The following is a 144179-nucleotide window of genomic DNA, read 5'->3' as shown; positions in this document are numbered from 1 at the left end:
TTATATTTGTATTATAAATTGTCACTATTTTAAAATTATTTGATGTATATGAGTGTTCTCCCCGCATGTGTGTGTGTGAGCTGCGTATGTGCCTGGCATCACAGAGGGCGTCGGATCTCTCAGATCTGATGCTTGTGAACCACCCTGTGGGTACTGGGAGCAGTTTTGGTTTTCTGGAACTCCCTTTGACCAGGCTGGCCTCGTACTCACAGAGACCCTCCTGCTTCTGCTCCCGAATGCTGGGACTACAGCACCACCGTGGCCTAGCTGCAGCAGCTGTTCTTAACTACCAAGCCATCTTTCTATTCTCCTCAGTATTTATTTATTAGAGGAAAAAAAAAAGTTAAATAAAGTAGAGTGGACCAGCTATTAGATATTGACTTATTGATTTATTTAGTGCTACTTAAAGCACTGCTGTACTGCCTAGTTACCGAGCACGCCTTCCCTTGTGACCTGGAACAGAATGGCCTGGAGAAACAGCCAGAACGATGGGGCGTTGCCGTTAGCAGCCCGCTGCCTGCCACACACACTTCTGTGAGATCTCTTTTGCTTGTTCACCCCACCCTGTGGTTTCAGAGCAGTGCTTCTCAGCCTTCCTAACGCTTTAATACACTTCCTCATGTTGAGGCAACCCCCCCCAACTGTAAAATTATGTTCCTTGCTCCTTCACAACTGTAATGTTGCTACTGTTGTGAATGGTAACGTATATATCTGATATGTAGGGTATCTGATGTGCAGCCCCTCTGAAACAGCTGTTGGCCCCAAAGGAGTCACAACACACAGGCTGAGAAACACTGTTTTACACAATAAAATGAGAACACAAACTGGACCGACGCTTAGGCCTTTCAGGAACTATCCTGACTTCAGCTCCCCCTCATCCCTTTCCCCCAGGACATCTCTTCTCTTCCGCTCTCATTTGTGTCAGAGTACTTACTCAGAAAAAGTCCTGAGACATAAGCATTATTTAAATAAAGATAGTGGGGCTGGAGAGATGGTCCAGTGGTTAAGAGCACTGGCTGCTCTTCCAGAGAACCTGGGTTCAATTCCCGGTACCTTACAACTATGTTACTCTAGCTCCGGAAATCCAGTGTCTCCATCTGCCTTCTGCAAGCATGGCACACATGGTGCACAGGCATACAGGTATGCGAAACACGCCTGTATGTGAAATAACAAAACTATTTTTTAAATTGACTGGTAAAGCCAGGTGTAGTGGTGCATGCCTTTAATCCCAGCACTTAAGAGGCAGACAGATCTCTGTGAATTCCAAGCCAGCTACATAGATGGACTCTGTCTAAAAAAGAAAGAAAGAAAATAAAGAAAGAGAGAAAGAAAGACAGAAAGAAAAAGAGAAAATTTAAGATGGTAGGCCAATGGTTGGTATGTTTTCTTTAGATTTTAAATATTTGACAATTAAATTTTAGGTTATTGATAAAACTCTAAGCCGGGCATGGTGGTGCACACTTTTAATCCCAGCACTCGGGAGGCAGAGGCAGGTGGATCGCTGTGAGTTCGAGTCCAGCCTGGTCTACAAAGTGAGTCCAGGACAGCCAAGGCTACACAGAGAGACCTTGTCTTGAAAAACCAAAACAACGAGCTGGGCGTGGTGGCGCACGCCTTTAATCCCAGCACTCGGAAGGCAGAGGCAGGCGGATTGCTGTGAGTTCGAGGCCAGCCTGGTCTACAAAGTGAGTCCAGGATGGCCAAGGCTACACAGAGAAACCCTGTCTCGAAAAACCAAAAAAAAAAAAAAAAAAAAAAAAAAAGAAAGAAAAACCAAAACAACAACAACAGCAACAACAACAACAACAACAACCCCCCCAAAACTCTCATTACCAGAGGAAGTATTGCTGTCTACTATGGTCTGGGCATTGAACCCACGGCCTCAAGCATGCTGCACAAGCATGCTGACATGGGGCCACATCCGCACAGTTAACAGAGGCACTTGGCATCTGTGATGGCTGAAAGACTTCAGTTTGAATTCATTGTATGCATTTGCATCCTAATCAGAGATCTGCGCCCAGCCTTTCGTGTTGCAGGATTTAAGCAGATAGTTTAATCCACAACCCAAAAAAGCACATTGTCAAAGACAATGGCTTTATTCATGTAAAAGCAAAAAACAACCAACCTCACCAACCTGTGTAAGAGAGAAATCTTGGACTGTCACTCCATACTGAGGGATGGGGAAGATGGGCACCCAACCAAGATAATGGGGGAAACAGGTGTTCTTTGAGCTTAATTGGTGCTCACTGTCACATCAGAAAGTTATCCTAGGGACAGAATCTAGCAATGACCCTGAGCCTCACAGAGTGCTCTCATGTGTCTGGCTTCTTAACCTCTCTTGGTTTGAGTGGTTTTCTCTATTAGTTGCCTAACTGAAATTATTTCCATCATTAACTATTTCAGATATACAGAAAATAATATTGTAATTACTTGCCTATTGTATAAATTTAAATGATGTTGGCATTTTGCCATCTTTGCCTCAGATATATATATATATTAATAAATATGGATATAAGCCGGGTTCGGTGATGCACGCCTCTAGTCCCAGCACTCAGGGAGGCAGAGGCACACAGATCTCTGTGAGTTTGAGGCCAGCCTGGTCTGCAAGTTGAGTCCAGGACAGCCAAGGCTACACAGGGAAACCCTGCCTCAAAAAACCAAAAACAACAACAAAAAAGAAATATGGATACATAGCGCTGTGACTGTGTGTAAAGCCAGTTTCCATCAAACAGCCATTCCAATCTGTGCATCACTGCATAGCTTTATATGACTATATATGTGTGTGAACATTATTTTGTGTATGTAAAATTATATGCACATTTTATCATGTTTAAGGTAGTCCATTGGGATTTACTTTAAGTTTGATTTAATATTTTTGAAATTTGTACTACGGGATACATGTACATATAAATGATTTACTCACTTGACTATGGAATTTGTTATATGAACAATCAATTTATATTTCCAACAGATGGAGAATTAGTGTTTTATTAAATTTTATATTATATTTTTATTTAATTATGTGGTGGGTATGTGGGTAAGTGCCATAGCATGCTTATGAAGACCAGAGGACAATTCTCAGGAGTTGGTTTTCTCCTTATGGGTGCCAGAGATTGAACACAGGCTCTCAGGCTTGGCAGCAAGCTCCTCTCCTGCTAAGCCACCTCTATAGTCCCACAGTGTTTTTCTATTATTCCTTTTTTTTTCCTTGCTTTTTCAAGACAGGGTTTCTCTGTGTAGCCTTGGCTCCCTTTGTAGACCAGGCTGGCCTCGAACTTTCAGAGACCTGTTGGGATTAAAGGCATGCACCACTATGCCCGGAGTATTATTCTTTCTTTTTTCATTGTTGTGCTGTTGAAAAAAAGTCCCTGTCTAAGCTTCCTTGTGTCTATGCGGGCAAGTTCTCTGCAGTGAAATCACTGAGTAAGCAGCTTTGTGAGGTGTGGGCCTCCCAACAGAGAGTTGCAATCCTCTCTTAGGTCAGTACTGAAGGACTTCCCAGGTGGAGTGATGGCAAGCATTGTGTCTTCATTGCTTCCATTTGTAATTTGCGTTTGTAATTACTAGCAGGCAGAACTTGCTTTTGTATGTTTTATTGTTGGGTTTGCTTTTGAAATGCACCTGTTTATGTTCTTGGCCCAGTTTTATAGGTGTTTTCTCTTTCATCTGTCTGACTTCTATTTATTATAGATTTTACCATCCCCCAGCCTCTGGGCCTTGTGAATACTTTCTCTCACATATGATTTGGTGATCTTACTGTGCGTTTGATAAGCAGATTTTGAATGCAAAGTAATGAAAGTAATGGCCCACCTCATTTAGTTTGTTTTCTTTTTTGAAGACCAAATAAGCCGCTGTGCTGAGGGAAAGCGCCTGTTTGGCCATGCTGCCCCATTCCCTGTTCTCTGTCCAAACAGATGGCGCCCACAGGAACAGAAAATACTACATGGAAACTAAAAAACTGAACCTAAGGCTGGGCATGGTGGCACACACCTTTAATCCCAGCACTTGGGAGGCAGAGGCAGGGGGATTGCTGTGAGTTCGAGGCCAGCCTGGTCTACAAAGGGAGTCCAGGACAGCCAAGGCTGTACAGAGAAACCCTGTCTTGAAAAACCAAAAAAAAAAAAAAAAAAAAAAAAAAAAAAAAAAAATTGAACCTAAGTGGAAAACTCAAGACTGTTCATAAGAAAGTACAGTTTTAGTTTTCCCTGAACAAATAGAAGACGTTCATTCCAAATCAAGGTTTCAGCATTTTCTTGTTTTGTTTGGAGAGTGAAGACACTGAACTACGTAGTGTTTCTTTCATGCTTAATAATTACTGCTGTTCACACCTGTTCTCAGGAATAGGGGGTGTGGTGTTCGCTTCGCAAGGGAGGGCTTGGTTTCCACCCCCAGCATCACCTTAAAAGAGAAGGGAGGAGAGAGGGAGGGAGGGAAGAGACATTTAAAATGTTTTGTATGGAAATAGGGAATGTTAAGCACCTCCAAAAGATAGTAAGTGGTGAATCAGTTGTTGGTAGAATTTGCCAGGGCATTTCTCACTGAAGTCTGCTGGCTGTGTGGCTGCCAGCTGGGACTTTGTAACACCTGGTGCCTCACACTCGGCCATATGTTAAGAAACTGCTTTCCTGGAAGGATTGTGGCCACTTTTTGTATGCAACACGAAGTAGCTCACACCCAGCTTCACCTTGCTGGACGCCTCAACAATAGGATTTGCAGAGAGCTGACGTCATTATTAACTGCTTTCCCGCCAAGAAGAAAAAATGGCATAGGTTATACTTTCAACACCTGTGGGAACAGGAAAAGATACTTTCTGCATAAGACTATAGAGCCGAAACAAACCGAGCTTGAAAGTCATCCACGAATTTAACACCGTCCTTATTATGCAAACTGTCTTAGAGCAAAATTAAGAAGCAGCCTATTAGCTGTGGGTAATATTAAACATGTGCCCTTCTTCACTGTCGCTCTTTGCCCATGTGTGCAGTTACTCATTTTAACGGAAGATGCAGTAATAAAGGCCATCTGTTTTACGCAGTTTTCTATGCCATTTTTGCTGTAACACTTTTCTATCTCATTACATACTCTCCTAAAACATCATTATATGAAAAACATATGGCGGACGGGGAAGGCCTTCGCTGCCAAGCCTGATGACCCATGTGACATGGTGGGAGGGAATCAACTACCACTAGTTGCCCTCTGATGTTCACATGCGTGCTGAGGCATGTGTGCGTCCCCCACCCCAACGAATAAATTAATACATGTAAACAATTAAAAAAACAAAGCAAACGCTTATGTATTATGTGCATGTAAAAGAATTTCCACTATTATTTTTATTCTTACAAATAAAGCATTAGATTTCCTGCTCTACTTGGCAGATGATACATGCCAGGCTTACTAATGTTTTCAATATCCAGTGGGATCCATTAGCGCCCACTGACTTGAGTGCGATTCAGCAGACAGCTCTACCATATGTTTGGTAGCCATTAATTTGAAAGCCATCTCTAGCACTGCATGCAATGAAATTAATTAAAAAACCCATGAATTCCCCTACCCAGATCTAGCCAATGGTCAGAACATTCTCCACAGTTGAGTGGAGAGTGGGATATGACTTTCTCACATACTCTGGTGCCTCACATTTGACCATGTCCCCTGGAGGGGGGGACCTGGTGGCACTCAGAGGAAGGACAGCAGGTTACCAAGAAGAGACTTGATACCCTATGAGCAGATACAGGGGGAGGTAATCCCCCTCAGGAACAGTCATAGAGGAGGGGAATAAGGGGAAAATGGGAGGGAGGGAAGAATGGGAGGATACAAGGGATGGGATAACCATTGAGATGTAACAAGAATAAATTAATAATAAAAATAAATAAATAAATAAATTAATTTAAAAAAAAACATGATTGCTTCAACATGAATTCGAGTGAATACTTTCTTTCACATATTTCCATGCCACAGAGGATGAGTACAAGATACACATATATAAAAATATGTACATACGTATATAAGAATACATATGCATCTATAGACATACACACATATATGTGTACATATAAATACATATACACATATATACTCAAACACACATATACAGTCTTTGACTGGAGTCATTGTTTTTACATCCAAATTATAAATATTTTGGAAATCGTTATTAGTGAAATATATATAGTTTGCAACTGTGAGTTGGCAAATATTTAGGTTAAACTCATGGCTAACTGCGTTCAGGCAGAATTAGTATTGTTTCATTGAACACTCTTCCATAGACTGGATTCATTACCCTACGTAATGTAATCACCTGACTGCAAATGAAACTGGTTGTTTTCCATTGCCTTTACACTCACCCCTGTAACCAATATTTGAATACCTATTCGGGTCAGGTAGTTAAAGGCGTTCCAGTGTTTCTCAACCTGTGGGTCACGACCCCTTTGGGAGTTGAATGTGCTTTTCACAGAGGTCACATACCAGAGATTTACATTATAATTCATAACACTAGCAAAAATACAGTAATGAAGTAGCAACAAAAATAATTTCATGGTTGGGGGGGGGGTCACCGCAACATGAAGTGCGTTAAGGGGTCGCAGCATCAGAAAGGTTGAGAACCAGTGCTTATGAGCCATCTTCTGTTGTCAGTTTTACAGTCTATACAGCAAGACCTAAGAATTGTGTGACATCTAAATTTCAAAAGAACATAGACACATTACCTCTTTGATATATGTATAGGTAAACTATGGTTGACAAGCCACCTGAGGGGCCCAAAAATGTGACTATCTGGGATTGAGGGTTCTCTCTGTTTGAGTAGAAAGCACTGCACTCAAACATAGGTTGAATGAGGTCTCCACATTCTGGGTAGCCAGATTCCTCAGCACCTCCCCCCGCCAAAGGAACTTGGCAGTTATGCTCAGATGGCTCAAGTGTTCCATTTGTCTCTTCACCCCTATATAGAATGCTCACATTCACCTTGTAGGAGGAATGGGGTCCCTCTACTAGATGGGGGTCACATCAGTGCACTCACTTGGTATGACTATGTTTCTTTTTCAAATGTATAAAGACCACCTGCCCACTGTAGAGTCCTTCTCATGGCTCTATGTCAGTAACCTTTGTCCCAGAGTTTCATGGGAAGCTTGGATTTGGCAGGTCCCACCACTTTATTCTAACATCTGGGCTTCCCTATAACTTGGTGGGACCATCCTATTTCAGGCAGGCTCATACAGGAAGGTTTTATTTGGTTCTGGGATTCCAAACTTTCCTGACAGGAGGCGCTGTGTTGGAGTTAATTTTATAAAACTGTGTTTGTTTCTCTTAGTTTATTTCTTAACTGGGCTATCAGAAATAATTGAGGCTCTATTACATTTGTTTAATAATGAGCTTCACCGCACAAGAACCGAGCAGTTATTACTCTACTCTTAACTCTCTAAGATAATTCAGTTTCCTCCCAGCGTACATCCCAGCAATACCTGCACTTTTTAGCTGTCCTGATCTAGCTCCTCTCTCCTGATATCTCTTAGATGTCTTCTCTGAATCCCCCTGGCTGAATCCCCTACTTCCTCTTCTAACTCCACCTCCCATACCTGGCAGGAAGTCCAGTCCTATTGTATCCCCTGCTCACTGATTGGCTGTAAGCTGCTTTATTGGCATACAAAGGAACAATTGAGGAGCAGAGTCTATACAACACCAAACCAGGAGATTCTCAGAGCAAGCCTTGCAACCAGATATGGGGGAATACAGGAACCAGCATTTGAATTACACAATAATCTTATGCCAACAGAGCTCTATTGTCAACAGTGGTTTCCCACACAGTGCATCTCAGAGCCATGCATAAGGGTGTACTAGGCTGGCCTGTGCACACACCTCCTTCCCCACCCTCTACACATCTGGGGCGTTATTTTTCCTCTGGCTTTGGGATGAAAAAAGGAAGTAGTTTCTATGTATACATTTGATTTCACAGTTCCTTTTATGGCTCCATGTCTGGACTTCCCCTCCAAACTCAGAAAGAGAATTTCAGTATATTTTTATGTGTATGTTTTTCTGTACAAATGTACATGCACCACATGTATGCCTCATGCCCACATTATGGATGACTATAGGTTACTCTGTGTGTGTGTGTATGTGTGTGTGTGCTGTAAACAGACCCTTGGTCCTCTGGAAGAGCAGCAAGTGCTCTTAACTACTGAGCTGTTTCTCCAGGCCCTGGTGTCTTTATTTTCACACTCAGAACTGGACATTGCTGACTCTCCCTAGATGGTAGCCCTCTTTGTTTTACAGCCCCAAAGGACACCAGGTCATGTGTCATGGTAGTGTGGGGGAATAAAAGAGGTGTCACAAAAAGACAACGTCACAAAAATATCTAATCACACCTTATCTGAGTATTATGTCTTCCATGAAGAAATGTGTCCTACTCAGTGAGAGGGACAGGAAACACGTTTTTATACCATGAACAAAGCCATACAAAATGAAAATGCCTACACAGAAAACAGGAAAAACTGTACAATGCTCTACTACTAATCTCATGTATGTTCAATCTGGTGGGGTTATGGGTGAGATTTTTATCTCTGGGCTTTCTAAAATGCTTGTAATCACCCTCATAAGTAGGAAAAAATGAATTTACTGGGACAGAGAAGTGTCTTTCATTGTATGCTAATACCTTTCCTTGAGTAGACTTGGAATAAAAAAAAAAAAATGGACTTGACATTTTGAAAGAGCCCATTCTGTGGTAAGCCACTTTAGTGGTTTAATAACCTTCTTGTCAGGAAGTGTTTTGTTATTATTGCTATATTTTAATGTCTTTAATCTCTGGCGGATATTCTACTTGGTTATTTTGCTAATGTTATAACTGTGGTTAGCCACAGGGGAAAGTATCCTTATGAACTGTAACTAACAACATGTTGGCTAAAGTGTCACATGCTCATTGAAAGAGTGACAGATTGTGTAAATTTCCATCACAGCACATTATAAAGTGTGAGGTGAACAAAGAGTCAACTGTTTGCCCTTGCTGTATTAGTAGCTATCACTTTTTTCTTCTTTTTGCTACCATATATCTTAAGCGTATAGGTCTTTTAATCACTCACTACACTTTATAATTTAAAATTTGCTTTACTGATCATTTTCTACCAATGTGAATGATTTAGAATGGCTGGAGTTATGAAAGTTCTCTGCATTAAAGTCTAGATCAGGGCTTGGTGTATTATTTTTGTTTATTTATCTAATTTTATGTGCATGTATGTGTACTTTGTACATTGACTAGTTAGAAAAGGGCATTGGATTCCCCAGAACTGGAGTTACAGATCATTGTGAGCAACTGGTAGGTGCTGGGAGTGGAACCGGGATTCCTTGCCAGGGCAACAAGTGCTCCTAACTACTGAGCTATCTCTCCAGCCCCACTTGTAGTATTTTTTATAATAAAACCCTCTCCCCCTCAATTAGATGATTTTTGTCTGGTAGACATCTAACCCCTCCATCATTGATAAAAGCATATTATTCTGTGGTTTTATAACTCACTGACTCACAAACAGCAAAAAGTCAGAACACATTATTCATATCCTTCACAGACTAGCCTAATTATATGAGCCCTGTGTCATCAAAGGCCAACAGAGTTGCACAGTCATGTGGTCCAGTTCAGATAGAAGAGCTGGGTGACAGTTCTTGCTCAAGATGACAGAGTGTCTGCTATTTTTATAAGTAGTGAGGATAATGGAAAAACTATCCCCGTCTAGGCTTTAAATAGTCTTTTCCACACTCCATATTGACTTTGCACATGGCCTGAAAGAAAATAGAACTCAGCTAGAGTAGAAACACTCCAGGGGCGGTTACTTGACAATCGGGTGCTTTGAAAGCTGCAGTTGTAAGATCATAGAATTTGTTAGGAGAAAAAGAAGAAAAAAAAAAAAAAAAGGAAAATGGGACCAGTCCTCTTCAGATACTGTCCAAAGTTCTGTGTAGTTTCAGGAATGCCCAAAGAGACTGGCTCATGGAGACCTCTGTGTGTGCACCCTGGGATGTCCCAGTTTGAGCAATCTGGTCTAGGACCAGGTAGTAAATTCCTACTTTGAGGTTTCCCAAATCCTCTCAAAGGGGTGTCGGATGTCCATAGAGGAACCTCATGACTAGAGACCCTGTCAGGTCACAGCTGAGCCTGTGGAGACTACAATGGCAGTGTTTCCCAAAGTGAAACACCCACAGTGATTCCCCAAACGTGTTTCAGAGATTGTGATTTCCCCACCCACTTTTCTGCGGACGTGAATACTACAGCATGTTCAGTGTGGTCCCCATATTAGTCAGGGATCTCTATAAGAACATAAGCAATATTAGGCATACTTTATAAGAGGGCATTTATTAGATTGGCTTACATGATTGGGAGTTGAAAAGTCCCCACAGTGGCCACCACCAGGGTGAAGGCCTAGAGAAATTCCAGTTCTGAAAGCCAGAAGCTTCAGAAAACAAAACGAAAGCTGACCTGAGATGCATTCCGAGGCAAGAGCTGAGGGTGTAAGCATCCCTGGAGGGCTGCAGGTTCGAGTTCCCACTGTCAGCATGCCCAAACTATATCTCCTCAAGAACCTCCTAGTGTGAGCGCACGTGCTGTTCCCTCTCCTCGTTTTCTGTTCCATTGGAGGACGGCACCACATTGAAGAGGGGTCTTCGCCTCAGTTCTCAGACCCACACAGCCATTGCTCTTCTCTGGAAGCCCTCTTACAAGAATGCCAAGAAAGTCGGGGGCGGTGGTGGCGCTCGCCTTTCATCTCACCCCTTTAATCCCAAGCCTTTAACCCCAGCACTTGGAAGGGAGAGGCAGTGGCATCTCTGTGACTTTGAGGCCACCATGGTCTACAGAGTGATTCCAAGGTAGCCAGGGCTACACACACACACACACACACACACACACACACACACACACACACACACACAAATCCCAAGAAATATGCTTTACCAAATTTTTAGGCATTTCCAGCCCACCACCACAGGCTCACTAGCCTCATAAAGTTACTGAGGACTTGGAATAATTATGCCCAGCTGAGATGTGCTGCAGCTGTAGACTGCGATGAAACGTGAAGGCTTGGGACCACACCCGGGGGAATGAAAATCGGAGCTGGAGAGACGGTCGTCGTGCTGCTTTGGCTGAGGACCCGGGTTTAGGTCCCAGAACCCACAAGCTGGCTGACAACTGCCTGTAACTCCAGTTCCAGGGGATCTAATGGCCTCTGAATGTCCAGGCATGCATGTGATGAGCATACATACATGTTATACACATAAAAATAAATGAGTAAACGTTAAAAATGTCTCTTTGTTTCTTTAAAAAGCAGCCACATTAAAAAGATAACTTTTTTGGTGGGGGGCCTGGGATTTTTACTGACTATGTTAGAGGGTAGAAAGGCTGCTTCTGGGCACGGGGCAGAAGAAGGATGGTAGAGATGAGAGATGCTTCTGGGGGCTGAGAGGAGAGACGGTGGCGGGGGATGGGGGGAATACTCTGGATGCTGGATGGAAGGTGAGGGCTCCTCCAGGACCTCCAAAATCCCCAGGGACTGGAAAGGTAGCACGTGGTCTGCTGGTCTCCCCCATCCAGTTCTGACTGAGCTGAGAGACCCAGGCAGCAGAAGTGTCCCTACAGGACGAGGTGGGCTAATAAGCTACCACAGTCCCTCACCTTCCATCTGGAAAGGCAGCCTGCCCCGCGCCTCCAGCTTTGAGTAGATGAACCTGGCACTGCCAGCACCTACCCAGGTGAGCGTGAACCTCTGGTGTTCCCACTGTCCAGTGGGGCCGCAGCTTGCTCCAGCCCCAGGACTCTATCCCAATAACCTTCTGTCTGTCAGTCCTGGTCCTGACTCCCGGGCATATCCCAAAGCCTGGGTCTGGGCAGCTCCACACAGCAGAAGGACACTGGGCCTTGTTGAGGGTCTTCCCAGTCTCTTGTAAGTCACATCCTGTGTCACCAGCAAGCACAATAAATGGCATCATGTTGTAATAATAATAATAATAATAATAATAATAATAATAATAATAACAACAACAACAACAACAACAACAAACACAATGATAATAATAATAAATAGAGCTGGAAAAATAGCTCAGTGGTTAAGAACATTGGTTACTTTTCCAGAGAGCAAGGGTTCAATTCCCAGCAACCCACGTGACAGGGGATCCAACATCCTCTTCTGGTCTCAGACGGTACCCAGATACTCGTGTGGTGCACAGATACACATTCAAGCAAAACACCCATACATATAAAAAATAGTTTAGTAATAATTGGGATAAATTAGGTTAAAAATAACATCTGGATAATATTACTTTTGCTTGTTTCCTTTTACGTTTTCATTGTGTCTGTAGCCCGCATTTGTGTCTCCTTTATTTTTTTCTATCAAAAAATTGTGTCTCTGAGCTGACTGTATCGGAAGGGTTCGCATTCGTCGCAATTCCATTGCCATGGCAGGCTGGAAGTTAGCCTGGGACTACTAGAAAAGGCTGTAAGCCAGATTAGCTGAGGAGGGTCTGCCTAGCTGACAGCCTTGAGGAGGGTGCTGTTGATAGGGAGGGAGTTGAGGGCTGAACTCATGGGAGGCTGAAGCTGAGACAGATACATTAGTGGAGGAGAATGGGAAACTTTTGCACTTGCAGCGTTTTTATTAAGTGGATCAATGTAAGTGAGGAAAGTGAATACATTAAAAAACATCCGGGCATAAGCCTAGCCCTCAGGGAGGTAGAGACAGGCAGATCTCTGTGAGTTTGAGCCCAGCCTGGTCTACAAATTGAGCCCAGGACGGCCAAGGCTACACAGAAGAAAAAAACCCTGTCTCAAAAAACTAAAAGCCAAAACCAAAACCAAACAAAACAAAGTAAGCAAGCAAACAAACAAAAAACCCAAAGCCAAAAACAAACCAAAACAAACAAAAGTAACAGTGAGCCAGATGGTCACCTTTAACCACAGCACTTGGGAGGCAGAGGCAGGCAGATCTCTGTGGGTTCAAGACCAGCCTGGTCTACAGAATGAGTTTTAGGACAACCGAACAAAGAAACAAACAAACAAGAAACATAATACTCAGGTAATGTGAATAAATTAGAGTGTGATTGACGTTTGTATTAACAATGTGACTGTTTACTCAAGATTCTTTGAATAAATCCATCATATATATTAATGTGTTGAGGCCTGCTCCTTTTGGGTAGCATAACTATAGCCATTTTTATTTTGAGCCTACCAGCCACATCATCTCAGCTTATTGACGATAGAAGGAAATCTCTCTGTGCAAAGTCAGATTGACCAACAATTATGTTTATGTTCAGCATACTCTACAGCCTTGTTACTCCTAGAAATCCTCCAGCCATGGGTGTAGCTGGCCCTGACTATCAACTCTACCTGGGACCAATCAAATTAAAGGTCAGCTTTGTCTAGTTAGCAAAATAACTTGAGTCAGAGGTGACTGCCCTGTTCCACTGTCATCTCCTCTTCCACCCCAGTGAGCTAAGTGTGGTTTTTGTCTTTATTGGCTAATCCTGAGAAACACACAACGCCATAGTTTGGCTCCTGAGTACACTCTGTGTCCCTAATCATGATTAATCTTGGGGTGTGTGTTCAATAAACCATCCATATCTAACTGAGAGTGGTGTCTGAGTGGTTTGTATGGTTTCCTCGGGACCCTAACAAATGTACTGGCTCTTGTCAGCTCCAAAGAAAACTCCAGTCCCACAACTCCAAAAGGCAGTTCATATATATATCCAGGCATGAGCTGAATCTGCCTTCTAGGAGGATTTCTGACGGTTAGAAAAAAACAGCGTTCTTCGGGAAGTCGTTAAACCAGTTTCCATCTGTCAAAAGGAGTCAGTTCCCTTACCTCTGGCAGAAGGGGCATTTAGTAACCCATGGCATCTATGCTCATATCAAATCCCATGCTGGTCTCCAGGCCCCCTCAGTGTCACAAGTACCTGTTACATATATGTAAGTCCATGCTAGCATCCCTGGCCTTCTCACCTCCTCGTCCACCCTGAACTCCCTCCAGCTCACACAGGCTTCCCGTCCTTCAGCTACTCTTCCTTCTTACAGCCTAGCTCTCCTCACTATTCCTGCTCCCATGCTATTCTGCCCACCCCCCGCCCCCACCTCTCTCGGAGAGCTCTAGCCATGTTTAGACTGCTGGCCACATCCAGTTTACTTCTTTCTCCTTCTGTTCTGGACTCTTCTGTATAGTTCTGGTCATTCTCTCTCAAACCTATAATAAAAACCTTAACCATGCTATGGAGCAGTCAGTCATGTTGCTGATTTCTTTACTGCATCCCTCACAGACATCCGGTGCCAACACCTTCACATACGGCTCTTACCCTGACTTCTTAACTTTCCTGTTTCCTTATAAATATTAAATATGGCAGAGGTTCTGGAAACATTTCTCAGTGGTTAAGAGCATTGTCAACTCTTGCAGAGAACCTGGATTCAATTCCCAGCACCCACATGACAACTCACAACTAGCCCCGGGGGATCTGACTCTCTCTGGCTTCCATGAGCTCTGCGTTCAGATGATGCACTCAAGTATATGTAAGCAAACACTCATACATATACAATAAAAGTAAATAAATAAGGACACATATATGGCAGGGAGAGAAATACAGCTTTCTTTCTTTCTCTTAGCACATTAGGCATCAGGAAATACACAGCCAAGGGTTATTCAAGGAATGGGAGATGCTAACTCCTCTGCCCACACTGTTCTTTCTCTGAAGTCACCCAGACACGAAGCTATCATGTTCTTGTGAATGACAATTCTTGGAAAGAATCTTTGTTTGCAAAGATTGATTAAAACTGAAAGTGAGGTGGAGAGGTTGGAAAGCTGGGTAAGCAGAGGCTAACTACCAAATTCCAGGCTAGCTTTAGCTCCTAATAGCCATTCCTTGCCCACCTCTGTGCCAGAACTAACATCCTATGACTAATAGATAAAGCCCTTTTAGAATATATCAACTTAGTAGACCACTAGCTTCCAGCAATCGAAAAGCTAAGAGCATCATCAGATAACATCTGAGGCCCAGGGGAGAGCTTCCTCTGTTTTGACTTAACCGAGCTCTGATATATGCACCAATGTATTTTTAAAAAATATTTATTTATTTATTATATATACAGCACTCTGGCTGCATGTACATGTGCAGGCCAGAAGAGGGCATCAGATCACATTATAGATGGTTGTGAGCCATCGTGTGGTTGCTGGGAATTGAAATCAGGACCTCTGGAGGAGCAGTCAGTGTCCTTAATCTCTGAGCCATTTCTCCAGGCCCCATCAGTGTATTTTGAACTTGCTAGATTTATGGCTTTGTTTGTTCAATAAAACTATGAAACTGCTTCCATGATGGAATGTGGAATATGGGGTAACGTAAATCTGTGTTCCTGGGCTATAGTCACTTGAAATGGCTCCAGAATAAATCGCCTCTTATTCCCGTGAAAGTGAGAGCTGTGTTTTTACATAAAAAATTATATATAATATATGTATATATATAAAAAATTATATAATGTGTGTCTTTTTTATATAGTTTATTAATTTATTCATATTACATCTAAATTGTTATCCCATCCCTTGTATCCTCCCATTCCTCCCTCCCTCCCATTTTCCCCTTACTCCCTTCCTCTATGACTGTGACTGAGGGGGACCTCTTCCCCCTGTATATGCTCATAGGGTATCAAGTCTCTTCTTGGTAGCCTGTTATCCTTCCTCTGAGTGCCACCAGGCCTCCTCATCACTATGGAATACTACTCAGCTATTAAAAACAAGGAATTCCCTAAATTTGTGGACAAATGGATTGAACTAGAAATAATCATAATGAGTGAGTTAACCCAGAAGCAGAAAGAGTCAAATGGTATATACTCACTTATATCTGGACACTAGCCCAAGGGGCATGTCCCATGAAAGTCTTCGCTTACCAGGAAAGTGGAACAGAGGGCAGGAAATCCTACTGGGACTCTAGGTGAGAGAATCAAGGGAGAATGGGGAAATAGAAGGACTCAGAGGGTCCTAGAAACCTACAAGTAGATCATTATGATGGGCCCAGGGGTCCTTCTCAAACTATGGCACCAGCCAAGGACAATACATGCAGTAAACTTCGAACCCCTACCCAGGTCTAGCCAATGGACAGGACATTCTCCACAGGTGAGTGGAGAGTGGGGTTTGACTTTCATGCGAACTCGGGTGGCCCATGTTTTTGCATTCTTACACCATCTTACTATTACGGTGCGGTCAAAGTGCCACGCCTTGGGATCTATAGCAAGTTAACACTCAAGCTGGCCTTTGGATGTTTTTGACAGCTTCAGAAGTCCCACGTTTCATTACTACAAAAAGATGTTCACGAAATTTCTGTTTTGATTGTCTTAAGTTTTTTTTCCCTTTGTTTAAAGTTAATGCAGTAGCTTATAAAGAACAGTGACCCAGTGTCACTAATGCACGATAAAGGGATTTTTAAAAAAGAGAATTGAGCTGATCAGCCAGTATTCCGTAATTTATTAATTTATTTATCTATTTGACAATTCAGTGAGCAGCCCCTAGCAAGATACAAGGTGAACCTACCCAGTGGGCGTTAATTTCACAAAAGTGTGCATGCTGAAGAAGAAATCTCAGAGAGGACAGTTTATAGTATTTGTCTCAAAAGCCCAAAATATAGACACCCACAATGACAAAAAAGAAGAAGAAATTAAAAAGAAAATAATGCTATTTTTGTTTTAACTTCTTGAACAAGACCCAGAGGTTGTTATCAGTACAAACCTATTTCCTAGTCGTCAGAGCAGTGTGCCTGGCTTGACAAATTTCCCAATGGGCTTTGTTCCCAATATGAGAAGCCAAGAAGGACGTTGAATGGGAAGCTTCACTTGCCTTGAGCGGGCTACCATGTTGAGTAGTGATAGGGAGTCACCTGACAGCAGAGAAAGGCCAGAAGTGGGCTTTTCCTGACACCCTCACAGCTTCTGTGTTGAAATTAGTCCCAGGGGAAAAGACTAATTAGAACAGGCAAAATGTTCTTCCAGTTCAACACAGGAAACACAAAAATATCTGTAATTTGGAATTTATTTGGCTGAGTACCTCTGGCTGGAGGCCACTAGAAAATACGATGTGTGCATGGCTCTGAGGGTTTATACATATAACGCGCCATGACACCAGAGTGTAAGATGTGTTGTCTTTCTGGGATTTTTGAAGCTAAACATCACCAGCTTTGAGCTTTCATCCAATAGTCTACTAAGAAGTTACATTTTGGCTACCCACTTCCTTGGCATCAAGCAATAATCACAGGATGACATAGTTCTAGATGTTGGGTCCAAAGTGGGTCCCCAAAGTGGCAGCCCTGTTTATAGTGTCCTGTCTGACAGTCTGGCATCAGCTCAGGCTAGACTCTAACAGAGGGACCAGAAGGACCACCAGCTGATAAACAGCCTGGAGTCAGCATCCCTCAGAAATCCTGTGAAGCAGGTGTTCTCAGTTAGGAAAAGCTGGTAATTCCTACACAGCCAGCTACCCCTGGCAACTGGGCATCTAGTTCCCTCTTAACTGAAACAGGTCAGAAACAGATCCAAGCCTCCCCCGTGTTATCTCTCAGGTTGCTCTGGCTCATGAGCCGTCCCCTCCCACTGCTTTAGCTCTGGGCTGGTCCAACTTATATGCCTCTTTCCACCGAAACATACTCCCTTAAAACTTTCAAGTTCCTGGGCCAGGTAATGATGGCGCATGCCTTTAATCCCAGTACTTGAGAGGCAGAGGCAGGTGGATAGCTGTGAGTTTGAGGCCAGCCCGGTCTACAAACTGAGTCCAGGACAGCCAAGGCTACACAGAGAAGCTCTGTCTCAATCCCCCTCAAAACAAACAAAAACAATAACAACAAAAACAAAAAAACTTGCAAGTTCCTGCCTTTTGCTGTTCTCTCTGCTCATCACCCTCCAACCCTTGCCCAGCCTTGGCAGTTTGGATTCCCCAAATAAACCTTTTTTTCTACCCACAGAATGGTCTACTTTGATGACCTCACTGCTCCCTCTCTTACACCAGGAACTTTGGGGATAGCCTATGCTTTGTGTATAAACTGACAAAATGATCACTTTAGATGAGAGAGAGAGAGAGAGAGAGAGAGAGAGAGAGAGAGAGAGAGAAGGAGAGGTTAGAGAACAGAGAAAACATACTGAGAGATGCCAGAACAGAGCAGAGAGAGCGAGTTTATATCGAGAACAGCAGGGTTATGAGGAGAACAAGTAGCTTTGGTGAGGCTAAGGCCATGATAGGGGAAGAGGTGAGAAGGCCTTGGATGCTAGTGCTGGCGTAATGTTCTTGTGGATTATGTACTGTTTGCCCTTGTTCATTCAAATGCTGATTTTTCTACCCCACTATCTGGTTTCAATCCAGACATTGCATTGTGACATTTATTCTAACTATCTCCTGTCTCAAGTTTGTGTAAATGTTACCATTTGTTCTCTGTATTGCTAATAAAAGCCAACTAGCCAATGCTGAGCAATAACAGAGAATAGGATGGGACATCCTGGTCCAGTGATGGGAGGAGAAAGAACAGAAAAGACAGGAGATGTGGAGAGGACCAGGAAGCACCAGGAGGAATGAACCAGACCTAGGATATGAGTAAAAAGCAAGTATAATGTGGGAAATCTGAATGGGAGGAAGTTACATTAGCTTGGAGGTTTACAATGGAGTAATTATTACACAGCATTGTGCTATAGGCTAAATATGTCCTAGTCTCTCTTTGTGATTATTTGGGTATATAGCTGGTTAAGGAGCAACCACTGATTATACTAAAATTATAAATCAACATTAAATATTAATAATCATTCAATAAGCTAGCGTGGATTTTGGAATGTGTACCAGAAACTTGTGATACGGTGATAGCCTGGAGGCCAGCTCATAGGCATCACAGGTAGCCACACAGCCCTTGCAAGAAGCAAGAGAAATGACTGCTTTTGGTAGAGGAGAACTGGCTTCTCAAGTTCCCAAGGAATGCTGGCTGTTTGCTAACCTGCAGAAATGCTCTCTCTGTCCAGGCTGAGCTCATCTCTGGACACTTGGGCTACCTTTTGAGGCTTGTGGAACTGGAGTTTCCGTTGGAGTTGACACTGTGCCCCGGATCACAGGGTGGTGGTCTTCTTGTTTCTCCACTGAAACCATCCTGTCCTGAAGCTTCTTTGGAGGATTTAAAATTATACATTACATCCCTTAATGGTTACAGCGGGTTTGGGACATATGTATTTCATATTGACTGAGCTGTAATTTGGGCTGAAGAAATCAGTTTCATCTCAATTGTCATTTTGATGAGTAGAGTTATTTGTATCGTTCCATTATTCCTCTGGTTTCCAGAAGATGTGTAGGAGTGGTCCACTTCTCCACCAATAAAAGAATTAAAAGGCAGGGAGGCCTTGTGGAGTCCCAGGGAAGCCATACTTGGGAAATAAAGATCTTCTCTTGGGATTCTTAGTCTCATTAGTAAAAGAATGTAAGAACAGGCACAGAAGGAAGCTGAGGACAACTTACCAGGACTGAAAAGGAGGCCACTGTGGGCAAGCTGTGACTCTCCAGATGCCTGAGAGGAGGGAAGAGAATGGAGAAGGAACAGAGCCTGGGTCATTGAGTCATGGAGGTCGCTCACCTTTCATTAGTCAGCCGTACCAGGAAAGGGGAGGTTTAGTTCATAGCAGCCTTATTCATAATAGCCAGAACATGGAAACAGCCTAAGTGTCCCTCAGTAGAAGAATGGATAAAGAAACTGTGGTACATTTACACTAGAATACTACTCAGCTATTAAAAACAAGGAATTCCCGAAATATGTGGACAAATGGATTGAACTAGAAATGGTCATAACGAGTGAGTTAACCCAGAAGCAGAAAGAGTCAAATGGTATATACTCACTTATATCTGGACACTAGCCCAAGGGGCATGTCCCATGAAAGTCTTCGCTTACCAGGAAAGTGGGACAGAGGGGAGGAAATCCTATTGGGACTCTAGGTGAGAGAAGCATGAGAGAATGGGGCAATAGAAGGATCCAGAACATTATGACTGGCAGATCTGGACCCAGGGGTCCTGCTCAAATTATGGCACCAGCCAAGGACAATACGTGCAGTAAACTTCAAACCCCTACCCAGATATAGCCAATGGACAGGACATTCTCCACAGTTGAGTGGAGAGTGGGGACTGACTTTCACATGAACTCTGGTGCCCCGTATTTGACCACGTACCCTGGATGGGGAGGTCCAGTGGCACTCAAAGGAAGGATAACAGGCTATCAACAAGAGACTTGATATCCTATGATCATATACAGGGGGAGGAGGTTCCCCTCAGCCACAGTCATAGGGGAGGGGAGTAGGGGGAAAGTGGGAGGGAGGGAGGAATGAGAGGATACAAGGGATGGGACAACAACTGAGATGTAATATGAATAAATTAATTAAAAAATGTTTTTTTTTTTTTTTTAAAGAAAAATAAAAGAGTAAGGGAGCTCCAAATACCAGTTATGCTCTGGCCACCGGCTGAAAGTAAAAGACAGAAGAAAAGGAAAGGAAATAGTTACATGTTTCTGACTTAGACCTTAGAAAGGGAGACAAGCCCAGCCAGCCCTCAGCTGTTGGGGGCTGCATTGGAGAGAGGGATTCTGGGAAGGAAGAGTGCAGTGTTTTAAGGTGAACTTGCCTTCCTAGGGATAGTCTCCTCCACAGCTCCCTGACCTGTCCCCCTGGATTAATCTTTATAGGAGGAGACCAGGGTACTTCTTCAGAATTCTTCCCTCCCCCCCAACATCCAAAGCTTTTTAAATAACAGTAAGATCCAGGATTAGTTTTTGTAGTCTCCTTGGGTGGCCCTTCGGGCTCCAGCATTGCTCGAACTTCCAAACTTCCGGCACTTGGAGCAGACACAAGGTTTGGTATGGCTCTGTGGGGTCCCGAGGGCCTTGCCAAAATGCCGGTATATTTCTCTGCTCTTCTGAGAAGCACGGTGAGCAACTCCTGGGCCTTTCAGCTTGGGCACTTCCAGGATCCTCGCCGTCATCTGTGACCGTCCCCACAACCACAGCGGTTTTGTTCTCTCAGTCAAGGAAGGTTCATCTTTTGGATCTCGCGAGATGAGCAGAGGTGGCCGGTTGGGGCGACTCATGAATACCCTTTTGAGCACAACCTGATTGAAGGGGGAGTTGGTTCATCTGGCCAGAATCTGTACATCTTTGACTCGCAGCCGCAGGTAGATGTCCTGGCTCTTGGGCTCCTTTCGATCCTTGTGACAAGTGTCAACACCCATGATGGTGCCTCCTGCTTGATCAGGTTCAGAAACTTCTCCACCATTTTTTACAGTCATGCAGGCTAGTTCAGTTCTGGTCTTAGTTTTCTTTTTACTGTGAGTCTTGCTAGATGCTTTTTATTTATTTTTATTTATTTATTTATTTTTTGCTAGCCAGACTTTCTTTCTTTCTTTCTTTCTTTTTTGAGACAGGGTTTCTCCCTGTAGCCTTGGCTACCCTGGACTCACTTTGTAGACCAGGCTGACCTCAGTGATACACCTGCCTCTGTCTCCCAAATGCTGGGAGTAAAGGCGTGTACCACCACCATCCAGCTGCTAACCAGTCTTTCAAACACACACACACACACACACACACACACACCCCAACTCTATTAATAAAGAAAAAGAGGCCACGAATTTGAAAGAGTAAGGAGGTACATGGGAAGTCTTGGAGGTTGAAAGGGGAAGCGGGAAATGATGTAATTATAATAATTATAATCTGATTAAAATAATTTTACAAAAGTGTTTCTTTCACTGATACTCTGCTCTTGTTTCTGTCCTTAGTCTCTGATTTTGTCTTATTTCCTGTTGTTAGCTTTGCATTTGTATTACTCTCCTTTTTTTTTTTTTTTTTTTTTTTTTTTTTTTTTTGTCTTTCTGGATTCTTACAAAAGAGCTTACATTGTCAGTTTGAGATGTGACTCTTTCCTAAAGCATGCACTTACTGTCTCCAATTGTCTTCCACAGAACAGAGCCGGGCAGTGGTGGCGCACCGCCTTTAATCCCAGCACTTGGGAGGCAGAGGCAGGTGGATTGGTGTGAGTTTGAGGTCAGCCTCGTCTACAAAGCAAGTTGAGGACAGCCAAGACTACAGAGAGAAACTGTGTCTCAAAAAAAAAAAAAAAAAAAAAAAAAAAAAAAAAAAAAAAAGAAAAAGAAAAAGAAAAAAACAAAACCAAAAAATGTTTCCATTGCCATTTATTTGTGTGAATGTTGTACTTTGCCTTTTACTTTTGTTTTTGTTTTTTGCTTTCGCTTTTGTTTTTCTTTGATCTTTGCCTTATTTACAGGTACATTATTTAGTTCCAAATATTGCTTGGAGGTATTTACATTACTGTATTGTATCTTTGGGTTTGAACTTTTTCTTTTTTTAGTGATCAGAAAAGACAGCGTGTATGATTCCGGCTATTGCAGCTTTGTGGTGGTTTGATTTTTGACCCAGTTGTTTGTCTTAGTACATTTTGTGGTGACCCAGTTATGGTCTGTCTTGATGCAATCTGTGGTGGTAACCCAGCTCGGGTATGTCTTGCTGTGTTCTGATTTCCCTGGGACCAGTTACAAGATGGGTGTGAGCCACCATGTGGGTGCAGGTCTTCTGGAAGAGGAAGAACAGGCAATGCGCTCAAGTGCTGAGCCATCTCTTTAGCCCCTTTGTAGCTTTTGAAGTGCTACCTCAGGCTTTACATTATATACCCAACTTCTGCTGGTGCCATTTTCTCCCCAGTCGAGGAAATACGGACATTTTTTGCTCCTTTTATTGTACCTTTACCCATGTATAACTGTCTTAAGTGTCTCCTGTGGATCCATTTCCAATGACTCCACTAACCTCCATCCCAGCCACCATTACAGCTTGGAGAGAACAGGAAGGATTGAAAGATCTGCTTGTACTTTGTTCCCTGTGTTTGCTCTTCTTTCCTAATAGTCCAGGATTCCTTCCTTGTTGCTGTTTAATGGTCATGGCCTCATAATGTTTGTTATTAGCGCTATAATTATTATTGTGCTATATCAAGCCCACCATCACAATAAAAAAAAAGTCACAGACACCCGATAGATTTTTAGAATAGCCTTATTTTACTTGGGGCATGGCAGATGTTACCTCCTAAGCAATCTTTATCTCCCAAGCCCCCATCCCACATCATCCGCTCTGATAATTTCTATCTGGGCTTTGTCTCACCCATAACTCCATAAATACCAGCTTATTCTCTCATCTGGGCCAATTTCCTCCATCCACACTGATCCGGGCATGTGCTGTTCTCCATGCTAACCCATCACGGCTCCCTCCTTCCTTCCTCCTCTGATGCCTGTCTGCTTCTCCTCCCGTGATCCTTCTGTCCCCAAAGCCCACAAATGCGTCCCCCCCCCCCCCCCAACCGCGCCCCCCGCCCCACCTACCTTCTTCTGGCCCTGCCCAGGCTTTTTAACGGTCAAACAGGAATAGTTTCTTACAAGGTTTACCCAACAATGACAGGTATGTGTGAGAACGGGCAGCAAGGAGATCTTGAAAGCCGGTAATTACCATTAGAATACACAGCACCAGACCAACCCCCCAACACTTATTCTTTTCTATTTTTAGATCTTCATTTTGATGTTGTTCTTTTAGGGTAGATCAGCTGATGGTAAATGCTTTTTGGTTTGTTTGTTTTTGTTTTTGTTTTTCCAGACAGGGTTTCTCTGTGCAGCTTTGGCTGTTCTGAAACTTGCTTTGTCACCAGGCTGGGCTCAAACTCAGAGAACCGCCTGCCTCTGCCTTCCGAGTGCTGGGGTTAAAGGTGTGCATTCTCACTGACCAGCAGTGATACATACTCTTAATTTTGTTTTATCCGAGAGTACCTTGCATTGCCCTTTTATTTTTGAAGGACATTTTGGCTAGTTGTAGAATTCTGGACTGGCTGATAGTTGCTTTCTTTCAGCTCTCAAGAAACCTCTCCCACCGCCCTCTGTCAGGTTTCCTGTGAAGAGAAGCTGCAGATGGAGTTGTTTCCTCCTCCATTTAGAGGACGTTCACCTGCACTGTGTCTCGGTGTGAATTTTTTTGTGTCTACTACCCAGCATGAGGTTTTTTGTTTTTTTTTTTTCTTTTTAAATATTTATTTATTTATTTATTATGTATAGTGTTCCTGCCTGCATGTACACCCACAGGCCAGAAGAGGGCACCACATCATGTTACGCTACGTTACAGATGGTTGGTGAACCACCATGTGGTTGTTGGTAATTGAACTCAGGACCTTTGGAAGAGCAGGTGGTGCTCTTAACCGCTGAGCCATCTCTCCAGCCCCAACATGAGGTTTTTTTCAACTTCCTACTCTGTAGCTTTACATCATTTGATAAATGTGAAAAGTTTCAGTCATTACTCATCTGTCTACTAAACAAGGAAGTAACAGATGACCTAGTAGGGGGATGGATGGAGCTTGCAAGGCCACCCAGTTGTAATGAGAGAGCACCTCACACCAAGTGTCATGGAGGCGGGAAACACTGTGGCAGTGTGTCTCCCAGGAGAGGCCACCCGGCTCCAAGCCGGAAGTGTGCGCTTTTCTGCCGGAAGGTCCGAGCACCCTAGGTCTGAGTGGAAAAGGATGAAGAACGGTGTTCCAAGTTCTGCTTCCCTCAGGAAGGAGAGCTCCAGGCCCGGAAAGGGTGAAGTACAGAATGAGATCCCTGCTACAGGATTTCCAAGCCATCCAGGGCTTCTGGAAAAGATTTGCTCTGCAGTGTTACAGGTCTTTTATTTAAACGGGCTGCTTTAGCAGTAGACTGTGTTGGTGAACAAAGTTCACCTGGACCTGATCAGATTAGAGATGGAACGAAAGTTCTGGAGCTGAGCCAAGTGGCCGCGAGGCACTCAGGGCTCCAAGACTTGAGTAGGGGGTGGGATGGGGTGGGGTGGCAGAGGCGGCCTGACCTGACTCAGGTGAGTAGAGCGGCTGCTTAGGGAACAGCCCACAGCTCGGTTCTGCAGATGCGCACTGCGGCCTGCCAAGCATCACTAAGGATGGCAGAGGCAATCGATGCTGACAAACAGCAGATGCCTGTAGCAAGTGGAAGAGCTTTGTACCGTGGCTGTGGCGGTCCTCAGAGACAGCCTGGCCAGTAGTCAAGGCCAGGCTCCAGCAATGAATTCTTTGGGGGAGAAGGGGAGCCCTTCATTCTCCCAGTGTTAAAGCTCAGAATAAACAGCCAGTCTCAGAGGATTTTTGTTGAAATGCGTGTGTGTGTGTGTGTGTGTGTGTGTGTGTGTGTGTGTGTGTGTGTTCTTGTAAAACAGGGGCTTATAAACCTTGGGCAGAAGGAGGAGTTTTGGGGATGACTGTGTGTAATTGGCTGGAACTAGGATTCTGGCAATGCTCTATTTACATGGAGAAAGATAACAGGTGGCAAGCTCACGTGACTGACCACCTAGAACCACGTTGGGGTTGTGTCACATGCTCCTAATGCAGGCACGGAAACAAGGAGAGAGGTTTGTTCGACACCTTCGGTTCTCAGGATGAGATTTTAAATCTCAAATTTGATAATTCTGGGGTTTGGACATGCTCCATCTGGCTAGTTCTATGCCAACTCCCCTGGCGGCATGGTCCTCCAGCCCCTCGAACTACTGGGTCTGGCTTGGGCTTTTGAAACCTCATATCCCACCCTCAGGAGGTCACATGTAAAGTACATACTTCCTCCAACAAGGCCACACCCACTCCAATAAGGCCACACCTCCTAATCCTTGCCAAGCAGTGCCACTCCCTGATGACTAAGCATTCAAACACATGAGACCCTGGGGGCCATTCTTATTCAAAGCAAAACAATAGTATAAAATGCTATAAACAGTGTATAAGCGGTTTTATGTTCCTATTTTTATTTAAAAATTATTTAAAATATTTTGTTTTTAATTATGTTATCTGTGGGTTGGTATGTACATGTGCGTGCAGTTCCTGAAGATGCCAGAAGAGGGTGTCACATTCCCTGGTCCTGGGCTTAAAGGTGCATGTGAGCCACCCTGGGGAATCTTTGCAACCATCACAGACAGCAGAGTAACGATCTCAGGGAAGCAAGTTGGGTTCAATAGGACTAAGTACCCAGTGTTGGTTCAAACTTCGGGCGTCTGACCCTGAGTAGTTTATTTTAGGCATATTTAAACACAACACAATTTGGTGAAAACTTTCCTTGTGATAATTAACACAATCCTATGTGTACAATAAAGCACAAGGTAGGATAAATATCAGGTGTGACTATATCAAAAGTGTTTGTAAAATACATGTGACATTTTTCGTAAAGATGGGCTCTAAAACTGACTGAGGAAGACAAGCTTCTGATAAGAGTCTGGGAGAGGATCCACTATGGTCTTGGCTATGCAGATGGTGTGAAAGTCACCAGGCTGTTAACCACATCAGCTTCCAGCTTTCTAGGTGTAAACAGGTTATGCACTCCTTCCTTTGAAGAAATAACCCATAACATCCTAGATTATCCTAGGCCTTATCTATGAGCACAAGGGCCTCTGTGCCCCGCACACCACCCAGTCTGGACAGTGAACTCGGGTCCTTTGCAAGAACAGTGAGTGCTTTTAACCTCTGAGCTGTCTCTCCAACCGCCTGTTTAAATGCATTATAATGGAAATGTTTTATTGAAAAGGGCTTGAGGTACTTAAGAGGCTAATGCAGAAGGATGGACGTGCAGGGCTAGCCTGTCTCAAAATGGGAATAAATAAAGATGACAACGCTTGAGATACACTGGTGTGGGTGACTACCTGGTGTAACGACATCATCATGAGTCTATGAATTTTCAGACTGCCCTGTAAGTTCTCTACTGTACATGGAAACATAGAATGAGCAGGGGTGTTGATCCTACAGTGAAGATCCAGCCCAGCAGCATGATGTGGGCTTTTTTTTTTCATTAAAGGTTTATTATTATTATTATTACTATTTGTTGTTGTTGTTGTTGTGTGTGTATGCATGTGTGTGCACGTGCACGTGTGTGTGCATGTGTGCGTGTGTGTGCGTGTGTCCCCACACATGCACCACACGTATTCTGGTACCTACAGAGATGAAGAAAGTAAAGGCTGTAAGGTTTAGACATGATGTCAATATGGACATCTGGAATGATTTGGGGGGACAGGGAAGACAGGGTCTCATATATCCCAGGCTGGCCTCAAATTCTCTATGTGGTCAAGGGTAATCTTAAACTTCTGGTCCCCCAGCCTCTACCTCCAAGTCTTTGAATTACAAACATGTGTTACCAAGTTTACGCAGTGCTGGGAATGGAAACTAAGGCTTTATTCATGTTAACAAGTACTCTTCTAACTGAGCTATATACCCACAGCCACTGCACATTTATTATTATTATTATTACTATCATCATTATTATTACCAATTAGCCTCTATCTACATATCTATGTACATATGTATATGTAAATATGTACATATGTATGTATTTATGTATCTATCTATCTATTAGGTTAACATTCTACCACTGAGCTCCATCTTCAGTCACTAAAAGAAATACATTTATTTATATGTAGTGTATATATGTGGTCACACATGTGCCATGGTGTGTGTGTGTGTGTGTGTGTGTGTGTGTAGGTCAGAGGGCAATTTGTAGAAGTCAGTTCTCTCCTTCTATTTGTAGATCCTGAGTATGGAACTCAGGTCATCTGTGAGCCTTGGAAGCAAGTGGCTTCGCTTGGTGAGCCAGCTCACCAGTCTCTGCAGTCCTTATTCCCTGAGACACAGCCCACCAGGCAGCCCAGGCTGACCTGACGCTCTGATTCTCCTGATTCTGTTTCCCAATTGTTGGGCTTCCAGGCCTGTACTGCCACACTCAGTCACCTGATGCTTTTGTAAACATACTTTGTGTATGGCACTTTTTGTTTCTCTTGAATTATTTATTTAGCAATTACTGTATTTATATAGACATGTGCATGGTATATGTATTGTGTTTAAGTGTGTCCATGTCACTCTATGCATGATTTTGGAAGACAATCTTGGCCTTCAGGCTTGGCTTTTTACCTTGAGACAGGCTCTCTATTAGCATGTACAACTGTGCACATCAGTTGCTTCTTGAGATTCTAGAGACTGTCCTGTCTCTGCCTCCCATTTTGTCACAGGAATCCTGGGATTGCCGATGCCTATGTAATTGTGTTCAGCTTATATGTAGGCCCTAACTCAGGCCACCAAACTTACACAAAGAATGCTTACATGCTGAGCCATTTACCCAGCCTCAACATTATATATGTATTTAAACACACACACACACACACACACACACACACACACACACACACACACACGCACCCACACACATACACAAATACATACACTTAAACCCCAGGCACATTCTGAGTTCAGGCTGATGGAGTAGAAGTTCTCTGGTGGTCTCTCATTTTATCAAAATCATGATGAGAACAGTGGGTCTCTCTTCCATGACTCATGAGGGACACACAGCGGCAACTTCTTCTTGAGCTGTTGATTGACAGCGGGATGAATGCTTTGTTTAGGAAACCATCCCGACTAGTGTCAAGCTATTTGGACTGGCGTGTCTTGCAGACAGGCACATCCTATTTCATTCTCCTCGGAATTAAAGGAGATCAGTAGAGCAATTTTTCCCCTCTTAATTTCAAGCTTTATGAGGGAGGCATCAGAAAGTCTATTATTTAAATTTTGTAACCACCAAAAGCCTCATTTCCTTTTAGTTGAGACTATGAGACACAAGGGTCATCCAGGGGCAGCGGCTCATGTGACAGGAAATTAGTTCTAAGCATCAAAGTATCAGGTAGTGATGTCCTTTAAAGGCAACGGGTGCTTATTGTTCCCAAGGTAGTGTATATGATAAAGTTCCAAGTACACACACACACACACACACACACACACACACACACACACACTGCAGCACCATAGCTATAACTTCTCTCGGCACACACATACAGTTTCATAGGATCCAAGCCTCCTCTTTCCAAGAACATCTAATTGCATGGCAGGAAAGAGAATCAGAGGCAGGAGGGAGTGGGGGGGGGGCTCACTCAGTGCCCTCACAGTGAGTGCTGCTCCTCAGAGGCAGGAGGGGTGGGGGGTGGGGCTCACTCAGTGCCCTCACAGTGAGTGCTGCTCCTCAGAGGCAGGAGGGAGGAGGGTGGGCTCACTCAGTGCCCTCACAGTGAGTGCTGCTCCTCAGAGGCAGGAGGGAGTGGGGGGGGGCTCACTCAGTGCCCTCACAGTGAGTGCTGCTCCTCAGAGGCAGGAGGGAGGGGGGTTCACTCATCGCCCCCACAGTAGTGAGTGCTGCACTTTGTGCTTAAGGCCCTGCCTGGAGCAGAGGATGTAGAGTCAGAGATCACTAGCTCATTCTGTGCCCTCCTCCTGCTCTCTGCCTAGCTATATGACTTGAGGCGAGTCCTTTAAACTGCTCTGAGTTTTCTCCCTGTCAACTGCAATCTTGTCAGATGACTTCTCAGGTCATTATCACAGGAGAAATAGCACCAGGAGGCTGATTCACCCTTCAGGTGTCAGCTCCACAGAGAAGGCCCCTTCCTCAGCACTCTCTTTTTCATGACCCCAGTTTATTTCAGTCAAGACGCCTCTCACATGTGACATGGTTTCTTTGCTTACCTGTTTGTTGTTTTTCTCCCTATGTTGAGTGAAGGCTCCATTGTGGAGGCCAGAGGTTGAGTGTCTTTCTTAATTGCTCTCTATCATATTCTTTGAGATAAAGTCTCTCGTTGGACCTGGAGCTGCCCTGTTGGGCTAGACTGGCTGGCCAGCAAATGCCCCATCAGTGCTCCTGCCTCCAGCTCTAAATTACAGGTGGAGAATAGATTTTTTTTCTCCCTAGATGATGAACCTGTGCTTGCATAGCAAGCATTTTACAAATTAATCTGCCTCTCCCTCCATCCTAGAAGCTTTTGAAGGGCAGAGCTCAGTCTTGTATTCCCAGGAACAATTCATAAACATTACAGTCCTATTCTCTCTCTTTCCCCTCCCTCCCTCCTTCCCTACCTCTATCTCCCTTCTGCCCCTCCCTCTCCTGTACCTCCTCCCTCCCCTGTACCCACTCTCCCCCCCCCCCCCCCCCCCCCGCCCCCATCCCGCCCCCTTCTCTTTGGTTCCCACATCCTGGCTGGTGGAACCACTATGTATGTAAAACAGACTGGCCTTAAATGCATAGAAATGGGTTTGCCTTTGCCCTGAAAGTGCTGGAATTAAAGGTGTAGGCCACCGTGTCCATCTAATAATATAGGATTGATGAGTCCAGGTAACAGAGCCTAAGAGCCAAGACTTACATAAAAAACAAACAACAAACAAACAAACAAACAAACAAACAAAAAACTACTTAGACTCGAAGATAGGGATCAAACCCAGGGCCTGGTGCACCTTAAGCAAACATACCACTGAGCGACAGCCCCAACCTTTCAAGGCCAGCTTCTCAATTAGCCAGCTAGGTGACAATGGGCAAGTTCTTTCCCCATGTCTAAGGACTTCACAGTATTTAAAGCGAATAATTTGGAGTTGTTTTCATTATTAGTATTGATACACTAATAATGTGCACGACTCTATGCTACAGTCTGTTGCTTCAGGCTTGCCAGTAAATCACCCCAGGGCACGCCATCATCCGGTTTGCCCTGCAGGGGCTAAGCGGAAGTGGAGGCCGGTTGCTAGTTCCGACCATCCGGGCTTTGAGCCACCTACAGGTGCCACGGCTACGGGGGACCTAGGAGCTTTTTCTGAACGGTTCTCTTAGGATGGGAAGTAGGGACTTAGAGAGACCTCGCGCCACGTCTGTGTGGATAAGAGACGCTTCCTGGAACTCCAGCCGCCGGACCGCGCTCTCTAACTCCAGCCTTTGGCTTTGAAACCGCAGAAGGACTGCCGGAATGAGCGGCTCTGGGCAGCAGAGGGCAGAGGCGGTGCGGGGAGGGGGCGGGGCCAGGGGAGGAGCTAGACGATGGGCGTGGCTGTAGGAATGGTCTGCGCGCCCCAGGCTCGGGACTCTGCAGTTCAGACGTCGCAGTGTCCCGGCCTGTCTCTGCGCGAGCTCCGTCTCGGTGAGCACCCAGGGACTCTGGGCGGGGAGGATCGGAAGGGGTGCGCGCACAGTGGCCTCCGCCTGCTGGAGATTGACCTTAGTGGGATTGGGAAGGGTTTCCAACCTTTCGCACCGAGGTGAGAGAGGGCTCTCTGCGTCAGGTGAGCAACCTGTCCCCCCCTTGGGCCAGGAAGAAGGGACGGATGCGCTCCTCTGATAGCCTTCCCTTCCCTGTGGCTGCAGCCTCTCTTTGGGCTCCAGATCTGAGACCTTTTGGACTCGGTTTCTCAGCCGAAACCACTCGCGATTGAATTTCCTTCCCAGTCTTTCTCCAGTCTTTCTCCTCTCTGTCCCGCGGGAAAGTTAGAATCCACGAAGATGGTCCGCGGTTGCCTGTGCCCGAGCAGGCGAACTTTGTTTGTTTATCCCTCCTGGAAAGTGGTATGTAGATCTTGATAAACAGGGGCTTGGAGAATCTATGTGGAAAAAACTATGTGAACCTTGTGCCTGGGACGGTACAATTTTTCCTTGATCTTAAACTTAACTTTTCCCTGTCATTGGTGAATGACAGATAACTCTCTGTGTATCAGGTCCCATGATGGGCCAGTCTTTGGAAACTGTAACATTTGATTAGAAGAGTTGACCTCAGTGTTAAATTGGAACGGGGTTGGCTGGTGGTTAGGTGGGTTTGAAGGCTATCCAGAGTAGTCGGATGTTTTAAGCCATGTGCCTTACATTTTTCCAGTGAGTACCAATTTTCCTCTTAGGAAACTCTGACGATCTATTCCCTTCCAGACAATCTCTTTTGCAGAGCTGGGGAGTGGTAGGAGGAAGTGTCAACTTAACAGCTCGGGTCTCCTAAGTAGGATTGGGGATTTAATAGATTAGTTAATGACACTGGTAGCTCTTTGGTCTGCAAGACTCAAGTGTATTATGGAACTGCTTGATTTCCCCTGGCATGGGTGGTGATGGTGGTGTGGGTGGGTGGTGGTGGTGTATGGCTAAAAGCATTCTTTGTGTCCAGTTATGCTTTCATTATTTAAGAAAGGCATACCCAAAAAAAAAAAAAAAAAAAAAAAAAGAAAGGCATACCCTTTCACCAGATCTCTGTTCCTATCCTTGCCAACTCAGAGTGCTTTCTGTAGTGTGTTTATGTTAATCCAGTGCCCTCATTCTTCCCACAAGGGTGTGTGCATTCTGGTTTGTGGAACTGTGTGGGATAAGTATTGTGAACACATGCAAACCAATGCTGTGCTCTAGTTGGCAATACTTTGCCCATATGTGAATCTTCGGCCTAGAAATGTTCTCTCTTCCTAAGTAGCTAAGAACGTAGAGCATGAAGGCATGTTTTAGCGTTGCCACACTGCTTTCTTACTTTATTCTGAGTTAAGGTGGTCTTGTTACAAAGCAGGGCTGGGGCTATGTTTTTTCTCAAACCTGTCATGCTCAGTGATGGTAACCTTTGGTCCTTAAAGGAGGATGGTCACACTGTGGACAATTATTGGCCATTTGTATTCTTGAAGAGGAATGACTGGCCTCCTTTCCTTGCTCTAAGCACCCAGGGCTCTCACCAGGCCTCTCCCTACAGGTTCTCCAGGCTGCCCTGGTTGGGTCCTCTCCTACTTGCCCTGCCCCTGTTCTTCTAGATTTTGGCATTTACTTCACCCCTCCCTGGGTCTCCACTCCCATCATTTGTTGTCTACAGATCATTAAGGGCATGGTGATGGCTCCCCTGTGGATGCTCAGTAAGTGTCTGCTGCTGACTCTGTCCCTGTTCAGAGTCCTTAAGATGCTCTCATCTTGTCCAGTGAACATCAAGAGGAAGAGGAGTCTTTGAGGTTGAATTCATAACAACAGTTTGGGGCAGCAGCTGTTTTGTTTGGACTAGGGTCCTAAGTGGGGTATCCAGGTCTGCAAGGAATGTAATTGAGTTGTGGCCATTGACAGTGGGGAAATTATCTCGCTCCATGTGATTATGCTATTAGAAAAGATTTGTTGGGAAAAACAACCCGAAGCAAATAGAGGAGAGGGTATAGAAGTTACCTGTACCTCATGCTGGCCTCCACTTGGGCCTACCTTTTGATCGCTGCCTGGGTTGGCCAGTGGGTTGGATTATAACTTAAATTTCCTCTGCAGGCTTGACTGCTCAGAGCTCAGATGACCAGAGCTACCATAAAACAGTGGTTGGAAATTACGTTTCATTTTTTAGAGGAAAAAAAATGTAAATAAATAACAAATAAATAACACAACAACCAAAATCCCACAAACAGGTTGCTACTGGGGAAACAGAAGGAACAAACAAATGCAAATGTAAATATAGGTGGGCACAGAATTTGGGCTCAGAAGTGACTAGATCAGTATAAGCCACAATATTAATAGTGGCTAGGTCAATACTCGCAGCTAAGCCAAGCACAATTTTTTGTGTTCCTTGGAATTAGCAAATGTTGGATGTGTGTGTGTGTGTGTGCGTGCGTTTCTCATTTATTCAATCTATAACCTTTGACTGGTTTTCTAAACCTTTGCTTAAAGGAATCAGGTCTGTTGTTCATTTCATTTTCCCCAGGAAGGTGAACCTGAACCTCCTGGCTTGCCATACTCTGGAGAAGTGCAGCTGTCACCCAGAGGCTGTCCTGTCATTAGCAACCTGGGAATTCCCATCATTTTTCTCCTGGTATCCACAGGTGGTGGACTCCTCAAAGCTTCCTGGAAAGGAATGCATGGGAGGTTAATCTTTCTAAGACTAAGAGTGAGTGACTGAACATATCTATTTTCCCCTCAAAATTTGTAGATTGGCCAAGTGTGGAACTCTAGGATGGAAATGTCAAAGATGTTGTTCCAGCATCTTCTAGATTATGAACTTCTGGCTTTGTCTTTGTTTTCATATTTTCAAGACAGGGTTTCTCTGTGTAGCCCTGGCTATCCCGGAACTTACTCTGTACACCGGGTTGGCCTAGAACTTACAGAGATCCTCCTGCCGCTGCCTCCCAAATGCTGAGATTAAAGGCGCGGGCCACCACTGCTCGCCTGAACCTCTGGCTTCTTAATCTTCGTTTGCAGTCTGCGTAGAGGCCACAGCCTTGCTGTGCTTTTTCTGTGAGGTTATGATATATTCTTTTGTTCTCCAGAGTCTCTCAGTTTCCTCATGTTGTGCCATGGTTTGTCTTCTTTTCATCCAGTGCTGGGCTTTCGAATCTGGGAATTTACATCTTTTAGTTTGGGAAATTTTCTTGAATGATTTCATTGGTCATTTTCTCCTATTTTTTTCTGTAATGTTTCTTTAAGGAATCAGTTGTTTAGATGTTAGGTATTTTGGATCAATCTTTTGATTTTGTACGTTTCACCATTTCTGTCTTGTTATTTCCCAAGTCTTTCAGGAGGATTTTCTCAGTACTAGTATTCAAGATTAACATTGGGTTTTCAGTGTCGTTAGCATGGTTATTATTTTTGTTTTCATTGAGACAGAGTCTTGCTATGTAGTTCATGCCTGCCTAGAATTCACTGTGTAGCTGGCTTACTGTCCTGTTTTAACCTCACAAGTGCTGGTGTTAGAGGTGTGTCACCATATTTGTATCTAATCATGCTTTTTAAAAAAGCATTTTAAAATTTAAAGCTACCCCCTTCTGTGTTTTGTTCTTCAGGTAGATATACATGTGTATTGGCATGTGTAAGTTTTGTGTCTATGTACTTCTCATTTTTATCTTTTGGTCAAGGGTCATATCTCTCTGGGGAACCTATTGACTGATGTTTTTTGCTAGAGCTGTGTGTCTTCACGCCCCCTCAGTTTGCAGAAGTGTAGTGAAAGTGGGCAGTTTGTTAGAGGTGTTCCTCCTTCTGCTCTGGTTGCCTACTCAAATTTGGGGTGTGTGGTAGGTGGGGAGTTAACAAGCGGAAGGTGTGGATGGCCTTGCTGGCTTTAGTTTCATCTTAGGCTGATCCAACTGGATCTTCCATTTTTTTTTTTTTTTTTTTTGCTTTTTTCAAATACATTTATTTTATTACACATGTATAAAACAAATTACATACAGCAGGGAGAACCATGTGACAACCATGAGTTCTATAATGTTACATTCATAGTGGTTTGGCTATTTGTATTTGTCAAGCTTGAAGTAAACATCTTCAGGTTGAAATTTCTGAGTGAAATTCAGTATTTATCCTATCTATCCTAATAGCTTAACTCCTTGATCTTGATCTAAAAAGATCTTATTCCCTAACCAACTAAACTTGATTGTAAAACTGAACTATCTGGCCCTCAACACCCCTCAGAGACTTGTGAGGGAATAAAACTTAGCTTCCTGAGTGAACCAGCAGTGCAGGGTAGCAGCTTGCTAAAGTTTACTGCCTGAACAGTCACCCAACACTCTATAACAATGGAGCCTCATCTTTAGCTTTCTGGCCCAATATATCTGACAGACATATTCACAAGGCAGGAACTATTGAGGACTTGCTTACCCTGTCTTGGCAGAGTGTGACCATCGACTCTGCCTGCATCGAAGCTGCCCATTTTTAGGCAGAATTCTGTTTGTGGCAGGAACGAGGACATTTTTGGGCCTCCCGTTTGAGGGTGATCTCTGGTATCATTGTTGGTCTAGTAAGAGTGATCAGAGAGGCTGTTCTGGTCTTCTAGAGGCTCATGCCTGGCTACTGGTGGAGATGAGGCTGACGTCACTGTCTCAGAACCCTTTCCTGCTGTTCGTCCAAACTTAACCCGAGCGTGGAAACTAAGGGGCAGCCACTTAACTTCTTCAGGTGGTTGAAGGGATGTCGGAAGGGCCAGCTGACTTTTTTCTTTTGTAGTCTTGGGGGTTGAGCCCAGAGCCTTGAACACGGAAGATGCTCTCTGTCTCATCCCACCCTGCATCCCGAGACCCAGGCTATTCCCCTTGCTCTGTAGCTCGTTCATCTAAGAAGTATGTTTTCTATCGTTGTCTTCTCCTCACCCCTAAGGGAAAACTGCTTTTCTCTGGCATTTCATTTTACTGGGATTTCAGCAGTCGAGGAAAGGATGCGTTTGTTCCTCCTGCTTTGGTGTAGGAGTGTCGGTCTCCTCAGCAGCCCCTACCTGGACTCCAGGGACTGGGTCTGGGTGGTGTGCTGTCAGTCTCCCTCACTGTACCACAGGCACATGTTTTCTAAGCAGCATGGCCTAGGGTCTCACTGGACGGGCCCCAGGTGCCAGGTCTCTCTAGTCCACTACTAGTTGGTCAAAGTTGTTGCAGGAAGCCAGGATTAGACCTGTGGTTAGTGCTGGTGTCTGGGTCATTCTCTTTTCTCTCCAGCCCAGGTTGTCCTCAGAGAATCTATCTGTCACTTGGGTCGCTACATGTCTTAACTGCGGGTAAGCTCAGCTTCTTTATATGTGTCTAACATCTCAATATGAAGGATAGCCCATGTGCTGATGGTGGTTCTGTGACCTCCGGGAGGCCGGCTGCCTTCCCAGAATCCTCTCTTCCTGTTCTCAAGTGTGTGCCCTTCTTGGAATGTGTACCAAGTTCCTGTTTCTGGCTGGCTGAACAGTGATACTGACCTAGCCTTCCCATAGCCACTCTCCTGGCTCCGGCTCAACAGCTGAGTCATCGCTTAGGCTCCCTTCTGGAATCGTGACCTCCAGCATTTTTTCCCCAAGAACCCCATGGCATCAGCGTTCTCAGTGGTGACACATAGAGGGATATCCCCAGGTGTCATCCTCCACAGAAGCAGGAAGAGCATTCTTCCCCAGTCATTTTACCTGCAGGCTGGGCAAAGCTCGGTACTCTCAAATGACAGGTGTGCCACAGGAAGAGGAGGAGTGCAAGTAGTGGGCATGGCTGCAGGACAGCCAGCACTGATGCAACTGCCTGTGGTGGCTGAGAGAAAAGGACAGACGCCAGAAAAGAGCCATGTTGCTGTTCTCCAGTGGTGCCACATGAATGAATGCTTGTCTGGGAGGAGCCTACGTATCCATTGGTCTATTCTTCTTCTTCTTCTTCTTCTTCTTCTTCTTCTTCTTCTTCTTCTTCTTCTTCTTATTATTATTATTATTATTATTATTATTAATTTTGTCTTCATGATTGGCTCTATGTAGCCTAGGTTTGCCTTGAACTTGTGACCCTCTTGTTTTAGCCTTAGGAGTATTGAAATTACAGGTGTGTACCACCATGTCTACCAGGCATTTTTTCCAAAGGGAATGTGTGTGTGTGTGTGTGTGTGTGTGTGTGTGTGTGTGTGTGTGTGTGTGTGTCTTTTTGTTCGTCTGTCCATTTGCCCATTCATATGTAGGCATATGTGTTATCTATCTCTCTGCCCACTTGTTCATTTGTCTATCTATCACCTATTTTTTGTTTTGTTTTGAGACAGGGTCTTTCTGTGTAGCCCTGGCTGGCCTTGAACTCACTGAGACTCTTTTAGCTCTGCTTCCCAAGTGCTGGGATTAAAGATTTTTGTCATCACACTGGGGTCTTTTTTTTTCTTCCAGAGAGAGACATGGCCTTTCTAAGCACATACGGGCCTGGAGCTCACCCAGTGTGTGACGTCAACTCACACATATCTGATTCTCATGCTTAGAAAGACTATTTGAAGCCGCCAACATGCCCCTTTGCACGTTGTTTGTTTTCTCCACATGAACTTGATTTGTTTTCCCAGCTGTATCACATATACTCGTCTAGGGACAGCTCAATATTTAAAAAACAAAAAACAAAAACCACTTGAATGACTTTTCCCAGGTAACTGTAGATACTTTGCAGTTAAAAAAAAAATTTGTCATAAGTAACCATGCTCTGTCCAGTTTGTCTAAATCCCTGACTTTGCTTTCAAAGTAGCAAAGTAGAGATGGAAACAGAATATTTGTGTTTTTCTGAGAGTACTGTTTCTCATATTAGGTAGAAATATTCTTCACAGAAACATGTGCTATTATTGTCCATATTTTCCGTCAGTGTTTTCCTTAGTGTAGTGTCAGACACTGTCTTGGCTTGGTGGGGAGGGAAATACATGTGGAAAGATGGTGTCTGGTGAAGAAGGGAGCCCTTTGGATTTCAGCACTGTGTATTTATTTTTCTCTTGTAACTAGAGCCTTCACTTCCAAGGCTAGACGCCTTTGGCATGCTTAGTTATGGGCTAGCAACGTCACAGGCCTTAAATCCCCAATTATGGTGTGAGATGCAAATCCTGCAGACGCCCGCCCTTTGGTCTCTCCTTCCCCAGTAACCTATCCAGTGGTCAGCAGCTTTACCTCTCCCCCTTTATCCCGCACAGAGTTCTAACCAGGAGTGTGATGCTGTTTCCTTAGAGACCCCTGCTTCCTCATGTGGTCACAGTCGCAACCTGTGACATGTCCACATGAGCTGGACCCAAAATGGCCTGGATTTTCCCCCCTTTTTAATTGTACACAGGAATGATTTCAGAGTCCTATGCTTTTTTCACTTTGGGGAACTATTTTTCAGAGTGCTACCCTGGGATGAAGGGCTTTTCATTTCTGTCAATTGCTGCCAGAGGAGCACGAACGTACTCAGCTGTGCAGGTGCAGTCCAACTTTCCGTGTCCCTAACTTCAGTCCTCTGGGGTTGACAGCATCACCTGTGTGTTGTAGGTTCAGCCAGATCGTTTGCGGCCATGTATGCAATTGTTGGGTTGTAGGTCAGGTATAACTGTCAGAGGAACCTGGCAGAGCTATGTCTGGTGGTGCACACCTTTAATCCCGGTACTTGGAAGGCTGAGGTAAGAGTATCTCCGTGAGTTCGTGAACAGCCTGGTCTAGATAGTGAGTTCCAGGATAGCCAAAGCTACCTAATGAGACCCTGACTCAAAGCGGGTGAGGGTGCAGTAGCTGGTGACAGTCCCACGTCTAGGGGCTTGTTTTTGTTGGGCATATAGTTTATTTAGACTTTTGGTTGTCTCCAAGGGTCAGGAACATGGTGGAGAGGTTTTGATGGTAACTCTGTAGCTCCCTTTGCTCTTTGTACGTTACCAATCTTACTGTGAAGGCATCTGAGGCACCTGGGAAACGACAATCTTCTCATTCATCCCCCTCTGTTGGTGAAGTCAGGCCTGCTCAGCGAGGCACGCAGGGTGGAGCGGGTCCTTGCGTAGAGCCTTGCCCCCTGACACCTGTCCTGCCATCTTGCTCCCATGCTTCAGGCCTCAGCCGCGTTTCTAAGTCAGCTATTAACTGGAACTGTGTTCCCATGGCTTAGCTCTTCCATCTGTTAGACAAAGCATAACGACACCTAGTTAACAACCCACTTCAAAAAGGTACACAGCCAAATGCTTATAAAAAAAACTTTGAGCTTTTTCTGAGGGTGTTTTATACACGTACATAAACAATGAGATGGCTTCTCTATTTGGCAGAGAACAGCTGTGTTTGTGCTCATTTTGTAGACAGGAAAAGTGAGCCTTAGAGGGGATGGTGTCTTGCTGAGGATCACAGGGTAAACAGAGACACAGGTAGCATAGTGGTCTATGGAATTTTTTTTCAGACTAGTTAGGACAAATGAATTATAAAATTATCTCTCCCAGGGTTGGAGAGACGGCTCAGCAGTTAAGAGTACTAACTGCCCTTCCAGAGGATCTGGGTTCAATTCCCAGCACCCACATGGCAGCTCACAACTGTCTGTAACTCTAAGATCTGACACCCACAGACATATGTGCAGGCAAAACACCATTGCACACAAAATAAAAATAAATAAATAGATAAATAAATAAATATGATTCTCCCTCCTGTCCCTGTGTGTAAATGCTTGAGTAGCACATTCATGCTGCTTTAACTAAATGCAGCATTTTGGGGACTGTGCTACTAGTTATTAGCTTCATTATCTTTTCCTTCATTAAAAAATCATGCTAGAGAGCTGGAGAGATGGCTCAGTGGTTAAGAGCGCCGCCTACTTTTCCAAACGTCCTGAGTTCAATTCCCAGCAACCAAATGGTGGTTCACAACCATCTGTAATGAGAACTGGTGCCTACAGGTGCACATGCAGGCAGAACACTGTCTACCTAATAATAAATAAGTAAATTAAAAAAAAAAAAAAGAAAAAAAAATCATGCTAGAAAAGTTTATTAATTTTCTTTTTTAAAAGGTTTTATTATTATTATCATTGTTGTTGTTATTATTATTATTATTATTATTATTATTATTAGACAGGGTTTTACTGTGTAGCCCTGGCTGTCCAAAAGCGCTATGTAGACCAGGCTGGCCTCGAACTCACAGAGATCCATCTGCCTCTGCCTCCCCGAGTGCTGGGATTATAGGCGTGCACCACCACGCCCGGTGTGTCTGTGTGAGCTTATGTGCACCATGTGCATGTATGTGCTCACAGAAGCCAGAAGTCACCAGATCCCCAGAACTAGAGTTAGAGACAGTCATGAGCCGCCTGATACACTGCTGGGAACTGAACCCAGGTCCTAACATCTGACCCATCACTTTAGCTCATTAGCTTTCTTAAAGAATCTTTAGAAAATTAAGGAATTCAGGGAGAAAAGTTTCACTTTCCAAGTGATTTAGGAATTATCCAGTACAAAGTTATTACATGGAGTCAGCAGGAGTTTGGGTGAAATATTAAAAAAAGGAAAGAAAAGAAGAAAAGAATACTCAAGAGAACGGAAGTAAGGAAGGGCGGGCATTTCTTAGGATATAGGTGTGATCAAGCTAGTCTGGTGATAATGTTAAGAATAGGCGATGTACAGGAGGTGAGTTTTGCCACATTACTGTGACAAAACACCCAGCAGAAACACCCAGAGGGAGGAGAATTTTATGTTTGCTCAAGGTTTCAGGGAGATTTCAGTCCACCACAGCAGAAGGAATAATCTTAGAATAGACAGAAAATACAGACACACGCAGGAGGAGTGGGAGAGAGAGAATTTTATATTGCATTTGTTCTTTTGAGTCCAATAATTCTATGGACACGAGTTAAATTTGCCCTCTGACCCTCAGTGGGGCACCATCTATCTCCTTCCTGTAAGGCCCACTTTCCCCATCTGTGACCTCTGTCCTGCCTGTTCCACCTGCAGTGATGGGGCGTGAGGCTGTGTGCTCACGTGGTGGTGGCAGGAAAGGCGAGCTAGCCTGGAAATAAGGACGAGTATAGCCTTCAAAAGTGCCCTCTCAGTGACTCGGCTTCTGCTAGCCACCAGCCTTCAATATAGTTCCACTATCTGGGGACCAACTGTTCAAAACATGAGCCTTTGGGGATAGTTTGGACTCCACTGTTATAGATGGTGAGCAAGCACCATAATAAACCATTTTACTCATTTTTTGGGTGACAGGTTTCAATATATCTTGAAAACATACTGGACTTAGAGAAACTGGATTCATCTGTGGAGTAGAAGACTGAGCGAAAACTCCCAACACACCCTTTGTTTTTTTTTTTTTTTTTTTTTAATTTTAGAAAGATCAGTGAGAAGACAGGTGCCCAGGGTGCCCGCTAACTCAGGGAGGCCATTTGTGCTGGCTAGTTTTATGTCAACTTGGCACAAGCTAGAGTAATCTGAGAGGAGGGAACCCCAACTGAGAAAATGCCTCTGTAAGATGGAGTTGTATGCATTTTCTTAAGTAGTGGTTGATGGAGGAGGGCCCAGTCCATTGTCGGTGGTACCATCCTTGGACAGGGGCTTCTGGGTTCTGTAAGAAAGCAGGCTGAGCAAGCCACGGGAAGAGAACCAGTAACAGCACCCCCGCCCCCCTCGGCTTCTGCATCGGGTCCTGCCTCCAGGTTCCTGCCTTGTTTGAGTTCCTGCCCTGACTTCCCTCAGTGATGGACTGTTACCTGGAAGTGTAAGCCAAATACACCCTTTCCTCCCCAGCTGCCTTTTTTGGTCATGGTGTTTCACCACAGCAATAGAAACCCCAAGGAAGACAACAGTGCACTCCATATTCCCCAACAGTAAGCATCTCAAGTGTTCGTTGGGTCTGTCTAGCGTGCCGAGTGTGGGCTGAGGGTGGAGCGTTCTCTCATGTGCTCTGCTGACCCCTACTCACGGAGTGTGCGCTTTTCTCTTGCTAGCATTGTCTTTTCTTACCTTGGAAGCATAGTTGAAAGCCAAGGGTCAAATACAGAGATCTGCTTCTAGCAAAATGAAAGCAGTCAGCTTCTTCAGGGGTTACCTCAGACCCTTAGCCCTGCGTAGGTCCTGAGAATGCTTCAGAGAAGAAAATGGGTACACTGTGAGCCACATTAGCATGGACATTTCTGCTAACAGGGGTGTGGCTGTGGCTCACCTGACACCTGCATGGCCTTGGGTTTGATCTCGAGCCCTACAGCCACAGAGGAAACTTCCAGTAACTGTGTTGAGAAAGGGAAAGGCAAGTGAAATTGCTTTTCAAAACATGCACTGTATAACCCAACATTTAAAATACTATAATTTTCCTATACAACCATATAGCAGTTTTTTTTTTAAATGAGAAGCAGTTAGGAACAAAGCAAAATAATAAACAGTGCGTCGTCTGTGGGAAGATACTTCATACTGCTTCAGGTTTAGGTTAAAATGTCTGCAGTGGGAAGGCTGCGTTCTTTCCAGTGCTGAGGTGTTTGTGTGTGTGTCTGTGTGTGTGTGTGTGTGTGTGTGTGTGTGTGTGTGATGAGTCCACATTGACAACAGCATTGGCAACAGCTGCACAGCAACAGTTCACCTGTTCCCAAGGCCAACTGGCTCAGATTTTATTCCACCCTGACATTCCCCCATCCAGTCTTACTTACATGCCTGTGTCTAAGGCTCTATGGGTTGTTGCAACATTATGGACTGTCCTTTTCATGAGAGACTTCGTGGGTCTGCTCACTTTCTGCAACAGATTTTAGAGAGATAAGAGGTAACAATTGCAAAGGAAGGTATTTTGCCTTCTGATTTATGCAGAGCCATTTTGGGGGAGAGGGTAAGTAGTTGTAATCTCTGTGTCTTCTGGGTGAGCACAACTGCACCACCACCACCACCACCACCACCATCATCATCTAATTTTTATAAGCTTAACAGGGCCCCATCCCCTTTGTCAGTGGCTGGGAATATGGAAGCAGTTTTAGTCGAATCGACCTCTCCTCCTGTAGAAAGTGTGTCCAGAGGCACATTAACCTTTCCACTGTTTTACTTTGAGAGCATTCCCAGGCGCCTGACGCATTTCTTGATTTGAATTGTCACCTGGCTTTAACTCCTAGGCCTCTGGCTTGTGTCCTGAGTTGTTCTAATGATCTTTGACCCTAGACTGACTGATGTGAATGCGGACATGGCTTTCTTTTACAGAGTCCCTGCTCACCCTTCATGTGGTACCGGTCTTCTCATGACACACATTGTCATCACAGTTGTTTCTTATAATAGTGACGGGCTGGCTCTTTGTGTCAGGCATTGTGCAGAGCTGTTTCTGTGAGTGATTTAATTTTTTCCTTGTAAACATCTCCAGGAGACAGGCACTATACCCCCTTTTTCTGATAAGGAAATTAAGGCATTGAGAAATTACGTATTTGACTTGCGGTCATACAGCTAATGAGGGCCAGAGGTGTTTTACAGCCCACCCCTGACTTAAAAGCTTGTGTGGCCATTAGTGGCCAGGCCTTCTGCTTGTGGCCCCTGTGTCCTTAGAAACAGGAACCACACCGTAATAGACTTACTGTTGGTTGGCCCAAACTTCTTTTCCTTGGGGGAACTGGAGTTCATGTGGTTTGGGTAGGATTGATAGAAGCCTGTGGTCATGTGACCCAGCTCTGGTCAGTCTAAAGATTCCTCCATCAGGCTGTGATTGGCCCAGAAGCTTGATCCCAGCTGGCTCCTGGGCTCCCTATAAGAAAAGGTTTTCTCTGACTCTTAGAGGATGAGTTGTCACTTAGGGAGAAGTGGCATTGAACTGTGGGGACAATGGAGACATCCACCTTTGAAGCTCAGGGTTCAGCAGTGTTCCATGTGTCTAGCACATTAGGCTTATGTGAGCCAGTGTGCTTGCGTTGTTGTTTGCTTAATTCTAAGTATTTACGTTTGACAGGGTCCGCGCAGACTCTGAGGATGCAGCTTTGGCTTCCCCATTACCATATTCTGTCTCGGGGTGAGTGTAGGCATTCTAGGGTCTTGCTATTTACTTGGGATCCAGATGTTATTGATCCCGGAAGACTTTGGGTCCCATCAAGCCATGTACTTCCCTTGTTGGTTGTTATTCCTTTAACCCAGTGAAAGGGGAATACCACACCCTACCCTTCCCTGGCACTCCTCACTTCCCAAAGGGTAGCCCACACACATGGCTCTGGGTGGGGTGGACACTGAGCCATGAGCAGAACATTAGAGAAATCTGTTCTGCCTAGACACTGGGGGATTAATCACCATTCTACTCTTTGAATGCTGATCAAAGACTACTGAGCATGGAACCCATCTGGGCCTGGACACTCTCTGGGCTCCCAGCCAGCTTGAGTCAAAGCCTTGTTCTCAGCCCCATTTGCCTTGACTCTCGGCCTTTCTGGTCTTCTGTTTGCCTGTGATCTTTCACTCCTGTTGTGATTCTCCATTCCATCCTTCTGCTGGCTTCCTTCCCGCATCTTCCCTGAGAGCGAGAGCGTTGTTCCATTGTGAATCAACTCTCCCACGCAGAGGCCAAGCCCTCCCTTCTCCGCAGCTCTCTGGGAGGGTTCCTGTTGCCACTCCCGGGGCATCACTTTCTGCCCTCCTTTAGACTTCAAGCCATTGTTGCACACACCCTTCTGGCTTCTCCTCCTACCAGCCTGTTAGTCATCCTCCTGATTTGATGGCTTCTGCTTGTCTCTCACAACTCTGCTCCCCCTGTCTTCATGTGTATGGCTCTCTTGATATTTGTAAAGGTGGATAGTTGCTTGTATGTGGAGGTCTGTAATAGAAGTGGTTAGTTGTGGTAAAAGGGGGATTGCATAAGACACAACCAGTCACCGAGACCTTGAGACATGAGTAGGATTGCTGTAGGTAGATCAGACATTTAAGAGCTGTGCAGCGGAAGCTAACAATTTGGGCAGGAGCCTAGAGATACAAAAAGTCTTGCTGGGATACTAGGGATACGAAAGGAAGAGAGAGCCCAGGCTGATGAGCTATGATCGTATTTATGTACAGTCAAGGGATGAGTGAGAAAGGAGAAAGGAGACTGTTGTAAAGAACAGGAGGATAGCTTTTTTGGAGGTTTTGTAAGTGAGGAGCAGTGAGGAAGGTAAGACTAGTGCTGTAAAGAAGGACAGTGGAAGAGGACACGGGTGAGTTTGTTGGACTCGCTTGGCCACTACAGTGGGGAAATGAGGCTGGAACCTTGCTGCTTAGGAGCGTAGAGAGAGTGAGGCCCTGCCTGGTGATGGGAGACAGCATCTGTATACCAGCCAGGGACCCGAGTTCTCAGCCCTTTAATTACCTTGTGTGTTAAAAGTAAGATAACTTGCGTCAGGATGGTAAAGATGATGCGTATGATGTTTCCCAAAGTCTGTTTTATAGAATGCTACGGCTCCGAGAGATGTTAATAAGGTTCAAGGGAAATAGAATGCGTTCTATGACCAAACAAAGTTGGGAAACACTGTATCTCATGTGATTCATAGAGTACACTCTCATATTACGTGCTCTCAGATGTGCGCACAAGAAACAGGCTTGATGCTGTTTAATTCAGGGTTTTCCTAATGTATTTATTTGTTTTTTCATTCCCTTATCCAACGAGCATTTAGAAGGCTTCATACTGCAATAACACGGATATAGCATGCTAGCTAGCCCCTGTGCCCTGGAGTGGAGAATGTTGGCAGCCCATGCCCATGTCCCTCCTCTTGTGAGATGTGATGTCATCTGACATGTCCTAGTGTGGCGAGGAGTGTGATGTGGGAAAGCCCGTGTGAAGGTTGCTTAAACGTTCCTGTTTGTACTCTGGAATGGAGCAACGTGGAGTGATCGTCCATCTGGCTGTCCCTCTGGCCTCACGTCTCTGTCTTGCATCAGTCTCTCTACGTCTTCACAGAGTATTTCCTGTCTCACCTGCTCTGCACAGGCAGAGCACACGACAAGGAAACTTTCAGGTCTGGGAAGTTGGTGACTCGCTCAGTTTACCCAGCTAGTTACAGAAGAGCCAGAACCTAACCCAACTGGTTCTAAGTTCTGTGCCCATTGCGTTGTTGATGAGAAGGGACAACTCGAAATGCTTAAAAATGGGGGAAAACAGCTCTTTAAGTAGAGCTAATAGGTTGAGTGAGACCCAGCTTAATCAATGTAATGTAAGGATCTCCATCACCACCCGTACTACTGAGTGATGATTTGTGCCAGGCCAAATACTCTCTTTGCATTTCTTTAATTTCACAGCCCCATGTGGTAGTAATTACAATCTTGTTTAATAAACGAGGGAGTTCAGTGAGTGCGGGGTGTACTTCTTACACAGCTTGCAAGGGCAGAGCCACACTTCTGTCCCAGGCTGTTTTGAACCCATTCTGTGCGACGTGAAGTGTTTTTTTTTTTCAGGTTCAAATGGGCAGAGTCAGTGTGTCTTCTCTCCTTTCCACTTTAGCTTGTCACGTTTGTGAATTTCAGCCAATTGGATGTGTACACCTATCGTCCCAGTGCTTGGGAGGCAGAGAGGAAGTCTGCAAGTTCAAGGCTAGTCAGGGCTGCATAGTGAGATGACTGATCTCAACAAAACGAAGAAGACCAACCGCACAAACGAAAAGTCAGAAAGACATCACACACACACACACACACACATACACACACACACACACATACACACAAAACTAAAACATACAAAAATACAACCTTCTCTCAAAAAGGAGCTGACCTGTTCACTGATCAAGGAAGCCAGGGAGCACTCACACAAGGCTCAGTGGGAGCACTCACACAACGCTCAATGGGACTTAACTGTGTGAAGGGGATCCAGGAGCTCAGGGCTCAGGTGGATGCACACACTTGGAAATTGTTCTTGTGAAACCCAACAATTAATGGCAAAACCATACAGTGAAAATGCACAGGATCAAGAAAAATGTTACGGTGATAACCATAATGCTAAGAATTGAAATCAAGCAGAATAAAATGGACTGGATATTTTTTTTCCAGTTGTGTTTTGTTTTCTTTTGTTTTTCATTTTACGTGTATGGGTATTTTGGCTGCATGTTTGTATTTACACCATATGAATGCCTGGTAGAAGATTGGATCTCCTGGAAGTGGAATTAAGGACAGTTGTGAACCACCATGTGGGTCCTAGGAATTGAACCCGGGTCCCCTGGAAGAGCAGCCTGTGTTCTTAATCACTGAGCCCTCTCTCTAATCCCCACTTATTATTATTATTATTATTTTAAAATATATTTTATTAATTTATTCATATTACATCTCGATTGTTATCCCATCCCTTGTATCCTCCCATTCCCCTCTCCCTCCCATTTTCCCCTTACTCCCCTCCCCTATGACTGTTCCTGAGGGGGACCTCCTACCCCTGTATATGCTCATAGGGTATCAAGTCTCTTCTTGGTAGCTTGCTACCCTTCCTCTGAGTGCCACCAGGCCTCCCCATCCAGGGGACGTGGTCAAATATGAGGCACCAGAGTACATGTGAAAGTCAGACCCCACTCTCCACTCAACTGTGGAGAATGTCCTGTCCATTGGCTAGATCTGGGTAGGTGTTCTAAGTTTCCTGCACATATTGTCCTTGACTGGTGCCATAGTTTGAGCAGGACCCCTGGGCCCAGATCTGCCCATCATAATGTTCTTCTTGTAGGTTTCTAGGACCCTCTAGATCCTTCTATTTCCCCATTCTCCCATGCTTTTCTCATTATTATTATTATTATTATTGTTGTTGTTGTTGTTGTTATTGTTATTGTTATTATTACTACTACTATAGATACAGTCTTCCTGCATAGCCTTGGCTGGACTTGAACTTGCAACTCTCTTGCTTCAGCTTTCCCAGTGCTGGGACTACAGGCTTGTATCAGCTAGTTTGCTAGTTTAGCTCTGGTGATGCATGAGTTACCTTTCTTGTTGCCATGACAAAAGCATCGTAAGGAAGAGTTTATATCAGCTCACAGTTGGGAGGTCCAGCTCATCATGGCAGGGCGTGTCTGGTGGTGGGAGCTGGAGGCAGCTGGTCACATCGCAAACACAGTCAGGAAGCAGAGAGCAGATGATGCCTGCCAGTGCTCAGCTCATTAGCATTCATTTTATTCATCCCAGAGCTCCAGCCAGGGTGATGGGTGTAACCCACAAAACAGGTCTTCCCACCTCAGTTTAATCTAAGCTAGATCATTCCTCACAGGCACGGCCAAAGTCTTGTCTCCAGGGTTAGTGCAGTTCTGCGAATTGTTGGTCAATATTAACTATTGCAGGGAGTCCAAGCAATGCCTTTTTGTGAAAGCGACATGTAAAGTAAAATTGAAATTAGAAGTAGGTAGAGTCGGGAAGGAAGGAGAAGAAAGAGATATAGAGATAGATAGATAGATGATAGGTAGGTAAGTAGATAGATAGATAGATAGATAGATAGCAACAGTTCTTAGATAGAAGGGCCATCTTGTACAAAGATCCTGCCCATGGATTTCTCTGTTGGAAGAACAGGAAGAATGATAAAATTGTGACGGGTAAATTTGGGAGGTGGCACTAAATAGAGTTGGAGGTAGGCTAGGTTAAAGTGGCTTTTAGTGTAAGCATATAAGAAGGGACCAACACGCACATGATTTATGCTTTTAAAAGACTGGTGAATGGAGAAACTATTATAAGGCGATAAGGACATAGTGAGACCCATTGGGGGGGAGGACACATTGCAGTAGTTTGGATAAGATCATGGTGGTGGTTATAGTTTTATCAGTTGCCAGCACAGCAATGATGTATAACACACATCTTCATAAGCTCAGCAGCATTCAGTAATAATGATTCACTGTTGCTCAGGAGTTTATGGAATGATTGTGTCGTTTTCTGATCTGAGCCAGGCTCTGTTGGGTTTGACCGTCGGCCTGTGGGCCTGTAATAGCTGTGGGTCAGGTAAGTAGCTTTGCCATGCTGCCTGGGTTCTTAACTGTGTTGGGTTTGGGAGAAGTGGATGCTGACTGGTTTAGGATGCCTTTGCTGGGATGGCTCTGCTCTTTGCTTTAAGTCCAGCACACTTCTTCAGGAGCCTAGCTCAGCTTTCTTCTTGGTCACATTTTTAACCAAGAATGGAAATACAAACAAGCAAATGCATCTTCAAATTGTACCCATGGTTAAGTTTGCTTCTATTCTGCCTGTCAAAGCAGGTTGTTTGAGGATTTCCATAGTAAGCGTGGGAGGGTCTGGCAACAGGCAGGCACTCAGCTATGAAATCGCGGTCCTGCCAGTAAATACTAATGGGGGGGGGGATGAAAGAGAGAGTTAACTAGGCTCAGAAAATATTTTGTATCTATAGTTCAAAGAACATGCTGAGAAATTAGATTTAAAACACGAGAGGTTGTGTATGTGGGAGAGAATCAAAGCAGCTCCCAGGTATGAGCCAAGAGGCTACGGGAGAGAGTGAGATGTTTACTCAGATGGCAAAGACTGGGTCAGGAGCAGGTTTGACGGGTACCTACAATTCTCAGATACCTGATAGGTATTGAGATAAAGATGTCAGGATTGTGGTTGGTGGAGAGTATGAGGAGGAATTCAGGGCCGAGCAAGCAGGTTACAGAGTCGTCGCTAGAGACTGTCTTTGTAGCCATGGCATGGCATGCGGCTAACCGTGAAGGGGTTGTCTACGTGTGGAAATGAAGCAGGCCCAAGAAGGAGCCCAACACACCTGCCTTAGAAATAAAACAGAAAATCGGAGTCCAGCAAAGAGGCTGCCTTAGTCCGTGTTCTGTTGCTGTGAAGACACACCACGAGCAAGGCAACTCTTCTACTCTAAAGCAGAGCGTTTAATTGGGACTGTTAATCCATTGTCATCATCGTGGGGAGTATGACGTCATACAGGTAGGCCTGGTGCTGGGGAAGTGACTGAGAGCTTTTCCTCTTTATCTATAGACAGCCTGCAGGAGACAGAGGGAGAGAGGAGAGAGACACACACACAGAGACAGAGGCAGAGAGAGAGAGACAGAGACAGACAATAAGCCTGATACACTTCCTCCAACACAACCACACTTAATTCCAACAGGACCACATCTCGTAATCCTTCTAATAGTTTTTAGATAGTTCACCAAGCATGGAGGACCAGGCATGCAAATATATGAGCCTACGGGGGCCAATCTCCTTCAAATCAGCACAGAGGCCCAAGAGGTACAACCTCTAAAACCAAAGAAATACAGGGCATGCCTGAGGCATAGGAACCAGGAGAGGTCCATGCACCCACATGTGTTGAATGCAGCTAGTAGGATGCGAACTAAGAAGCGGGTACCCGATCAGGTCACGTGGGCATCCTTAGTGACTGATAGGTACAGTCTTGGTAGAGTGGCAGACAGAAGCCTCATGAGAGGAGTTTGAGGAAAGCATGGGAGGGAAGACACATTTAGGCAGAAAAGATAACCCCATTTTCCAAGAACGGTTCAGAAATCACTTGTTACTTGGAAGTGCTGGTGGGCCAAGTGAGTGACTTCTTTTGGGGATTGTAAATGATGCGCCATGCCAGGGTGGGATTGGCAGAGATGCTGGGCTGGCCTGAAGGCAGGGTACTACTCCAGATGTCAGAAGGGATGGGCTGAAAACTCAGAATACACTTTATCAATGTTTGACCTTCAGGTGTATTTCCACCCTATATCTTATGGTTCATCTGGCTTCCTTTTTGTGCTTTTAAAAGCCAGGACAACTGGACTTTTGAAATGTCAAGTAGGAACTGGAGAGGTGGCTCAGTGGGTAGCAGTGCTTGCAGCAAAAGTGTGGGGGTCTGATTTGAATCCTTCGAACCCACATAAATCTGAAAATGGTAACGCACATCTGTAAGGACGTGTGGGATGGAGGGGAGACAGGAGAATCCCCAGAAATGCATGGACCAGCTAGCCTGCAGAGCAGCAGAGCAGCAGGAGAGCTTGTCCTCTGATCCCCACATGTGTGCTGTGGCATGTTGTGAGTGCACCCGTCCACACATCCTACACACCCATCACACATATACTCAAAGAATTCAAAAAGTGTCCAGCCAATGTTTCCCAGATTGGAAATGTGAAATGTGTTTTGGTTGAGGACAAAGCAGCATCTGTTTTTACCAGCTCTCTGGGCGCGTGTACACAGTGTGTGCCAGGTGAGTGAGTGTGGTCCTGCAGGGAGACGAGGAACCTTGTTGGGAATTTAGTAATGATCTTGGAGGAGGCTTGTCCTGTGGCCTCAAATCCACTTTGTTGTTTCACTAATTTAAAATACTAGTGACTTCTTAACGTTGTGAATGGAAAAACCAAACCTTTTCAAGTGTGCCTCAGAACTACTAGTTTTTTTTTGTAATTGTAAAGATTTTTATTTTATTTTATTTTATTTTATTTTATCTGTAGGGGTGTTCTGTGTGCATGTATGTACATGTACCAGGTGAGTGCCTAATGCCTTCAAAGGTCAGAAGAAAGCACTGGTTCCTGTGAAACTGGAGTTATGGGTGGCTGTGAGCCACTACGTGGAAGCTGGGAATCTAACCTGGGTCCTCTGCAAACACAAGGAGTGGTCCTAACCCCTGAGGCATCTTTCCAGCTTCCTCAGAGCTTTCTGATTTGCCAGAAATAATACTGAAAAGCCCACCTGCCAGGGTCTTAATGGTTTTTACCCCTGTAATCAGAGCTGTCCTAGCTCAGTGTTCTTTAGGGGGAAGATAAATGACATCAAGAAACAGAGCCTACATCAGAAGACATTGTCACCAGGCTGGGTGCTTCAGGCTCCTGCTCTACTTGTGAGCCTGAGGCGGCGGAAGCTGAAGAGTAAGAACTGCCAGGGCCACAGTTTATTGAGAGTCAGCCTGGACAAAGTTTATCCTGTCTCAGGATAAAAAAACGCTAAGAAAGACTTGAGCATGTGCCTTTCAGTGTTAGAGTGCTTGCCTAAGTGTGAGGCTCAAGGAATCAATCAGTCATTCAAACAACCAATTAGATGGAGTTGGGATGTTCGAGTGCTTCCACTGTGCAGCCATGGGTCTCTGAGACTGGGCATTTTCTGTTACACTGCGCCATTCAGCTATGCATATTATCACAGGCCTAGACTCCAGAAAAGCACCTATTTGCCTTTTTTCAACTGATGGATATGTTGTTTAGGTGACAGCATGCTATGTCATTATCAATGTATTATCTACTTTCCTGTTGTAGGGAGAAAGCCTTGAACTCCCTCTCATGAAACTTTTATCAAGAGTAAAATTGGGTTAATAATTAATATATCTAGACCAAAGATCATCTTCCTGGTTACCAATTTTATTTTTTAATGTTTCGTCGCTACTCCTGAGTTAACCAGAAAGCAATCTATCTTGCTCAGCCAGCATGGAAATGCCTTTACCAAGACTTCACTAAGTAAGCCATTATCAACTGTTGTATGTGAAGTAGTGTGCTGGGGTGTGCTTTTGTTATTTCTAGCCAAACCCTATTGAAAATACCAGCAACAGCTTTTATTTCTGTCATGTGTCCACCAGCAACATTTCCCCTTGGAATTCAGTAATGGGAAGTTTTTCTTTTGATAAATTGGTATCATTAAAAAGAGATAACAATTTTATGAGGCACATGGTTGTCTTTCCCCCTACCCTGGATTTGGGGAAGTTCCAGTTTCAACAATCGCACAGTTCTGAGTTCTGGTTATCAGGGTGGAGCAGAATTGTTGCCTGTGTGAATGGGGGCAAAGGGAATTCAACTCTGTGGGTCAGCCAAGGAGAGAGCGAGGGAGGGAGGCAGAGAGGAAGAGAGAGAGAGAGAGAGAGAGAGAGAGAGAGAGAGAGAGAGAGAGAGAGAGAGAGATTGAGAGACAGAGAGACAGAGAGACAGAGACAGAGACAGAGAGACAGAGACACACAGAGAGACAGAGAGACAGAGACACAGAGACACAGAGAGAGACAGAGAGAGACAGAGAGACAGAGAGAGACAGAGACACAGAGAGACAGAGACAGAGAGACAGAGAGAGAGACACAGAGAGACAGAGACAGAGAGACAGAGAGACAGAAGGACAGAGAGAGAGAGAGAGAGAGAGAGGGGCAGGTGATGCTTTCATTCCTCATTCCTGTGGGTGAGTGAATGCCCTAGGGTGCATGTACCCTCTCCCCTCCCTACCCCTCCCTTCCCCTCCCCCAGCCTGCCACTCTCAGTCTTAGTTGGCAAGGCTTCTCATCAGTGTCTGCTGATGCCAGGTGTGACTGCAGTTAAAGGCAAATGCCTTTTCACACAGACTGCCTCCAGAGCCCAATGCAGTAACTACTGTGAAGCGAAACCAAGAAAGCAGCCCTGTGCTTTTCTCCGGGCTACCTTATTTGAAGGAATAAAAAGACGTCTCCCATTTCTCCAATCTCTCTTCTGCCCCTGGGTTGTCACTTTTCTTCTCGACTCTGGGCGTGGCTATTTGACTGGCTTTGGCCAGTGACACTAGAGTGCATGGAAAGCCTCAGAGGCATGGATGTATGCACCTTGGGTCTTGGGGCTCGAGGACTCCTATGAACAAGCCCACAGGTCCCAGTGAAGAGGCCACACATGTTCAAGCTCACGACCTTCAGGTGCCAGGCCAGGACTGCTTCTCCTATAGAATCAAGAGAAATAATATGTTTGTTTTGCTTGATGTTAATGCTAATTTTATTTTTATTTACTTGTCAAATTTGTTAGTTGATGGTGTATATGTGTGTTGGTTATGTGCAGACCATGGTGCAGTTGTGGAGGTCAGAAGGTCAGAGGACAACGTGAGGCAACTGGTTCTATCTTGCCAGCTCCATGTTTTCAACATTTTATTTTTGACAATTACGTACATGTGCAGAATGTATTGTGAAGATGTTAATCACCATCACCCTTTCTTATTCCACTCTTGCTGGCTTCCCCTTCTTCCTAAATTGTTCTACTTCTATTCTCTCTCTCTCTTTCTGTGTGTGTGTGTGTGTGTGTGTGTGTGTGTGTGTGTGTGTGTGTGTGTGTGTTATCCAGGTAGTTATAGATGCTGTGTTATCTTTTCCTGGATTCTGAGTCTCTCTAGATATTCTTCTTTTTTGCTATTTTCTGTTTTTACATATACATTACACACGCGCGCATGCACACACACACACACACACACACACACACACACACACACACACTAAACTACATACAGCAAGAAAAACCAAGAAATAATCAGGAATTATATAAATGTTACATTCATAGTGTTTTGGCTCTCTGTATTTGGCAACCTTGAAGAAAACATCTTTCCTATTTTGATGAGTCTAAAATTCTGAATGTAAATCAATGTTTATCATATAGATGCTGGGTTTTTATTATTATAACGGCCATGTCATATCCAGAAGTCAACATTTCGTGTCTCCATTTTCCAGCCCTTACAGTCTTTCCGCCCCCTTCTCTGTGGTGTTTTTTGGTCCTTGGAAGCAGCACAGGCTAGTAGCATGGCTCTCTGTCCCAGGCTGAGGGCAGCACAGGCTAGCAGCATGGCTCTCTGTCCCAGGCTAAGGGCAACACAGGCCATGGACATGGCTCTCTGTCCCAGGCTGAGGGCAGCACAGGCCATGGACATGGCTCTCTGTCCCAGGCTGAGGGCAGCACAAGCCATGGACATGGCTCTCTGTTCCAGGCTGAGGGCAGCACAAGCCATGGACATGGCTCTTTGTCCCAGGCTGAGGGCAGCACAGGCTATGGGCATGGTTCTCTGACCCAGGGTAAGGGCAGCACAGGCCATGGCCATGGCTTTTGTTTTCCCTCTGACCAAAGCTGGTAGAATTTACAGTACCTTCTGAACACTTTTGCCCATGCTGTGTGCTTAATCTAGGGGTGGAACATCTATCTCCACTGTAGCCTCTGCCCCCCCGGGGAGTCAGCCAAAGCCCATTTTACTGCATTCTGTTTTATCATGTGTGTAGAGAAGTAAGCTATGTGTTCCACCCGATTTTCTCATTTGATTTCTATCTCTTACTTTTCATTCTTATCAGCATGTTGTTTATATGTTACACTTTTTTTTTCCTTATAATACTTTCCTGTTGAATAAATTCAGTTATACGCAATATACCATTTACATCATTGGAAAGGGTGCAGGCCAGTGGCCTCGAGTCTCTCCATAATGTGCCAAGTCATGAAGACCTTCCCAGACCTGCACCCTCCCCTCAAGTCTCTCTTCTTCCCTTCTAAGCAGCAACTTGCTTTGTGCTCGTGTGGATTCATGTTTTATGGTCATTTCGAAGACACAGAATCAGCAGTTTGTGGTCTTTTGTGTCTTGCTTCTATAGCAAATGCTTTCAAGGTGCAAGCTGTACCACATGCCGGGGTTTAATTCCTTCTCATGGTGCCATGCTGTTCCATCATGAAGCTGCATGCTGTTTTGCTTGTTTCTTCATCAGTTGACAGCCCTTTGGGCTGCTCCCACTTGTGGCTATTATCGGCCTCACTACTCTGAGCATTCATGTGCAGTTTTTGTGTATGTTTTCAATTCTCTTAAGTAGATGGCCGAGTCACATGGTAACTCTGTGCTCCAACATTTGAGGAACTGCCACAAGGTCTTTCACAGTGTCTGGACCACTTTACACTTTCAGCAGCTAATTGTGGGGGTCTGCCTTCTCTGTGTTTACGTATAAATTCTCATTCTGCTTCTATTTTCCTTTCTGCTTTATTTTCACTGTGCGAAGTGGGATTTTGTGGCTTTGGTTTGGCTGAACATCATTTCATTGCTCACTGGTCATCTGTGTGTAATCTTCAGAGACATGTCTGCACAAGAACCTAGCCCATTGTAATGTATGTGTTTGTTGTCTTTGAGGCAGGGTCTCTCTGCTTTGCCCAGGACAGCCTTGAGATCTCGGGCCCCAGTACTTTCCTGTCTTTGCCTCTCAGGTGCTGGGAGGTTTGGTGTGTGCCACTGAACTTGACACCACTGATTTTTAAATTTATTTTTTTCTACTGATTGTTTTTTAAAAATGTTTTATTTAATTTTAATTTATGTGTGCTGGTGTGAGGGTGTCAGATCTTGGAGTTACAGACAGTTGTGCAATGCCATGTGGGTGCATGGGAATTGAACCCGGGTCCTTTGGAAGATCAGGCAGTGCTCTTAACCACTGAGCCATCTCTCCAGCCCCTCTACTGATTGTTTTTAAGTTGGTTTATTTGCCCTATTCTTTTCCTTTCCTTTCCCCTCCCCTCCTTCTCTCTCTTTCTTCTGTTCCCCTTTTTTCTTTTCTTTTTGTGCCCAGCCATGAACCCCAGGCCTTGTACATGCTAGGCTGTACCTCTGTGCTGTGCTCTCAGCCTTTTAAAATATTCATTTAACTACCATGCCTTTTATGTATTTTTGGTGATGGCATCCCTCACCACCACCCATAGCATCCAGTTAGTGCTGCCTGCTGGAATAATGACTGGCCTTGTTGGCTTGATCTTGCGCAGGTCACCACAGCCTCAGTGATGCGTGAACACAGTTGCCACATCCTGAAGACAGCACCTCACAGTAGTCCCTCCTTATCATAACTGTTGTAGGAATTTGATCCCATTGTGATCCCTGAGATTGTGAATTGTAAATCTCTGTGTTTTTTTTGTTTTTCTTTTTGTTTTTGTGGTTGAGCCCTAGCACACACCTTAATTCAAGAGCTTTCTGTATACAAGATTTAATAAAGTTAACCCTGAGTCAAGAGGTGAAGCAAGAAACCTGCTGACAGAGATTAGAGTAGGAGGGACTTTGAATTGAGGGGTATGTAAGACAGCTGTAGAGTAGAAGGACCTTTTAGTTTTTAGGTCTTTAGTTCTTGAGCTCCTGAGCTCCTTGGCCTACGGCTTTTTTGGCTTTGAGCTAACAGGCCTTGGGTTTTTTGGCCTTTTCCTCTTGAGATGAGCTAGTGAGCCTTTTGGGCCTTTTTCCTTCTGGGACATCAGCTAATTTGGAAGGTCAGCTGGATGTTTCTCTGCCTCTCTGAGCTAGCAGGTTTTCACCCCAGCATCCGGCTCCTGAGTCTTTATTGGTAAAATAGAATGATTGGGATTTCCTTTAAAGCAACACTTAACTCTTAATATTCTTCCTTCCTTCCTTCCTTTTTTTGTTCCCCTGAGCCTTGGCGTGGGGATGGGGTGGGGAGGGGGTTGATACAGGTGTCTCACTTAAGACTGAGCAAGCAACAGTTACTTATTCTCAGCAGTGTGTGTGTGTGTGTGTGTGTGTGTGTGTGTGTGTGTGTGTGTGAGAAAATTTTACCTTTTTTAAATGATTATTTTGTGGAAATATCCATAATATTAACCTTTGGTTGTCAAAAAATATGAATAGTCTAATATCTCCTTTTTACATGCAAACTAGGCTAAAAAAAAAAGATGTAAAAGTAGAAAGTAGACTGGGAGGAGGAGTGTAACAGTGGAAGAGGGGTAAGAATGGCCGTGAGTGGGGAAAACCACCATATATACCCATGGAAATGTTGCAATGTAGCCCATTATTCTGTGCAATTTATACACAACAAAATGTGTGCAAAGGCGATTAAGATGTTAGTATTGATGAAGAGAGGGACAGAGGTGAGATTTGTCGAGTTGGATCTGGTGTTCAGGTGCCACGCCTCACTGTCCCATGTGGTAGCAACACGGAAGCAAGCTGCACGGGAGCCCATGAAGGAGTCACATCAAAGCCACAGGGGTGTAAGGGAAGAGGAGGCCTTCCCGTGGTATGCATTTGTGTCTGTCACAGAGCCTGATGCAGAATGCGCTTGCAACAAAGTGTTTATTGAAACACTGAGGAACAAATAAGCCCAATGTTATAAGGGACTCGTTTGGATTTTTTTTTTAAAAAACAGTGGAAATAGCTTTGTCTTCCTTAGGACTATTAGTACTCGAGTAACAATAGAGGAAATGAAGGAGTATTAAAATGGGATGTATTTAAACTAATACAAGCTCTTCTTACTGCTTATGTTTCTTCAAACTATTGTGCATTTCTCCATCCACTTTGGCCTGACAGTGCCCCTGTTCCACCGTTTTCCATGGGTGACAACTTACTGTTTTTTGTTTTTTAATTTTTTTTAGCCCAGCCCAGGTACCACTTTTTTGTGTTTTTGAGAGAGACTTGCCATATAACCCAGACTGGCCTGTAACTCAAAGTGTAGAACAGGTTGGTCTTGAACTCTTGGCAGTCCTCTTGTCTTCATCCTGGCTCCCTGGCATCCCCTTTATTACAGCTCGTCTGCCTCAGCAGAAGCCATCTGTGGTCTAACACATGGTAAACAAATCACTAGCTTTCTCGGGTCTGCTCCTTTTGCTAGGCTATGAGCGGCTCAGTATACTGGCTCTGTCTAATGTTTTATTTTGTCCTCCAGATCCTGAAAAATGTATCTAGCCAGCACTGAGCAGATGTTCAGCTAGCAGTTGTTGAGTGTGTAAATGTGAACTTAGCAACAGTTGCCCTGACCATTTGCTTATTGCCTTGTTTGTCCTTATTGCCAGTCCTTTGAGGTTGGTACACCCATCCCCAGCCTCATGGATGGCACGGTAGCACCAGGACTTAGGTAACTACATGACGTTCTGTGACTCTTAAAGGCTGAGTCACGTTCATCAGCTCAGCCGTTCCAGCTCCTTCCACTAACCCTTGCTGCTCAGATAAATTCACTGTAATTAACTGGTAATAGAGGGGGAAAAAGTCTTCAAGATAATGTTCAGAGAACCATTGCGTCATCAGGAGATGCACTGAAAGTTGGTTCTTTTAGAAACCAGGTCATGGTGGTACATGTCTACAGTTCCAGCCACTTCGGTGGCTGAGGTAGGAGGATTGCTACGTCCTACGAGTTCATGATCAGCTTGAGTAACAGAGAGAGACCCTTACATGAAAAAAACCTGTTTGGTCTTTTAGTACATGAAGAGACACATTCTTGCCTCCTAGGCAGTGACTTCCCGGTTAAGTCCGTAGCTTTCTCGGGAGCCAGTAGGTTTCAAGCATACTGACTTAGAATATTTGAATTATAGGCTTAATGGCAGTGTTAGAGACTGACCGCTTCATCTTGCAAGCCTTACAATGTCATGGAACCCTCAGGATTTGTGGACTTTGTCCTTGGTTTTCTTGCTTACCCAGGACAGAGGGGTCTTCTCTCGCCACGAGCCCACCACGCATATGTTTAAAAGGCCTCTCAGAACAGTGTTGGACACAGAATGCTCCCATTTAAAGAGATAAGAGTGCCAGGAGACTGGTGAGAGCCATGCCACTCATGAGAAAGGCCAGCTGTGGGCCTCTCTGGTGAATAAGCTCTGAATCTCCAGGCCTGTCAGGGAAGGATCCAAGCAGGGTAGAACTGGATCCCAGGAGCATCTCAGAGAAGAGGCAGGACCTGCTAGCCGGCTGGCGTTATGACTCCTGAACACTGACTGAAAGTGCAGGTGGTTATTTGCAATACAAAGATCGCCAGGTTATGGTGAAGATCTTGTGATATTTAACTTTATAAAAGAGGTGTCTTCTTTTCCGTCTACCCAGTGACAGCAAGAGACACTGGAAAAGTAAAGACCACAAAACAGTTTTGTTACCTCTGAGATTATGATTCTAAAGTAACACAGCGAAGGCCTTACATTTAGTAATTACTTTCTAGAGCCTATTTTATTCCAGCAAGGTCCTGACTGCCAGGTCATGGTAACTGTATATTCTTTTGCTTGATTTGTGTAAGACCAAGTAATCTGACTTGAAAATACAGTTTTGAGAAATTGGTGTAGGACCGAATAAAAACTTACATATATATGACACACATGTGCAGGAGCCATGCTAATCTCTGTGTCATCACACTTTTGGTATAAGTGCTGCCAAAGTGACTACAGTAGGACATACATGCACCCATTCTTTTTTTAATTGCTATTTTTTTCCACATAATATATCCTGATCAGTTTCCCTTCCCAATTTCTCCCAGATTCTCCCCAGCTTCCCCTCCCCCAACAGGCAAATAAAAACCCAAACAAACCAGAATTAAAAACAACAAAATCTAAAGAAAAACAAAAACAAAAACATAATAGACACATACACCACAAAAACCTAAAAATAAGAAACAATGTTTCAGAAGCAAAAGACCTAGTAATTCTCACAAAAATCAAAACAAAACAAAACAACAACAAAACCCAAAACGTGCAAACAAAGCAATCAATATGAGAAAAAAACACCTACAAAAGTACCACTGAGTTCATTTTGTGTTGGTCATCTACTGTTGGGCATTGGTCCTGCCTTTAAATGTGGTTTATATACACAGTGAGACTCTAAGAGAAAGCTAAGTATTCCTTAGCAAGCAGATGTCAGCTTCTGGGTTAGGGATTGGGCGTTCTTGTCCACTTTCCTCTCTTAGTTCCGGGACCTCATCTGGCTTGAGCCTGTTGCGTGCTGTCATTCTCTGTGTGAATTCTTGTCAGTCCTGTTGTGTCTGGAAGACCCTATTCCACTGGAGTCATCCATCACCTGTGGCTCTTACTGTCATTCTGCCTCCTCTTTAGCAACCTCCTGAGCCCTGCCAGGAGGGATTAGATGAGGACACCCCATTTAGGGTTCTCTGGACACTGTCCAGTTTTGGCTGTGTTAGTTCCCCTCTACTGCAAGGGGACATAGTTTGCTTCTAAGAATGTCGTAGTGTAATAGAAAAAAATAAGCATTGATTTATTTTATGGAATATGTGCTGAATTCTCAAATCATGGAATTTCAGACTATATTGGCAGAATGTAATAGAGATTTAATATATATTAATTTATATATTTTATTATAAATTATATACATATAATAAATAAAAGGGGAAAATGCCCAGCTTAAGGATTTTTTTTTTTTTTTTTATCTTAACAGGTGTTGTGAGAGACAGAACTTTGGTTTGGGGATGGCAGTATTAGTACTGGGGTGATGGTAAATGGAAAGTTGTAGAAAACGTGATCATTGTTCAAACCTTTGCACTAACTATCCTGGAGGCTTGTTGGACCCTCCTTAGTTCTTTCAAATAGCCTGGGTTTCCCGTTGCTTTCTCAGCATTTGTCCCATGTGTGTTGCATATTTTTTCTCCATGGGAATGTATTGGGATCCTAGAATTAAATCCAAGTGGAAAAACTCTTTTGTCAATTCATTTTAATTTCTGCCACATGCCTGGACTGCCTCTAGTTTAGAAAGTGAAGAATACATGTAATTAATTTCCTGTGTTTTCTTGGGTACAGTTAACCTCCTTGGGTTAGAGTTTTCCTTCTAGTATTTTCTGAAGGGCTAGATTTGTGCAGATATTGTTCAAATTTGGCTTTGTCATGGAATATCTTGTTTTTTCCATCTATGGTGATTGAGAGTTTTGATGGGTATAGTAGTCTGGGTTGGCATCTGTGGTCCCTTGGAGACTACAGGATATCTGCACAGGCCCTTCTGGCTTTTAAAGTCTCTGTTAAAATGTCATGTGTGGTTCTGGTAGCTTTGCATTTATATGTTATTTGGCCTTTTCCCCTTGTAGCTTTAAATATTCTTTGTTCTGTACATTTAGTGTTTTTATTATTATGTGGTAGGAAATTTTTCTTTTCTTGTTCAATCCATTTGGTGTTCTGTAAACCTCTTGTATGTTTATAGGCATCTATTTCTTTAGGTCGGGGAATTTTTTTCCCTATGATTTTGTTGAAAATATTTTCTGCGCCTTTGAGCTGGGAATCGTTTTCGTCTTCTATTCCTATTATTCTTGGACTTTTCATAGTGTCCCAGATGCTTTGTGTTAGATTTAACATTTTTTTTGACTGATGTATCAGTTTCCTCTATAACATCTTCTACACCTGAGATTCTGTCTTCCATTTCTTGTATTCTGTTGGCGATGCTTTTTGTCCATAGTTGCTATTCTCTTCCCTAGATTTTTCATCTTTAGGATTCCCTCAGTTTGTTTTTTCTTTATTGTTTCTATTTCCATTTTTAGGTCTTGAACAGTTTTATTCATTTCCCTGCCCTTTGATTGATTTTTCTGTATTTCTTTAAGGGATTTATTCATTTCTTCTTTAAAGGCCTAATGATCCTCACCCCATCCATACTGGGATATTGATGGACCCAGTCAGTCCTTGAACATCTTCTGCAGGTCGTGTGCAGATGCCCATGGATACTGAGTTCATAGCCGTGCCGTGTCCTGGTGACAGAGCTTTATAGCACTCCTACCTATTCCCTGGCTCTTACATTTTCCTGCTCCCTCTTCCTCGGTGCTCCTGAGTCTTGCGGGGAGGGTTATAGATGCCCGTTTTAAGGCTGAGACTTAATAGTCACTTGTTCTCAGCATTTTGAATAGATAAAGTCTGCAGTAATCATTGCCCACTGCATCCTTGACCCATGGAGAAAGCAGCACTAATTGACATGTAATTTCTAAAGTGAGACAGGTGTGGTCTGTCTCCCTCCTCAACTTCCCACCCTCCCCACCCTCATCTTTGCCTCCCTTCTGGGTTAGCTGTTGCTCCTTTGTTGGTGAGTGTTATGAAAGATTATATTGACTGGATGGGCTGCCCTAGTGGCCACTTAATTTTTAAAACTTTCCTCCTCCCCCACCCCATCTCCCCGCACAATCCATGGGGTTCTAAGGTCTGTCGGCTGCAATTGCTGGATCATGAAAGCAAAGCATTAGTCTTGCCCTCAGATTATTCAACACTGGACAGAGAATATAACTTTGGTGGCTTGAGTTTGTCACTGGTGAGATGGTGACATTATTTTTTCATTGTCTGCTTCAGGATATAAGTGTTCAAAGCCTGACAATATCTGTTTTAAGTTTTTAATAGCAGCCACGGTAAAGGGCCCAGTTATCTTTAGCTCCAGTGAGACCTAGACAAAGGGGATTTCATTTGGCAGTTAAGTTTTATGCAAAGGAGCGACTTGCAGCCAGGTGTGGTGGCACATGCCCACAAACCCAGCCTTTAGGCAGCAGAAGCAGAACTACAAATTCCAGGCCAGCGTGGGGGATGTAATGAGACCCTGTCCTGTAAAGAAACTAATGAAAGATATTTGTAACGCAGGTTAGATAAGGTTTGGGAGATGACTCTGCAGTATTTATGGACACTCTTACCTCCAGTGAAAACCTTCCCTAGTCCAAACTACGACATTCTTATCTTTCAAAGGCTGTGGAACCTAGGGATGGAAGCTGAAGACAGATTTCCCTAGAAATAATCGCCCATTTCCCGGCACCTGTGAAATCCACGGGTGGAGGGTGGGGCCAGATCACAGGAGAACAGCCTTTCACATAGAAAATCAATGCAATTGTTTCCGTGTTCAGAGCAGATAGCTCCCATTAGTTTTGGGGATGAAAAAGCTCCTTCTCAGCCATAACCACCTCTGTGATCATCTGAAGATGAGTTCTATTACTTTCAATAGTCTTGCTAAATGAAGCTGCTCAGAGTGGTGACTTTCCTTCTCCCCTGCCTTCTCTCCTGGAGTGTGCAGGGCGTAGGATTGGTGCTGGGGCTACACCAGAGGCTGAAGCCTGGCTCTTGCTCTCAGTCTGTGACGAGTGTGTAGGCACATGCTTTGGAAAAACCACTGATGGGACACATCTGAGTGCTTAGTAGTTTGGACAGCGTCAACATAGAGCAAACCTGTAAAACAAACAAACAAACAAAACCCCCAAAACAGAAAAGCAAAACAAAACAAAAAACCATGCCAGGTGTGGTGCCATAGTGCCAGTCACACAGGCGGCTGAGTTGGGAGGCTCTCTTGAAGCCTGATGGTTCAAGACAGTCCTTGGCACTGTAGGAGGACCTTATATTACAAAGCAGGTAAAAGTCAATCATGATGTTTATAATTTGGAGGCCATTCTTCTGTGGTCGGCTTGCCCTTCTGGATCTCACAGGTGTCATCAAAAGGTGGGTGTGGTGTGATGGGAGTGGGGTGACCCTTCAGGACACAGATACTATTTCTAGGGAAATCTGTCTTTAGCTTCCTTCCTTGGGTTGATCTAGATTCCATAGCATTTTATAGATGGCAATGTCACAGTTCGCATTTTGGTGTTTTTGTAGGTTTTTTTTTGTTTTGTTTTGTTTTTGATTTTTACTGATTCACTGGCAGTGAGATGATCTGCCTTTGGCTTTAATGGTTTAGTGAAGGAAAAGAGAGAAAATACTTCTGTTACTCCACTATCTTCTAGTGTATTCTGACTGCCACAACTTGATCATTTTTATTTTGTTACTTTTTAAGACTGACTTTTTTTAAAAAACAAAAACCATGGGAAGCAGTGGGTTTTGGCTGGGCTTCTGTTGTAGGCTCCAACAGACCAGACTAAGAATATCAAAATGGAGCCACTTGTGCTATGGTGCCACATAATCAACCCAGAGACTGTAAGCCAGCATGCAGACTTTTAAGCAGGCTAGTTTTCCTTGAAAACAGGAGATTCCTGTCAGAGAAAGTGTCCTCTTTGCTTTAAATCTTGTTTTAAAAAAATTAACCAGAAGGAATGAGATTTCAGTAAGCAGTTTAACCTCTCTTGATTGGCTCCTGTGTCCCGCTGCCTTAAGCCCATGATTGTGTCATTTTCTGAGGGAGGTCTCATCTTATTTTACAGAATAGACTTTGCCCATTCAACAGTTTCTCAGAAAAGCCAAATTGATCTATGTCATCGTGGTGTAATTTTATCTACTGATAATCTCTAAGCAGCACGTTTGTGTTACTTGATAGTTCAAGTTTAGGCTCTTGCTGCCCAAGAGACTGTGGCTCTCTTGCACAACCCACTCTCCCACCCACACGGAAACACACTTCCTGCCCTCCAAAAACATTTATAATAGTAGCAAGATTATTACTTATTATTTATATTATTGTGGAGCTATGGATCCTATTTATAGAGCTAGGCTCAGGTTGTACTGTGGTTTTTTTGTGTATGCCTTTTTCTGTATGATTTTTCCTTTTTTTCTGGACCTAGTTTTCTTTCTTACTTTGATAATGCTCAGCTCATAACTTTTTATGAGCTTCCCTATGCATTCAGTTTTATCTTCTACAAAAATTCTTGCAGGAACCTTCTAGCTTGATATTTTGGACAGGATGGTCTTTTTGCTTGCTTCTGTGTGTCATTCATTGGGATTTCCCTTCATCCTGATGGGATACTGGGAGGTCTTGTCTTTTTCTTTCTCCTTCTTTCCTTCCTTCTTTATTTCATTCAAACTTTGTATTGGTTCTTTGTGAATTTCACATCATGCACCCTAATCCCACTCATATTTCCCTCCCTTCGCACCTGCCCCCCCACCCTTGCAACCTCCCCCCTGAAACAGAGGGGGGGGGGAAGGAAATCTCATTGTAAGCTGTAGTGTCTCACAGTGTGTCCCACAATCTGCCCTTTGTTCACACTTCTTTGCTTTGCAAATGTCGGTTGTAATGACTTGTTGGTCTGGCGGGAGGCTTCTGGCCTCTGCTGCTCTATCAATACTGGGGCCTCAGTGAGACTCCTCTCGGATATCCTGTTGTTGCCCTGTGTCATGGAGATCTTGTAGTTTTGGATCTGTAAGACTGGCCCTTTCATGCACTCCTGCAGTAGTTCATCAATGGGGTAGATGTTGAGGTGGGCCAATTTAAATCCTTGGATCTGGTCCTGAGAGGTATCTCAGCTGGTCAGCATACCAGCTCTCCTGCTCTCACCCACCTGGGGCTGGCTCACCTGCAACCCTCATAACCAGGGCCAGCTCTACCCTGCTGCCCAGGTGACGTGCAGGGCCTGTGAGGGACATGGCCAGTTCCCTCACTATCATGACCCTAGGGCCAGCTCTCCCACCTGACATAGATGGTGAAGGAGGAGGGCACCTTTCCCTTGTCCATTTCACCAGCCAGCAGACAAGAGGCAGGGCCTGATCTCCTGTGCTCACACCCTCTGGGCCAGCTCACATACAACCCCGACATCCAGGGCCCACTCTCCTGAGTGCTGCAGCAGGTGAGGCCAGGGCCAGCTCTCCTGATCTTAACACCACAGGGCCAGGTCTCCTGCCGGCTGCCAGTGATTAGGGCAAAGGGGAGGGGAGGGTGTAGAAGAGGAGAGGCTGTTCTGGCAAGAGATCACATCCAATGACAGCCCTGGGCTGATGGTCATCTCAGGCTAGCTTTTTTCCAGAGAATGTTAGGCTACCAATTATATGTTAATAGGTCAGAACACTGAACGTAGACATTGCCTCTCTCTTCTCTGCCCCGTACTGAAGCACCTTTTAACTTGATACAGCAGCCACACCTGCAGTGCCTCTAGAGGCAAATTCTCGCCTTTTTCTTGTGTTAGAATCCTTGACTCCACAACTCCGTGCATATTTATTGCCTTATTTTTGTAGAAGACATTGTCAGGTAATTTCCCAGAAGAGTAAAGAGAAGGCAAACAATACAAAACCTTGCATATATGAAAGCTATATTTATGACCTTATACCTGTACTGACATTCCGCTGAGTAGCAAATTTAAGTTAGCAATCTACCTCCTTCTATTTTCTCAGTTCTTAGTTTCTCCTGGGCAGAAACCCTCTGTTTCTGAGCTGCCAGTATTTAGCCTGTGGCCACTGCCATTCTGAAGTATGATCTTTTTCATATTATTTACTTTTCAGCTTTTTGAATATTCTGTTTATTCTCATAATTTTGAAATTTCCCAAGACGTGGCTTGACTTGGTTAAATTTTAATCTGGATATAACCTTTATTTTGGCAAAACATTGCTAATTTTTTGTTTTTTCTTCTCATTGTTTTGTTTGGTTTTGCTATACAACTCTGGGCTTCTGGGTGGGCCCTCTAATGCTGTTGTATTTTCTTCCCAATTCATTGTCTGCTTGACTTTCTGTTTTAGTTTTTGAGAAACTTCCTCAACTTGCATTTTAACTCTTCTGAGTTTTTAATTCCTACCCCACTCTTGATTTACAGCGCCTATCTCCTACCCCTTTTGGGTACTTTATTGTTTATTTTGGCTATGTCCCAACCTTGTGTCATATGTGTTTGATATTAAGATCTTTCTGGAATTCTTTGGTGATCCTAAGAGTTCTTTTGTGTTTGGGGTTGGGCCTTGCTGGGGTTGGGCCTTGCTGGCATTTGGCCTAAGTATAAGGTGAGCTGTCTTGGTGTTTCTGGAACACTCCTCTGCCTGGTTTCAGTAGTGCTAGCTGGGTCTGAATTGTATCCAGTGATCTGGACCACATGGGATGAGGGAGCTGAATGGTGAGATTCCCTTGTCTGTGCTTAGACCCTTCCACAGTGGTTTCCTTTGCAGGATGGTACTCCTTCCTCAGATGCCCAGGGTAGGTTTTGTCTTAAGTTTCAGGAGGGAAAAAAAAACAAAAACAAAAACAAAACCCCAAAAACCCAAACTCAACAATAACAATAACAAAAACTAACCAAATAAACAAAAACATTAGTTTTTCCTAGAATTGAGAATGGTATCCATGACACAGAAGAGGAGGTATGTTTTCTTAAATAGACCTGCCAAAAATTCCCTTGTGGCTAGGCATGGTGGTGCATGCCTGGCATGTTTGAGGCCTGCATGATTTACATGAGAGTTTCAGGCCAACCAGAGCCGCACAGTGAGACTCCGTTATAGCTGACCTTTTACTACTTTATCAGTTCTTCGTTCTTCTACCATTCTCCACCCTTTCAACCCCTAACATTAGATAGGAGAGAAAAAAGAATAGAAAGGAAATGGGGCAACATTATCGTTAGATACTTCCTGCTGAAGCAGGGGCATTGAATTCCTTGGGGCATGTTTGATCTTTTCCGTCAGGATGTCTATTTTCTTCTTCTTCTTCTTCTTCTTCTTCTTCTTCTTCTTCTTCTTCTTCTTCTTCTTCTTCTTCTCCTTCTTCTTCTTTTCTTCTTCGTTCACAGCTACTTAATAAACCAAGACCAACAGCAAATAACCAGCAACCCACTCTCAGGGCCGTAGCATTTATATCTCCGCTGAAAAGTCCCCAGAATTCTAAACATCACACAATTGCAGAACTGGCAAAAATCATGTCCCTGCATGAGACTAATCAAAGTCAACATCTGTGGACAAGCTGAAGCAGCCCCATATTCCACACCTGAAAGCATATTCTTTTAATATTTGTGTTTCTATTTTATTATTTATTTACATATGTATGTATGTATGTATGTATGTATGTATATAATTTTTTGAGACAGGGTTTCTCTGTGTAGCCCTGGCTATCCTGGACTCACTTTGAAGACCAGGATGGTCTCGGCATCACAGAGTTCAGCCAGCCTCTGCCTCCTTGAGTGCTGGGATTAAAGGCGTGTGCCACCATGCCCAGCTGATGGCTTAATTCTTATACTGTCTAGAAGTTGTATGGTATAAAATGGTTGCTTTCCTCCCTCTGTTAGACCTAGCATGTATTTGTCTTCTCGTTTCCAGACTTTTGTTTTTATATATATATTTTTTCTGCTTTCTTTTAAGTGCTAATTTTTTATTTAAATTTTTATTTATTTCTAAACATTATTATAAGTTGTATGTATGGGGAGATGTGCTCATGTGAGTGCAGGTGCCTATGGAGATCTGAAGAGGGCGTTGGGTTCCCTGGAAACACAACATGGGCACTGGGGACCAAACCTGGGTTATTTTCCAGAAAAGTACATGCTCTTAACTGCTGAGCCATTTCTTCAGTCCCTCAGAGTGTTAATTTCTTAATAACAGCAAGTAAAGTAGCGACCTATGATGGACTCTCAGAAAGGAAGTAGGTGTTCAGCTTCCACCATTAGCCCAGCTGTCCTCTCTCCTGGTAGCCTTTCCTAAGTAGCCACTTTATTTTTTCTTCCTGGAAATGTCTTATAAAAAGATTTCTAAAGAGGTGGAAATTTAATCTCCAACAGTTTCTCAGGAAAACAAAAGAGAGTACATGTTTTGTTTTACAGACACGGAGAAATATGGTTAACTTTGTGATGAATGAGAGAGACTGTGGGTATCACAGTCAGTTTCATTAACCAGAGACACGAGAAAGACTTGTGTGCTGGGGAGGGGAGTTGATGGAGTTTTCATGAGTGGGTTGAGAGGAGCTGGGGAGAATGAGCGCTGTGGGAGGTGGCCTTGCACTGCCGGGGACTGTTTTGAGCAGTATTAGCAGTGACTGGGGAAGAATTGGACTGAGCATGGAGTGTCAGATCACAACTGGATTGTGAACATCTCCAGGGTAAAACTAAGTTTTGGCTTTATCCTCCAGGTGTTGGGTGACACTGAGCACGTCAGAAGAATGAAATGACCCAATGGAACTTTGAAGACTGATTCAACGGAGGACGGGGTACGTAGTAGTTAAGGTTAAGTGAGGCAAGAGTGTTGGTTAGGGAAGACCAGTTGGGAAGGTGCTACCGTTGTCCAGCTGTGAGGTCTGGATGTTGTGAGCTGGGAAATGCCAGTGGAGCTCACTATAAGCATCATATTTGTATAGCATGACACAGTTTACTATCTGCATCTCACTGAAACCTCACACTAACCATGTATTCCCTGGCGCACCTTCTAAAGCAAGGGGTGGGTTTAGAGTTTATGCTACTGAAGAGACCCTCATAACAATCGGAGGACCCGAGTGGGTGATGGCCACTGAGGAGGAGTAGAACATTAAAGTCACCAAATTGGAAGGGAGCATGGTGGAATTCCCTAGCAGCTCAGTGTCCGGTCACTGGTTACACTATCAAGTAGCGCTGAATATGTCCCAGGAGAAGCCTTTGATTTCCATGGTTTGACAAATAATTACTTCCTGAAGGGCATGGAGCAGGCAAGGGAAGGAAAGCTAACCTTTAATTCAGCCTGCCTCAGGGAAGAATCTACGGGCCTTCTCTTGAGTACTTTTGGATTTTCAAATGGTTCAGAATTAAATTTGGTCAAATTTTACTTTCCTCATTCTCTCTCTCCCTCCTCCCTCCTCTCTCTCTCTCTCTCTCTCTCTCTCTCTCTCTCTCTCTCTCTCTCTTTCTCTCTCCTTTCCTTCTTCCCCTCGTCCCTTTCTTTCTTTTTGCATACCATGGTGGTAGGAAGACACATTACAAGCATTGTTTCTCCTCTTTGCACCGTGGGGGTTTCTGGGGAGTGAACTTAGGTCATCGGGTTTGGTGGCAAGCACTTTTACCCATTAAGCCCTCTTGCCGGCTCTTGTTTAAGTTTTAAAAGGCTCCAGGTACAGGACCGAGGGTCTTTGCATCCAGTTGGGTTGCCCTGAGGAGGGTTAATACTGACTGGGTGGGCTTCTTTTCTCCTGTGGTCTGCCTAGCACACATGGGTCATGGTAATGTTGATAACAGAGGCCTTCCCTGTAGCAACAGCTTCCCGTTGGCACTGCTATGATGCCAGATCAAGATGGCACCTTGACTGCATCACAGGTGAGTGAATTGTATCCACTACCGTGCTCATTCATCGTTCAAATCAATAATGCTGTGCGGGCATCTGTTTTGCGTACCAAGATCTTGAGGCCTAAACCAACAATACAGGCAGTGAATGGAGTGCACTTTGCCATCTGAAATATTTGTTCTCTGAAGTCAAATAGCAGAATGTGCTAGAGAGCTGAGGGATACTGGGAGTGACAAAGGCATCATCATCATCATCATCATTATTGTGGGAAATCTTTTTTGTTTGTTTTTGGTCGTGTTTGTTTGTTTTGAGACCGTTTTTCTATGTAGCCTTGGCTGTCCTGGACTCGCTTTGTAGATCAGGCTGCCCTTGAACTCAGAGCAATCCACCTGCCTCTGCCTCCCAGAGTCCTGGGATTAAAGGTGTGTGCCACCATGCCCGGCTTAATCATGAGAAATCTTGATTAGATTTTCCTAGGAGATGGCTGGGCAGCATGGGGGCTGAGGTAGGAAGGGAAGAACTCTTTGCCTTGGACATCCCAGTCTGGACACTTAGGATTACCCCAGCTGCAGTGAGAGGAGGGTGTGTATTTACAACTGCGACAGCATTAGGGAATTGGCCCCATATGCTCACTCCTCACCCTCTCACTTTAGGATCCCCGTGTCTTCAATGGCAGGAGAAAGAGCGACCAGAAGAGCGAGATGAATTTTAACACTATCCTAGAAGAGATCCTTATTAAAAGGTCCCAGCAGAAGAAGAAGACATCACCCTTAAACTACAAGGAGAGACTTTTTGTACTTACAAAATCCGTGTTAACCTACTATGAGGGTCGAGCGGAGGTAGGAGACAATTATGGTCTACACTGCCGTTTGTTTTCTCTGTTGATACCATTGAGTGGGTGGAGCTCTCCATTGTGTTAATGAACAATTTGTTGTCATTTGGACTTGAGATGTAAAATTCAGCATTTGATAGCACTCGGCCCAAGTCTGTCATTAGGGGTTAAGATATGTGGCTATCCATTTGGTGTCAGCCTCTTGAACTAATTAATCTGCCAGAAAAAAAAAAAATCCATTCCTGTATGTTATAGGTCCTTACAAAATTTATTAGGTATATTGAGCACATAGCTTTCCCCCACACAAACTGCCATATTATGTATTAAAGCCTAAGCTGCTTTGTGTGAACATTTCTTCATCACCTGAAGCTGATCAGCTATTCAGTGAGCTACTTATTGAGGCTGATCTACAGAGGGATTCTTCAACTATAGATGCTAAGCATCTACTGCAGTGTTTTTTAATGGGGTGAGGAGGGAGATTAAAGAGCCCTAAGTCCAGTGAGCTCCCGCTGTGGGGTCTTGACATATGGTGGGGAAGGGAGGGGTTTTGGTTAGATGTGGTATTTTCTATTGCCGCAGTCTTTTCTGCTGGAAATAATTTTAGGCTGCAGAAAATGGCTAGGAACAGGATTTCTCTTGACAATGTGCTTAGCAAATGTGGTCACGGTGAATGCCTGGTGGTCCTGGTATTTGGGCTTAATTGTGTCTGTTCCTAGGCATTTTGATCGCTGTTGATTTACTTGTTTTGCTGTTGTCGTTTTCCCCTTCTGTGTTTTGGTTGCCTTGATTTATACGTAATGGCACTGCTTCTCCTGAACGACCCTCAGCCCTGTTATGTCTATTATGAGCATCACTGTGACTAGTGCTTTGCCCGGGTTCTCACACCGTACGGCCATATTCCCTCAACTGTAACTCCCGAGTGCTGAGAACCAAGGCTTCAAAGCTCTTAACTGTGAAGCTCCAGCTGAGGCAAGACCACGTTCACTCTTTACTCACTTTGATTACATATGTATGTGTACCCTAAGCTGCTAATGTGACTAGTGACATCGGCTCCCTGTTGAGAACAGGCCTGACCCTGTTAGAACAACCCTAACCCTACCATGATGTGTACGCTACGTTTTCCTTGTTATCTGAGAAGTTCAGAAATCCAAAAGGGTTTCAGATAACTGTTCCCAGAAATAAGGATTATTTAAAAATTGCAAATACACAAAATTGCAATACAGCAATGATAGTGGTAAAAGGTGATACTTTACCAACCCCCAAACCTACAGAAACTTACATTGTCAACTTAGAAATATGAACTGACACTATTAAAATACAACACAGTGAGGGCAGAGAGACGGCACTGTAGTTAGAAGCACTGACTGTTCTCTCAGAGAACCTGTGTTTGATTGTCTGCAATCCCCTGGATGCTCACAGCCTGATGTAACTCTAGTTTCAGGGAGTCTCATGGCCTGTTCTGGCTTCTGCAGGAGCCTGGCGTGTATGAGGTGCACAGATATAAATACAAGCAAAACACCATGCACATAAAGAGAAAATACAACCCGATGGTCAACTCACTCTGACGACCCTTAGTATACAGTTGGCCTTTAATATATGTGAGAGGGCTGGTTCCTTTCATCACCACCTCATGTACTAAAATCTGTTATATATAATAGTAGAGCATTTGCATGTAACCTGTGCACTTTCTCTTGTGTATTTTAAGTTACTTATATATTGCTTATAATACCAGATACAATATTGATGCTATAAAAATGAGTGCACATTCTCTATTGCTTAGCATGAGAAAAAGTCTGTGTATGTTCAAACAGATGCAATTTTCCCTCCAAGTGTTTTCCAGGGTTGGTTGATTCTGTAGACTCGGTGCCTACAGGTGTGGAAGGCTAACTGTGCAAAGTTACAAGTGTCCTGGCTGTTTAAGCTGAGAAATACCAGGGGAGCCTTTCTTATTTCAGATCCCAGTCCACTGTCTGAATATGAAATGGTTCAGTCATTGTGAGAACCCAGAAGGGGCAGAATGGGGTGGTTGTCCAACACGTAGAAATCTCTCTCCCGACGTCCATGTCTTTTCTGGCTGTTGCTCACTACTCCAGCCACGAGCTGGCTTCCTTTCCTGACCCTGGACCGCTCTAACATGTGGAGTGGTGTTTTGATGTCTTGTGCTTTCTGCTGTCCTGGATGGCTTGGCATTCATTGGTGACTTGCTTCTTGAGCTGATCAGATTTGCTGCCTCTCACAATAAGAGGTAAATAGTTGCCATGGGGTACAGATGTAGCCAGGTGGTAGAGTGTCTGCTTAGCATGCACTTAGCACCGACCAAGCCACTGATTAGATCCCCACACCCAAACGAACACATACCCGCTTTATTGAATGATTAGGAATTTAAAGATAAGAGTCAGAATTCTTGAAACAACAGTACTTCTTTCTATCAGTACTGAGCAGGTTTCCAAGCGAAATCGCTCAGCCTATTTTCTAGAAAATTCCAGAAAAACTTCACACTGGTGTTACTTCCTTGTTTGGGGACTTGTATTTAGTTCCTGTTAGTAGTGGATGACTCTTCTGCTTTTTGTCTCTCTGTTCTTAGAATCATGATTCAAAAAGCCTAGTGAGGTGGGCTGTTGGAGTGAGGAAATCCAGGTTCTAGAAAGTCAGGTTCTAGAATGGGGCTCTGAAGATCATTGGAATCTTTGGGAGATTTAAATTGTCTGTACTTGTTCTGCTTTCCGTAGAAAACCAACGAGGAGGCTGTGTATTGCTTTAGTGGTCCCCAGTCTTGCTTCTCTCGTGGCCATTGGATGCTCTGTTAGAACTTGGGGTTAATCATGACCGCCACTCTTTCTTTAGGCTCCGCACCCAGCTTTTGCAACATGGTAGCCAAAGCCTTTCCAGAAACTGCTCCTGCTGATCCACTTTTGTTGTGCTTTTCAAAGTGTACTGAGAAACTATGTTTCAGTTTCAGGGGTCCAGTTAAACTAGCTCCTGAAAGTCTCATCTTGAGAAACTAGTGTTTCAGTGTGTGCACTGGCCGGTTGATTTTCTTCCGTTTGCCTTTCCTCCCTTTCCGTAGCTAATTTGTTCATGTTTGTGCATGTGCCAGTGAACTGGGGTAACACAGATCCTGACTGTCTATGTTGCACAACCTTACAATAACACAGACCATGGGGATCTGTACGTGGTGCTGCTTTCTACGTAGGCAGCTAGATGACAGACAGATAGGCCACTTATCATTCTTGGGGAGGCTGCAGGTGATATGGGGATGGGAGTCAGGGAAGCACAAAACTGGAGTTTGTTCAAGAAAAATACCTACTGGATACTGGTAAAGAAAAAAAAAAAAAACCCCACAAAACATTGAAATGTTGAATAAAAGAAACAATGTAGTATGTGAATTTCTCAATAATTATTAAGTAAGAAAGCAGAGAACTTTAGATTGGATACTAGTGCTTTTTGGCTGGTTTGCTGGCTGTAGTACTATGTACTACATGGACGCTGCAAATAGTCCTTAAAGTCAAAGAGGTTGAACAGTGTGATAGGTCGGTCCCTGCCCACGCACCCCCACCCCCACTCCACTTCCATGCCTCGAGTCACCAATGAGAACTTTCTAACTGTGCTGCAGAGTGTCTGTCAACTTGACACCTAAAGTTGTTTGAGAGCAGGGAAGCTCAATTAAGAAAATACTGTCCTAAGGTCAGCTGTAGGCAAGCCTGCCGGACAGTTTCTTAATTAGTGACTGATGTGGGAGGTACCCTCCCTGGGTTGGTGGTCCTGTGTTCAATGAGAAAGCAGGCCTGGGGAGGGGTACAACTGGAGAGATGGCTCAGCAGTTAAGAGTAGTGGCTGCTCTTCCAGAGGACCCAGATTCAATTCCTAGCACCCACGTGGCAGCTCACAACTATCTGTAACTTCCGATCCCAGGGCATCTGACGCCCTCCCAGAGATATGCAAGCAGTTAAAACACCAATGTACATAAAATAAAAATGAATCAAAAAATCTTTAAAAAGGCGGATTGAGAAAGCCACGAGGAAGCAAGCCAGCAAGCATCACCCCTCCATGGCCTCTGCATCAGCTCCTGCCTCCAGGTTCCTGCCCTATGTGAGGCTATCTTGACTTCCTTAAATGATGGACTACAATGTGGAAGTGTAAGCCAACTTTCCTTACCGACTTGCTTTTAGTCATCACAGTAATAGTCACCCTAAGACTCTACGAGAACCCTTCCTCACAGTCAGCTACAAGTCATCACAGTGGAAGAAAGGAAACAAAGTCAGAAATTTAACAGGCACCAGGGGCCAGCACAAGTGATGAAGGGTGTACATGCCCCTCTCACACTTGTGGTAAGTATGACGTGTCTGTGAGGGAAGGCTGTTATAGATTCGGTACCCATGGTGTTTGCTGGGGACGGGCTTAGATCATACCAGTTATAAGTGCTAGTAGGAAAGCAGGTGTTTAGCGTAAATCATGCTCACGGTTGATTGAGGCACAGTGAGCCACTCTGACCAGCTTTAGAAAAGTCCAAGTTGCTAGACAGTAGCCAGTGGCCAATTTTGTAAGCAGGCCTTTCTTAGCATAGTAGCATTTTCAGGCACACTGGTTATAAAAATGGTGAGACTTTTGGAACACTGTGTGTTGGCCACAGGGCTAAAGTACTTTACACACATAGGCGTATTTGGTTTCATTTCAGAATGAGGAACCAAGGCAAAGAAAGATAAAAGCCTTGCATAATGTGTGTCATACTACAAGTTGCGTATTCTTTCAAGAAATTGCAAGGCTGTTTCTTCAAAGCCTATCTTTGAAACCACCTTGCTCCTCCAGGAAAAAATAGGGGTAAAAAAGAAAGAAAGAAAGAAAGAAAAGAGAACTGTTACAGCTCTCTGTAATATAGATAAAATCTTATTTGAGAATATTTTATTATTCCATTACAACGTTTTGAATTTTTCTTGTATTGAAAAAAAAATATCCACACTGAACAGATTTTTATTTTTTTGGTTCTGTCTGTCTCTAATTGGATGTTTTAAAATAACATTTTCCATTTGGGTATGGAGTTCAAAATTATTTTATGTAGATTGTATCTTTTTATATGCTTAACTTGATTCTCATCTCCGTTTTGACAGCAGCGCATGTCTGATATGAAGGGCTGTCTTCCAGAGTGGGAGATAAGATCAGGCTTCTGTGCCTGGAGGATGCGTGGAGACAGGAGCTCCTGGGATTGGCGCCTCTCCAGCTCTTGCCCTCTCTATCTATCACTTTATTTGGTTGTTCATTTGTTGTAAGTCAGGAGTAACAGGGTTGCCTAGTAAATTCTAGAAAATGCTCAAGCTCGAAGCAGCAGCTGTGGTTTGGAATTAAGGCAAACAGAAGTTCCTAGTGACCAGGACGCCCACTTCATAAGCTTTACCTGAGGTATGCAGGGCTAAGCCATTTACCTGCGTGTATTAGCTTGAGCAGTTTCTCAGTGTTGCAGCTCTGAAGGGAAAGGCTCCTGGCAATCAGGAGCCAAGGAATGCCACAAAGTCACACCACACAACAAACCTCACACAACAGAGTTATTGGGAGGGGAAAACCCAGGAGGGTGGCTGCCCCTGCTCTGGTGAGAAGCAGCAGGGAACTGAGCAGAAAGCAGGGGTTCTGTAGGATTTCTTGGAGTGGGTGGAGTGGGTGAGGATTGGTGGGATTTCAGTTCCTAAGCTTGGACCAGATCAGGGACTGGTGGGTTTCTATTTCTTGGCCCTGATATTGGCCTTGGGTTTTTCCAGAGGTTTTTCTTTTGCCTTTTTATCTGCACAGTTAGTTTCAGAACTTAGTTAAATTGTAAGATACCCAATTGGTGTCTATAGAGTGAGGCTAACCAAAATTCAAATCCTCATTCTTTCATGTTTCTAATGTGATATGTGGTGCTAGAGGTATTGGGCTAATGCAAAAGAAAGGCTTTTTGTCTCTTTGTCATCTTCCTGAGGTCTGTGGGCAGGGATCATGGCTTACCCATCTTCCTACTGCTGAGGGTTTCGCCCAGGTGGATACTCAGTAGGTGAGGCGGAGTTAAATGGATTGCAGCTGAGATAGGGAGACCTTTACTCCAGACTTAAGGGTGGGTTTATTCATGGCCACCAGATGTTTGATTCAGTCTTTCACTGAGATTCTCTGACAAGACCGTGAGAGCAGTCAGCTATAGTTATGACGTCACAGACTGTTGAACACCTTGGAAAGCTCTTATGTTCTAGAGGGTGTCCTGGGCCATATGAGTATAGTGGGACTTTCTTGTACCCGCCAGCGGTTAAATAAAGATATGGGTGGCACACGCTTTTAATCCCAGCAGTCGGGAGGCAGAAGCAGGTAGATCTACAAAGCAAGTCTAGGACAGCCAGGGCTGTTATACAGAGAAACCCTGTTTCAAAAAAAAAAAAGTTTAGGTATTTAGGTGGGCAGACTCTCAGCTTGCCCATCTAACTGCAGCCTCGGTTATTCTATCCAATCCCCAGCCATGGAGCTGCTTCTTTACCTCTCTCACTACCTGCCCCTTCCTGTACCACTCTGATGAGTCCTCCATGTCGGCTTTTTCTCCCAGAGATCCTCTCTCTGACGGGAAGTTACACCCTCCACTTCCTGCTTAGCTATTGGCTGTCAGTTATTAAGCCAATCAGCAAGTGAGGAAGGTGAACGGTTACAAAGTATGAGGCTAAGGCCGGGGCGGTGGTGGTGCATGCCATTAATCCCAGCACTCAGGAGGCAGAGGCAGGTGTATTGCTGTGAGTTCGAGGCCAGCCTGGACTACACAGTGAGGCCAGAACAGCCAAGGCTACACAGAGAAACTCTGTCTCAAAAACAAAAAACAAAACAAACAAACAAACAAACAAAAAAAGCCACACACAAAAAAATGAGGCTAGTGACGGGCCATAAGAATGAGAATACCAAAGGCGGCCAGGCCTCAGCTCTCTGCCAGTACAGTTGAATATACAGAGACACACACCTTTACACAGTGCACCCCAACTCAGGAGAGTTGTTTTCTTAACTAGGCTTAGAAACCTAGAAGCTCTCACTACACCGCAGGGGTAAGAGCCACCAAGATGAATGCGTCTGTCATTCTAGGTTAGTTCACTGCAAGTGGACACCTCAGGCAACAGGCCTTCTAGTCCCCTTCTGAAGCTTTGTATCTTGCAGGACCCCATTGCATGCTGGGAAGCTGTTTTGGCATGGGCAAATAATCCCTTTTACTGCAGAGCCACTGGAGGCGTTTGATTCGTGCCGTTATTGCTCCAGCTAAATGTCATAACACCCTCTCATCCCCGGGGCTGCAGCAAACACTGAAAGAATCTACTGGAAATCATGAATACAACCGTCCCTTGGTTTCCCCTATACATATATATCTGGGATAAATCTTAAAGTAATTTTTATATATACAAAGAGATTACTAGCTGGGCACAGTGGCACGCACTTGTAATCCCAGCACTCCGGGAGGCAGAGGCAGGCAGATCTCTGTGAGTTCAAGGCCAGCCTGGTCTACAAAGTGAGTCCAGGACAGCCAAGGCCATACAGAGAAACCCTACCTCAAAAACAAAACAAAACAAAACAAAACAAAAAAACAGAAAGGAGATTACTAGTATTTGATAACAAACAGAAGAATCAACTATATCATTACATGAAAATTCATTTTCTTATCTGCACGTGAGCCTCTTTCTCTGAGATAAAGTGGTATTACACCAAGTTCTCCTTTCTATTTTTCTTCCCCCTTCTTCTGTCTCTTTTGTCATTTTTCACTTTTATTTCTTGTCTTCTCCTTGATACCTGATCTTCTGCCTCATTAATCACTTAAAAAAATGACAACGTATCAGATCAGAACTCGAAAGACATGACACTACCTTAATTTGCTAAATTAATTATCCGCATTGGATAACATTCACTTTTTTTTCTCTTAGGAAGCTGATGCCTTTTTAAAAAGATTTATTTTATTTTATTTATACGACTGTCTTAAGTGCTGTATGTCTGTGTACCGCGTGTGTGTGTGTGTGTGTGTGTGTGTGTGTGTGTGTATGTGTGTGCGCGAAGCCTGAGGAGGCCAGACGACGGTGTCAGAGCCCCTGGAACTGGAGTTAAGGGTGCCTGGGAACCACTATATGGGTGCTGGGGGTTCATTCAACCTGTGTCCTCTGCAAAAGCAACAAGTACTCCTAAGCACTGAGCCGTCTCTCCAGCCCCAACATGGACACTCGTGTTACAGCCACAGGACAACAGTACAGATACCAATATCCAGATATTGGAGCAGAATCCATCGGCACATGTCATTCAGGCTCCCCTGGGTCTTCAGAGTTCTTTCTCTACCTTCTTCCTTCCACACCCTAAAGTCCAGGACAGACCTCATTACCACAAATTGAGTTAGTTAGCCCAGAAATAGTTTTTTTTTAATGCTCCTGGCGGAGGAAGAGAAACATCTGTAAAATATGAATATATCAAAAGCGCTCCGTGATACATGTAACACGCCACGGCAAGAAGTCCCCTCAGCTCGGCTTGTTCTTTAAAGATTTATTCATCTGCTTTTCAGTTGTGTGTATGTGTGTGTGCCTGTGTGAGTTTGTGTCCAGTGCACAGCTGCCCATGGAGGACAGAGGGCACTGGGTTCCCTGGAACTGGGCTTAGAAGTGGCTGTGAGACCCCTGATGTGGGTGCTAAGAACTGAACCCAGGTCCAGTACCGGAGCAGCAGGGGAGTCATCCCCGCAGCAGGGGAGTCATCCCTGCACCCCGCGATTTTCTTACCCTTATGCTCATGTTGCCTCCAGTGGCTGTTCTTCCTCCTCACACGTTTCCTAGTTTTACCTTTTTATTATTATTTTGTGTCAAAGCAGACCTGGGGCGTGTAAAGTTTTGAACGAAGAAACATCAGTTGCAATGACTAACCAAGTAAAAAGGGGATGCAATCAGAATGTAATCCTCTTGGGATTTTGAGGAGGAACAACAATAACAAAAATATCCGAGATCCTGAAAAATCCCTCTGAGATCTGGCTGTGATTACTGTGTTCTACTCATTGGTTCTTTGGATTATGAGAAAAATAAGGGCTATAAAAAAAATCAGCATTTCTGCTCAGAAATGGTATTGTCTGCTTTAGTTAATTTATAAAACTTAGCTCTCAGCAGTGCTTAGAGATATCAACAAGACAATTTCCATCAAAGTTTTCTTCATTGAAGTTTCAGAAGCCTTAGCTCGCAGCAATTTTTAGTGATAACTAACAGTCAAGTTTGCATCAAAGTTTTATTTAGCTCCTTTCCCCCACTGAATATATTCAAGAGACTGTGCTGAAGGGAATTATGAAAACTCGGCTTCCAGAAAGGTCGGGAAGTAAGATAGTTGAACCCAGCTGTCCGCCCCTCTCACTTCCCGTTTATCTGCTTTGAGGTGACTGGCTTGCCTTTGAGGTGACTGGCTTGTCTTTGAGGTGACTGGCTTGTCTTTAGCACAACTATAGGCAATGTCTTGTAGAAGGTTCTTTGAAAACGCTCTGATGTCTCAGTTTATGTATCAAGCGTTCTGTTTCTATTGGACCAGGAACTTCTGGGCTTAGAGATCTTTAGAGCTTTGGAATTGCTTCCTTGGGGTTCCCAGTATGACGCTGGGAGGTGAGGACAGACAGCAGAGATGTGCCTGCACTCACGTACCACACACACACACACACACACACACACACACACACACACACACACACGCACGGGCACACACACACCCCTACGTACAGTTGTGCACACATGCACACATGTGCATAATGCACACACATGTTCCTACATACACACATGCACAATCCATACCCCTACACACACACACACACACACAATCTAGCCCCTAAACACATACATACACACACATACTACTCCCCCAGCACCCACACCCACATTATCCCCTAACATATATACATGTGCATAAACATACACATACTGTTCCCCTGGCGCATGCACACACAAACACACACACACAAACAAAAAACAAAACAAAAACAAAAAACAAACAAACAAAAAAATAGGAATGGTTGGACTTATCGTGGGAGACTGTTTAAAAAGAGATCACGTACATTTCCGTTTGGGGAATGGAATATACTTCAGCTGCAGACATAGAAACTATGTGCAGAGGTCGGGAGAGGTTATAAAGGTTTTCAGATGAGAAAGGTAAGCAGAGGAAAGTTGCTATGTACAGTGGGGACAGCCTGGGCAAAGGCTCTGAGAGTAAATTGGCCTCGGTGAGTCTGGGACTTTTATGGTCCTAAACCTGTGGAGATGTAATGAATAGGCCCTCATGCCAGGGGCAATTGGCTTTTCATAATGAATACTTACATGCTTTTAGAACTTGAAGAGACTTTGAAGAACAACCTCCAGGAAACTGAGGATAAAGAGATGATTTGGAGAAAAAAAAAAAAAAAGAGATGATTTGCCTCAGGTCCCCCAGTAACTTACTGCCAGCCTGGACCAAAAACTCATTTTCTCATTACACCACTTCAGTTCTGCACAGGATGTGTTTGTTGTGCAAACAAGCGAGAATGCTCTAGCATATGAGAGAACTCGGTGGTGTGAGGGGATGGCAGATCCAGCAGGCTTGTGTAGCCGGTGGAAGAGGGAGTGATCTCAGCCCCAGGGGAGGGGGCGTGGCAAGGCAAGACTCTGGTGACTGCTCAGAGGCTATTGGTAAGACATTACCGCCCTCCTAGCTTTAATGTCTTGTTCCTGTTAAGCATCTCTGTCCCCTCTGGTTATCCTGGTCCTGGCTCCAGTCATCGTCACAGCATCTTTTGGGCATTCCCTTGGCAAACGCCTCACTCCTTCTGCACATTCGTTCATGTGTTACTAGGGCTCCTGCTTTCCCTGACTAACCATCACTACACAGTAATTTCCTTGAGGCCCCAGGTTGTTTGATTATTTAAGCATGTTCTACCGTAAATACTTCATACCTATCCACCCAAGAACGGTTGCAGTGCTGTGATCACCAAGTACATAGGGAAAGCAGAACTATCTTTAGACAAGGCATGGCAACTGCCATTTTTCCTTAGTTCCTTTTTTATTGTTCTGAGGACATCCATTATTTAAATTTAGACCTTTTTAAAAAAATATTTACTGATGCCAATCTCCCTCAGAGTCAAAAGTGGACATTATTTTACACCAGAAGGCATCACATGACAATTTGAAGAAATGAAACTACACTTTGAATTGTTTCACACAAGTAGCAAAGTATAAGCAGAAAAGTCAATAGAATGAATTGTTTTAACTGTGCCAGGAAGATCCTGACATGTTAGCCTTGGGCTTTGTGGGTAGACGGCACCTCCAGGCTAATGATCACCAGTGAAAACTACCTGTTTCTTAGCCCAGCTTTACAGTTGCCTTTTTAATTTGTTTTTCTTTTAGTATACCTCAGGGATGTCTCAAACTCACTATGTAGGTAACACTGGCCTTAAACTGTCCCTACTTGCTGGGTTACAGGCACAAAATACTATTCTTGTCTTAACTTTTTTTTTTTCATTTTAGAAAACAATCTCTAAGATTTTGCAAATATATTTGTATATTTCCCAACAGAAGAATTGTTCAAAATGTGACAGCAAAATTGTTTATTGAGTTACCAACTGAGTAAAAAGCTTTTACAAGCTCTCTAGCGCATTGTAGTCAATTGTGGGGAAGGCATTTCCCCCTTTACTTTACAGTGTGATAAAAACAAAAACAAAACTTCCTCTTCTGTCTACATTCCAAGACCCTCTACGTGCAGGGCACCCCCACTCGCCATTGCAGAAGGCACATGAACAGGCCCCATTCCTTGCTGACTACGGGACTACAGGAAGGGCATTGTGATCCGCATGGAGGGTTGGGTGTGACCTGGTTGCAGAGTCACATGCTTTCCTTTGTAATATGGACTTCAGCTTACTTGCCCTAGCACAGTGGGGGGACCAATCAGTTGGTTCGGAATGGGGGAAGCAGAGTCATAAAATAATTCTGGCCCACCTCTGCTCACAGTCCCATTGGGCCCCACTTCTACCTCTCTGGGCTCCTGCTAGTTTCTCATACCACCTGGACATTGCAGGGGGAAGGCAGCCTGGCCTCCCCTCCTGCAGTTCTTGTTTCCCGTCCTTGTGGGCAGGGTTGTTTGTGGATGCTGTGGCTTTCTGACTAGGCTGGACTCTCTCTGCTCTCCAGATGTGCTATAGGGTCACTGTGCCTGCAGGAGGGTTCCCTTCTCTGTGTGTGTAAGTCTGATATGGAGCTTGGTAGAGATGCAAAGGTTCTGTTTGTACCCACTTGGCTCCATCTTATCAGCATTCCCATAAATTATGCTGTACATGGCCCACAGCCTTGCCATGCTGTTTCACGAGTGAAGAGCCCAGGGACAGCCAAGTCAGGTGCACTTGCATGTGACGGTGTGCTTCAAGGTGTCTTATCTCTCCGGCCAGCCCACTGACTGTTAAACCATACCGTGCTACTTTCCACCCAGGGGGACTTCCTGCCACATCTTCACTGGCCATCTTAGCGCAGGTACTTCCTTCCTCCTCGTTTCCTTTGGCTTTGTGTATCAGACCTCGGAAAGGGCGCCTCTTTGCCAGCCCACTTACCCTTATTTCTCCCTTAATGCACTGTGGAAAGTAGTGGATACCTTATAACTTAAGAAAATTAGAGGCCAAGGTCTGTTTGCATTTACTCTTGGTTGAATTGTCTTTTGAGCATCATTTTTTCTCTTAGATTGTCTGTCTTTCTTTTACTTTTTATAAGATATAGAATATGTAATATTCTATATGTATATGTAATATGTGAGCCATCATCTTATATACACAGTTATGCATGCTTTATACTTGTGTTTGTGGCTTGCGGCTTGTCTAGGTCTCTTCTTCTAAAGTTAAATTGCAGTCTTGTATGTATTTATTTGATGCATGTGCGTGCGCGCGCGCGCGTGTGTGTGTGTGTGTGTGTGTGTGTGTGTGTGTATACACATGCACATATTTCTTCTTACCCCAGTAAAATAGGCATAGCTTGAATTTGTTATTGTAACCATTTAAGGGATGAGTCGGTGACTTCACTGTTGTATGAAATCCACAAAGATGTAGTTTCAGAACAGAAATTGTTCATATTAAAAAACAAAACAGAACAGCTGGGCATGGTGTCCCACACCTCTAATCCCAGCACTCAGGAGGCAGAGGCAGGCAAATCTTTGTGAGTTCAAGGCTAGCCTGGTCTACAAAGCAAGTCCAGTACAGCCAGGGCTACAGAGAGAAACCTTGACTCAAAAACAAAACAAAACAAACAAAATTTAAAAACCACATTTAATTTCCCAGTTCTCTCAGCTCCTAGCAACCATCAGTTTGCTTCCTGTCAACGGAGGGGATTGCGTTTGATTGGTTACACAGATAGGATTACACAATAGGTCATCTTTTGTTCCTGGCTTCTTTCACTAAGCCTGATGGTATCAAGGTTCGTTCTTGTTGTAGTATGTGTTTATATTTTATTCCTTCTGGCTGCATAGTACTCTGTTGTATGGACGTACCACATTCTGTTGGTTCATATGGATAGACATTAAGATTACATCAACCAACATTTTGGCTGTTGTAAACAGCTGCTAAGAGTATCCATGTTTTTGTGTGGGTGTATGCTTTCATTTCTCTTACGTACAGAAGTTGCTTTGCTCCGCCTTTGAGAAGCTGTGTTTCCTCCTTGGTTTTGGTACTAGGCTGGCTTTGAACTGGCGATCTTCCTTCCTCGGCATCTTGAGTGCTGGCATTCCTGGTGTGTACCTCACAGCTGTGTTTAGCAAATCTTCCACCACTCTTGTTCCTCTTGTGTACTTCCGGCCTTCCCAGTGGCCCTGAAGTGGTGTCTCATTATGGTTTTGCCTTAAGCAGACACTGTTGAGGGTCTTTTTACATGCCTTAACTAAAAAAAAAAAAAAAAAAAAAAAGAAAGAAAAGAATGTGGGTTATAGCCCTTCCAGCTCCTGGGGGACCTGGTTATTAGCTTTGTCAAGTTCTGTGGTATAAGTATTTCCACTGTGGCTGGTATCTGATGTCCAATGCGATATTGAGCTAGGTAAGAATGCTCCGTCACAATGATGGAGGGAGGGCAGGTGAAGGGAGCTCCATTGAGGCTGCCTGGTTCTGCAGGCACAAAGCATGCCATTTGCATGTTGGTCTGTAGAGAAAAGGATTTAATGTTTGTTATCTACCTCTAGTCTTTAAACACTGTCTTTTAAGGCATGCTGTACTTTCTTAAGCATAGTCTAAAGCGGAGGGGAGGTAATTAACCAACTCGCTGGCTCCCAGCTAATTAATGTCAGAGTGAGGAGTTAAATAACCCATGTCTAACAGCAGAGCTCTCTTCTGTTTGTCAAGTTTTATGGGTTGGAGTTTTCAGAGCCTCTAGCCTGAGGCTTGGTGATTTGCAGATTCACAAGACTTAGCACATTGCTGTGCTAAGGACTGTCATTTGTTAAGTGAAAAGATGCAGAGCCACATGAAAAGGGGGGAAAGGCTCACACAGTGAAGCCTGCAGGAAACCATGTGTAAGCTTCCTAAAACCCTCTTCCAGGGGAGTCGCCTCAGACATGCTTAATCAAACCCAGCAGTGACTGTGAAACTCACTGTAGAATCCTTGCTTCTGCCTTGTGTGCCCCCCCACTCCAGACTTCCAGGGCGAAAGCAGGCGCTCAGCAAAACTGTTTTGTCTTTATAAACTGTGCCAGCCAACTGAGTCACTGGGGACAGTGACGTCCTCAAGCCTTCTGATGAATAGCTGTCTGTCTCAGCATGCAGTTTTCTGTGCGCGGACCAGATGCAGATGGGGAGAAATGGCAAGAGGAGGGAGCCTGTCTGTGTTGTAGCAAACTGGATGTTGTACAGCTTTCTAAACCCACCTGCTCAGTTGAACAGAGGTGCACGCATGCGCAGCACCTCTGCCCAGGATGTGGCTTGGAAGTTTCTGTGGCGGTCCTTCCAAGTGTGATGGATTCTGAAGGCCTAACGCAGATGGCTTCAAGTGACTTCACAAGCCTGATTCTGGATTCTTGGTGACCCCCCTCCCCTCCCCCCACCCACAAAAGGCCTTCACCAGAACAGCTGAGCTCTACAGTAATGTGCTCCGGAAACACAGACACCCTGTCTCCTCAGATTCACTTTTTGTACTGCTGAAGTTATCCTAGAAGCGTTTGCCTCTGCCTGGTTTTCTCTGAGTCTGGGTCACGTGCAGAAGCGACTGAGCTGTTTGTGGGTGTCTGGTTGTCTCCGCACATTCCAGGGACTCTGTTCGGTGGAGGAGCCAGCAACTGTGCCTAGGGGCCGCACTTTCTTCTGAGTTACTGTCACAGACAGAAGTAATCGGCACACAGGCAGCTCACCTGCCTCTCACTTAAGGGACAACTTCTCTGCTTTGTCTTTTCTTGTTTTCCCACTCCTTTGGTGTGAAGGCTGGAAGGAGTCTTTGGGAGAGTTGGGTAGAGCTGATTTTTTTTTTTTTTTTGGGCTGACTTACAAAGCTCTTGACAGCCAATGGTCGGTGTTCACACTAGTTCACAGGACACTGAGCAAGTCGATGCATCAGTGTCCGCATTCGTGAAATGGTGATGAAGACAGTTACAGCCTCATAGGTGTCTTTGTGCCAGTCAGATAACGATGCCTCTTGCATTATAAATAATAATAATAATAATAATAATAATAATAATTATTATTATTATTATTATTATTAGTAGTAGTAGTAATAGTAGTAGTAAACGTAGAGCCTGGCTTGAGTGGGCCTCAAGGGAAAGGCAGTGACACTGCTGTTGCCAACTCTTGGGGCACCTGAGCCCAGTTTAGTGCACTTGTTTTGATTTGATAAAACAAAATGCCTTACTCTCTACCTCCCATTCTTTTAAAACTTTAACGAAGCCCAGCTGAAACTGTTTGTATAGTATTTTAATCAGTAGTGGGGATTTTAATGTTATTGTTTGAAAGACATTACAAGGGGTGTGTGTGTGTGTGTGTGTGTGTGTGTGTGTGTGTGTGTGTGTGTGTGTGTGTGTGTGTTCACGCTGTGGAGGTGGGGAGGGCCAGTCTGTCCACCTTTAACAAACCAGTGAGCTCTGGGCCTCCATGCATCCGTACCTCACAGTGCCTCAATGACCTCAACACTTGGTTCCAGGGGTCACGTGCACATAGATGATTTTCCTCTGCTTCCCCTGGCATGAGGACCATCGGCAGTCTGTAGCCAGCTTGTCTTTGCAGGTAAGAGCCTGAAATCATGAAAGCAGAGTGTGAATGCATTCCTGAGTTCCTTAAAAAGATTTCTGGGTCAGCACTGTGGGCCTGCTTCTTATTTGTACTCTCTCAGCTTGGGTTTATGTTGTAGAAATAGAAACTTTAGCCAGAGGCTTCAATTCTTTTACCTTCTTGATACTTATAAAAATGCACGTCAGGCACACGTGGTGGCACACACCTTTATCTCAGCACTCTGGGAGGCAGAGGCTTTGAAGACCAGCCTGGTCTACAAAGTGAGCCCAGGACAGCCAACGATACACAGAGAAAACCTGTCTTGAAAAACAAAACAAAGAAAAAGGAAAGAAAGAAAAAGAAAAAGCATTAGGTCTTTCTGTCATGTGGGTTTTCCAAACCCACAGTTTTTCTTATTGCTTGAAACAAATTTTACTCTTGCCAGCGTAAGCTGGCCTCGAACTTGTGATTCTCTTGCCTCGGCTTCCAGGAATGCAAGTGCGTGCCACCATGCCTGATTCAAAACCATTGCTGTTAAGAACTTTGTCCTTGTGTACTATCTGCTAACTCTTTACTTAGTAACTTTAAAACTGCCAAACATATATATATACACCCCCCCAAAACCCTCACTAGAATTACAAAGCATTGAGCTTCCTTGGCCCCACACCCTACTTTAGGGGGATGGGTGGGCAGGGTCTTCCTTTGTAGCCCTGGCTGGCCTGGAAGCCTGTACGTCAGCCAGGCTTACCTCAAACTCTCAGAGCTCCACCTGCTGCTTCTTCCCAGGTGCTGGGATTAAAACCACCACAGAAGGCCCCATCCCTTTAGTCACCTTCTCCAGCTGTGAGGCTCTTCTGGGTCCTGCTTCCATCTTTTTCTGCACAGCTGGAAGAGATATTCCTGGACCTCCTAGATAGCCCTGGCTCTTTGTACAGTAAAAGATTGGCAGTGTCTGCCTAGGTTAAGTTCCATGACTTTTGTTCTGGTGGCTTCTTGCCTCCTTTAAAGACTGTCCTTTCCCCTCCTGCCTCTCAAATGTGCCCATTGCCCACTCTCCCTTCCCAACTGCCATTTGGCGTGGGACATGCTGTCTCTTTCATGGCTTCTGGTGTCTTGTTCTGATGATTTCACTTTTTCTCTATTTCTCAGTCTCTAGTCCATGTATTCTGAGGTCTAGACTAATCCGGTTCTGTTCCTGCCTTCTGTATATAGCTCAGCCCCGCTATTTGCCCCTCACCCTCACCCCTACCATAATCCCAGCCCCCACCACTTCTTAGGTGAGTGCAGTGACCTCCATCTGTATCAGGACTCAGTTACCCATTCCCATGAAACCCCTGAACAACACTGGTTGCAAATATAGAAATTCTTTTCCCCGCTCAGTGTGGATGTGGAGAGTAAAGCCTGGAGGCGGCTCTGTAGACTCATCTGCTGGACCCAAACTAGAGATCTGGATCCCAGCCTCCTTGCCTTCATTCCAGCCTATGTCTTTACTGTGGCCCAAGATGGCAACTGGTGCTTTAGTTGTCTGAGTGAAAGTTGCAGGAAGCAAGAAAGGCAGGTGGGCAGGAGGGGAGGTGGGGGACCAGCTCCCTTTAACAACCTTCTCTCACTGGGCGTGGTGGCATACACCTTTAGTCCCAGCATTCAAGGAGGCAGAGGCAGGCCGATCTCTGCCAGTTGGAGCCCTGGGTCTATAAAGTGAGTCCAGGACAGCCAAGGCTACACAGAGAAACCCAGTCTCAAAAAACTAAACAGCTGGGCGCGGTGGTACACGCCTGTAATCCCAGCGTTTAGGAAGCAGAGGCAGGTGGATCTCTGTGAGTTCGAGGCCAGTCTGGTCTACAAAGTGGGTTTGAAGCCAGCCTCGTCTACAAAGTGAGTCCAGGACAGTCAAGGCTACACAGAGAAAGCCTGCCTCAAAAACAAAACAAAACAAAACAAAACAAAACCCTAAACAAACAAACAACCTTCTCTTATGTTTCATACAAAGACTTTTCATCAATCTCATTGGTCACAACTTAGCCATGTGATCAGATCCAGGTACAAACTCTTTATCCTGGGCAACAGCAGACCGACCCCAAAGTGGGCATCATTAATAAGGAGATGGTATTGTGGTAGACAAATAGCCATCAGAGCCCACCCACTCTCCTCCAGCCTGTTGTGCACAGTGGCCTCAGTGATAATAAGATAAATAAAACCACATGCTTCCCTAAGAGTTGCTTAGGAACGTCACATTATTCCCACCTACGTCCCAGAAGGGTAGCTACTACCTACCTGGCCCTCAGGGATCTGCACCCCTCCTCCTCCTCCTCACCCTCCTGTGCTCTCCTGAGCAGTCTCATATCACATCCCAGCATGGCATCTAGGCGTCGGCTGGCTCCTCTTTCTAGAGCGCATCTCCCTTCCTTGACTGACTCAGTTCTTTTCATTTCAAGTCCCTGTTCAATGTTCACATCTCCCCTAATCCCACTCCACTCTTCCTGACTAGATTAGCTTTCCCTGCGTGGAACTGGGACTCAGATCATTACAGCGGATGTGGCCAGCATGCTGCAGGCCCTAGTTCAATCCCTGGGCACCACCGGAAACAACTCAACACCCAACACGTGTACTTCCCTGTGTAGTGGCATTTTCCATTTTTACTTTGTATTACTTGTCTCTGTTTTTAACACAGGGATAGGTTTTAGTTTCTTATCAGCATGATTGTATTACCCCCCCTCCCTTCTCTGGTGAATGTAGAGTCTAGAATTGGGGCGGGGGGTGGGGTGAGGCGGGTGGATGTACTGGATTTCTTTTGCATCACGTCTCAGGAAAGGGGAGTAAGGGAGAGATGTCTTGCTGGACTCAGCGTTGTATCTGGAGCCATCACACTGAGATCACATGGTGCTGCCTACCCTAAAGGGAGGTGGTTCTCCAAGGGTGTGAGCTGCAGGCTTTGTTGTTGCTGTGACAGTGGGCACTGGAGCCAGCTCGAATCTCAGTCTCCTTAACATGTCAATGGAGCAAATACCCTCTCTGCAAGGCTACATGTATGTACACACCTGGTGGAACATTCCAGATTTCTCCATCTCCCTGGCTTAAAAGACAGGGAGACAGTGGAAGCAGAGATGGCAGTGAACACCATTCCCTTCATCACTCCCTTGCTATGCCTGCTGCAGACTTTGCACCGTGAAAAATCAAGATTGGCTTTTGGCTAAGGAACAGAAGGGCTTTGAAGTCTCTTTTAGTTTAATTTAGCTTTTTTTTTTTTTTTTTTAAACAAATACTTACACAGCATGTAGGGAAGGAGGAAAACCTCTTTTCTTCTCTGCTTATTTTAGTTTTTCTGGCTGAGGCCCTAAAAATTAGACTACCAAAAGATAAGCAGGATTTGTTCCCAGGGCGTGGGCAGCTCCATAAGGAAAAGAAAGATGTAAAGATGTGAGCTAGAACTGAAAGTTCATGTTCTCGGCTGACAAACTGTAAAACTGTGACAAATGGAGGGGCTTTGGCTAGCACAGAAAGCAAAGATGGATGAAGATGACCTCACTGGGGCGTGCACAGTGCATTAATAGTCACTTTTGTGCTGTGCCAGTGTACCTGATGGCGGAGCTTAGGAGAGGAGGGTTGACTTTGGCCCATAGCTTCAGGCCGCTGTGTCAGGGAAAACTGCTCCATGGCAGTGAGGGTGAATGGTAGACAGACCTCTTAACGGCAGCCAGACCAGGAAAGCTGAGAGCCGTAGCAGGGCTAGGCTGTGACCCCAAGACCTGGCTCCTGTCATGCACAGCCACCACCAGGGCCCAACTGTTGATCTATAGCAGTGGTTTGCAAGCTATGGGGTCATGACCCCCCACTGGGGTTGTGTACCAGAGAGCCTGCATATCTGATATTTACGTTGCAGTTCATAGCAGTGGCAAAATGACAGTTATGAGGTAGCAACCAAATAATTTTATGGTTGAGGGATGGGGGGGTCACCACATCGTGAACAACTGTATTAAAGGGTCACAGGAAGGTTGAGAACCACTGCTCTACAGCTTTTCAACACAGCACTGCCTGATATTTAAACTTATACCTTAGGGGACATTTCCCACTCTGTCAGCCCATTGCCTGAGGTGACGGAAATGTGTTTCTCACTGCTGTTGTGGTGAACTGTCACCCCAGCCCTCAAGGGACTTCAGGAAGAAAATGCAGGCCACTGCACCTTTCCTGTACCTACTATTTTCACAGTGCTTTCAACGGAAAATAGTCATATCCTTCAGTGTCTAACTGGGGAGGTTCCCCTTTCTGTAGTGCTCAATGGCTGTACGCTTTATAAGCACAGACTTGAGTTCTCTTGGTTGTGTGAGGTAAACACATGTAACTCTCTTTTTACAGAAGAGGAACGTGAAGGAGAGAGAGGTCAAAGGCTTTGCCCCGTGTCTCAGACTGTGTGGCAGAATCAGGAGCTAAACACAGGCCTGGTGAACCCTGAGCTCAGAGCCACCAAGCCAGTGGCTCTCAACCTGTGGGTCTTGACCCCTTTGGGGGTTGCATATCAGCTGTCCTGCCTATCAGAGATTTACATTACGACACACGACAGTAGCAAAATGACAGTTATAAAGTGGCAACAAGATTAATTTTGTGGTTGGGGAGGTCAGCACAACATGAGGAACTGTATTGAAGGGCTGCAGCATTGGGAAGGTTGAGAGCCTCTGCTGTGTGTTCTGCTTGCTGTCTCTGATTGCTTTCGCCTGGCCAGATTGTACAGTTACATAGGAATCCAACCTGCATTGCTGTTGATAATTCTCCAGCATCCAAGGCTGTCGTTAAGGCCTGCTGGACTTGCTGACACATGCCTTTCACTCTTCCTGCTTGACTGAGGGAGAGAAGCTTTAGCCAAGGTGTCCCCTGCTACTGTGCACTGAAGTGCTCACAGCCTCTGGGTGAGTCATTCCTGCTTCTGGTTTCATGCTGCAAGTGAGACAGGGCTTAAATAGCCTCAAGTGGTAAAAATAGCCCAGTCACATGACATGCTAGTCATCTTTTTAGAAAAGATTTGCAAAACCCAAGGAAGTCAAGGTAAGCTATTTGGTCAAAAACAACAGATGTTATGAACATAGTTGAGCAAGTGTCCTTGTTGGATGGTGAGGCATATTTTGGGTGTATGCCCAGGAGTGGTATAGCTGGGTCTTGAGGCAGCACTATTCCCAGTTTTCTGAGAAGGCGCCAGATTGATTTCCAAAGTGGTTGTACAAGTTTACACTCCCACCGACGATGGAGGAGTGCTCCCCTTTCTCCACAGCCTCGACAACATGTGCTGTCTCTCTCTTGTTTTTTTATCTTAGCCGTTCTGACAGGTGTAAGATGGAATCTCAGAGTCGTTTTGATTTGCATTTCCCAGACAACTAGGGATGTTGAGCATTTTTTCAGTGCTTCTTGGGCATTCAATATTCTTCTGTTTAGAAATTTCTGTTTAGCTCTGTATTCCATTTTTTATGGGTTATTTGCTTTGTTGGTGTTTAATTTCTTGAGGGTTTAAAAAATATATATATATTGGATATTATCCCTTTGTTGGATATAGGATTGGGATCAAAACAGATGCTGAAACTCACAGTCAAACATTGGGCTAAGTGTTGGGAGTCTTGTGGGAAAATGGGGGGAATGATAGATGGACCCAGAGGGAACAGGAGCGCCACAAGGAGACCCACGGAACCAACTAACCAGGGTCCAGAGGCACTTTCAGAGACTGAGGTTCAACCTAGGACCATGCGTGGACTGCACCAAGGCCTCCTACACAGATGTAGCTGATGGGCAGCTCAGGCTTCATATGGGTCCCCTAGTAAGGGGAGCAGGGACTGTCTCTGACATGGACTCTGTTGCCTCCTTTTTGATTACTTCACCCTAGTGGGGCTGCCCTGCCAGGCCACAGGGGAAAGGGATGCACTCAGTCCAGATGTGATTTATGTGCTGGGGTGGGTTGGAAGGGGGGCGCCCCTTTTCTGAGGAGTAGGGTAGGGGGGATAGGGAAAAGAGAGAGAGAGAGAGAGAGAGAGAGAGAGAGGGTAGGACTTGGGGTGAGAGGCGGGAAGGAGATACAATTGGGATGTAAAGTGAATAGATAAATTAGTTGAAAAAAAAAAAAAACAACTGGCATGGTGGCACATCCCTTTAATCCCAGCACCGGGAAGGCAGAGGCAGGCAGATCTCTGTGAGTTTGAGGTCAGCTTGGTCTACAAAGTGAGTCTAGGACCATCAGGGCTGTTACACTGAGAAACCCTGTCTCAAAAAACCAAAGCCAAAAACAAAAACAAAAAACCCAACAACAACAACAGCAGATGCAGAAGCCAGACATGGTGGCCCAGGCGGGCCATCTCAGAACGTGGGAAACAGATGCAGGAGGAGTTCAGTCTTGTCCACGTAGTTTCAGGGCAGTCAGGACCTTCATTGCAAGACCCTGCATCACAAAAACAAAAAAGAAGGAAAGAACAGATGTTGGTGGACGGTGGCATTTCTGTCGTCCCCTTGCATTTCTGTCGTCCCCTTAAAATCTTAGAGAGCTTACTTTACTGCTCATGTCCCAAACCAGACTCTCATCCTATTTTATTTCGCTAGACAGCCAAGGTTTGACCGCAGTCCTCCCATGAGCCTTACCGGAGTCTGGAAGGTGCGAGAATCTTCCCTGAAGTCGGGCCTTGTGCTTCCACTGTTCCCAGGCCACCTGTGCTTTTGAGAGTATCAGTAGCTAAGTTAATGGCGCTCTTACCATTTATCAGCTTTTCCCTAAGCTGGAACTGACCGTTTAAATTCACACTAAAAACCATTGTTCATCTTGATGATAGGGGAAGAGAGGCACCGAGAGGTCGAACCAGTTGCCCAAAGAGACTCCAGGGTCACTTCTCCACCCTCAGCTCCCCAGCTACGAGCACTGATTTCTTCACTTCTGTTTGTGTGTGTGTATGTGGAGGGAAGGTTCTGGAGATCAAACTCAGGTCTTGCTGCTTACAAGGTGAACACATCACCGACTGATCAGCCATGTCCCCAGCACATCACCGACTGATTGTCCATGTCCCCAGCCTCACTTTGATGCCTCTTCAGGTATCAGTCACACAGATGTTTGCAGTTACTAACTAACCCTGGCAAGCCTTGTCCAGCGCTCCACTGCTTTCAGCGAAGGATATTGCACCCCAGTTTAGACCCACTCACCCCTGGCTGGCTGGCTAACAGTTCCCTGAATACAGCTGTGTCGTACTAGTAGAAGCTGCATAAATGTTGGGTAATGAGGCTGGAAGGAAGAAGGTGAAGGAGAGAAGACAGTGTAGGAGTTTTTAACTGTTAACTGCTACCTATTAGCCTTCCTAAGAAGTATGTAGATTTGATCCTGAAATAAACTCAGTGTGACCCTTCCTGGCCTTTCATGACAAGACATTTTACAAATCATGATGTTTATGATCATAATATGCATGAGCCATGTGACCATCTTGGAGATCAAAACTGCATATAATGTAAAAGGAGTGTCCTCATTCTAGGTTAATTGTGTCAACCTGGCTAAGTTAAATCTAATCAAATTCTAACATAGAACAGAAGGTTGGAACCACCACGGTGCACAGTGACAGGTACACAGGCTGCGTGTGGTATATGAGCAGGTTCAAACTGTACTGATAGGATCAGTTGAAATAACCAACATTGAATCACTTTTGTCCTATAAACATGGCAGTTTGTAGTAACTTGGCCTACTGGTCCCTTAGTGAATTAGCAACAGAAGCCTATTTGTGAGAGCACTTACACACTGGCGTTTGGTCGTGTGCAGGTTTCGGATGTGTTCACTGGTTTCATGAGACTAGCCTGTATAATTTCTTGAAGCCAGTTGCTGGGTGGACGTGTCAGGTGATGTCTGTGTGTCTTTCACCAGTGTGGAGGTGAGAAGAGCAGACAGATGAGTGCTGATGCTACGTGTTGCTGGTCCTCAGAGCACCTTGGCTGTGGGTGGCGCTGAGAGACTTGTTTGCGAGTGGGCAGATATTCTGCCGTGCTCTGAGAGTTAACTACACCATCAAGCAAGCTAAGTGAGGATGAAGCGCTCGCGTGTGCCTCAGCCGTGAGAGCCAAGGACGTGTGTGGCCTTGTGGCCTGGAGTTCTCCTAGGACCCTCTCGATGGTTTTCTTCCATCCATAGAATCCCTGGCTTCATTTGCCTGTGGCTGATTTCTTTTAACCTCTGTGCTGTTTGTCCAACTGTGAAAATCAGATGCCAAGCACCCTATCACTTCAGTAGGGCCAGTAGCTCCTTAATTAACAATAGAGAACTTTGAACGTGGTAGACACACATAATAGCTGTGTGCACTTGGCCTTTTAGAGCAATTGTGTAAATATCAGGATTGTTTGGTTTCTAAGGCTCATTTCCTGTTTTGAGGCCACAGTGCCTATCACCCTAAGAACAGCCGGAGCTTTGGTAGTGGCAGCTAAGAAACATGCCCTTGCCTCGGTTCTGCCAGCTGGTTATATACTTATATACTTCCTGTATTCTCACAGAAAAAAAATTTAAAACTAGGTTTCCGACAACTTTGATCATTTGACATTTTTGGGAAACATTTCTCAAAATACTTTCAAATTTAAATTATTATTTTTTTGTAAAGACTGCTTTATTGGTGGCAGTTAGTACACGATAATAAATATTGATCCCCAAAGAAGAGCTCAGTTATTCTTTAGATGGCTGGTCCATCATGCGCTGAATGAAACTGAACCATGTGAAGGCTGCGGTGATGACGTCAGTTCTGCTTCTTAGGAAATGCAGCCACAGCTAACTGATAGATGGCACAGGCTGTTCAGCCAACTGTCAGAGCCATTATGAGGCTGTAGAGGAGGGCATCAGAGGCCCGCCCTTCAGGTGTACTGGGACCCCATTATCCTCCTGAAACAGCGTTTGTTTCTCTGGACCCTTGTTTTCAAAATGCCTTTGTGAAACAGTGCTGATGGTCCTCTGGGCAATCTGATGAAAGGCAAGCATATTCTGCAACATCCTGGCTTCGTTGTTCCCACCAACCGTGACTAGGGAACGCCAAATAGCCAACACACCAGGCCGGAAACGGAACTACCTCCCCTAAACTAAAATTTATTATAATAACCATTCTTAACCTTTATTAGGGTACAGTTCAAGCTTGAGAGTAGAAAGAACAGTATAGCAAACTCCTTTACCCACTGAGGCGCGCATAACATGCGCTCCTGCCTTGTCCAGCCCCAAGCCTGCATGCCATTGCCTTTTGGCATCTGTATCACCTCCTCTGTAGAGGCTTTAGAATACAAGGTCCACAAGACATAGACTCTCCACTTTAAGCGAAGGCGTATTACTAGCTCTACATTCCGAAATATACCAACGGAACTTCCTCAAGCCTTCGGGCCAAGGAAGAAATTTCTTTAAAAAATAAGTTTATCTAGAGAATGTGTCCAAGTGATAGGATGTGATACAGAAAAAATGCTGTAAGTTGCATTTTTTTTTTAAAAAAGCACCAAACGAAAGAATATTATTATAGATATTAAGAGTATAGGGACTTACAGCTTCAGGGGGCTGGAGTCTGTGATTACCATGGTGGGGAGCATGGCAGGCAGGGAGGTATGGTGCCAGAGCAGTAGCTGAGAGCTCACATGTGATCCAGAAGCAGGAGGCATTGGTGGGGTTGGGGGGAGAATTACCTGGAAATAGTGTGAACTTTTGTCACCCTCAGTGACACAGCTCCTCTAACAAAGCCACACCTCCCATTCCTTCAGTGACAGGTCTACCCAGGGGGGACCAAGCATAGTGGGAATGAGAGGAGGCCATGGGAGGCATGGCCGTTCAAACCACCACACCCAGGCTTGCCATCGGTTCCGAGGGACCTGAGCTCCTAACGTCTGCAGAGTAAGCTCTTTACGCACTGAGCCATGTCCCCAGACCCAGTAGTTTAGTATTTTAAAGCTAGAGAACCCAGCCGACACTGTGTGTGGTGCACGCCTGTAATCCCAGCACTTGGGGAGGCAGAGGCAGGCGGGTCTCTGTGAGTTCGAGGCCAGCCTGGTCTATAAAGGGAGTCCAGGACAGCCAAGGCTACACAGAGAAACGCTGTCTCGAAAACTCCCCCAAAATAACAAATAAAATAAAATAAAGCTAGAGAACCCTGCAGATAGCGAGAGAATGGCATAAGTCCATGGATGATTCATTCGAAGGGCAGGTTAAGGTTCTGTTTTGGCAATGCTCTCACAGGCTTGATTCAGTTTTAAATAATTTCTGTATGCTGTGTACATCTGTCTGCATGTCCTCAAGCTGGTGTCCTCTGCTAACAGAGAAAGGAGTTCCCTTCACAGAGCAACTTCCCAGGCATGGGCATCATAGAGACAAGGTTCCCAGCAACCTGTGCGCTTCCCACCTTGGATCTTTTCAGAAGCCTAGCCCTGGGGTGATCCCAGAGTAGCACTGTATGAAATACTTCAGGCTTGTTGTTTATCATCAGATTGGCCAGTGCCTGTGCTGGGGACGCTGAAGGTCAGGGCAGTGATTGAGTCCCATGGGACTGTGTATTGGGCTTTATTCCTTCCTGTACAAAAGCTCCAGGGCCAGACTTGCGTATTTGAGTCTCTTGTAACCTTGTTACTCACTTACACATCAAGCAGCAGACACGCTTAGTCTGATGGGAGAGTCCAGTTGTGATTCCAGTTATTTCTACTTTCTTCTTCTTCTTCTTCTTCTTCTTCTTCTTCTTCTTCTTCTTCTTCTTCTTCTTCTTCTTCTTCTTCTTCTTCTTCTTCTTCTTCTTCTTGAGACAGGGTTTCTCTGTGTAGTCTTGACTGTCCTGGACTCACTTTGTAGACCAGGCTGGCCTCGAACTCACAGCGATCCGCCTGCCTCTGCCTCCCAAGTGCTGGGATTAAAGGCGTGCACCACCACGCCCGGCAGTTATTTCTACTTTCATGAAGATATAAAATGTTAGGAAAAAAATACCGAGCACGTGAAAATAGACAGACAGACAGAGACAGACAGACAGACAGACAGCCCTATCACAGAAGCAGTATGCTACCTGTTGGTGTGAATTATGGAGACCTAATCCATCCTCTCTTTGCTGCTGAAAACAGTGACGTGACCTGTACTGGTCTGTCCAGTGACCACCACAGCGGAGGCAGAGGAGTGTCCAGACAGCAGTTATTGGCTCCGGGAGGAATTTAAGGGGACTGTTAGGTACAGTGGCCTGTATCTCTAGGAACTGTAATTGCCTGCGCCAGCACAGTGGTTTTAGAAATGGAAATGAAAGTTTTGCCATGAGTTTTTCAGCATCCTGTTTTTATTCTGGATATGACTTAGTTCTTGATCTCAGCCGACAGCCCGAGCAGCGGCATGAACATCACTTCAAAAATAAATAAATAACCGTGATCTTCACAATTAAGCCACTCTGTCCTGTAACCACTAACTTGTTAATATAAAGGTTTTTTTTTTTTTTTTTTTTTTTTTTTTTTTTTTCCTTACAAGAAGAGCAACACTTTATCAAATGTGAAGCACCCATGTTAGAATGCTAGGGTTTGGTGGCCTTGCTCTACACTAGAATCTTGTCCTTATTAAAAAAAAAAAAAGACATTGACCATCAAATAAGAAAAACCTTTCTGTTTTATTTATTCTACTATCCTGGTCCTGGAAGGGTCTGTGTCAAATTATTTCCAGGGGACATAAGAAAGTATGACAGCCGCCCCTCCGTGTCCTGAATTTCTCTGATTAATGGCACCTGCCATGCTCAGGACTTGTTCTTTGAATCCTGCACTGGTGGAGGAGAAAAAATTACCTTTATGAATAGGCCTTTGGGGGCTTATTTGAGGCTTTTAGGAAACAGTGCCCCTCTTGTCTGTGGACTAGCAGGTGGGATCTCTGTGCCCTTCCCATATGAACTTTCGTGGCAAACACCCTCTCTCCTTAGCCCAGTCAAATATCTCCCTGTAAAGTTTCAAAGGCCAACACATTGCTTATGTCTTGACCTCTGTCTTGTTGCTTCGGTGTCCGTGACTTTCCGGTTGGATATAGGATCCGTAGCCTGAATGTGGAAGGATCAAGGCACAGACTGCCATGCAGAAGTGCAGTGGATGCTGCTGCAACCTTTGCTGCTTTGTATGTGCACGTTCTAACAGTTGTAAATTTTAGCCAGGTGTGGTGGCGGGCACCTTTATTCCCAGTACTCCGGAGGCAGAGGCAGGTGGATCTCTGTGAATTTGAGGCCAGACTGGTCTACAAAGTGAGTTCAGGACAACCAGGGCTACATAGAGAAACCCTGTCTCAACCTCCATCCCCCAAAGAAAAAGAGTTGTAAATTTTGTCTTTTTAATGGGATATTCATATTTTATTCTCTTACCATAATACCAATTACATATCTTCAGTTTACTTTTTGGTCTGAATTCTCTGGATGTCTCTGTTGAGGACATGTTGTGTCAGAGCCTGTCTTTTTTTTTTTTTTTTTTTTTTGGTCTGTTTTAGCTTGTAGGCAAGGAACTGAGCCTAACAGGATATGAAACTATGTAATGGTACTAAAGGCGTGCTGGTAGGATAGTGGTGAGTGTACCAACAGGTTCCTCATAGCTGGAACTGAGAGGAAAGGGCGGGAGAGGATACGTGGCACACAGTGAAGCAGGCATGTGAGCATCTAAAGAATTGCTCACAGAGAGCATTGGCTCCAACAGACAGCCATTTCATCAAACCCAAATACATTGTCAGCTTTACCTCCCTCTCTTCATATTTTGTTTATGTTTAGCCTGTTAGTTTGTTTTGGTTTCATAGCTGCATAAGAGCTATAAGCATAAAACATGTACACTCCATGTGATGTCAGGCCATAGCCAAGTGATATCAAATTAATTAAATGTGGATAGCATTGAAGAATTCAGGACTGGGTTATAATTCTGGGATGATTGTGACTTTGAGTAAATTAATTATATTTTCCATGGCTTGCCTTCTTCATGTGCAAAATGGGGTGGCAAGTGTTCCCATGCTATACTGCTGTGAAAACTAATAGGAGGTGATCTGTATACAGGACTAGCTTGCCCACAGTGAGTGAGTGTTAGCAATAAATGCAATATAATTAATTGTCTATAGGTGCTCATAAGTATCCACGCTTGACAAACCTGGTGGTGGGCAAAGTATTTTAGGTGGAAGTGTTCTGAGAGACGTGGGTTCAGTGTGGGCTGTGTCTTGTGATACTCAGTTGGCCTCATAATGTTTCAGAGGCTCAGTTTCCTGTCAGCTTCCTAGGGTCATTGTGGAAGATAGTTTACATTAGTGAGGGTTCTCCAGAGCAACAGAAACAGTATGGTAAAAGTGTGTGTGCGTGTGTGTGTGTGTGTGTGTGTGTGTGTATGTGTGTGTTATGTGTATGTATTTGTACAAATGTATGTATGGGTTTATTATATATTTCATATATAAGATTGGTTATAGGAATGGGCTTCTGTGACTATGGGGTGAGATGTCCCACAGCTGCCTGCCACCTGCCAGAGATGATTCAGGTCAAGTCATACGTCTTGAGAATCATAGGAACCAGTGGTGGAACTTTTCAATCTGTAGCAAGAAAACTGAGATCTAACAGGGAAGAGGCTGTGCCATTAGTCCCCAAAGCCAAGAAGCGGGAGCTCTGCTGTCTGCGGGCAGAACAGATGGGGTTTCCAACCCAAGCATGGCACTCACCCCTGTGTTACTTCTCTCTTCCTTGGGAGAAAACCCGACACGAGCAGCTCAAGGATGGAAAGGTAGATTTTGGCTCAGAGCTTGCAGGCATCCATCGTGGCCTCAGGAGCTTGCGGCTACTAGACACATTGCACCAACCGTGTGCAGAAAGTGATGGAATGTGGTGCGTAGCCTCCTTTCTCCTGTTTGTTCAGCACGGGATCCTAGCCCATGGGGTGGTGCCACCTAACATGTAGGGAGGGTCCCCCGGCTTCAGCTAGCCTAATCTAGACTACCCTTCACAGATCTGCTCACGCTTTGACCAACAGGACAAGAGGAGACTCAAAGGAGGAGAGATGGGTTTAAGGGTACAGTCTTTGACTGGGAAGTCACAATGGCAAGAAGGGTTCACGCCTATGGGAACAGGAACCTGCATCTGCTCTCATCTTCATAGACCAAAAAGAAATGTTACAGAAGAGGAGCTGGGCTGACATCCCGAGGCCTGCTCCCCAGTTCCTCCAGTTGGCCTCCACCTTCCGAAGATTCTATAATCTCCTTAAAGAATGCCGTCATCTGGGCCATCCAAACATACCAGCCAGTAAGCCAGTTCTGGAGGCGGGCTCTCCTGCTTCCAGTGCCTTTGCCACCCAGTAGGTCTGTCGCTCCAGGCAGTCTCTGTTTTATCTCCCACTGAGGCTGATGAGAAAGTGAGCGTGTTCTGAGGTGGTGCACAGGGTATTTCATGCTTTGCAAAGCCCACAGAGGCTGTGCGTAAGAGAACCCTGTTCCCCACCATTAGAAAGCGTTAATGCCGCGTCTAAGTGTGAGGCAGCCTTTTTAGCTTGGCATGTTTGAGTGTGAGGAATCCTCACTTCCCTTTTATTTTCAGTTTTGTGGGCAGGAAAAAGGCTGCATAAGTAACGTTTACAAGAAAAAAAGTAAAGATGTAGCCATTTCTCCCCAGGCCCCAATATTCACAGAAGTATAGAGTTGACTGTAGCACTCATGAAGGAATTGTCCTACTGAAAGAAATGTTAAGGAGTTATCGAGAGAGAGACAGAGACAGACAGGGAGCAGGGGACAGAGAGAAAGAGACAGAGATAAAGACAGAGATGGGGAGGGAGGGAGGGAGGGAGAGAGAGAGAGAGAGACAGATGAAGAGAGACAGAGAGAGACAGATGAAGAGAGACAGAGAGAGAGACAGATGAAGAGAGACAGAGAGAGAGAGACAGATGAAGAGAGACAGAGAGAGAGACAGATGAAGAGAGACAGAGAGAGAGACAGATGAAGAGAGACAGAGAGAGACAGAGAGAGGAGAGAGAGAGAGAGAGAGAGAGGAAGAGAGGAGGAGAGAGAAGAGAGAGAGACAGGAGAGAGAGAGAGAGGAGAGAGAGAGAGAAGAGAGAGGAGACAGAGAGAGAGACAGGAGGAGGGAGAGAGAGAGAGAGGAGAGAGAGAGAGGAGGAGGAGGAGAGAGAGAGAGAGAGAGAGAGAGAGAGAGAGAGAGAGAGATGAAGAGAGACAGAGAGGGGAGGGAGCGGGGAGAGAGCCCTCCGTATTTCTGATGGTAAGCCAAATTTGAAGCAAGCTTTAGTTAATTACTGGCCAGGTTGATGGACTCTAGCCAGGCTCATCTCTGGGTTTCCACAAAATGGCCTCAGTCACATTCTGCTGGGGCTTAAAAAGGCAAACCCATAATTCCTGCATTTCCCATCAGGTCCAATCAGGGTAACCATGCATCCTGACGTATATCCTGCCCACGTACCTCCCACCAACATATGGTCCAGCACATCCTGTGTGGTTAGGTCAAACAAACATGTTTAGGGGGTGAAAACCTGAGTCTTGTTATCTCCCATGAACAGCAGCCTCTGGCATTTCAGGAAGTCTGTCCATAGGCAAAGGGCTTAGAGGTTAGAAGTATTTTTGTTTCATGGATCTCGAAGGCATAGAAAGTAAAACTTAAAAGATAACTTTGGTTCTCAACCTAGGCATTGCTGTGCCTACACTACATGCACCATGAAAGAGCAGAAACAGGTATCTCTACAGAGGGTGGTTTCCAGGTCCTTCCAAACACTCGCAGTTGCTTGTTAAATAGTCGCTCAAACCCTTCCCAGCTTTGCACAGCCTGATCACCCCTTGGTTTTCTCCGTCATGGCTCATGGTGTCACTCAGACTCAAAACTGTTTCCCGAGGTTCGTGCACAATGCCCTGACTTGAAACCCCTGCGCCACAAGAACAGCTAACAATTATTAGCAGCAGCTCGAAAAATGGGTGCAGGCCAGGAGGAACTCGCTGAATTTCAAGTGAGATACAGTGAGGTTCTGAACAAGGGCCCCGCAGTGGTACACAGGGTGAGCGAGGCACAGCAGGGCTTCGGAGGACGCGTCCACAGACCTCTGTGAGCACCAAGGTGTGATAGGAAGAGGGGAAATGCTTCTGAGGATCGTATGCCCCCAACAATAGTTACTTTTTCGAAAATATGCCTTGTGATACAGCGTTCCTTGCTACCCATTGAGACTTGCTCAGGATAGACCCCAATTCCTAGACCTTCTATGTGAGCACTGCCTAATTTGGCCTCAAACAGCCTTTCTCTGGCTTATGTCCTACACTTCTGATCCACCCTGGGTTCAGCCATTGTGCATTTCTTTCAGTTCCTCAAATATTCTCAGAGCTCTTTTGTTTTTGCAGCCTGGAACCTTCTTTGCTTTCTGTACAGAGACGCTGTTATTTATCCTTTGAAACCCAGGCCTGCGTGCTACTTCCTCGAAACTCCCAGCTTCTCCCTATCAACCGCCATGCTTTCTCATTCCCCAATGGGAGCCAGCCTCTTCTTCCACCAATAGCATTCCCGTGAAGACTTATAGAGACCCTCTGCCCCCATCCCAACCCTGAGACTTCAGCACGCAGCCCTCAGACTGTCTGAATAAGGCGATGAGGAGACAACTCAAAAGTGTGTCCATGTGAGTTCGGGTGTCCACAGAGGCCAGAAGAGGATACCTACCGGTCCTCTCGCAGCAGGAGTTACAGGCTGTTGGGAGCGGCACATTGTGGGCTCTGGGACCAACGTTTGGACACTTGGAAGAGCAGCAAGCATCTTAACTGCGGAGCCACTTTCCCAGCCTTTCAGACTTCCAGCTGCAAGACAGGATAAGAAAAATGGGGATAATTAAGGGGTCCTGGAAAGAGAAAGAAACCCCTCATTTTGGAGTCATTTCCTGCTGGCTGAGAGTCCAAGAAATTTCAGCACAACAGACAAAATCAGGATAGCCTGTATCAGTGAATTAAATATATCTTGTGAGTGACAATTAAGGCATTAAGTTGAGGAGTAGATATGGGATGGAGATAGGAAAGATGTCTTCTTCAAGGCTGTCAAATACAAATAGCCAAAACACTAAGAATGTAACATTTATATAATTCCTGATTGTGTCATGGTTCTTTCTGTAGGTAATCTATTGTATATATGTATAATAATATAAATGTATACGTTTAAAAAAAAAAAGATAGCCTGAAGGCAAGTGCCCTTCAAAGGCCATTCTTGCAGGGATGCCAATAGCTCACTTACAGTCAATTCTGACTGTAAGGTCTTTGACCTTGATCTTAATCCCATTAGCACTCCTCTCTCACCCCCTAAATCCAGGGCTATCTCTTAAAACCATTGCATGATAAGAGAAATTTCATTAAGAGAATTAAGTAGCTCATATGATTTTTTTTTTAACCTTGTGGGCTTTTGTTGTTTGTTTTTGCTTTTGTTGTTACCGTTTTGGTTTTTTGGTGACAAGGTTTTCTGCTGTCTTGGAACTTGTTGTATAGACCAGGCTGGCCTCCAAAGTCAAAGAGAGACTTCTTCTGCCTCCCCAGTGCTGGGATTAAAGGTGTGTACCACCACCAACCAGGCTTTAAGCCTCTCTTTCATCTTTGAACCCTGTAAGGCATATCCTTTGAGCTTTATAATTAAGCCACAAAGTCGGATGTGAGGGCAAGCTGGCTGCAACATCTCTGCTGCTGGCTGTGACGTCGGTGCTTTTTGCCAGAGGTGATTTGCCTTATCTGGCTGGCTGGGTGGCTCCTTTCTCTCTGACTCCACTTGCCTCCGGTTCTTCAAAAAGTTGCATCCGATGGGAGAAGGACAGACTCGAGGACTGTTCTCCAGCAAGAATATACAAGTCTCTGCACCTGGCTACAAACCCAAGTGAGAAAACACTTGCTTGAGTGTTCTTCCTCCCACCCCTCCCCAGCTCCTCAGGCTCAAGTGGGCATCACCCCATATCTCCACTTTGCTCCTCCCGAACTCATCCTGAAGTTCTCCCTGATGGAATCAGCGAGCTGGCTTTACAAGAATGGAGGTCTTCAGGCCCCCAGTGGCTATGTTGATCTGTCTCTCCACTGCCACTGACAGGACTTACTGGGAGATCTTTGGGTCCGAAAGTCCAAATACCAATTAGGAGCTTTTCACAGAGCATGTGTATATTTTTTTCCAGTGTCAAAGTTACCCCGCTTTCCCGTAGACAGTGACCTGCCTCTGACATTGGCCTGTAGTAGCTCTGGTTGAAATGTTTTGGAAGCTTACCACACCTTCCTGCTGCAGAATAGTCTCCCAAGGGCAGCACGATAAATTCCATCCTTGCCTGGGTCCATGGCCTCCGGGAGTGAGGGATGAGGGCTCACAGGATTTCTGTGCTACCTCTGAGGTACAATGAACACTTGTGACTTGTTAATAGAAGGGTGGTGCTCCTGCCTGTTAGTGGGTACAGACCTGAGGAGCGGGGTGGAGACCTTGCCTGACCAGATACTGTGTAGCAGGTTATTTACAAGTCCCTCCTGACCCTTCTATCCTGCCTTATTCTGTCCTCAGTCACTCTGGTCCGCCTTTTTTTTTTTTTTTTTTTATCTAGCAAATAATTCCAAGTCTGTTCCTTTGAGCCGGACATTCTTTTAAGCACTTCTGCAGTTTTAGTTCATTTAAGCCTCATACCAAGCCTGCAGGATTGATACTCTTATTATTCTCGTTTTACAGATGAGGAGAGTTATGTAGAACTGTCATTTTTTTCATTGTATGTCTTGTTCATTCTGTTGGGGCGGGGTCTCTCTTTCTGCCATGCCACTTCTGACACAGAGGCCACAGCTCTCTGAACATCTTTTTGTCATTGTTTTGAGATGGAGTTTCTCTGTGTAGCAGCTCTTGTTGTCCTGGAACTCTCTCTGTAGACCAGATTGGCCCCCAACTCACAAAGCTCTGCCTGCCTCTACCTCCGAGTACAGGGATTAAAGGCATCCACCACACCTGGCCTTTGAACATCTTTTTTTTTTCCTCTTCATTTTTAAAAAATGATTTATTCAGATTACATCCCAATTGTTATCCCCTCACTTGTATCTTCCTGTTTCCCCCTCCCTCCCTCTTTCACCCTGTTCCCTTACTCTAGACCTGTGACAGAAGGGGACCCCCACCATATGATTACAGTCTATGAGTTCTCATCCAGATAGCCTGCTTGAGCATCTTTTTAATATGTAGCACTTGGTGTATTATATAGTGACTTGTGTGTCAATTTTCCTCAGAGGTAAGCTGCAGTTTTATTATCTGTAAAATGGGTCTTACATTGCAGGGTAACTGCATAGGGCTTCAGAGTATAGCCCTGGCTATAATGGAACTTACTCTGTAGACTACACTAGCCTCAAACTCACAGAAATCCTCCTGCTTCTGCTTCCAGAGTGCCCAGCTATTCTTGTCTTGTTATTTTTAAATTTACTTTTGTTGTTGTTGTTTGTTGTTTTGTTTTTGAGACAGGGTTTTTCTGTGTAGCCTTGGCTGTCCTAGACTCACTTTGTAGACCAGGCTGTCCTGGAACTCACAGTGATCCGCCTGCCTCTGCCTCCCGAGTGCTGGGATTAAAGGTGTGAGCCACCACGCCCGGCCTTAATTTACTTTTTATTTTTTGTTCTTGACACCATTATTAATACAAGTCAGATGGACATTGTGAAACCAAAGAGAAAGGCAAGAAGGAAAATCAGGATGGCCCAAAGGCAAACAATAGTGTTGACACTCTCATACTCAGAAGGCGGAGGCAGTCTAGCAAGTCCGCTGAGCTTGGCCATCGCTGACTTTTTCGGAGGTTGCCTCTAGCCAACTGTGGGGGTTGAAGGTTGCAAGTGGTTAGGGGAATGGGTGGGAAGGAAGTGTAGGTTGAGTGCTCAGTCGTTCTCTCAGGAAGGAAGGAGAAGAATGAAGGCCGTAGGCTGGCCCACAGGCAGGGGCTTGATTTAGACGTCTACAGGCAGAAGCAAGTGCTTAGATGAGAGCAACCAGGCAGTGTGTTTTTCTCCGCAGCCCTGGCTGTCCTGTCTAGCTATGTAGACCAGGCTGACCTTGACCTTAAACCAGGCTGAGAGAGCTTCCATGCTCAACATCCCCAGTGTCCAGTCTGGGGCTTGACCTCTCCCACCCCTTGTAGCTGGGGCATCCTAGGGGCCAGCGGGCTTTGGCAGTAGTGGAGGTCCTCAGAGACTGTCTTCAGCGTGTGTGAGCTGTGGGCTTCCTATCCACAGTGTGAGGAGAACGGGCCCACCTCATGGGATGCTGTGAGCACAGAGCTGAAATGCAGCTGGGAGATGCCAGCTGCAGGCTTTCAGCTACCATGTCCTTTTTCTCTTGTCTTAGATGACCGTGGTAAGATCTTAGAATGCCACTGAAATGTAGAGGAGGGAGAAACTGAGAGCCTGCACCTGGGGTGGCTGTGGGCCTTTCGGTAAAGTAGTCAGGGCTCCCCACCTCCACTGTCCCCCAAGGGAAGGGCAAGGTAGGGAGGATGCCATCTGGTGGGGCTGGTGGTCTCTGGAGAGCAGCACTGAGAATGCAGCTAAGTGTGAGGAGGACAGGCAATCTGCAGCCCACTTGCAAGGAACCAAGGATAGACCCTTAAGATGGATTAGCGCATCTGGAGCTACAGGGGAGGGAAGGAGAGAAGGAAAAAAGGAGGGAGAGGAAGGAAGGAAGAGAATGAAGGAAGGGTAGGAGGGTGGGGATGAATAATGAACAACTGACTGAGAATGCGTGTGTGTGTGTGTGTGTGTGTGTGTGTGTGTGTGTGTGTGTGTTTGTGTGTGTGTGTTTGTGCGCACATGCGTGTCGCGTGTCTGTGCTAGTGAGGTAACAGAGACCTGAGGCTATTGGGGGAGACACTGCTGATGGACCAGAGCAGGACAGGTTGAAGTCTTTTGTTTCCCCTCTTTGAGACAGGGTCTCACTATGTAGCCCTGGCTGTCCTGGAACTTACTATGGAGACCAGGCTGGCCTCGAACTCACAGAGATCCACCTGCCTCTGCCTCTTGAGTGCTGGGATCACAGGCATGCACCACTATACCTGGACTGTGAAGTTCTTATCTTTGAAGATGTCATGCACAGTCTTGGCCACAGAGTGGAGAGGAGAGGAGAGGTCAGAGTGTTGGATTGAAGTGGGGGAGGGGCGGTGTAGCCTAGGCTAAGCAAGTGCTCTCTGATCCTGAGCTACATTGGCTTTCTCCATAGCCCTCCTCTCCCACTCTTCTCTTTTGCTTTCTGAAGCCAGGTCTCACTTACTTGCCCAGGTTAGCCTTCAACTTTCTGTTTCATTAATTTGTTTTTGCTTTTGTTTGGTTGGTTGGTTTGGTTTTTCCAGACAGGGTTTTTCTCAGTAGCCTTGACTGTCCTTGGACTATGTAGACCAGGCTGGCCTCAAACTCACAGAGCTCCACCTGCCTCTGCCTCCCTGAGCGCTGGGGATTACAGGCACGTGCGCGTCACCACACCTGGTGTTGCCTTCAGCTTTCTGTATAGCCCCAGCAATCCTTGAACTTTTGGTCCTTTTGCCTCAGGAACCTGAGTAGCTAGGATACAGACCTGTAATGTCAGGTCTAGCTTAAAGCGGACCTTTATTTTATTTTATTTCTAAAATAATTTCTAATGGTTGATTCCAGGGATACTCAATTACTTTCTTTTCTTTCTTGTTCCCTTTCTTTCCCTCCCCTTCTCTTCTTTCTATGCTTTATTATATAAATATGCTCCCAAAGTAACCTTAGTCTTTGGAAGACTGTTTGCACGCCTTGCTTCAGTTGTATCATTGAGCAAATAGTTTCTCTCTGTACCCTGTGTTTGCTGTTAGGTTTTCGTGTGCGCATGTTCCTAGATCCTCGCACGTAGTCCTTCGTTGTATCCTTTTGGATTCTTCCCTAGAATGAACTTCCAGGCATGGAATCAGTGTGCTCAAGGGTCTGGCTGGGTGCTGATGAGACTGCTGCTGGCAAACCTGCAGGGAGCAGGGAGCCTCCCCGCACTACTGTTCCAGTCAAGCTTTGTGTGTTCCTGGGCAGTCCTTGTCTCATCAATTATCCTTAACACTGTGCTGCTCCCCGGGGAGGCTCGCGCATAAGGAGGGACACAGGAGGGAGTGCAGTTGGCTGCAGTGTGCGTCAGTGACTCAGGAACTCGAGTCCTGTGTGTTTGGTCGTTAGGTGTGTGTTTGTTTGTTTGTTTTTTAAGTGAACACTATGTTGAACAAAGGTAGCAATGAAGGGGAGCTTATGCCTCCATTTCTGAGGTTTAGATTTTTTATTTTTGAAGCAAGGATAGAACAAGTTCGTCATTAGAAATGAAAGGATCTAATGACTTTCATTATAGACATCACAGTGTTAATAACTTTAACGGCTAAGGGAAATGTGATTGGTGTAATTATTAAGGAAGTTGTATTTCATCCATGTACACGTGTGTGTGTGTGTGTGTGTGTGTGTGTGTGTGTGTGTGTGTGTGTGTCTGAAGGTGGCCACCCCACCTCCCAACTGGCCTGGAATTTGTCACTCGGGCCAGTCTGCTGGCCACCACACAGACCATGGAGAACCGTCTTTTTGGCATTGAGATTACAAGCATCTACCTGTGCCTGGCTATTTCTACATGGTCTCTGGGGTGTCAGACTCAAGTTCTTAGGCTTGTGAGGCAAGCAGTTTACCAAATGGGCTATCTTTGGTTATCATGCCTGCTTTAAATAACAATCTTTTTGAGTCAGTAATTTTTCATGAAATTAAATAGTTTTCTTATGTCCTGTGATTGTGAAGCATCACCTCCTTTTCTCTTTTCACAGAAAAAGTACAGAAAGGGATTCATCGACATTTCAAAAATCAAGTGCGTGGAAACAGTGAAGAATGACGACGCTGTCATTCCCTGTCAAAATAAGTATCCCTTCCAGGTGCGTTGGCAGCTTGTGGCAGCGTGGTGCCGGCCTTGTCCTGCTCCCATTTGACAGTTCCTGTGCCGGGTTTGGTGGCTGTGTGTGCGTGTGTGTGTCTGTGTCTGTGTGTGTCTGTGTGTGTGCCTGTGTGTATATGTGTGTCTGTGTGTGTGCATGTGTGTGTCTGTGTTTGTATGTGCCTGTGTGTGTGTGTCTGTGTGTGTGTGCCTGTGTGTATATGTGTGTCTGTGTGTGTGCATGTGTGTGTCTGTGTGTATGTGCCTGTGTGTGTGTGTGTCTGTGTGTGTGTCTATGTGTGTGTGTGTGTGCATGTGTGTGTCTGTGTGTGTGTCTATGTGTGTGTGTGCATGTGTGTGTCTGTGTCTGTCTGGTGTGTGTCTGTCTGTGTGTGTCTGTGTGTGTGTGTCTGTGTGTATCTGTGTGTGTGTCTGTGTGTGTGTGTCTGTGTGTCTGTGTGTGTTATGTGTGTCTGTGTCTGTGTATGTATCTGTGTGTGTGTGTCTATGTGTGTGTGTGCATGTGTGTGTCTGTGTGTGTCTGTGTGTATCTGTGTGTGTGTGTCTCTGTGTGTGTGTGTCTGTGTGTATGTCTATGTGTGTGTGTCTGTGTGTGTGCGTGTGTGTGTCTGTGTCTGTCTGGTGTGTGTCTGTCTGTGTGTGTCTGTGTGTGTGTGTCTGTGTTGTGTGTGTGTTTGTGTGTGTGTGTCTGTGTGTTATTTCTTCTCTGCTCCTTTGCCATCTTCATAGTCCTTGCTCCTCTTCATTAACTGCTTAGGTCTCCGGGAGCCATTTTCTTTTCATTTTGGCTGCTGTAGTCTGCCGTTGGGCCCCAGTCACTGAGCCCCAACCCTTTCCTGAGGGTCCCTTTAGCCATGGAGTGTAGACAGTGGGCACTAGGACTGAACAAAGTACCCTAGAATTTTTTTCTGTGAACTTGAGAAGCTGGAAAGTTGCGAGAATGAATTATTTCAAACAGAGATGAGATGCAAGGGCTTCCGCTGATGAAAAAGGTAATAGTAGCAGTATATGTTGATAAGACGCCATGACAGTCTTATCACACAGATGACAGGTTTGTTCTACTGTCCTTGCTTTTGACCAAGAAGAGTGAGGCTCACGGATTTTAAGTGGCTTCTTCAGAGCCACATCGTAAATGAAAATACAGCCAAGGATATGAACTCATCAGGAAGAAAAAAGGCATTGAAGGGATCTGACAGGAAAGGGCCTGTCAGCTGAGCTTTACTAGGAGAGGTGTAGGGTGGAGCAGTTAAAATGGGAGAACAGTGAGGAAAGCATGCTTCGGTCTTGAGGGAGACAAGGAAGATGTACACTGTGGCCGTGCATTGGGGCTCTGAGTGGAGAGAGTCTTCAAATCTACATAATAAAGGGAGTTTCTGACTCTTACAGGTTTTCTTGGGGCAGGCATGGCATGAACGGGGGTTTGTAGAAGGAAGGAGACTGGTACTCTAGAATCTTTCCCAGGCAATCAAACTGCCTGAGACGCCAACATTAGATGTTTGTTTTGCAGATTAAGGGCAGCATTTCTAGAAATTCTTGTAACAATACAAAATGTCCCATGCTACTTAGCTAAGAGATAGAGCTGGATTTGCTCCATCAGTAGCGATCCTGGCTGCCATACACACTAAGCCAGGCAGCATCTGCAAAGTGGTTAGACCAAATTAGGGAGTCAATAAATTATTATGCTCAACAGATTACTAGATTTTGGGGGATGGTCCAAGCTCAAGTTTTTCTTTCCAGATATGTCTGCCAATTCAGGATGACTTTTCTGGTATACTAAAATTCATTATTTAGTGCAGAGCTGGCTGCACAGACAAACCTGAGTAAGGTATGGAAACCGTGTAGCGAATATGAAAACACCTCTCCACGTCTCTGTTAGCCCAGTGTCTCTGGTACTGCCACTCACATTCTGTCTTGCAATATGACATTTCTAGATATATCTCAGACGTAGGCCCATGTTTGATGCTTTTTTTGTGTGTTTTGGGTAGCCCTACCCAAATGTAGCTGTTGAAATGGATATACAGCTGTGACCATTGAGATAGGGTTTACCTTTTAGTCTAATGGGCACACTGTGTTTTAGTCAGTTGGGGAGTTTCTGCCTTGCGACTGACTGTTACGGATAGCATCTCAGAGCAGGGATGGGATTCTTAGGTTATTTTCCAAGGCCAGTAAATAATATAAAAATAGAAAATAAAACTAATCATTCCATAAGGGCCCCCTTTAAAAGAAGCCTAATGTCAGCAAAGCCTGTGTTAGGAGTCAGTTCCCTGAATGTTGGCGTTACCTGTGAAATGGTAACGGACAGTCAGCTGGGGCAGGGGTAGGGGCACCATTCACGGTACCTGCTGTGTGAATGGGGCCTGCTGACGTCACCCAGGCAGGTAGGGTGGTGGCTAGGCCTTCATTTCCCGTCTATAATATGGAAATGCTCATCATTGATGGTGGGATGGAGTTAACATCTATGAGGCCCGTGGCCTCTGTAAGACTCAGAGCTTATTAAAGCTAGATACTGCATTCACCAATAGAACAGAAGGAAATGACAGGAGCAATACTGAAGCTCATCCAAAATATTATTTAGAAAACTACTGGATTGGATTAAGTCCTATGGCACAAAGTTTATTCACAGAACTTTAGTTAAAAATGAAGTAAACATCATGATCAATGAAACATCCCGATAGCTGTTTCTCTCTGTGAAGACACAATCCTGGGTCTGAGCAGTCAGTAGGTTCCTTGGGGACCTGAGTACCTCAGTGCCCACATAAAAAGAGCCAGGTGTAGCTGGGCACAGTGGCACACACCTGTAATTCCAGCACTCAGGGAGGCAGCGTAGGCATGTCTCTGTGAGCTTGAGGCCAGCCTGGTCTACAAAGCAAAGTCCAGGACAGCCAAGACTACACAGAGAAACCCTGTCTTGAACAAACAAACAAACAAACAAACAGCCAGGGGTGGTGGTGCCTGCTTGTAATCCCAGCCCTGGAGGTGGAGGTGGACAGGCAGATGGGGTGGTGAGGAATGGGGGTCTATTGGCCAGCCGGCCTAATCTATTTGGTAAATTCTGGGCCTTTGAGAGAGTCTGTCTAATTAGCTAGTGGTGCCTGAAAGACAATACCCAAAGTTGTCCTCTGGCCTCTACATACACACACACACACACGCACACACACACACACACACACACACACACACACACTCACACACCACATGCACATGTACACACATACACACATCCCACATGCATATGTATACACACACCCCCCACATGTACACACATACACACATCCCACATGCATATGTATACACACACACCCCACATGTACACACACACACATGCACACATTCCACAATCATTTATAAAACATACATCCCACTTGATGAAATTAAGAATTAGATGCATTTTTTAAACTAAGGAATCTAGTTGGAAACTGGATTTCTGAAGTAATGGACTTGTTTCCAGCCACCCAACAGCCACTTATTAATACCTGTAGTATCAGGGCTCTGCTAGGCGGAAGTGCTGTGTCTAAGCATTGTCACCAGTTTCCTCTTTTCTTCTGTTCTAGGTTGTTCATGATGCTAACACACTTTATATTTTTGCACCTAGTCCACAAAGCAGGGACCGATGGGTGAAGAAGTTAAAAGAAGGTAAAAACTGATGCATTCTATATAATATTAGGATATCACACACACACACACACACACTCACACACACACACACCCAGACCTATTGCTAATATAGCTCTTGCATTTGTAATAAATTATAATAAATATCTCTCCGAGCACAGTCAGTTATGGTAAGTGATAACACATTGAAAACAGCTTTCCATTTTTTATAATCTTATTTCTTTCTACTTGAATGCTTTTTTTCTAATAAAAAGTAACACCCATGTATCACACAGTGTGGTTGGGGGTGATGACTCACGGGCTTTTATGACAGCAGGATTTGTTTTTCCTAAGAAATTGCCTGTGACACACACCTGGGTGCAGATGGAGTCACACAGCCACGATGAAGCTTAAATGACAGCTTGTCTTGCACACACTTTGATGGAACACAGTGACAGTGGTCATTGGTGCCCACCGTGGGGTAACAGTGACTCACACAGTGACAGTGGGCATTGGTGCCCACCGTGAGGTAACAGTGAGTCACACAGTGACAGTGGGCATTGGTGCCCACCGTGGAGTAACAGTGACTCACACAGTGACAGTGGTCATTGGTGCCCACCGTGGGGTAACAGTGACTCACACAGTGACAGTGGTCATTGGTGCCCACTGTGGGGTAACAGTGACTCACACAGTGACAGTGGGCATTGGTGCCCACCGTGGGGTAACAGTGACTCACACAGTGACAGTGGGCATTGGTGCCCACCGTGGGGGAAGAGGTGACTCACACAGTGACAGTGGTCATTGGTGCCCACTGTGGGGTAACAGTGACTCACACAGTGACAGTGGGCATTGGTGCCCACCGTGGGGTAACAGTGACTCACACAGTGACAGTGGGCATTGGTGCCCACCGTGGGGTAAGAGTGACTCACACAGTGACAGTGGGCATTGGTGCCCACCGTGGGGTAACAGTGACTCATACAGTGACAGTGGGCATTGGTGCCCACCGTGGGGTAACAGTGACTCACTTCTTATCACATGAGTGTTTCCCCCAAAAGGGGCAGGGGGCGACGAAAGAGAACCATCTAGCCATTCTAGATATTGAACACGTATCATCACAATGGCGTCCTCATGGCAAGCGTGCGGGCCAAGGAAGAGGTAATCATTTACGGTTACTCACTACGCCTCCAGCTTTATTTTCGCTAACCACCCATGTCTGTGAATTGCAGAAATAAAGAACAACAACAACATCATGATTAAATATCATCCTAAATTTTGGGCAGACGGCAGTTACCAGTGTTGCAGACAAACAGAAAAACTAGCGCCTGGATGTGAAAAATACAGTCTTTTTGAGAGTAGTAAGTATTCTCCTGACCCCTCGGTTGCCGTGGACTCAGAATGTGCATGCTGGTGCTGTTGGGGGAAGTGATGGGAATTTGACTCTGATCAAGCTGAGCACACAACCTAGAAAAGTGCAAACGCAAGGTGGATCCAGCTTCTAAGAGGGACGCTGCCTGCTTAGCAGTGGAGCCCAGCAGAGGCGAGGTCTCTTTGGAGGGCTTTTATCACAACAGCTAGCGAGGCCTGATAAAATGAATCAGTTAAAAGTGTGGACTACAGGTGGGATAGTCCTAGGCTCAGATGCAGGGTGGGAGACTAATTCTCTTTTTTCCAGATATTGAATAAATCTAAAACAATCATCAAGTGTATTTATAGTGCTTTAATAAAATTGACTAAGCATAAAATACATGTGAAATGTTATGCGCTTCATAATACAGACCATTGAATCGTTTTCTTTTTTCCCATTTTTATTATGTTTCTTTTTTAACATATACATTTATATTATTACACATGAATGAAATAAACTACATACAGCAGGAAGAACCATGAGACAATCAGGAGTTAGATAAATGTTACATTCATAGTGATTTGGCTATTTGTATTTGTCAAACTTGAAGTAAACATCTTCCCTATCTTGTTGGGTCTAAATTTCTGAATGAAAATCAGTATCTATCATATCTCATCTCTATTAACTTGAAACTCATTTCTGCCACAGATAGAATTCTGCCTAAAAATGGGCAAGCTTAGATGCAGGCAGAGTTGACGGCTGAACTCTGCCAAGACAGGGTAAGCAAGTCCTCAATAGTTCCTGCCTCACAAATATGTCTGTCAGATATATTGGGCCAGAAGGCTGAAAATCATGCTCCAACGTTATAGAGAGTGTTGGATGACTGTTCAGGCAGTAAACTGTCTCAGTCATTTTTTTTTTTTTTCCCCATTTTGGAAGCTACTAACCTGCACTTCCAGTTCACTCAGGAATTTAAGTTTTATTTCTTCTCAAATCTCTGATGGGGTTGAAGACCAGATAGTTTAGTCTTACAATTAAGCTTAGTTTGTTAGGGGTTAAGATGTTTCTAGATCAAGAGAGGCTAATTTTTTACCCAGGAGCCTTATAAACCCTTTCTGTGAGAGCTGTGTGAGGAAGGACCAATGTCCCATGCTGTCACCCTGCGTCGTGGTTACCACTGAGTCCGCAGACGAGGATGATGGCTATTTGTCAGGGCTGTTGCCTTAGGCAGGGGCACTCTGTGTCATTTGGGGTAGTCATCCTGACATTAACCCAGCACATACACAGGTGAGACCCAAGCTTCCAGGCTATTGCTGCTGTATTAGTAAAGTCCAGCCTGACTTGCTGGAGAAATGACTGAGACGTTCCAGTTAGTTAGAACTAATATTTTATTTGTGTCTCATGTGGTAAAACAGAGGCCAGCATCTGGCCCAGGGCTGGCAGGCATGCTTCTGCAGTGGCCCTCGAGGTAGCTGTAGAGATTGTTCCAACTCTGATGCTCTCGCTCCTTTGGGAACTGAGTGATGAAAGGATCCAGGGTGGCCACAGAAAGTTTTTTTATAGGGACAGATTCTAAGAATGCCCCACCCCTTTGATTAGAACGTCATCCATTTCCACTAACTGGATAAGCATGTGCCACACTGAACTCAAGAACCGCCGAGGGGCAGACTGCCGGAACTGATGCATTTCTCAATGCTGTCATTATACGGGGACCACCTCATCTTCAGAGGATCTGTCCCAAGGCCCCCAGCGCATACGTCATATGGAACCTTATATATACTCCTTCCCAATACACATACACATAATAGCAATCATAAAGTATAGTTTATCATTTGGGCACAGTAAGAGATTAACTATGACATATGCCAATAAAATAGAACAGCCCTAATAACATGCTATAATAAAAGCTACTACACACAATTTGTTATTGTGTTACAGATGTACAGCACCAGCATTCCTGGTTTTTCAGATCAAGGGTCCAATATTCCACTTGTCTTTGGCGTATTTTGGGGCCATCACTCAGTTAGAAATGGGGTGATGTGCATGCGACACCACCACAGCTGGTATGAGAGCCCAGGTGGTAAAGTGGCTAATGGAGCGGACAGTGCATGTGGTGTGGACAGGCCAGACTAGGGATGATTCACCTCCGGGGAGGGTGTGAGCCAGACACCTAGAGATTTCTATCACTTCTCAGAAGAACGTACAAATGGAAGCTTGTGCGTTGCTCCATTTGATATTTCCACACCGTGCCTCTCACACTGTTGCAACTCAAACTGTGGAGCGTGAAGCCACAGATAAGGCACACGATTGGAACCCAGTTTTTGCACTTCTTCATGAATTTTTCTGTGATGCCAAATACTGAACCTAGGTCCACACGCTGTTAAGCAGTCACTCTGTCAGACCCAGTTTTGATTTTGATTCACCAAGAGCAAGTGAGAGCCCAGATGATTCGGCAGGGAACACTGAGATCCCGGTGTTAGCGCATGTTGGGAGTCGGGCACAGTAGTCCCTTGCCTGTGTGCTCATTCTGCAGGGAGCACTGAGATCCTGGTGTTAGTGTGTGTTGGGAGTTGGGCACAACGGTCCCCTGCCTGTGTGCTCACTCTCCACCACTAGTGTCTTCCCCCTACCAGGTCTCCTGGGCTACCGTTGTGACCTACATCTATTGGCATTTTCAGGTATAAGAAAAACGCTGCCTCCAGCACCAGAAACGAAGAAGGTGAGTGAGCTCTGCCTTCATACGTCAAGTCTTTGAGATCCCCGTGTATCTCAGGAGGCATCGTGGTTTATGGACTGTGTTATGTTCAGCCCGGTGATCTTGCTTCCTCCCAGGACCACCCTAGAGGCAGATGTGCTGCTGGAGCTCATTTCACTAGTTCTGGCTGTCAAGAGGATCAGTTTAGTTCTTTAGCCTTTGCAGTTGGGGTTCATTTTATTAGGGTTACCTTCTGTGTTTGGCTGTAGATGGGCTTCAGGGGTGACAGTTTAAAGGAATGTTTCTGTCTTAAGAGCACAGCATACATTCCAGCACTCGGGGAGGTGCAGGCAGGCAGAACACTGTGAGTTCGAGGCCAGCCTGGTTTACAAAGTGAGTCCAGGACAGCCAAGGCTGCACAGAGAAACCCCATCTCAGAAAAACAAAGCAAAGCAAAAGAATATAACATAATAAAGAAGTGGCTTTGGAAACTTAATGATATGCCTGTGGTGTGGGATATGGTGGAATAACATGTAATCTGGATGTAGTCAGGACTTTAGCCGAAAAGAACTGTGGGTGACTGTGGGTGGGCTGCTTCAGCGGTAACTTAGGACTTATTATATGGTAAATCCTCCACTGCATGGTGCCGTTGTTAAGAATAAATAAGAAAAGATGTTATAGCCCGAGTGTGTGCTTTATGCATTGGTGGCATAAAGGAGTGCACATTGCTCGGAGTGGGGATCTGCTGAGAGAGTCTATGATGCACTGGTCTCGCACCACCTGTGGTCCTCCAGTCTACCTAGCACCTACTCATGACCTGTCATCGCCTCTCTCTCTGGAAAACTATCCCTGACCCGAGAACAAACAAGCCATTGTCAACCAGAACCCTTGTAATGCTCAAGGCAACAGTGCCATGGAGGGCTCACCTGGTGGGTTACCCTAGACTAGGCTTTAGCTCTATGGTGTTTTACTGCTGTGCCTCACAGTCAGTTTCCAATAGAAGCTGAGCCTGCCAGTGTTCTTTTCTCTGTGTAGAGAAGGCCTCCTCCACCAATTCCCCCAGAAGAAGAGAATACCGAAGAAATAGTCGTAGCAATGTATGATTTCCAAGCAACAGAAGCACATGACCTAAGGTTAGAGAGGGGCCAGGAGTACATCATACTGGAAAAGAATGACCTCCATTGGTGGAGAGCAAGAGACAAGTATGGGTAAGTGTCGCCTTTGTGCGGGACTCAGAGCGGGTGTGAGTTATGTGCTGTGTGAAGTGGGTGCCCTCTAATTGCTTAAAGCAGACTAGTCCAGTTGGCCATACAGGGAATTTGAAGTATCATGAGGTATACTTTAAAATTTTTTTTCGTGTATTTTTGTTATTGGTATGTGTGTGCGTGGCTGCCTGCCTGCCATGGTGTGGTCAGAGGATGGCTGTGGAGTCGGTTCTCTCAGGGATCAAACTTGTTTGGGTTGAGTGGTTGATGCTTTTACCCACTGAGCCATCTCACCAACCCTGAAGTGTTGCCTTATGATCACTCAAAAATGCGAATTAACCAATTACTTCCCTCCTGGAGTTAGAACACATTATGCTTAGTTCTTATTTACTAAAACTGCTCTGTCTTCCCTTCCTCCCACCCTCCTTCCTTTCATTCTTCCTTCTTTCCTTTTTTCTTTCTTTCCTTCCTTCTTTCCTCCTCTCCCTCCCTTCTTTGTACATATGTGCTTAGATCAAATTTGGATAACACATGCTATGCAATTGCTCTACATTTTTCTAAGAAAAAAAATTATTGTAACTTTTTTCTTCCAATTTTTTTCTCTCTCTGTATTCTCACGTAAATGGAACAACTTATTTGAATTTTTTATTCTCTCTGTAAATGTGGATATAGGTAAACATGTGTATAAAATACATGTATATCTATATACAGCAAGCATTATTTGTACAGGTAATTTAAGGCTTATGAGGAGTGACCCTTGGGTATGTGCCTCCACACCTGACTTGGATATGTCTCCTGTGTTTTTCTTTTGTTTGGTTGGTTTGTTTTGTTTTTCCAATATTCCTGTCCTTTTCTCATTTTTGGTCTGTTGGTGAGACTAGTTTATTTAGTTTATAAAATGAACTGTCGCCTATATTAAGAGGACTGTCACCTTCTTGGAATGTTTGGCACACTCTGTGTCACCCTACTTCTTTGTCGTCTTGGAATTAGAAGCCTGGTCCCCTTAACAGTGACCTCCAGCCATCCTGTTGTCAGTGCTGCTGAGATTGCTCATGGTTCAGGAGCTGCCCTCACTGCCACACCATAGGTTTGACCAACGTGTCCCCTCTTGATGTGAGCATCTGCTAATGATTGCTATTTAGACCTAATCCTACATTAGGCATTACAAAATGGTGCCCTTTCTAACTCTGCCACCACACCCAGCTATTAATTCTGCAGCACTGTCTCCCCAATGAGTGCATTGGTTCCTTCAGGAAAGGCAGGTAGAGCTGATCCTTAGCTCTCATCTTTCAGAGTGAGATGATGACTAGACTTCCTCTGGTGAGCACAGTGGTACCCAGTGGTTTTCCTTAGTGTTGTGGGTGCTTTTGTGTTAGGCTTTAATCCAAAGTAGTCATCAATTCTGTTTTCTCAGGTCAGCCGTAGCTGCCTTGAGTGGAGGACCCTATTAATTTTCCTTTGCTTTCTGGCTCAGTAAAATAATTCAAGTTCACCTTGTATTTTTCTTTGCCAGACCTGTAGTTTGATATTTCAAAGAAGTTCTGCCTCTTTTCAGTCAGAAACATTGTTTTACAGATAACCGGTGGGATTCTGGGATTCTGTTTGGTGGTGTGCTGTGAGTGCTTCTAGGCTTCTGTCAGTGTCGTAAGGTGTGTGTGAGTGTGTGTGTGTGTGTGTGTGTGTGTGTGTGTGTGTGCGCGTGCGTGCGATGCATGCATGCATATGTTGTGATGAGCTTTTACTCAAGGTTCAGTACCAAGTAAAAGATTATAAAATTTCTAGTTTGTAAAAATTTTATACATGAGTATTTTGGCTCCTACCAAACCCTTCTATATACAAAGGAGTCACGGGGGGCAAAATGGAAGGTTCCTTTGTACCACACAGGCTTTCTTAATTCAGATCTCTCAATAATTTTCCATTTTAACAAGTTCCTCATGATACCCCTGCAGAGGGTATGGTCTACCCCTTGTGGCACTGTCTGCAGAGCTTGATGACGTTTTAGAGCAGCTGGTGACTGGGTCCAGCACTCAGACTTTGTGATATAGTAGTTTTATTTAAAAGACATTCCTAGAAACGATAGTTTCTTGACCCACATCGTGGGACATTGGTGAGTTCTGACCTCGATGCTGGCTGACTTTGGGGGCCATAAGGGAACATCTTAGCTTAGTTTTCTGTTTCCTCATGAGACATTGGATACTATACTATCTGTAGATCCATAATCTTTGTGAGGATCGAATGTAGACATACACTGTAAAGTATCAGACAATCCAGACACATTGAATTGTTGGGCTAGCTGGGTTTTCATATAAACTTAGAAAATCAGTTACCTTTCCTTAAACAAAAAGTGAAGTCATTTCTGTTTGTTTGCTCATCCTCAATTCTAGGAGTGAAGGTTATATCCCAAGTAATTATGTCACAGGAAAGAAATCCAACAACTTGGATCAATATGAGTAAGTAATGGTTTCCCTTGTAGGTGTGAAGACCCAGAAACTATTGTTATATAGTTATGTAAGATGCTTTAAAGATGAAGGGATAATGTGAATGTGCCAACATATCCTTTATTCTGGTGTCTGACGCAGTAACAACCTGAGATTTATCTCTATAACACATTTTCCTTGAATCTACTGTGTGTGATCGCCGTTATCTAAGCAGGCACAGCTGAACTGGGTTTGACCAATCACAGCTCACCTGAATTTGAAATAACTGTCATTGTTCATTCATTCAAGGTAAGGGAAGGAATGGCATTTCCCAGAGGAACCTTTAAAAATATTCCATTGTTTCCTTTATCAAATGAAAATAACACTATATGTTATAGTCTTTTCTAAAAAAACTTTGAAAACAGGAACAAATATTATTCAGAAAATATTATGAATAAGAGTTGACCTTTGTCAACATTAATCATACTGTTTCTTTTTTTTTCCATCGAGTGGAAAAAGATTGTGAGTTTATGTTTCTTCCTGCCATTAAACAGTCTTTAAAAACATTTTCATAGCTGCATTACAGCTCATTCAGTCATAAATTTATAAAATGTTTGCAGAGTTCTTGCCATTAATCTAGTGTTGGGCAAGGTCTGAGGGCTACAACCAGTATATAGACTCATAATAATTAATATAATTACTTTATTATTTAGGAGGTATTGGATTATTTCAAATAACTGGGACAACCTCTTCTGTTTTAAATCATCTCTCTAAAATCTACATCCTGGAAGCCTGCGTATGTAAGCTTTGTTGAGAGCCATGATGCATGCTGTCTTATAGACAAGCTGTACTTCCCATGTCACAGGCAATGCATGACCAGCTTTTAATGCATGGCCTATAGGTATCAGTGCTCTTGTGGCCCTCCTGAGGTAGGGTATTACTACGACATTCACTTCCTTAAAACAACAAGCTGTTGCTCTGCCCATTTCACTGTGATAACATGAGCTACCTCAAAATCCAGAAGAAGACCAACAAGGTCTCAAAGCCCCACACCAGTGCCATGATCCCTTAAAGTGATAAATGAAGTGGAAATGTAGACCACATACAGCTATGCACAACGTAGCACATTTTACCAAAACAGACTGTGTGCTTGACACTCTTTCTGTAGGATTGTGGCAGAGGCACAGAAGGCCTATTGCCAAATATGCTTCTGTTTTCTATGTATGTAGATACACAAGTGCTTGCCATTGTGCTGTAGTGGTCTAGGCTATTTGTGTAGGGACATGCTGTTCAGGTTTGTACCGTAGCATTTGAGAGCTGTTGCCTGCTTTATGTAGCTTGGAGGTGTGTGTGGGGGGGGATGGTTGGTTATACGGGCGACCAGGGGCATAGTGGGCGCTATGGGCTAGGTCTTTTAAGTACTGCCTGTGAGGCTTACTCAGTGACAGTTGCCCGACTGTGTATTTCTCTGAGGTTTCCTTCTTGTGATAGATGGTTATTTAAAATATGGTGCTTGGTCTTTAATATATCTTAGGAAAATATAACAAAATCCTTAGAAACAGGGACGATGCCCACAGGCTCAGACTTGAACTGATTTGAAATGACAGGGCCAAGAACTAAGTGATAATTTGGTTCATGGAAACCAGGTCATCCTGGTGTAACTCTGAAGATTCCTTATGACTCACGGGCTATCAAATAAGGATGTTTAATCCTGGAGTTTGTAACTTGGACATGAGTTTTGGGTTATATCACCACTTGGAAATGTAATGTCTCAGAAGACTTTTTCTGCTCTCTATGACTCCAGTGTGGGAGTCCCCTCAGCCAGGGACGAGGCTGAAGACCGTCCCCAGAGTAGGCAGGCAGAGGCCTGCTTTTCTATTCCCTGTGCTGTTTGGTTTGGCATTTGTTGGATTTTGAACAGGCGGTTAGTAACACATCTTCCAAGGCCTCGTAGAGCTGGAGCGAGTGTTTTTCTGTTTGTTTGGACCAATCAGGAATCCCAGGCCACTGCTGTCCTTGGATCAGACCTAGGACTACCAGAGTTTCCAGTAATACAGTTAGACTTCTACACCCTGCCAACAGTTTGGATACCAGAGGATCAACACACACACACACACACACACACACACACACACACACACACACACACACGCAAGTTCATTAGGATGGTCAGAGGTTGTGTCCTTGAATGAAAGACATTAAAGGATAAGGTGGCTGCAATGAAATAGCTGGAACAGCAGAATGTGTAGGAACAGCTCTACATGGGCCTCAGAGGCAGGGACGGAGACGGTAACAGCGTGCATATGGTCAGTTGGTCACTTGTGGTTCCCTTCATGTCTCCTTTTCTTGATATATTCTTACTTGTCCTCCCCAAAAATCTTGGCTGTACTCTGACATTTGCAGAGGACCAGATGTCCCTTCCCTCCTCTTCCCCCTCCTCCAGACATCGCTGTAAAGGCCCAGTCCTCTGGAAGGTTGTGAGGTAGCTAGCCAACCTGAAAAATTAATTCACTCAGGAGTACTGGTACCTGAGAAGAGGATGACAAATCACCCACGAATCTTCTGTGTTGTTTCCAGATATAGATTTTCCTCAGCAAAAGGTATTAAACTCTTAATGAGACATTGCCACAGCCCTATGGAGAGAGATGTGGGCTGACATCTCTCTCCGTCTCCTTATGCCCTGCAGGCTCCTTCACTTCCTTCTCGTGCATGTTCCTCTTCCTGACAGGATGAATTCATCAAAAGTTCTTTTCTTCATGCCTGGGGACAGGGAAAGGAGAACACACACACACACACACACACACACACACACACACACACACACACGAGGGGGGTGGGGGGCAGGGTTGCTCTAGTCCCCTCCAGAATCACTCTGTGCACCAAGCTGCTCATACACAGGCCTTGGCACACACTCTGTGACACGGGTGTCAGCACAAGATAGCCCAAGACCAAGTCGTCACCACAAAGGAGATTTATTTGCCCCAATGGGACAAAGGGCAAGAAAAAAGACAAAGACAGGAGCTGTAGGAGAGGGAGAAGGGAGAGACAGGGAGAGGAGGAGGGGCATTTATCCCAGAGGACAAAGGACTGCCTCCGGAAAAAAGGAGACAGACATGGCTCATAGATGGGTGCTTTATAAAGGTAAAGGGGGAAGCCTGGGTTAACAGGCAGTGCTTAAATTTAATTGAGCATGTTAACTAGGTGAGCCGATTGGGGCTTTTGATTGCCGGACTTCAATATTTTGATAACTGGTCCTTGTGGTCAGCCTCCGGAGGAGGCCAAATAAGGGACTAGACCTTGGGGTCTAGCTTTAGGAATGCAATCTAACTTTTTGGCAAGGCAGAGGGGATGGGTAAGGCCTGCCACAGCCATGTTTGTCATGCTTGGGCCGGCTAGCGTCTCTTCACTGTGGATAGAAACGAGGGCATGTCCCAAGGATTGAAAGATCTTTTTCAGGCGACTGCAGATGCTGGGGAAAAAAACCAAGGCTCTGAAATATAGGAGATGGGGAAAAGAAGGACCCAGAGGGCCCTAGAAACCTACAAGAAGAACATTGTGATGGGTGGATCGGGGCCCAGTGGGGTCTGCTCAAACTATTGCACTAACCAAGGACAATATAATAGTAAACATCGAACCCCTACTCTGATCTACCCAATGGACAGGACATTCTCCACAGTTATGTGGAGAACAGGGACTGACTCTGACATGAACTCTGATGCTCCATATTTGACCACTTCCCCTTGGTGGGGAGGCCTGGTGACACTCAGGGAAAGAATAAGCAGGCTACCAAGATGAGACTTGATAGCCTATGACCATATAGTGGGGGAGGAGGTCCCCCTTGGTCATAGACCTAGGGGAGGGGAATAGGGTGAAAGCAGGAAGGAGGGGGAATGGGAGGATACAAGTGATGAGATAACAATTGAGTTGTAATCTGAATAAATTAATAAAATTAATTTTAAAAAAACCAAGGCTCTGGAACATATTTCAAAGAATTACTTCTTGTACCACAGAATCCTTCACTCTTCTGTTTCTTTTATATTTTCCCAGGATCTAGAATTTACAATGTAAGAAAGGAAGAGACCTCCTTATTCTTCTGGGTATCTTATTATCTTCTTAAAGCTACAGTGTAGCTCTCCCAGGTTCCCGCACCTGAACCCTCCCTGTAGTATGAAATAACTTATGTGCCTGGCCCTTCAAATGAACCTATGCCATTCAATGTCAGTTGCCTCTTGGACTTTTGGGAACAGGAGAGGATATAAAAAGCCAGCAGAGAGAGAGAGAGGGGGGGGGGGGGGGGGGAGAAACTGAGCAGAGTGAAAATAAGAGACAAATAAAAGTGAATTGTGCTAACAGAGTGAGAAGAGAAGATAGTTGGTGACAGTTGAGTTAGGAGATCCCACAAACAAAATAGCTAAAGATAAAATAAAAAACTAAAAAAAAAAAAAAAAAAAAAAAAAAAAAAAAAGCTACATTTATTAAAAGCCACACCTCCCTCTCTTGCCAGCACAGCGAAGTGTGAAACTGGATCTTCCTTTTGTTGATAAATTAAAATTTTCAATCTTAAACATCTTGCTAGTTGCTAGTGTATAATTGGCTACCTTTTCTTGACCAAATTTTGTGACAGTTTTGGGTGTCTGATAAATATTTCTTATACATGTAGAGAGAAAATTACTCTCTTCTAATTTATTGTCCTATTCCTATTGCATTCAGAAATGAATTGATTGGAAAGGCAGTTTTGGTGTACTTGGCTTCATTTCCTAAAGTGTGATGCATGAGCTGACATTTCTAGGCCCAGCTCATCACCACAGGCTCCACCGGCATTACAATGTATTGCAGCTTTACTTGGCATTCAGTTGCTTTCTAAAAACTTTCAGGTGACAGACATCTTCCTTGGATTTTGCTCATTGTAATTTTACCTTTCTCAATCAGGGGGAGCCTTTGACTTCTCTTGTACAGTTCCCTGGGACAAAAGCCTGTTGTGTGACAGACTTTTTCTTGGGGGAAGCAACACACACACACACACACACACACACACACACACACACACACACACACACACACACACACCCCTACTCAGCTCATAACAGACCAAAGTCCAACTTGGTGTACAAATGAATTTTATTGGGGTTACTTACAAGAATATGAGTGAAAGGTTACTTACAGGAGCAGAAATAATTCTAAGACAGCTTTATTACCAGTGTCCACCTCAGCATGGGTGATATCTCATGAAACTAGGAACCGAGAACACACTGTATGTAGCTCAATAATATTGTAGAGTGTCTTTTCCAAGTGACTCTCTTGATCCAAACCTCTTCAAGACACGTTGGCTGGTTTCAGCTTCTTCCAGGTGACTAGGCTTATCTGAGAGTCTTCTTTGCAGCTTGTCTTGTCTGAGAGTGACTCTCAGCATCTTCACTGTTTATTCTTGGGGAGGAAGAGGATCAGTAAATCCGCTCAGTTTCAGGGACTTCCTAAGCTATTTTGACTTGTATACCTTTGTGTTAAGGATCTTCCTGTAGGATGGATTTTTTTTCAATCCCAGAGAAAAGTGCTATACAATAGGACCTTTTATGAATAAGCTGAGACAATAGTGGGAAATTCAGATGCCCCAAGAGGCCCCAGTGACTTTAGGACATTTGTAATTTGATAGTGATGGAGGATTTATTGCCATTTCAAAAACATCTAGCAAAGCAAACTTAAAGTTGAAGGCCTAAAAGAATTACCTTATTCATACTCTTTGGGGCCCATTTGCTTATAATCACATGGAAGGTTGATACTGGGAGACGCTAAAAGGATAGCCTGTCTCTGGGGATGAGGGGAGGATGGCAGTAACAGAGAGAGTCTTCCCAAAGGCCAAGAAAGGGCAGGTCTGCAGGACCTCGGGGTATGGACCAGGTGGGAGGGTAGGGAGGGAGGGTATGCACTGAGACAAGGCACAGAACCAAGGTGGAGGTTAAGAGAACCACAGGGGTCTGGATGTGCTGGACATCGGAATGTCTGGAATACCTGGGTGGCCTGTTATTCATGGTTGCTCCTTATCTCTTGACCCTTGAGATCTACATGAAATTCAGTGACCTGGTGATCTGCCATGCTGGTGAGACGGGGAACTGGAATTAGACTTAGTCAGAATCCTAGACAGCAATGTAGAGTGACATTTGCTGCATGGGTTAGTCATTGCAGTAAAGTTAATTCTTGCTGTGCATGTGGTTGTAAAACACTGGAAATGCCCTCATATGTTGAATGACAAGAACAGATGAAATATGGCTCCTCTGTGCCCAGACACTTAGAACCTGTATTGATTTGCAAAGCTGTCCTGTGACAAGTTCAGGTTGTGGCACACAAGTAACCCGTGATCCTATTAAACAGACGTGGCATGCATAACATGTCTTCCTAAGAATGTGAGTGGGAACCATGTGGAGGCATGTTTATGAAAACATGTTATTCTTGTTGGGATTGTGAGTGTCCTTAGTGTGGTTGTGTTTTGTTTGTTTCTTTGTCTTCATTAAGCTGTATTAGCTTGTAGTCATACTAAGAATAAAACAAATAATTTTTGAAATCTGATAAACATCTTTTTTCTGGTCAGATGGTATTGCAGAAATACCAACAGAAGCAAGGCGGAGCAACTCCTCAGGACGGAAGTAAGTGCTTGTCCTCAGTTTGCAAGTTGCATTTCAGCACAGGTTAATCTTAATGACTCCTTCATGTGTGGTTCCGTAGACTTATTTCTAAAGTCTCAAGGGGCTGTGCTTTCTCACGTCACTTAAAAGAGAATATTGGAGTGTTAGTTTACTGTAACAAAGAGCCACAAGCCAAGTGGCTCAAACATCAGAACTTCATCACTTCCCAGTTGTGGAGACTTACAGTCCAAAGTCATGGTTGACATGACTCTGGCCAGCTCAAGCGTGGCAGGCATGGCTCTGGCAGACCGTGCCCCTCTCCCCATTCCCTCTGCCTTGCTAAAAACCATTAGACTATACTCCTGAAGCTGGTCACCAAGGTCCACTCCCTTATTTGGCCACTTCCTCCACCTGAGGCTGACTACCAAGGTCCAGCTGTCTGGACCTTGTATTGAAGTCTGGCAATCAAAAGCCCCCTTTGGCTCACCTAATTAACATGCTCAATTAAAATTTAAACACCTAGTCCTAGCCCATTCTGACACAGACCTCCCTTTTTTTCTTCCCAAAGATTATACCTGCAAGGTCATTTGCTGCTGTTTTTCTGCCTGAGTCAGAAAGCAGACACTTTAACTTTTCTTTCTTGCTTAATAAATGATCTCTCTGCGAACATGAACTCTTTGTAAAAACAGGTGTTTGATGTACTTAATCTGGGGCCCAGGAAGGAATCTCTACTGTGTGAGATTCCTTCTCACACAGTATGTCCTTCTGTGGTCAATAGGATTGATTGCATCTGGGGCCTGTGAGGAGAGGACTTAAGTTGCTCTCCTTGGCTTGGAGACAACTATTCCCCACACCCACCCCTTCTTGACTTCGTCTTCCTCGATGCATGTACTACTTGTCTCTTTTAGGAAGGGTACCAGTCATACTGACCTAGAGGCACCTTGATGACTTACTGTTAGCTTAATGACCTGTGTAAACCCTTACATCAAAGTATGGTCACATTCTGCAGCTGAGGATTCAGCTCTTTGGAGCAGAGCAGACTGGATGGTCACACTGGCGTCTGCATTGCCAGGGAGCACCCATGTACCCACTCCTGAGCAGACTCTTACTTCCCTACTGGTCTGTCACTTGCTGCTTTGGTTTTAGTATTTCAATGTATTTGTGTTTTGCTTGGATTTATTTGTTTTAGAATTATTTACATTAATATTATGTGATATGTTTTATAAATGAAAACTTAATAACACGTAGCCGCCTATTGTAATAAACATGATGAGTTACTCACATCTTAAAGTGAAATTAGAGGAAAAGATGATATATACAAAGAGGAATTTGCGAGCCAGGCGTGGTGGCGCACACCTTTAATCCCAGCACTCTGGGAGGCAGAGGCAGGCGGATCTTTGCGTGTTTGAGGCCAGCCTGGTCTACACAGCGAGTCCCAGACAGCCAAGGCTATACACAGAGAAACCCTGTCTTGAAAACAAAAACAAAAACAAAATCAAATCAATCAAGCAAACAAACAAAAAACCAAAGAGGAGCTTGCACTAAGCTGAGGAAGACCTGGGCATTTTGCGGTGGTTTTAGTCCTTCTCCGAGTCTGTGAGGTAGGACAGTTGCCTAGAAGCCAAGATCTGCAGCCCCCACATTCAAGTTTTAGTTGTTTTACTTAGTTCAAAGCATTGCCTCTTCTGGGTGTCACACCAAGGCTTTGCTGGGCATGGGCATACTTTATATTACAAGGCTCATTCCCACCGCCCAAGATCCCTACAGGCTTCCCAGAGACCACACACCAAGACACAGCTGTAGGGTGCCCAGACAGCCTGGCCTTCAGTTTCCCGCTTGCTACTGACTAGCCAGGTGACCTGGGACAAGCTATCTCATTGTTTCGTGTTCCCTTTGCTTACCTGTAAAATCAAGGAAGAAAAACAAGAGTATTACTCAGATGACTGTTTGAGTATTACATTTGCATATGAGGACATATTAAAAAAAGAATAGGTTTTCAAAATGGTACCTATTTTTTTAAACCAATAAATTCATGATCATAATTACTATCTCAGATTGTTATTAGATAGACTTGTGGTGCCTTACTTAATATAATTGCCATTCTTATAACTAAGAACAAAAATTACTTTTCAACTATGAAACACATTTTTTATCTTAAAGCAAAGTAAAAACACTGAAGATTGGATACAGAGCCACTGGCAGAGAGGTGTCTGAGATGCATGGCTTCCATTTCTTTCCCTTCAACTGGGAATCTGATGAGAATTTAACCATTACACACTCAGTGTTGTTTGCATGTTTGAATTTCTGTTGGAGTTACTCCGTCTCCCCTGTATTACGATATCTGACGCCGAATCAAGGGGGTTTAAATACATCCCTGCAGAGAGCCCTGCGGTCTTTACAGGAGAAAGGCTATGTGGAGAGGGATTGATGCTGTGGAAAGCTCCTACCACATATGAGAGTGCTCTGAGCTGAAACCTAGGACTAGATCCAGCGATTGTCTTTACCTGCCCAGGGCTTACAGCACAGAGCTAGCTATCTGCCTGGAAGCTCTGCAGAGCCCCTGAGGCACTCTAGCTCAGGCCCGCTTCAGTGTGCATGAGAAGCATTGGGAAATGTGAGTGTGTCATCTCATAGCCCAGAGAGACTCAAGGGGGCTCGGTTAAGCTGCTCTTGTTGGCAGCAGATTTCCTACACAGAAACTGGAATTTAACAACCGGAATTTAAAAAAGGAATGTCTTATTTTGGTTTTCAGGATAAAGAAGGTGGTTTTATGGTGCGGGACTCCAGTCAACCAGGCTTGTACACAGTCTCCCTTTACACAAAGTTTGGGGGGTAAGTACTTCCACCTGGGTATCAGTTGTTGCTTTTGTTGTTCATCTTACACGCGTGCATGTGTGTGTACGTGTGTGTGTGTGTGTGTGTGTGTGTGTGTGTGTGTGTGTGTGGCATCTGCATGTTAGTGTGTGGGTGCAGGCGTGCTCACCTGCACATGCGTACATGTGGAAACTAGGTGTTGACTTACAGGTATCATCCTCAATGCTTTTGCCATCATATTTATTTATTATTTAATTTTTCATATAAGGCTTCTCACTGAACCCGGAGCTCACCAGCTGGCTAGACTAGCTGGCCAGTGAGCTCTTGAGATCAGTCTGTCCCTTCCCACCCCTACACCCTGTGCCAGCACTAAAGTTAGAGGCACATGCCAGCACATTGAGGTTTTATAAAAGTGCCGGGGATTGGAACTCGTGTCCTTATACTTTCATAGCAGGCATTTTATCTGATGAGTTATCTTCTTAAGAGTTTTTATAGGAACTCCCTGTGTTGCCTGTATGTGTTCCTAATCTTCCAAATAAGATACTCCATTTCATCATTAGAAAAAAAAATCTAATCTTCATTTCTAAAATCTGGGCCATATTTTATGCTCATTTTTTTCAGAAAAATTTCCTATTGTTTCACACACATATGTATATATGTGTGTATACATAAATATACACATACATATGTATACATAGCTATGGAAGATGTACTAACATTCATTGGATAATTACTATGTTCTGAGCTATGCACAAAGGATGGTACATTGAGTAGAGCAGGCTTTAGTAGCTTAATGAGGGTCACAGACAGGCCTATCGGCAGCCATGGTAGCATAAAAGTTGGGGGTGGGGGTGGGGAGAGGCAGCATGTTATACTCCCAAGACACATTCCAGTTATTCCTGAGTGACATCCAAGCTAAGACCTTATAGCGAGACAGGAAAAACCGGAGAAAAGGGAAAGAGAGTTGCTGCCTCAACAGTGAGAGGAGACGGTGAGTTCAGGGAAACACCAGGAAGGGAGGAACAGATGCCCGAGATGTAGACTCGGACTGCAGGTCACCTCAGGGTCAAGGAAGCCATGCTCCACCCTCAGGGCACTTTATGCATCATCTCAGAGCATGTGAGAGCGTGGATGACTGGGATCTGTAGTCTGCAAGGCTGTCTACAAGAGAATGTAAGGATTCTGACGTCTAATCCATCCCCTCAGAGAAGGGCAAGTGTTCTAGGCACTGCAGGTCTATGTCCCTGTAGGACGGAAACTAACGCAAATTAAAATTCCACGCAGCTGGCTGGAGATGGTAAATGCTCTTGGTTTCCTTCCCACTCGTGCAGCCGACTTTGTTATTGTGAGTGCTGTCAAGACTTCCACCCATTGATGTGAGCCAAAACTCTAAGGGAATGGTAAACACGCTGTCTGTGTCAGGAAGGGAAGGAGTCAGCAGGAAGCGACCTACGGGGGCTGCCCTATAGATACCGTCTACGCATGACGTTCCATTATTGCCACCTGGGTGTGATACATTGCTTTGTTTTGTTTTTTATTAGAGAAGGATCGTCAGGTTTCAGACACTACCACATAAAGGAAACAGCAACATCCCCAAAGAAGTATTACCTAGCAGAAAAGCATGCTTTTGAGTCAATTCCTGAAATCATCGAATACCACAAGCACAACGCAGCAGGTGAGTGAGCTGTTAGTGACACACGAGCAGACATGGTGACCAATTCCTCAAAAGGTAGTTTTTATATAGTTATCTGTACACTGTGACTGATGTAAAATTATTGCATATTAAAAAATTCCGTATCTAGAGAAAAAAACAGAAGTCATAACGAATGCCATAGAATGCTACGTTTCCATCACAGGCCTCAAGGCCTTTAGTGTATGTGGACGCTCCCACTTCTGTGCTCTTTAGCCTTGGCCCTAAACTAAAAGTCCAAGATATGCCTACTTAAAGAGCAACCCAGGAGGCTGAGTTTGGAGGAACAGTTGAGCGAGAGTTCAAAGCCAGTCTGAGCAGCATAAGGAAGTCCCTCCCTGTATCTCAACAAGTAAACTTCAAAGATGTGTGTAGGGTGCTCATAGGAGCTTTCAGATGAGCCAGAGTTTCAGTTTATGCGAAGGCTTTCCAAGGAACAGAGTGTAGACACTCCTCACTTTATAGTGGGATTATGTCCTCATAAAACCATCATGAATTGAAAAATACCTTAAATGGGAAGTATATTTCATATAGCTAATCTACGGAGCATGCTGGCTTTGTAACATGGAACACTGTAGAGTATGAGGGAGTGACCCTTATGGTCACATGATTGGCTGGGAGCACATTACAGCTACACACCTGGAAGGTATCCTGTCTTACAACACTAGCCCAGGAGAAGAACAGAATTCACAGCCTCAGAAAAGGGCCTGATTCAGCAAGGGCGTGTCGCTGTTAATTTAGAAATAGGGTCTTATAAATGTTTATTATTGGCCCTATAAATTATTATTACAGGAGTATTTTCTAACCCACTAGCAATCAACGAAACACAGATACCTGTTATATTTTAAAATATCCTTAGTTCATGGGGAGCAGAGCAGATGTTAATCCCCTAAACTACCTCCCATATTGGGGCAGGTTCCCATGCCACTGGCTTCTAATAATTTCTATCAAGCTAATCCATCCATGATCCCAAATTCTCATCTGGGCCAAATCCTCCATCCACGCCGGCCATGTGCTTCTCCTCCACCTAACCCATGATGCCAGCCTCCTTCCTCTTCCTCTTCCTCTTTCTCCTCCAGCTCCTCTTCTGGCCTCTGACCACTTCCTATCCCAAGAACCTCTCTGTCTGACCAGCAGGTTTCCAGCCTCTTTTACTTTAATGGTGTAAACAAGTAGCGTGTCCAGTAGCCAGGTGCCCAATTCCACTTGTGGAAAGTTGACTTGTGAGTTTTAATCAAAGGGCCTCTTTACAGTGTCTGTTACTGTTCTATGAAGTAATTTACTAGTTTACATGTACAGATGATAGGAAGATTTTTTGAAATGTAATTTACACACCATCGAATTAATCCTTTTAAAATACAGTATTCAATGGCTTTTAGAGAATATTTACAGTGTGCCAACAGTCCCATCACCATAATCTAATTTTTTTGAACACTGTCATCATCCCCCAAAGAGATAGTGTACCCATAAGCAGTCACCCATGCCCCGCCTTCACCAGCCCAGCCCCAGGCAACCACTAACTCAGTTTCTGTCTTAATAGATTTGTCTTTTCTGAGCAGTTCATAGAAGTAGACTCATCCATTTATGCTGTGGCTGGGGTTTTTTGTTTGTTTGTTGCTTTGGCTCATTGTAACACTTCTACATTTGTCCAGATTGTATTGTGTATTCCTTGTTGACATATCAGAAAAGATGAAAATGATCAATGCCTGAAATACAGGAATTGTACAGTACATTGTATAAATTACTATGCCAAGCCTTGATAATATCTGCACAAGTGTTAGGCTCCCAGGCCATTATAAGTCTGTGTTTAATCCTTAAATTATTCAGTATAATGTCAGTGTAATATAGCTAAATGGCAAGATAGACAATTGGCCCTCTACACTGCAGTCTTGGAAGCTATTTTAACACTCATACCTTGACAAAAAAATTCCCTTCATCTGCTTGTGGAAACCAAGAAGCAGCCTGCATGTGAGCAAGGTTGAGATGTGGTGATACTGGGGGAAAGGGTGTGGGGACTCTGGACTGTGTAAATGCTTATTCATTTTTGTTTTGTTTTGCTTTGCTTATTTTACTTATTTTATTACTTTAGTATGGGCTCACTAAGCATATTCTTAGAGATTGCTGTGTGTGTTCTGCTTAAATCTGACCTGTCCTGGGCAAGAAATCCTGAGGAAGTTGAAATTTCAAAACGGAGGCAGCCAGAGAAGATGTCCACTCCTTTTTATTGGAAGATAACAATCCATTGTGTGGACATTTAGGTTGTTTCCACATTTTGGATTTCATGACCGAGGATATGAATAGTTGTACTCATGCATTTGCATAGAAATGGGGTCTCCTTTCTTTACAGTGCCTGTCTACACTGGGGTTTGATTGGTCGTTCTGCAATTCTGTACTCAGTATTTGAGCAATTAAGCAGGGCATGGTGGTGCACACCTTTAATGCCAGCACTCAGGAGGCGGAAGCAGGGGAAACCTCTGAGTTTGAGGCAGCTAGTCTATAGATAGAGTTCCAGGATAGCCAGGGCTACACAAAGAACCCTGTTTTGAAAAAGAAAAAAATAATAAAATAAAACAAACAAAAATAAAAACAAAAACAACTTAGCAATTAATTCTTATCAGTTTTTCTTCCAGAAACCCTTTTCTATAATCTTGTTCTGTTATTCTTTTATTCTTATATTTCTTTTTCTATTTTTTTGTGTTCTTATATGTTTTACTTTTACTACTATCTTAATCTATTTAACTGGTATGTATTTAGTGCCTGCTTCATGCAGGAAACCAAGCCTTGGAGGAGAGTATATTGGACATTAGCTGGTCATCAGCCCAGATGCACACACAACTGTAAAGTATGAGGGGATGTGCGATATAGGAGAAATATGGACCGATCTGGATGGCCCTAGAAGAGAGCCTCCTGATGCTTCTTGGGGACACTGAACAACTTAAAGGATTTGACCGACCTTGCTGATTTTCCGTGTTAGATAGTCCTCACCCCAGAGCATGACTTTAATGCTACAGTCACGAAGGCTGAGTTATATCAGTTGAATCCTGTTAAAATTCTCTTTGACCGTTCAGATCTCATATTAGAAAACATCATGAACTCCCTGATAATACTCCCTGGAAATCTTTTAATATCTTGTACTGTAGTAGAGGAGAGAAGGAGGCAGCCTTGTCCTGACACCGTATTGAAGGGCACGTGTACAGAAAGGTGGAAAGCGTACTGTGTACATGAAGAAGAGGAGGTTCAAATAATAAGTGAACAGTGTTTCCTGTGCATTTCTCATTTAGCGCTTGACTAAGTAGAGTGATTAAGATAAAATCCAACTGCAGTGGTTTCTTCACTCTTCAGGGCTTGTCACCAGGCTGCGGTATCCGGTTAGCACCAAGGGGAAGAACGCGCCTACTACTGCAGGCTTCAGCTACGGTAAGTCTCCGGTTCCAGTTGCATTGGTGAGCAATGGAAAAAGAGTCCAGCGCTACGAGACAAATGAAGATGCGTAGAGTTCAACTCTGGGCAGCTGTAGCCAGAGCTCTAGGGAGAAAGCCCAGGCTCTGATAGCCCCAACAGCCTCTGCTAGACCATCTGCCTCACGGTGCCAACTTAGGGGCGAGGAGGGGGAGGGGGAAAGAAGGAGAAGGATGGTGGGAGGGGAAGGGAGAGGGGGCCGGGGGCAGAGCTGATAAAAAGCCAAGAGAGGAGGTTTAATCCTGTGTATTGGGAAGAGGGTGCTCACATTAAGGGTGCAACAGAGAAAGGATTGGGGCAGAGCAGATGGGAGGTGTTCCTTGAGCAGTCTTGGTCCAACTGTGGTCCGCTTGGTAATTATGTCAGATCTGCCCCTGCAAGGTGTTCTGAGGAAGTCTTTATTCACCTGTGGGGCCAAGCTGGTTCTCAGTTGCCTGTACATGTACCCGGTGTGACCCGGGAGGCGTGGCTACTCACCGAGTCCGAGGCAGACTGCAGATTTAGAACCCTTGGAGTATTCAGAATAGAACACTGTAAGAGCTGTAAGATCCACGAAGGGGAGAAAGTCAGTTAGCTATCAGCAGGCTTTAGGTAGATGCTGCGTCAGTGACCAACACGCCTACACTCACAGGTATGTGACCAGAAGTAAATGAGACGGTGCAGACAAAGGTAGAGATCCTAGCCTTCCACCATGCTGCACTCACCCTGTGGGCAAGTGAAGAGTTGGTGGTTTTAGCAAAAGAATTCCCTGGGTGCAAGCTTTGCAACTTTTTATTTTTGTCTTGTTTCTTTGCAACTGTTTTTAATGCATTGATAGAATGTGTTTTTAGATGGTTATACTTTATAGTCACACTAGATTTTCTGTTTTCATCATTATTTATCAAATCCTTCCGCAGGGAAAAACTAAATATCGTGTCACTGCTGAAGTAGTTGCCATCTTGGTTCTCGCTGGCTGTGCAGCCTGGGTGTCTAGGGACAGGCTGCAGCTCTGTGCTGTGTCTTCTCGTAATTATTACTGTGTCACCCAGGACTGTGGGGCTGGTCTCTTCCCCACCAAAGGTCTCCTTTCCTTATCTGTCTTACAGAGAAATGGGAGATTAACCCATCAGAGCTGACCTTCATGAGGGAGTTGGGGAGTGGACTGTTTGGAGTGGTGAGGCTTGGCAAATGGCGGGCCCAGTACAAAGTAGCCATCAAAGCTATTCGGGAAGGTGCCATGTGCGAGGAGGACTTTATAGAGGAAGCTAAAGTCATGATGTAAGTTTCTATTATTATTGTTGTTGCTGCTGCTGCTGCTGCTGCTGATGATGATTATTATTATTATTAGTTGTAGTAGTAATAGCAGTAGTGTGGGTGTTTTGCCTGTGTGTATGTCTGCGCACCTTGTATATACTGGGCCTACAGAGAGGCCAGAAGAAGGCATCAGATTCCCCTGGGACTGGAGTCCAGGCAGTTGTGAGCCGTCATGTGGATGCTGGGGATTGAACTCAGGTCCTCTGGAAGAGCAGCCAAATCTCTTAGCCACTGAGTCATCTCTCCCCATGATAGAAGTTTCTAGCTTCTATCAGCTCTCACCTTTTGTATTAGAAATTGGCCCCGCCCAGTGCGTACATCTGCTGGTTTCTTTTCCTGTGGTAACTCTCTGTGTGTGTTTGTCATTGCTCTCAGGAAGTTAACACACCCGAAGCTGGTCCAGCTCTATGGCGTGTGCACCCAGCAGAAGCCCCTCTACATTGTCACCGAGTTCATGGAACGGGGCTGCCTTCTGAACTTCCTCCGGCAGAGACAAGGCCATTTTAGCAGAGATGTGCTTCTGAGCATGTGCCAGGATGTGTGCGAAGGGATGGAGTACCTGGAGAGAAACAGCTTCATCCACAGAGACCTGGTAACCGACGTCACCCTGGCCGCCCACTCCCGGTGCTGCCCACTCACTGGCTGGCTCCCTTGTCACGTGGGGTCAGCCAGTGAGCTGTGTTGTATTAGGTTTTGCCCTTAACAAGATTTTGTTATTTTAAAACTTGGTAAATTTCAATCATTTGATAACTTTAAAGGAAAAGACCTTTATTAAATCTAATAACACGCACACTTATATGTCTCCAAGCAAATTTCCGTGAATTAATTATTTGAGCTCTGGAAGATTCCCAGGAGATAGCCACTCATAGCAGATTTATTCCTTGTCATTGTGTTATAGATAAGAATACTATCTTTGGGGAAGTGAGAGTGGCTTGCCTATTGTGAGAAATGGGGAAGCTAGGCCTCACCTTGACCTTCTGACCAAGTGGCAAGCTCTATCTACTTTACACACAGTGAACAGAAACTACCAGAGAAATCCTGAGCTCATGTTTGCCATCTCTCAACTAAGAGGGGATTCTGGGAGTTTTCATTACTTCTGAAAATACTAGGAAGAACAAACCAAACCAAACCAACCCTGTTCTAAATGGCTGGGATGGAGACACTTCTCAGTGTCCCCCCCCCTCCGGTCTTCTCTGCCCTCTGCTTTCCCTCCCCAGCATTCTTCACAGATAGTGCCATAATCCCTCGTGGCGTTTCTAATCTCTCCCTCTCCAAGTTGTTTCAGATTCGTGTTGTATGTACCTTCTATAGGGATGAAAACAATGTACGTGGACACATGTACATCTTTTCTGATGCTGACTGCAGTATAATTTGTGGAAATTGAACTTCTGGTTTTCCTTTGCTGCAGGACTTTCTAATAAATGTAACATCACAACGTTGTTTTCCAGGCTGCCAGAAATTGTCTAGTGAACGAAGCAGGAGTTGTCAAAGTGTCTGATTTTGGAATGGCCAGGTATGGCTGAGTACTGTGTGCTTTTAAGGGATGATCACATTGCTTTAACTAATCAATGAGCATGAGAAAGCTTGGGAGACAGTTTCGTGGGTAAACTGTTTGCCTCCCAGACATGAGAACCTGGGTTTTTCCAGAACCCAGGAAAAACTCCAGAAGTGATAGCTCATGCTTGAAATCCCAGAACTGGGGAGGCAGAGACTGATGGATCCCCAAGGCACAGATTAGCTGGTGAACTCTAAGCCATTGAGAGAACCTGTCTCAAAGTAGGTGGATGCGTTCCTGAGCACACCACCCACACCACCCACAGCTGTGCTCTGTCCTCTATATGCACGCCCCCAGCAAGCTTACCTCCCCAAACTGGAACAAAAACTTGGGCCTGGTTGTGGCGATACTCTAGTACTTGGAGGTGGAGGCAGGAGAGTCGTGATTTTTAAAGTCATTCTTGGCTGTATAACAACTTTGAGGCCAGCCTAGGATACATGAGAGTATGCCTCTAAAAAAATTAATATGGGAATAATTTGCACCAATAAAGCAAAAAGGAAATCTCTTCAACTGTTGTGAAGTTAGGCTAACTGCATATGATGTTAGCAATTCTCTCCACTAGATGGTAGTAGAGCCTACTAAATCTCTCTCTCTCTCTCTCTCTCTCTCTCTCTCTCTCTCTCTCTCTCTTTCTCTCTCTCTCATTAGATTTTTAGAATCTTCTGGAATGTGTTTGGTGATGCAGTGCTTAGTAGACCTATGTTTTCAATCTCTTAATTTTTGTAATTTTGATAGTGTTAGAACAGACTTTTAAGAGGCATTTTGTCCCTCTTTACCTTTCCCTCTGTCCGTTGACTCATGGCTATATTAGAAATCAGGTGCCTACTGTGTGACAAGCCCAACCCTGTGAACCATGGCAGAGACTAAACTGAAGCTTCTTCCTATATCAGCCCACATGCTGGAGAAAGAAGACACATAGCCCTGGAGTGAATGACTGTGAGCGGGGAGTCAGCAAATGATGGCCTGCCAGTCCAATCTGTGCCTTTCTGTGCATCCCAGGAGTCAATGATGGGATTTCCATTTAAAAAATAGTTAGAAATAAACCAAAAGCGTATCAGGACACCTGAGAATTATCTGAAATTTAAGTCACTGTCCATTAAAGAGAATAGTGTTATTGAGACTCACAGCCTTGACCAATTGTTGATAGCTGTCTGTGGCCACTTTCACACTGCAGAGGCAAAACCTTGAGCTGTCACAGTGACTGCGTATCCTGCAGAATCTAGAATCCTGTATGCATTACCTGGCCTTTCTCAGGAAAAGTCTGCTGTCATCTGTGAAAGAGATAACTCGGGATTGGGGAGTGGAGGCAGCCACTGGAGAGCTGGGCCCAGCAAGGCTTTCCTCACATTGGAACATTGAGTGGCCAACACCAGAGAGCAAGAGTGGTGCTGCGTAAAGGCTGGGACTAGTGTCACCTGCCCAGGGAACCAGAAGAGGGCCAAGGCAGCTGCTCCAGAGGCCGAGCTACCAACAGTTGAGAGCGTAGAGAGGTATTAGGTCCTCTCGAGCCGAGGACAGCTCCCAAGAAGATGCTAGCCTTTGGAGGCCAGAGCACTGTCACTGGCAGCTTCTGACCCTCAAAGCCCTAGTTATTCATCTCATTGTGCTGGATGTAAAGAGTTCAGCACCTGACAGCTGGCCCTCCACTGTCTTACAGTCGTTCTCCATATATTTGGCTTTCACACAGTCAGTACTGTTATACCAGTCATTGTAGAACTATTCCGTATGCACTAAATTCAAACTCACCTGACTGACAACTAATTGATCCGGCCTGAGGGGGCATCGTCTGCCGGATACCATCTTTGTCTGTACCATCCAGCAGAGGAAGTTGGTGCAGTCATTTGGATCTTCTTGCCTGACAGCTTTAGAATTAGCTTCCTATAAATATATACGGCATTAATAATCCCTTTGGTAAACGTGTGCTGAATATACTGTGGAAGGGCTGAAATGCTCGCACCCATCCCTAATCAGGGATTCTCCTTGGCGGTTGTCAGTGCTAATGTTTCGATGTGTCTTTCTGGGTGGGTCTGTATATGTTCACATAGAAAAATCATAAAGTGTCGTGTGAGTATGGATGTGGAGAGGTGGTGTAATGCTATATAAATATAGCATATTTACCATCTTTTTATACTTCGTTTTGCCTTTGATTTTTTTTTCCTCACTGTTTTCATGTGCTATGGCTTTAAACTGTGCTCTGTGGAACCATGGGGCTGAGAACACGGGCATCTCTGGTTCTTTCTTACCACTTCCTTTAAGCAGCCCTGCTTTCGCTAGAGCTTCTGCATGCAGGGGCTTTGGGTAGAAGTTTGCTCAGAGAACAAAACCACATACCTCCAAAGTTTTCCACAGTTGTATAGTATTCTGCCTCTGTTGCCTCATAAAGAAGAAAGGTGGTCAACAGAACGGTGAAAGTGCACGCCCCAGGTCACCTTTTCATGTCCTCAGCATATGCCGAGGAGCTAGACATGACCAGGCAAGGCCATGACCTTCAGCCAGGTGCATGACAGAGTCAGTTACTGCCTTGGTCTGACTTTGTAAGGGGGGAAACGAAAGCGCACGTCTCTCATGCAAGGGTGTGACCTGTGGTGTGTCTCATCCTAGGTACGTTCTAGACGATCAGTACACAAGTTCCTCTGGTGCCAAGTTCCCTGTGAAGTGGTGTCCCCCGGAAGTCTTTAATTACAGCCGCTTTAGCAGCAAGTCAGACGTCTGGTCATTTGGTAAGGCCCATGGTGCACGTCCCCCGCGCCCCCCCCCCAATCTGAGGAGGAAGTAGGCACATCATTGAGTAAACCTTACCGTTTTGTAGGCGTTCTAATGTGGGAAGTGTTCACAGAAGGCAGGATGCCCTTTGAGAAGAACACCAATTACGAAGTGGTAACCATGGTTACTCGAGGCCACCGACTCCACCGGCCAACGTTGGCATCCAAATATTTGTATGAGGTGATGCTGAGGTGTTGGCAGGAGGTATGGCTCCTTCTTTGTGTTGTCTTATGATCTATAAAACATTCTGTGGTTGGGCCCAGCGGATGGGGGAAGGTATAGTCCTCAAAGCCCAATGAGGACATGCCTCCTGCTCAGGGGCATCGAGCTCCAGCGGGAAACCAAGTCTCTGCCTCCATTCTGAATACTGAGAAGATTCTGAAGAAATGGAGAACACTCATAGTTAGCTCAGTACTCAGGCTGATGTCTCCTGCCCAAGCGGGAACCCCTCCACATCCAGGGATGAGCCTGGTGGAGTTTGCTCCTCTCCCTTCCATGCTGGAGTTGTACTTAATCTCTAGAAATGTTGAAATGTCCCCTCCATAGACAATGCTAAGCGCCAGGAGAGAGCCTTGAAAGACAGAAATTCACACGTGTTGTGTGTCGAGACCTTTAGATTTAGTTTTCAGAATAACTCGTTGAGGTAGAGATACTTGTACTGTGACCATCAGACTCACGAGGGTGATGCTTGCCCAGGGCCAGATACCTACAGATCATCACAGGCCCACCTGGCACCAAAGCCGAGGCTCCCCAGTCACTGGCTGTGACACCTCCCACAAGCACTGGTTGGGGTAAGCAGAGGCCAACTGGGCAGGAAGTGGTGCCAGAGAGAACAGTGTGAACAAAGTCGAGGATTTGGTTATAAACATGGTGTGTGTGCGCCCAAGGGTGGGGCTTAGCATGTTTTAACAGAGAGCCAAGAGTAAGGCTTTTTGTGAGAAATGAGGTTAGGTGGCCAGGAGATGGGGGAAGGGCAGGTCACAGAGGCCTCTCCAAATGAGTCAGACTTGATTTCTCGGGCACTGTGGAGCTCCCGTAGGTCCCTGAGCACGGACCAACAGCAGGGGCTCAGAAAGGAGTCGCAGCTGTGGGGTGAGTTAGGGCAAAGACATGCCAGCCTGTGTTGAGTCTTGCTTCTCTCGTGTTCCACAGTATTTGAGCGGTGAAATTTTTGCCTGGGAATGGGTTCTGAAACTCACACCTTCCCTTTGACTTTAATTGTAGAAACCAGAGGGAAGGCCTTCGTTCGAAGATTTGCTGCGCACGATAGATGAGGTCGTTGAATGTGAAGAAACGTTCGCAAGATAAAAGGTGTCCCTGGTTTCCGAGGCAAGAGGAAGAAGCGGCACGCCCTTGGAGCGTCATTCACTTGGCTCCAGGGAGCGTAGACTGCTCTGCTCACAACCTGGGAACGCCAGAGCCTTTGCCTTTGATCCAGCCTTAGTCTGGGGCTGCTTCGTAGGCTGCAGAGAGTGTCTCTTAAAGCTGGTGACTTGAAGCACTCACTTTGCTCATTCCTTGGAGAGTTCGAATGCCAACCATGCACTAAGCCCTGTGCCCAGGCCTCAGGGTTTGCCCCTTTTGGAGGTGATTGTGGAGCTCTGTTAGCTGGCGCTAGTAGAAAGCCAGGCTGTGTGAGATGTGGAAGAGCCACGTCCCAGCAACTCTTCTATGACTTTTGGCTTCTACATAAACCTGGGCCAGGGCTGTTGTCTACAACTGAGTCCTAGGTAAAGCATGAAGCCACCTGCTTTAAAGTAGTAATTCTCTGTTTTGAAAACATCTCTTTCCAAACGTGTTCTTAGTATTACATTTAAAAATTTGTATACTGTATATATTGTAAATACATATAATATATAAAGTTATATATTTATAGGAAACACGAGCTTGTCTCTTTAATTGAAATTTTTTGTTGATTTTGGTTTTCTTGAGACAGGGTCTCACTATGTAGACCAGGCTACCCTCGAACTGCAGAGATCTGCCTTCAATTTCGGAATTTTAGGATCGGAGAATGACGGCTGCCAATTCTATCTCCCCCTTCCTGAGGAGAAGGACTTCTCATTCTTTGGTTGTTAGGTACCTGACTCACAAGTAGACTTGTACACGGAGCCATGTCTGCCCACTCAAGCCTTAGCATGGCCAATGATGAGCTTAGCTATGTGTCCCTGACCGTGGTGAGCAGAGCTGATTAGAATTAGGTGGAAAGTTTAATGACAGAATTAGTTACCGAAAAAGTCCCAAGAATGTTCCCAGGGTCTTGTGGATGTTCTTACTGAGGTGCTATGCACCAAAGGTGCTATAACAAAGTGGTACCTAACACAAGGAGATGCCCTGAGTGGCTTACCTGAGGTAGTCCAGGATGCTGCCAAGGAACCAGAGAGAAGGTCTTCTGAGCTGCCGTGTGGTTTTCAAGAAGCCTGGCCAGACTTGGGTCCCTAGATTATGGTAGTGTGACCATCCATCCCATCCTTGCAGTACACTCTAATGTCCAGTTTGTTTGAGAGGATTTCTCTCTTTCTTTCTTTATGGTTTTTTTCAGACAAGGTCTCTCTGTGTAGCCCTGGCTGTCTTGGACTCACTTTGTAGACCAGGCTGGCCTTGAGCTCATAAAGATCCTCCTGTCTCTGCCTCCAGAGTGCTGGGATTAAAGGCACAAGCCACCCCACCTGGCTTGAGTGGGTTTCTTACTCTCACAATTTTCATTTTTCTTCATAGGCTTCAGGGAGAAGAAGCCAATCCAGTTACCATTAGTAGAAACCATTTACTATAGAATACTC

The 144179-nt window shown here is 44.8% G+C and overlaps 1 protein-coding gene, 1 non-coding gene and 2 pseudogenes across 4 annotated transcripts; 1 reads left to right on the top strand and 3 right to left on the bottom strand.

The window, feature by feature from the left end:
* Window positions 1–20756: 20756 nt before the first annotated feature.
* Window positions 20757–21218, bottom strand: LOC127210744 (60S ribosomal protein L18-like; annotated as a pseudogene).
* Window positions 21219–65930: 44712 nt separating this feature from the next.
* Window positions 65931–66064, bottom strand: LOC127211132 (small nucleolar RNA SNORA17). Its single transcript, XR_007833407.1, has one exon. It is a non-coding gene; the product is annotated as a small nucleolar RNA SNORA17 (small nucleolar RNA).
* Window positions 66065–69818: 3754 nt separating this feature from the next.
* Tec (tec protein tyrosine kinase) lies at window positions 69819–143297 on the top strand. 3 transcript variants are annotated; one of them, XM_051170485.1, is made up of 18 exons: window positions 69822–70137; window positions 70759–70944; window positions 109834–109938; window positions 113510–113591; window positions 114776–114904; window positions 117573–117613; window positions 118625–118797; window positions 121179–121244; window positions 127795–127849; window positions 130581–130660; window positions 132184–132317; window positions 135675–135749; window positions 136877–137048; window positions 137460–137676; window positions 138533–138597; window positions 141241–141359; window positions 141449–141606; window positions 142627–143292. In XM_051170485.1, the coding sequence occupies exons 1-18, from the start codon at window positions 70099–70101 to the stop codon at window positions 142708–142710; spliced, it is 1980 nt and encodes a 659-aa protein (XP_051026442.1). In that variant the 5' UTR covers window positions 69822–70098; the 3' UTR covers window positions 142711–143292. The 3 variants fall into 3 exon arrangements, with proteins under 3 accessions (XP_051026443.1, XP_051026442.1, XP_051026444.1); XM_051170486.1 differs by lacking the exon at window positions 141449–141606 and having other exon boundaries at window positions 69819–70137; window positions 142627–143297; XM_051170487.1 differs by lacking the exon at window positions 69822–70137 and having other exon boundaries at window positions 70796–70944; window positions 113551–113591; window positions 142627–143294.
* Window positions 95838–96208, bottom strand: LOC127210745 (cytochrome c oxidase subunit 7A2, mitochondrial-like; annotated as a pseudogene).
* Window positions 143298–144179: the final 882 nt, after the last annotated feature.

This window comes from Acomys russatus, chromosome 28, assembly GCF_903995435.1.
Source record: "Acomys russatus chromosome 28, mAcoRus1.1, whole genome shotgun sequence".
NCBI classification, from domain to species: Eukaryota; Metazoa; Chordata; class Mammalia; order Rodentia; family Muridae; genus Acomys; species Acomys russatus.
Note: the sequence above shows the minus strand (reverse complement) of the source record. Positions and strands in the feature narration are given on the sequence as shown.

What these genes read in the sequence shown, in the direction of transcription:
- Tec (XM_051170485.1), top strand. Translation starts at nt 70,099, where the DNA reads ATGATGCCAGATCAAGATGGCACCTTGACTGCATCACAG. An exon ending in ACTATGAGGGTCGAGCGGAG is followed by an intron (nt 70,945 to 109,833) that starts GTAGGAGACAAT and finishes CTCTTTTCACAG; the next exon opens with AAAAAGTACAGAAAGGGATT. An exon ending in CCACAAGCACAACGCAGCAG is followed by an intron (nt 132,318 to 135,674) that starts GTGAGTGAGCTG and finishes TTCACTCTTCAG; the next exon opens with GGCTTGTCACCAGGCTGCGG.